Source organism: Notothenia rossii (genome assembly GCF_949606895.1).
Source record: "Notothenia rossii genome assembly, chromosome: 4".
Taxonomy (NCBI): Eukaryota; Metazoa; Chordata; class Actinopteri; order Perciformes; family Nototheniidae; genus Notothenia; species Notothenia rossii.
In genome coordinates, this window is record NC_136902.1 from 9504980 (window position 1) to 9618943 (window position 113964).

Below are 113964 nucleotides of genomic sequence, written 5' to 3' on the forward strand. Positions count from 1 at the left end.
GGCCTCTATACTCCCACACTTTCAGATTTTTCATATTGAACACAACCATAATAATGCTCATAACATAACGTTGATTTTTTTGACAATGTGATATATTTAAAAACTTGATTTTGCACATAGTTTGGATTAGCAATCCTACAAAAAAAATATCTTTGAGTCTCCATTCTTTAGCAGCTTAGTCCTCAATCCACTGCGACCACTAACAGCAGCAGCAAACATAACAAAAATGGATTGATTTCTGCTTCTGAAAAAGGCAGCTGCTTGTCAATAGAAGCGATCAGATGGTACAATTATCTCAACTGCATGTTTGTCGAATGAGGGCTGCTGCTTTTTCTATTTGCAAACTAAACCTGACCATTTTTACAGGAAATGTAAAACCAGGGATTTTATAAATGCGACCCTGAAACCGATGTGACAGTCACCTGAGATCACAGATGAGCACAAATCAGAGGAATTTGTGTTTTGGAGAAAAAGGGAAGAGTTGTGTGTCCCCGGGTCACTATAACTCGCTCTGCTCACATCACTCATGTGGCGTCTTTATGAGCGATGGGCTGTTTTGTTGGATTAGGTTTCTGGGGAAGCATCTAGGGCCGGACTCCTCGCAGGGCAATACAGGAGTGGATTCAGGATCCTTGTATATGTTTGACATGACGCTTGATATGCATATAATCCAGTGCACGTGTTTGTCTGTGTGTGTTTTTCGTGAGTTTGACTTTGGGATTGATACAAATGCAACACTATTGATGTAGAGGTGGAAGCCCCGCTCAGCAGGAAGTGGTGCCTTCCGATCCACACATGAATAGCCACACAGCTGTTGTAAGCATTACCTGTTTGTTGTTCTCTGCAGACACCAAATCAGCTGCTCCCTCTGAGCCTACTCATCCTACGCCCGCTGACCTCTGGATGAACAGCAGCAACATCATTTCCAGACATCTACTCCACATGAGTGGAACTGGGATACACCGCAGTTTTAAATCCAGGGCTGTAATGTTTGTAAAAGATTCAAAAGAACCATGTGAATATCTATCATATTTGGTTATTTAAGATAACATAAGATGGACTTTTATTAATCCCCGTGGGGAAATTGTTTCTCTGCATTTGACCCATCCTAGTGTTAGGATCAGTGGGCTGCCATTTTGAACGGCGCCCGGGGAGCAGTGCCTTGCTCAGGGACACCTCGGTAGCACTTGGTCTTGCCGGGACTTGAACTGGTGACCTTCCAGTTGCCAAGCCAGGTCCCTATCGACTTCGCCACCACCGCCCTCCTCATTTATAGCATTTCATAATGATAAAATCAAGTTTGTTTACAAATACAAGATAGTTGCTTTGGTGTATTATGGTCAAAAGAGAAATTATTTATAAGATGGGTACAAAAAAGGTAAAATGTATATATTATAATGTATTTGATAAATTCCTAAAAAATATATTTTTTGCTTTTGTTTTATACTTTTTATTCATCAGCTTATTTCATTAACATATTCACTTTGCTCAGAATTTAAAAAAGTACATAGAGAATAGGTTGATCACAACAAAGGGAACACAAAGAGTTACATAGAAAATACTCTTCAAAATATGTTTTTCAGAAAATAAAATGGTAAATGTGTTATTTTTTTGTTATTAATAAAAAAAGTGATCAGAATCGGATCTATTACCAAAAAGATTTACACATACAATGAATTGGCTTGGTAAGAAGGAGGAATGAAGTTACTATGATACAACATAATTATAAAAACAAATGCTAGCAAGTAAACAAAAAATACAATATATGACAAATTACTGAAAAATGAAGTACATTACATTACATTTAGCCGAGGCTTTTATCCAAAGCGACTTCCAATAAGTGCATTCGACCAAAAAGATACAAACTAGTATATCTGAATGTAAAGTAGATCGCTGTGCAGTGTAGTCCCAAAGACACTGATATCATTTATGGGAATAAGCAGCTTTTGAAGCAGCGTCCTTCATAACTGCAGAAACCCAAGCTGTCGCCGGCCGGCTCTTTAATGTGGCCATTCCTCCTCCTGATTGCACTCAGAGGTCGGGCAGATCTGAAGTCACTGGAAGCAGTTAAAATAATAAGAGCTGACCATGTGTTTGAGGTTATGAGGAGGGGAAGGGCTGCCCCCTCCACAGAGCCACAACAGCCACATGCAGTTCACTTTAACAACAAGAACCCAGAAAATATGAGCACAAAACATCAGTTATGAGCATGTTGCTGCTCAGATCCCAACGCTGGGGGAGGACGATTGATATGTGAATTTTTTGGATTCTATTTTGTATCTTGAAAGTAATTTACATTATAAACAACATATAATTAGTTCATGTTGATTAAATGTGCATTCTGGTACAATATTTAAAAGGATTATTGCGTAATGCCTGAGTTAAAGAAGATATATCAAAGCACAATAGATACAAACATTTTAAAGTATAAAACATATTGCAAAAGTATTCAAAATGAATTTGGTAACTCTAGTTGTAGTTTGTCTAAAGTCTGTACACACCGCCTGTTTACTTTCCCCTGCAGGCCAACGGCTGAGCACATGTACACACTCTCCTGCTTTCCAAAATACACCCTCTCTCTCACACACACACACACACACACACACACACACACGCACACACACACACACACACACACTCCCACACTACAGATAGCTGTCTCCACCCATTTTCATTCACAAAGAGAAGCGTGGTGGAGGGGGGGGCGGAGTTTCAAACGCTTTCCCAAAATATATGAGAGAGAGAGCGAGAGAGAGAGAGAGATCCCATAATCTCTAAGCACAATGTTAAAAGATAGTGATATTCCTAAGATTCCTGAAAGTGTCTTAACATTTATTTGTTTTTAGCATCTGTTTACAATGTTAAAATAAGAAGTATTTTTATTCCAGTTTACAATATTTCATTGTTTCTGTTTTATTATATTTTACATGCACAAAGTTGACTTTCCCCCTGCATTATCTTGCACTTTTATGCAATTTTCACTTTTTTTTCTTGCACCATTTTATGTTAATTAGTATATATCTATGAGTCTAGTGTATGCTGCACTGTTGAAGGAGCCAGGGACTTAACATTTTGATCGCTTTCTTGCCCATAAAACCTCGAATAAAGACTCTTATCGGTGCATTTATGAGTACTTTGCTCTATGCCATTTTGACTTCACAGTGTGATCTGTGTGTCTTGCAAATGAGCTAGAACCAGAATTATGAGGAGGGGGGATCCTCCACCTTAAGATGTTTTTCTTCTTTCTCTTCCACTGTTTAAAATCTCCTGAAGTTTAAAATACAAAGCCCCCTGAGCGCGGGCCAGCCCACCCTGCAGATGGCCGGAGGATCAGAGGCTGTCAGCACGCTTAAACGAGCCAAGAGTCGAAGCTTCAGCCCTGCGGGGGGGGACAGAGCGTGAATGGGCTATTTCCACCAACCTCTATAGCCCCCCGCTGGGCATTTGTAATATGATTTGTGGCAAATTTGTTTAATCAATATGGATGTGGGGGTTTAGACACAAGTCTTTCTTTCCCCCTCTTTTTTTTTTCTTGCCTCAGTGGTCCCCATGTATTAGGATTAACTTCAGTTTGTATCTGAGAGAGGAGGGGATGCATACCTGAGATCAAAGTGAGTGATTGTGAGAACACTATATTCAAGTAATACAAGTATGGAGTTCTTTACAACATATTTTGCTTCTTTGGGCGTCATAGAAGAAGGACGTCCTCCTCTTTTGCACATTTTAGTTAACTTATTTCTCCCTCTGTGTTAATGTTTGGCAGGTTTTGGTTTGTAAAGCTGAGGCTTTTTTTTTTTTAGAGATTGTGGGTCGGTTAGTGATTATGAGATGAGATGTCGAAACAAGTAATACAAGTTTGAACCTCTTCACATCATGTGCTTCAGAAGGGATCCTTCACTTCTCTATGCATTTTAAAGTTGTATATTTGGTGAGTTTTGGAGATGCTGCATGGGCTTGTTATGAGGGGTAAAACATGTGTCTTTAAAGATGGACCCCCCTCATCATGTTCTCTCTTTAAAACGTTTTTTTTTTAAAAGTTAATATTGTGGAGGCTTTTCGGAGATTGTGCACCCATTAGTGATTATTAACAGTCGTCAACAATATATATTCAAACAAGTTATTCAAGTTTGGACTTCCTTACAACAAATATTGGGACTTGTGCGTCTATTTTGCTCTTTTTTACCCCCCAAAAAAACGTTTTTTAAGGCCTTTTTGGAGATTATTGGCCACACAAATGACATCCAATTGACCTCCATGCGTTAACTTCTAGCTACTAGTTGACATACTTCTCTGTGAAAATCAAACGTTTACTATCATGAGCCCTGGTTTGATATTAGAAAACCCTCTCAGATTTCCTTTGACAATACGTGTGATAGTTGTGTGTAAATATCTGTTAAACTCACACTTTGTCGTTTCCACCTAAAGCTTAAATCCTATACCTCCATCATTCAGGAAGCCACAGCGGTCTTTCTTTTATTCGGCGTGCACGGTGGCTTACAGACGGGCAGGTGGCTTCAATCCAATTCTACCGTGGCTGCTGTCCAGGAGGAATCACAGGACAAAAGGCGCGGTGGGGTTTTTTCTCCTTTTTGTGTCCGGCTTGTGATTTACAGTTGTGCCTCCCATAAAGTAAACCACCCTCTGTCTCACCCTCAGCTTCTGCTCACTCCTCTGAGGGCAAAGTGAGGCTGCTCTGGTCTCATCCCTTTCATTTCAGAAAGAAACCACAAAACTAACATCAACTCCCACACAGTAATGGAAAGTATATTTACTCGAGTATTGTACTTTTTTGTACCTATTGACGCTACTTTATACTTCACACTTCAGAGGCAAATATTATACTTTTTACTTATTTGAACACTCACAGCTACTGGCAACTTGGTCATATAGAAACACATGATACGGTATAATGCAGTACTGTACTACTAATGTAATGCTTTTACATGTGTTAGTCATAAAAACAGGATAATATACATAATATATATCTGTGAAAAAAATCCATTCTGCATAACGAGTACTTTACTTTTGATACTTGAAGTACATTTAGCTGATAATACTAATGTACTTTACATTGTACAGAATGAGTACACTTGTACATTTTGATGCTTACTTTTACCGACTTAAAAGTTTGAAATGAGAACTTTTACCTGTAATAAGTAATTTATGACCTTGGTGGTATTTGTAATTTTACTTACAAGGATCTGAAAACGTCTTTAAACACTCTCACACCCCTACAACACACACATTCATGATCATAGCTCACACACATTATCCCCTCTTTGAATGGTCTTAACTGTCTTGAGGTTTGTTTGCTTTGTTGCATCTGCCTCTGTTTATTCACCTGTTGTGTTTATGTCCCTTTATGTGTGACCTAAAAAGAAAGACATGGAAGCTTACATATTCTACCTCTGCATTCCTCTCCGGTTGCTATGCTGTGTTATTATTTACAGCCCGTCCAGCTGGAGGTTTCTGGTTCTTCCTCTGGGATTGTTTGCCATTATAAACCCGTGCAGGCCACACAACAACTTTTGTCACACACACACTCTTTAACCCCCATTTAGCTGAATAACTTATTATGGATCTTTTCCTTTTTCTCCACTTCCTATCAAATCGCCTGCTACAGGAGCTTATACGCCAGCACCGTTCCTGCACAGATGTGGGCAGGATCCCTAATTTCACTCTCCTTCTCTCAGCCTGTCAGCGCTGAAAAGAGGCAAGCAGGACAGAAAATAATCGGCAGAACATCCCATAAGTCTGAATGTGGGGGTAGCAGATGTGGGTGGGGAGGGGGTTGCCATTAGCCACCCCCCCCCCCCCCCCCCCCAGGCCCATCGGACTATTGTTCAGCAAAGAAGCCATTTCTGTGGTTTCTATAACAACCATAATATACTGTTATCCATGTCCCTGTGCTCGTGGTAGTGTGAGGCCTGGCTCCTGAAGTGTGTTGGGAGGAATCAAACTCAAACCTGGCTTTTTAAAACATTTTCTTCTTACATTTATTTTAATGTTGATCTTATTCAGTTTAAGACATTATGCAATTCAAATTCGGAAGCTTTATTGTCATGTCAGAAGTCACAATGTCCCAGGGTTTAACAACACCACAAACAATAATAATAGAAAACAAATCACACACAAATTAAATAAGAAATGTGTGCAAACGTTTAAAAAAGAAATAAAATAATTTGATAAAACATTTTCAAGTTACAAAAAAAATGGTTAACATCAAAAAAGCCTACACTACTCCTAATAGTAATTAGAGAAAACTAATAAAACAATAACATAAAATATATAATAATACAAATTTTCCTCGAGCTCTTATTAAGGAAGTCGACGACTTTTACATATGCTGAGTTAAAATCATCATAAATGCATAATTTCAATCAACACACTTCAAATATACAACAGACAACATCAATTAAACATTGAAATGAAAAGGTATATTTAAAAACGAGAGACATTATTATACATAAAAATAAATAGTGCAAGAGACTTAATCACCAGGAAGCAGATACCACCATGTTCACCTGGAGGGCAGTGGAATCTTTGAATCGTCTTTTAGGAAATGTGAGCAGATTTCAGGAACCAGGCAGTGGATATGATGCCTACAGTACAGGCGGAGGCGGAGAGGATTAGGAGGTTTTCTTTTCAGCGGTCACAGAAGGCAGTCATTACCTCTGAGGTCCGCAGCTGTCTTTGTCAATGGCCGCTGTAAAACTACATTGAAGAGCTTGAAACCCCAGCAGGTGTCTTACAGCCTGTGAGCCGCAGAAGAACGACCACATTCACTGTCAAGTGCTCTGAGCTGCAAATTTCTTTTGTTTCCAAGGACGTGTTTACCCTTTAACACCCAAGGACACTTTGGAGAGCTTTTGCTTAAGCTAAATTGGACCTATAACATTTGCATTGATTTAATTCAACTTGGACCATGTCTGTGATGTATGTTGCAACGTCTGCTAGGGATGACACATAACAATGAAATCAGAAACACATACTACGCAAACTTTTAATGTATTTAGTAACCAATGTTTATATTTGTATAGTCTAATATCCTGTATTCTGACTTATCCTTATATTTTATTTTGTGTATTCTATAGATATATATCTGTCTTCTGTTGACATTCAACCATTTAATGTATACAAAGATTTGACCAATTTGGGAAAAATAAAGTACACTTAAAACACACAAAAAAGTAAAGTGCATTATTTACCACATTTCGAATTGTTTTCATTAAGACCTGAATCTGAGCAATAATTATTCTGGGAGGATTTTAGTGGGACAGTTTCAGTTTCACTTTTAAAGGTCAAATTTGTGAATTAAGACATACATTGGTTATTAAATATATTTGGGATACAAAAAGTACATTTCTAAAGTGCGTTATTATTAATTTTCTGCACATTTTGCAATTTTTTGTGTTATTTCTGCTTCATTCTAGGCTGTGTGTGCATATTTCATGTGAAGGTGCCAGCGTGAGATCATGTTAACACGGGCGTGTTACAGTCATCAATGTTTCGCCATATTTACTTTGGTCACTGCCATCTGGCTGTACTTTCCAAAGAGAACTTAATCCATCAATTTGAAGGAGCATAACATGTGGCAAAAAAACATTTGACTTAAAAACAAACCAACCAATAACAGGATGACTTTTCAGATGTTACTTAAGTTGTGCGGAAACTAAAGGCATTAAAGAAGCATTTAACTGAAATTGACACTTGTAAATCCCCCTAAGATAGGAGTTGGCAGGACACTATTGTATATCTGGTACTTTCTCATAAGCTAATTAGAAATGAGAAAGGACTGATATCCTGCAGCCTCAGCACTTCCCACCCTGTAAATGTTTATGACCCCGGCCCAGATTGCATCTGAGATTTGAAGGATTGGCCCCCTGTTGACTCACAGCTTGACGGTGACTGCCCAGCTCTCCCTATCTCTTTGTTTATTGTGTCTCAAATTCTTCAAGCTGGACCTCCCCATGCCCAAAGACCACAATTCATCTTGAAAAAAGTATGGACATTTGTGAATTTATAGCAGAGCGGTTGGGTCAATCTTAAAACATCACTGAATGAGCATTCATTTCTGTCATTGTTGGAAATTAACTAAGTACTTTACTTCCTACTTTGACTATGCTGCAATTAAAAGGAAAATGTTGTAATTTTTAGTTCACTTGAGTTATTTTACAGATTTTGTTACTTTATAAATCCAGATTTGTAGACACAACACATGGGAAAACTTGACAAAAAGTTTTTAAAATGTTATTTGGGAAAACATCTTAAAGTTTTAGCTTCTCAAATCTAAAGTTTTTGCTTCTTTTCCTTTTTAATATTGAAATACATTTTAGAGCAATGAGTCCTTCTACTCCTAAAACGTATATACTTTCACTTAAGGACCATTCTTAATGCACTTTTTGATTTTACTTAAGTAAAGGACATGAATACTTTAACCACCACTGTAACGCTTCACTTTCTCTCTCCTGGCTCGTTATTTAACTGACCCATCATACGCTCCTCCGCTGAAGAGAAAGGGAGAAGTGGACACAGCGGGGTTCTCTTCATACAGTGAGTCCTTGTTGCCCCCTAACACTCTATTGTTTATTGATGGAGGTGCTTGTCATAGTCATGCAATAACAAAAGCCTGACTATTGCTGTGTTTACCTCTGCACAGGAACCACTGGGCAATTCTCCATTAAATTACAGCCATGTGTGGGCCACTGCTCTCTCCCCTCACCCGCCCTCTCTTGCACCACACACACACACACACACACACACACACACACACACACACACACACACACACACACACACACACACACACACACACTCAGGATATAGACTGTTAACATCCCTATAAACTAAGACTCTAAAAAGAACACATTGGCTTTCTTTTATCCTGTCATCGGTTACGAGGAAATGCTAGAAAAATATGAGAAAAACAATAATCGTAAAGTATTTCTTTAAGAATTCGTGATCAGAGTCGAAGTTGTTTGTGGAATGCTGTGACATATAATTTCCTCCAGCCCCAACCTCCCTGTCAACAGTGTGAGACAAATAAGCAGTCGTCTTGTTATCTCTGTAGACACAGATCTGAGTCATTTATACTTCCTGTTGCACCCAGGTGTTACAACCATCTCCGGGTAAACTCTTAACATGCAAATGATTTCAGTTAAAGTTGACTTTTTGTTTAGTCATATGCTGTTGCGGTCACCTATATATGCAAAGTTCCTCTGAAGAGACATTTATGAAGTCTCTTTGAATAATCGTATGTGTTGGATATGATTATTCTACACCAAAAAAGAAAATGCTTTTTATTTATTTGACCGAAAAGTCAATTTTTCCATGTGAAAACATTCCATGCAAGACTTGTGTGAGATTGTTTCTTAAAGGGGACATATAATGATCATTTTCAGGTTCATATTTGTATTTAGTGCCTCTACTGTGACATGTCTCCATGTGTTCAAAAAAGCTCTTTATTTTTCTCATACTGCTGAAACCAGAGCCCAGCCTGCTCTGATTGGTCAGCTTGTCGTGATTGGTCAACCGCTTAGAGATGTCCCGCCCCTTAGCCTATCACGTACAATGTGTTGGAGCGCTAGCCAATAGAAGTGTGAGTTACATAGTGATGTCACTTTGTTTAGGAAGTAAACAAAGGAGTCCAATGGAGGCAACAATACAACACACTACACAAAAGAGAAAACCCCAAAAAGAATAATAGGGCCTCTTTAAACTCAGAGTGTTTGCTGTAAGGCGATACATTTGATAACAGCCTCTTAGTATCAAACTCTACAACACATCAATATAACACAAATCAATAAACACATGTGTAGAAGGCTTACTAAATCCTATTGAATACAGAAAATCCACTCTATATATATATGTGTATATGCTACACTACAGTGTGTTGACATATCAACATCCATATGGTCAGTTGACCAGTGGCCTGCTGTATGGCTCATATTGGTGATGTTTTTCATAACAGCTCCATCCAATGGGGGAAAAAAACAATATTGGTACAGCAGACAAACATCCAAAACCTTTCACCCCGATGCCCTCTAGTTCTTTTCTAGGCTGGTGTTACCCAACAAAAGAACTAAATACATGTGTTCATGAAAAGGAGGACATTTGAAAGGGTGTTTACTGATCGATAATGAAAACAGTCTGACTATAGTGATTGCTGTGAGCCTCTATACTTGGTGTTGCTGGATAATGCCATGTTGGGGTGATTGTACACTGAAAACAAAGAGTAGCAGGGGAAATATCTTTATACTCTTAATAGTGCTCTCGTAGAAAAAGGTTAATGGATGGCGTAGCAAAGTGTAAGTCATGATATGATTAATATGAGTGGGAAAAACCTCCCACAGGACCTTAGGTAGCGCAAGAAACAACAAAAGGTCACCGGGACTGTTTTCATTTGTGCTCGTCCATCCTCAGCATTACTTACCCTTTCCATGGGATTCAAGTCTTGCATGAAAAAACAAACTTTTCCCTTTGTCCTTTGTGTGAGTTTAATGACCTTATTTATGACTACAAGGGAGGAAATGTTCTAAGGGGCACCTGAAGAAAAACCAACAGAGGATAAAATAATAAAACAGGATATAGGAAATTCACTCCTGAAGAAATCCTGGTGTCAGTGAGCAAGGAACCGGTCAACCATTAAAAGACTATTTGTGATGTCCCACTGTTTGAGAGAACACATCTGAAACGGTGAGAAATGAACCGCCTGGTTGTGATTTCAGGTCCTTTCATAGGGAAAAGCCCTCTTTCATTGTGTTTCTCCAAAAGGCACTTCATTATTTGTAATCATTTGTTAAATGTGTGATTCAATGCAAGGAGAGGAGCTTTATACTGAAATGTTAAAAGGTTTATAACAAGTTTTAGAGTGTTATGGTTTCTTCACCAGAGAGATACAACTTGGAAGGCACAAGAATGCAAATGATGTTACATTTATATGCTGGACACAAGTCGCTCTGTCTTCATTCGAATGTCAATTATTTACAACTAATTTACCTATTGGACCATGATCGACTTTCAAGGTTGTTGTGAAATCCCCACAAATATGCATTTTTATGGCTGTCAGATTTAAGGAGGCCCTTTTATGCATGTAAATGGTCTGCAAAGTCTATATATATATATTGGCTAGCACTCCAACACATTCTAATTAATAGGCTAAGGGATGGGACATGTTCAAGCGGTTGACCAATCACAAAAGAGCCGGCCAGCTAACCAATCAGAGCAGACAAGAAAACAAGTGAAGGGGGGCATTAAGTTATTTTTATTTGATCTCAAGATTAAGCAAATCCGATATAAAATCTAGTTAGTTAGTTAGACTGCATTCTCATACAATAACTCTGATAAGTAAAGTAGGCTCTTTTCATAAAAATGTGGCTTGTTTCGAACCGTAGTTCTAATTTTCACACTGATGTGAAACAGCTCATCATTCCCAAGTTTGGCCTGGGCCTTTCATCTTTTACTGAGTCCTAAAAAGCACATGTTCAATTCACAATTCCTCAGCAAGTGTTGAGGCTGTTATTGTTTGCCCACTGCAAGGTCATCGTAAAGCTCGGCAAATGACACATGTGAGAAAAACCTGACATCCCTCCATCTCGCGGCGTTCTCTTGTGTAAACTCCAGAGGGAATGAGAGAAAGGTCAGGATATAGGACACACTCAATAGTAAATGTTTGGGGTCCATCAGTGACCAATATATATTCAGTATTGTCTGATAGGTCACGTCAGGTCAAGGATGCGATATTTGGAACGTTTCTGTGCTCACTGCAACAGTTATTGTTGACATTGATCAGTACAAAACCCCCACAGCTGACCTCAGCAGCAATTATCACTTTAACAGAAGATGCAGGAAACTCCAAAAGGCTCTATATGGGTTATTGCCTTCACAGAAAAGCAGCAAGATGGATTTTCCACTCGTCTTTCCTGTGAGTCATATGAACAGTTATTCTGATTTTCGATGAATGTATCTTATTTATCACTCACCATTTTTAAAGATATACTATGATATATTGTTTTCTTCCAAAATGTTTATGCCATGTGGATGATATACTACTCCGGTTCCCACAACTGCAGTTTTACAGCTGCACACAGTTTGGGTTGTTTAGATTGAACGCAGCGTATTCAAGCGTAGTTTCTTATTGGGGCAATAAAGCGTCTAGACAGCACTCCCCTCTTTTTCACCTTCAGCCCACTCTCTTAGAGGGCATTTGTTTATCTGAATATATTGGCTTGTCTTTGTCTCACACTTATCAGCCAAGGCATTATATAACAGATGCAGAGGAGTCTAAAACTGAAATGGAATGATAAAAGGTGAATATCATGTATGATAAGAGTTACTTATTACATTTCAAATCAAGCACTTACTGTTGCTCACCTAAACTCCAAGAGTTACATTTTACTTTACAAATGTTTACAATTGTCATTCTTGGATATTGTATGTATCTGTTGCTTGTTTATAGTATTGTCCTTAAATGTTTAATGTTAAATGTAATGTTTTGTCCTTGAAATTAATATTTTAAGTAAAAACTGATGACTTCATTATTAATCCTCATTTTGTGTTGTGATCAATGTTCTCATTTATTTTATATACTTTGTTTGGTCTTATGTGACATATTTACTTGTGTTACAGTGTTAATATGTGTTACAGTGTTACAGTGTTAATATGTGTTACAGTGTTAATATGTGTAACAGTGTTACAGTGTTAATATGTGTTACAGTGTTAATATGTGTAACAGTGTTACAGTGTTAATATGTGTTACAGTGTTACAGTGTTAATATGTGTTAGTGTTCATATGTGTAACAATGTTACAGTGTTAATATGTGTTAGTGTTAATATGTGTAACAGTGTTACAGTGTTAATATGTGTTACAGTCTTACAGTGTTAATATGTGTTACAGTGTTAATATGTGTAACCGTGTTACAGTTTTAATATGTGTAACAGTGTCACAGTGTTAATATGTGTTACAGTGTTAATATGTGTTACAGTGTTACAGTGTTAATATGTGTTACAGTCTTACAGTGTTAATATGTGTTACAGTGTTAATATGTGTAACAGTGTTACAGTGTTAATATGTGTTACAGTGTTACAGTGTTAATATGTGTTAGTGTTCATATGTGTAACAATGTTACAGTGTTAATATGTGTTAGTGTTAATATGTGTAACAGTGTTACAGTGTTAATATGTGTTACAGTCTTACAGTGTTAATATGTGTTACAGTGTTAATATGTGTAACCGTGTTACAGTTTTAATATGTGTTACAGTGTTACAGTGTTAATATGTGTTACAGTGTTAATATGTGTTAAAGTGTTAATATGTGTCACAGTGTCACAGTGTTAATATGTGTTACAGTGTTAATATGTGTTACAGTGTTAATATGTGTTACAGTGTTACAGTGTTAATATGTGTTACAGTGTCACAGTGTTAATATGTGTTACAGTGTTAATATGTGTTACAGTGTTACAGTGTTAATATGTGTTACAGTGTTAATATGTGTTACAGTGTTACAGTGTTAATATGTGTTACAGTGTTACAGTGTTAATATGTGTTACAGTGTTAATATGTGTTACAGTGTTACAGTGTTAATATGTGTTACAGTGTTACAGTGTTAATATGTGTTACAGTGTTAATATGTGTTACAGTGTTACAGTGTTAATAATTGTTACAGTTTCACACTGTTAATATGTGTTAAAGTGTTAATATGTGTCACAGTGTTAATATGTGTTAAAGTGTTAATATGTGTCACAGTGTTACAGTGTTAATATGTGTTACAGTATTAATATGTGTTACAGTGTTAATATGTGTAACAATGTTACAGTGTTAATATGTGTTAGTGTTAATATGTGTAACAGTGTTACAGTGTTAATATGTGTAACAGTGTTACAGTGTTAATATGTGTTACAGTGTTACAGTGTTAATATGTGTTACAGTCTTACAGTGTTAATATGTGTTACAGTGTTAATATGTGTAACCGTGTTACAGTTTTAATATGTGTTACAGTGTTAATATGTGTTACAGTGTTACAGTGTTAATATGTGTTACAGTGTTAATATGTGTTAAAGTGTTAATATGTGTCACAGTGTTAATATGTGTTACAGTGTTAATATGTGTTACAGTGTTACAGTGTTAATATGTGTTACAGTGTCACAGTGTTAATATGTGTTACAGTGTTAATATGTGTTACAGTGTTACAGTGTTAATATGTGTTACAGTGTTACAGTGTTAATATGTGTTACAGTGTTACAGTGTTAATATGTGTTACAGTGTTAATATGTGTTACAGTGTTACAGTGTTAATATGTGTTACAGTGTTAATAATTGTTACAGTTTCACAGTGTTAATATGTGTTAAAGTGTTAATATGTGTCACAGTGTTAATATGTGTTAAAGTGTTAATATGTGTTAAAGTGTTAATATGTGTCACAGTGTTAATATGTGTTACAGTGTTAATATGTGTTACAGTATTAATATGTGTCACAGTGTCACAGTGTTAATATGTGTCACAGTGTTAATATGTGTTACAGTGTTACAGTGTTAATATGTGTTACAGTGTTAATATGTGTTACAGTGTCACAGTGTTAATATGTGTCACAGTGTTAATATGTGTAACAGTGTCACAGTGTTAATATGTGTTACAGTGTTACAGTGTTAATATGTGTTACAGTGTTATTATGTGTTACAGTGTTAATATGTGTTACAGTGTTACAGTGTTAATATGTGTCACATTGTTACAGTGTTAATATGTGTTACAGTGTTAATATGTGTTACAGTTTCACAGTGTTAATATGTGTTACAGTGTTAACATGTGTTACAGTGTTACAGTGTTATTATGTGTTATAGTCTTAATATGTGTTACAGTGTTACAGTGTTACAGTGTTAATATGTGTCACAGTGTTACAGTGTTAATATGTGTTACAGTGTTAACAGTGTTACAGTGTTACAGTGTTAATATGTGTTACAGTGTCACAGTGTTAATATGTGTTACAGTGTTAACATGTGTTACAGTGTTACAGTGTTAATATGTGTTACAGTGCTACAGTGTTATTATGTGTTACAGTGTTAATATGTGTTACAGTGTCACAGTCTTAACATATGTTACAGTGTTACAGTGTTAATATGTGTTACCGTGTCACAGTGTTAATATGTGTTAAAGTGTTAATATGTGTCACAGTGTTACAGTGTTAATATGTGTTACAGTGTTAACATGTGTTACAGTTTCACAGTGTTAATATGTGTTACAGTGTCACAGTGTTAATATGTGTTACAGTGTTAACATGTGTTACAGTGTTAATATGTGTTACAGTGTTACAGTGTTAATATGTGTTACAGTGTTAACATGTGTTACAGTGTCACAGTGTTAATATGTGTTACAATGTTACAGTGTTAATATGTGTTACAGTGTTACAGTGTTAATATGTGTTACAATGTTACAGTGTTCATATGTGTTACAGTGTCACAGTGTTAATATGTGTTACAATGTTACAGTGTTAATATGTGTTACAGTGTTAATATGTGTTACAGTGTTAATATGTGTTACAGTGTTACAATGTTAGTGTTAATACTGTATGTGTTACAGTGTTACAGTGTCAATATGTGTTACAGTGTTAATGTGTTACAGTATTAATATGTGTTACAGTGTTACAGTGTTAATGTGTTACAGTGTTACAATGTTACAGTGTTAATATGTGTTACAGTGTTACAGTGTTAATATGTGTTACAGTGTTACAGTATTAATATGTGTTACAGTATTAATATGTGTTACAGTGTTAATATGTGTTACAGTGTTACAGTATACATATGTGTTACAGTGTTACAGTATTAATATGTGTTCCAGTGTTAATATGTGTTACAGTGTTACAGTATTAATATGTGTTACAGTGTTAATATGTTTTACAGTGTTACAGTGTTAATATGTTTTACAGTGTTACAGTGTCAATATGTGTTACAGTGTTAATGTGTTACAGTATTAATATGTGTTACAGTGTTACAGTGTTAAGGTGTTACAGTGTTACAATGTTACAGTGTTAATATGTGTTACAGTGTTACAGTGTCAATATGTGTTACAATGTTACAGTGTTAATATGTGCACCATTATATGCAATTAGCTTGTACAGGAAAACTCAGAAACAAACATGATTCTGATATTTCAGATAACATTTATTAATATATCTAAAAGTATTTTCCCTTTTTATTTGTATCTTCTACATTGTATTTCCAAATCATTTGTATGTCAAAAAAAGCCCTTTGAAACTGCCTTGTGTATGAATTGTGCCTTATTTGCATGGCTTAATACTTGTTTTTGCATTATTGTGAACGTAAATCTTTCAATTTGTTTATTCTGTGTCCTTGACTTTGTGTTGAGTCTTATTTCTTTACCTTTACACTCTTCTTTCTGCACACATGTGTGATGTTTATTTTGCATTGTTTACTCTCTGAAAGCCAGGAGCAGTTTATAATATCATTCTTGTTTGTATCTCAGACCCATTGAGGATTTGTCTCCTTTCTTTCTTCTACTTCTACTCCTCATGAATACTAAATGTGTATCCATAATACATTTTCCCACACCGCTTTGATCTCAGATGACCCCTCGGTGTGCGTACAGCAGCGTTTCAACACAGATTGGCATGTCGTCTCTGTCACATTCCAAAAATAAATAACTGCCTGCATAAGGTAATCTGAGAATGAAGTAAAAGTAAGGAAGGTTATATGTCCTGTACCAGCATACTTCATATCCTCATGCTCTGAACATCAATAAGATTAAAGTATTGGTCTGGGATTGTTTCGTAAAGCCAGATCAACTTACACTCTGTGTTATCATCGCACATGTCGGGACCTTTACCCTCAGGTTTGAAGAGGAATCACTGTGAGATTTTAGTTTTAGAAGATGTGGTTTATTGATTGTGAGATTTTAGTTTTAGAAGATGTTAGGTTGGTTTATTGATTAGCTGATCATTTATTCAGTTGTTTGATTATACCTAACTATACCTCTTCTGGTATGATGATTAAAGTTTCCCCCTTGGAGAAATTACATGTTTGACACTACATTAGCCACAAAAGATATGAAAATTGTGGTCACATGTCATTTTTCCTGACATAGAAGTATGTTTTAGAGCATTAGAGCTCAGCATATTGAAAATATATGTGACAAACAGCCTCATAAATACGAAATTGTATGATTTAAATGTTAAAAATGCACATAACCACCACTTAAGATTGTTTGCATTAACCTGAATAATAGCCAAAGGATACATTCTGTGGCTGCGGCACAAGTTACTTTGTTGTAAATTACAACCTTGTTTAACCTAACCTCCACCAATAATGCACCTTAAGTCATATTCCTATCATAGTTGGATACTATTTTACGTGACCTTTTCTATAAACATACAGTACATCATAAATACATGTCAGTCTAAAAGAAGTTGGGCAAACAGAGTTGATGTGTATGTAACCTCCATTGCTGTACATTAATCTAACTTTGCTCTAACCTTTTGACTTTATTTGGAAATATTTAACTGCTCCAAGGATTATTATAAGAGTGATACCATATACAGAAGGATGTACCAAAACTGCAACACAGATCATAAAGGTTCCTTCCACTATATGATATATTTTAACATTTGTTTGTATGTTTTAATTAGGATTGAAGTCTTTTTTAATTTTTTATTGTATTTTTTACATTGTGTTTTTTTAATTTTCGATTGTGGACCAAACACCAAGACAAATCCTTGTATGTGCAAACCTACATGGCAATAAAACCCTGTTATGCTGTAGGAGGATCAAGGTAAATTGTGGGCATGAACAGAAAAACACTACACACATTGTATGTATGCATTTTAAACAGTAGCCTATACGCATGTAAGTTCACATTACGCATCGGTGATGTGTCAGTGTTTTGGGTCAAATGTGCCACAGGTTGAAAGCAGACTACCAGTTTAAGATCATGTTGTTTGACTGATCTTTATGTCGCTTGAGTTTGTCGGCGACAATATATATATTTTTCGGGAACAAGGGAGAGAGCGATGAGTTGGGTGTTATTAACCCTGCCTCCATCCCCAGCCCGGCCACTCGCAGAGCTCCTCCCGCCCCCTCCCGGCTCCGCGCTCCGCTCATCAATAGGGAGCACATTTGAATAATGTGTGAGCACTTGGACTGGAGCCAATCAGCTGTCAGAGGACCGTGATGAATCGCAATGCATTATTGATAATAATAATTACGTTGACATGCGCATTTCTACTTGAGGGGGACTAATTTGCCAAGCAGAAGACATTTGTAGAAGAAGGAGAGGAAATATTGTTGGCAACTCTTTGCTCCTGATGGTTGCATCATGTCGAGGCGCAAGCAAGCCAAACCGCAGCACATCAACTCCGACGATCCCGGTGCGTTAGAGAATGGTAAGTTTTCGCACAACATATTTGTTTGTTTCCCGAAAAACGTAACATACAGCTTCGCCATGCCATGTTGCAAAACTATCGACATTTTATCTCAAAAGTTGGGAGCTGCGTTCCACTCGCACTTTGACCTGTTGCTGTCTGTTTGAATTGACCAGAAATAAGAACTGAGCCTCAGTCACTGGACCCAAATCTGAAATCATTTTTAACACGATACAGGTGTTCCGCGAGGAGGGTTTTAAACGACTACACTGTAATTTGTTTTACTTTGTTCACAGAAAGACGATACATTGAGACATTTTGTAACTTTTTCTGTTTGATTAACTTTCAACTATTTTACAATTTCTTCCTAAACCGATATCGTTTGAGCAGTAGTTTCGATGAAATTATTTTTGAACTTATTTGGCCTCTTTTGCTGCCTGTTGATTCATTGATATATTGAACATTTACTTGAGTAGTTGTGTGGCTAAGAATGAATGCCTACGATGGTCTGGGTGTATTTTATAGGCCTATCATTTTACTTTCATATCATTCTGATTCTACATTTTGCTTAATTTTTCATGAAACGTCGCTTTCATTTGGTGGCAAATATTAGTGTGTATGCCTTCAACGCTCTTTGGCTGAATTTAAAGTGGTTTTGTTGAAATTGTTTGTATTGTACATTATATTTCAACTTCGCTGAGTACGTTGCTGAATCTAATGTAACTACATGCTTTGGTGGAATTTGTTTGCAAGCGTTCGTCGATATTGAGGGTTTTAAACAAAGCTGCCCAACAAGAACTGTATGAAATGTGACTCTGGAGTAAGCTGACCTAAAGGCAATAAATTCCCCAGTTTAATGCATGACTGTTTCCTTTCGTACATATGTGGAGAGGTGGGGGATGGAGCAGTGGCCTTTTTGTGGAGACTGGGTGGGGGGTGCGTTTTGGTGTTGCCATATGCAAGCTCCCGTAGCTGCTGGCGCAAGACCTCACCTTATAATTGGGAAAGTTTACTAACACGTCGTAGGACAGCTACTGAGCTTTGTGATGTGTACCTATATTTCAGAAAAAAGCGTTTTTGATGAAATATTTCATATTTTGTGAACCACTTAGGTCCATGCATTGAATGGTTAGTCTGACCTCGTGTCATGTAGCCCACCATAGGTGATCAGATGCAGGTCATGCGCCGTCAAGTGGTAAACTAGAGCGTTGCCTCCTAATTTTTACTTCATAATCGACAAATTGTGACTTTTGGGTGATCAATAGTTGTTAAATATTATCTCTATTTACTAATTAAACTCTGTCGAAGTTAATTACATTATGATAAGAGCGTCTATATTGGTGCGTAATTTGTGTGTGGCTGAGTCCTTCGTACTGTTTCCTCAAAGCTCAGTGTAATGCCATTTGCAACATTTCTTTTTGCTACTCTGCTTCAATGCCTCCTGGTGAGCTATTAACAAGTCCAACAGTTTCCTCGCAAATGCAAACAGGTGGTCTACCCCCTTTCTTTGAGGCATTAGCATTTAACAATACACCCAGTTGTGAAATGGCCTCTTGGTTAGCAGACAAATTAAAATGCTCACTTGGAGCACTTATCAGGCTGTGAAACGGCTTCATGCTAATCAACATAGAATTACCATTTTTTTTAAACCCATGTTTGCATACTAAACTTAAACTTGTTTTTCCTTTCTACTCTTTGTTACAAACAAGAACTTAAAATTCAGTTTATAGGTATTCATGAATTATTGCAGAAACTAGATTTACATTTCTCTGCGTGTTAGTTACTGGCAACTAATCTGATTTTGAGCAAAGTAACTTGGTGGAGTATTTCAGAAACACACTAATGTAATGCCTGTGGCTCTTTGTCTTCCTGGACATTGTTCAGGGTAATGTCAAAGGTAGAGGGTTGCCCTCTGCTGGCCCTGTAGGCAAATTCAAAGACTTTAACAACCCAATGCAATGACAAAAGAAAGGAAACATCATACAATACAAATGAATAAAGTTGATCACTGAATCGAATTATCTATGTGTCACAATGGCAACAATAATTTAACAAAAAATGCTTTAGAGAATTTCTTGTTCTTACCACAATTATATTTTTCTTGGTGATTACCAATGGGAATATTTTTTACAATACTTGTTATACTAATTGTACTGGTCAGATATTGTCATTACTGTATTCAAAGCATATTATTAAATCCCTGTACCATCTTTTTTTTTCAAGGAATTCCTTGTGATGATCAAGTTGAGGAGATCAGAATGGACGAAACCAGGGTCTGCAAAAAGTGCTGTGCCGAATTCTTCGATGAAGAAGAATATGTTGAGCATGAGAAAAAATGCACAAAAAAACAGCAAGGGCTCATCCTAAAAAATGGAGATGGCGATGGAGTGCCTGAGGGATATTCACAAGGCTCCCCCGACGACCTTATGAGTGACCAGGACGACAGCCAGTCCAGCAGCCAATCCCCATTAAATGGCAATCCAGACCAGCTGCAAAGAACAGAGGACGAGTCCAACATGAACGCAGAGGACTCGGGACAGAGGGATCAGACGGGGATGCCTACTAGCCCTGAAATGAATTATCATCACTCGCTCAAAATGCAAGATACAAATGTCACTCTTGAAACCATGGCAGACACCAAAGTGGCAGTCTCCCAACATTATTCAAATAATGCAGCTCTGATCTCATCACAGGAAGCCATACAAGCCATCCCGATGATCTTGGAACAGTTGGTTTGCCTTCAGCAACAGCAGCTACAGCAAATCCAGATCACAGAACAGATTCGAATCCAAGTATCCATGATGACTCCAAACTGTCTGCAGTCATCGGTAGGGGCAGTAATGGACCCTCTGAAAGCCCTTGGCGCACATCTCTCTCAGCAGTTGTCAGCTGCAGCTGCTCTGATAGGAAAAAGGACAGGCAGTCAAAGCCTTTCTATGGAGGCAATGAAGCTAGGTAAATTAACTGTGCCAGTTGGCATCCATCCCTGTCTACCTGAAGCAGTGGAATCTTTTACTTCTAAAACTGACCTTTTGAAAGCAATCCCAGATCTGACTAGCCGTTTACCAGGACAACTTCCACAGTCACCAGTTGTCATGGGTTTCACTAACGGCTCCAACGGTATCCAAGCCGACATTGAGTCCTCTAAAAAAATGAAGCCGGCGATGCAGATTGTTCCTCCAGAACCAAAGAATGGCGACTCAGCATACAGGCACAAGTGTAAGTACTGCGGAAAGTCCTTTGGCAATGACAGTGCTCTCCAGATTCACTTGCGTTCTCACACCGGCGAGAGGCCTTTCAAGTGTAATATTTGCGGCAACCGCTTCACAACCAAAGGAAACCTCAAAGTGCATTTCCAGAGGCATAGAGACAAGTATCCTAACATCGGCATGAACCCACATCCTGTGCCCGAGCACCTTGACAACATCCCCACCACCAGTGGCATTCCCTATGGCATGTCTATGCCCATGGACGAGTCGAATATGACCGACATTAAGCCTATGTTGCCTCAGTCAGCTGCTGGCTTCCAACAGTCACCTGTACCATCATTGAAGACATTTGACAGCTACGCAGGGGACCCATTTCCCCAGAGACCTTCCCCATCAACAAGCGACATCTCCCCAACCATTTCCTCTCATGTGTTTGGACAAGAACCAGCAGTGGATCTGCATCAGAAGGATACTAAAGAACTGATAGGCGCCCTGCATCATATGAACAGTAATTCCCTTATAGGTGAACAAAGCTCTGGAACTGCAAAACTTCAGCAGATGGTGGATGGCCTGGAGAAGAGGACCAACGACCCCAATGAGTGTGTCATCTGCCATAGAGTCCTCAGTTGCCAGAGCTCGCTCAAAATGCATTACCGCACACACACCGGCGAGAGACCCTACAAGTGCAAAATTTGTGGACGCGCATTCTCCACCAAGGGTAACCTTAAAGCCCATTACGGAGTGCACAGGGCTAACTCCCCTCTTAAAATGCAGCACTCGTGTCCCATCTGCCAGAAGAAGTTCACCAACGCTGTGGTTCTGCAGCAGCACATCCGCATGCACATGGGTGGCCAGATCCCTAACACCCCTATGCCAGAAACCCCGGTCGAAGCAGCAGAAGCCATGGAATTATCTCTGTCAGAGGAGAACTCTACAGATATCCTTGGTTTTGAAGCAAGCTTGGAAGATCCTGAGCCAGAGCCGAACTCCCAGAAACCAGACGATACCTCAGATTCCCTCCCGCCCGCCTCTGAGGAACCACCACAGAATCAGACTCCCCCCATCCTGTTTTCGAGCCTTGAAGTTTTAAAGAGTCTGACGTCGGCTCTTGAATTGAAACGACAGAGCAGCACCGCTTCGGAGAGCGAGGGACCATCCCTACCTCCTCCCAGAGAGCAGGAGTATCAGAACGGCCGCAGCCCTGCCATCTCTGACCATTCGGCCATGTCCTATCACTCATCTTCCCCACTAAACAACAACCCAAATTGTAGCAAATCTCCTGAGGCTCCCAGTAATGAATTTGCCCACAGTTTTTCTAGACCAGAGGGTGATGGCGGTGCACAAGGTGGCACTGAGTCAAGTGGAGCTCTTGACCTCACATCTTCCAGCAGCTTCGCCCCCAAAGCAATCAAAGAGGAACCTGGCATGCCATGCACAAATGGAGACCCTGGTGAGTTTATTAGAAAACAATTTAATCAAAGTATTTTAGAGGTTGTCATGTTGGATGCTTAGATCTAATATTTCACCCTTTTTATTTTTTGTAAGTATCTGGCAACATGTTTATGAGGATGCCATCAAGTCTGGATAGTCTGGAGATGAAGCTTTCTTCAGAGAATCCGTTGGGCCCTCACGGTTTGTTCAGCTCCCATATGCCTCAGGGAACCGCCATGCCCTCGTCCATCTCCAGCGCACCTCGACGATCATCCAAACAACACATTTGTCATGTCTGCTGCAAGAACTTCTCATCTGCCAGCGCCTTGCAGATCCACGAGCGCACTCATACAGGGGAGAAGCCATTTGCCTGCAATATCTGTGGCAGGGCTTTCACCACCAAGGGAAACTTAAAGGTAAGTCATAATGGTCTGACAAAGGGCTGAGTATTTTTGAAGTTCTCAAATATCGAGCATTGTGATGGGATTAATATGAACTTTGTCTTGTCTCTAGGTACACATCGGCACTCACATGTGGAACAACACGTCGCGGCGTGGCCAGCGCCTGTCTCTGGATAATCCCATGGCGCTGATGGCAATGAGCTCCGAGGCAAAGATGATGCCAGAAATGATGCAGGCCCCCAAAGACCTGGGTCCTCCACCAATGAACTTTGAACAGTCTCTCTGGAACCAGTACGCTGCTGCCTTCAGTGGAGGCCTGGCCATGAAGACCAACGAGATCTCAGTCATCCAAGGGGGTGGCATCCCCCTTCCAGGGAGCCCTGCTGGTGGGCCTCTGATTGGCTCCACTGGGGGCCTCATGAAGATGGATGGATCCCAGTCGGGCTTGCCTGGCTCAATGGCCGAAATGGAGAAGAACAGCTCCAGTAGCGTGCCAAAATTGCAGTTCCAACATTTCATGGAGGAGGGTAAAATTGCAGTTAACTAGGCTTTTTTCTTAGCCTTTACTCAATTTGCCAAATGAACTCAGTTTTTGAATGTCTCCCTTTTTGAATGAGGTACAATCAATATTCAGTGAGAACCTTTGAGAATCTGCTTGATAGGTTGAATTGTTCCAGTAATTTCATTGCAGCGGTCTCGCTCCTCATCTGAATGATTCTCAAGTGTTTTTTTTGTTGGAATTTATATAACTACTGTAGTTGTATTTTATTTGATATAAATATATATACGGGTATTTTTCCTGTGACTTTTGTTTTGCTGTCTATCCAGAAGTTTGAATGTACAACTTACTTGAAACTGCTTTAATTCAGACTGTCTCCTTGATACTTTGTGAAGGATTTTGACTTTAACAGGAAGTTTCAGGGCATGAATTTTTAAAGGAAACCGTGTCTCACTGTTCAGAAATATTGGTGTAGTTAACCGTATATATCTAGAATGACTACTCATTGTGTGCCAAAGGTTTTATGACATTGTTCATTTTTGTAGTGGTAAATGTCATTAGCTTGTCTCATTTTGAAAGGGCTTTTGATCAGACTGACTTATTCCAGTGTCTTGTCCATTAAATCAAGGTGCAACAGTTCACTCATCTATTTTGGAATATCATTTAATACAAAATAGGCTTTCATTATTTTTGTCAGTGCTAAGATAGGTAATGATGTCAAGCTTTTGTCAAGTGCCTAACTAGACTTGTTTATTGTTGCCGTGTCATTGACTGAACGATAAGGTTGTAATTGAGGCTCTCTCATACTGATACATTTGTGTTGCACCGTTTAATAATATAGCATTGTATTTCATATTTTCATCAACAAAAGTAACATATTCCACTTGTAAATCTGAAGATTCAAATTTAGTTGGCTGAGTTCTGAAGGCTTCTATATGGTCGATGTTCTCATGCCTGCACTTTATATCAGGTTTTAGTTACATTTACATTTTTATAGTTACATTTCACTGCTTTTTATTGTGATGGCTAAGAGGGGAAAAGGCAAATCAACAATTTTGTTAACTTTTCCTTCCTGTCAATTTTGTGTGTTACAACCATTTAGTGTCATTGTCAGACTCATTTTTTTCGTATCAACTTGTAGCATCATTAATTTATTTATAATTCACAAAATGCTTGAGGTTAGGGGGTAAGTTCTACCTCGTTTAGATTTTAGTTGTTCTCCGTGCCCCCTTCTCTCAACGCAATGCGCTGTATGTTTTCTGATACATTCTCGAGTACATGATGAGATTTTCATTCTCAACCTGCTGAGTTGAACTAATGAATGTATCACTGGACACTTTACACAACTCAGAATGGTCAGAGTACTTTGTAGGCCCCTGCTGTACATTCCTTATCGATATGCATTTGCCAAGTTGTGCCTTTCTTTAGCAAACCATGTCAAAACTGCTTTCAGGTTGGTCTCTACAATTAAAGTGATGTTGAGCCAATTTGGCCCGTTTACAATGTAAATGTTTTTTGTTTTTCAAATGTTTCCTACACCTTAATATTTTCTGATTTTGAAAAATAAAATCAGGTTGACTTTTTCAATCCGTATGCTGTCTTCACTTCACCACTGGCACTGTACCCAAACTTATTGAAGGACAACATCTCTGACTGAACACAGCTGGCAGGGAGCCAATTTGATAGTGTAATTTTGTATTATATCCCCCTTTGCCAACTGAAATGCCTGCAGTCTAAATGTACATATAAAATCCCTTATTTACATCAATTCACCTTCAGTTGACTCGGGTATTTCTTAGTATACTCATGTCATGACCCACCAGTAGCCATTAATCCCTTCTCATTTTGCATTCTCAACGAACAACTATTTGCATCTACAACTGAAGCATACTTGCCAATCATGTTCACAATTCATTAAGGTCAACTATACAGTGGCATATTTTACATGAAACAAATCTTTTGGTGCATTTAAACCAATTTACAGAGTAAGCAGCACTGCCTGCACTAGAAATGACAACTTTACAATAAGTCATGTTCAGTTTTTGTTGTGTATGAAACCATTTGGTTTAATTCTGTCAAAGACAAGAAAACACTTGTCCAAACATTCAAAGTAAAATAAGAACATACAATAACAATTTTAAGCATGAATTTGATGCATGGTGAGAGATAGAAACATTAAGAGATAGTAGGCTACTCAACAAAATCAAAACAAGATGGCTCTTCCTCTTACTTGGCTGAATCTGGATTCAAAGCTGTATCATTACATTACTACATTTAGCTATATTGGCATAGCTCTTACACCTGTTTTAGAAGTATATGCTTGCTGCTAGTATTAGAAGGGGAATTCTGCATAACTAGTAGGCAACTAATACTTTAGGCACTTTATAAATATGTTTATGCTAATACTGGCACTCAAACTGAAGTAACATTTGAAATGCATGACCTTTAGGCTACTTTGCTAGTTGACATTTCGCTATAAAAGAGTATCAGCTACTTCGACTAGGCAACTGGTAGAGGTTAGTCTAGAAAAATCAGAGTTACAAGTAATAAAAGCTGCTTAAATAAGGGTCCTGGACAAACAATATGAAAATGTATTGGAACATAAATATAGTAGCTCAGAAAATGGAACCTCAAAACTATCATTAGGTGCAGTGGGATTACTTTGGTAGTAATTATGATTATTTCCTAAAAATATGCCTTAGTCTATATGGAAGTATGATGACAGGTATTTTTATAAACACATTATCCCCTGTGGCTTCTGATTGTGCCTTTCCCTAGAAATTATCAACAGTTAAACTATGAAATGTATGTTTATAGTGACTCAAATGAAACAAATAAATAAGCTTTCAGCCCTTGAAACAAAAGTCAACTATATTTATAATCAAATAGATGTATCAGTGAATCATGATGAGATAAAGTGTATTTGGTGTATTGTAAGCTAACAGATCCAGCATCAGTGCTAACCTGCTCACTGTCTCCACCGTCCCGTGTGAGTGACAGCCGGGGAGCCTCCGCCCAGAAACCGCTCCTGCCAGGCGGACTGACAACAGCCTCCACCCGCTAACCGGGAGCTGCAGGAATGACCGACAATATCCCCCTACAACCCGTGAGGCGGCCGAAAAGAAACGACAGTAAAAACAGAAATGGGTAAGGGCGTTATACGGCATAGAATATTAATATGGATCCGTTTGTTGACGTATTTCTGGTCGGCTAACGTTAAATTGTTTACTGGAGCGAGAGACATTGTCTAAAACTAGCTTAGCAGTGGAGGTATTTGAAATATCAGTTAGGGGAAATCCAAAGGCTAATATACAAATTCATGTTTTGAACACGTTCTGGCCGTTTATAGTAGCTCAGAAACTGCTAGCTTTAGCTCCGAGAGACATCCTTGTTCCGGGGTAGCAAGTGCATTTGACGCCCATGTCAATATGTGCCCGGTAGACTGAAACTGTCCTAGAGCAGATACTACGCTGAGATGTAGGCCCTGATTTAAAACGATACCATGTTTTAAATTAACATGCTGGCTAAATGATGCCTTTTGTATGGTTATTTGTGATTTGCACATAAAGGGGCAGGCCTCTAGATGATGGAGAAAACACGCACAGGGCAGACACAGTGCTGAAATGCAGCCAATAATCTGACCAGGCTGTCATGGTGATGTCACCTCCTCTAATAATCACATAATACAAAGACAAAATGTCTGGAAATAAGCTGTTTATAATGCAGAGATACTGGTCTGTAGCTAGCGGCTTTTTGTAAAGTATGTTCTTGAGTTTGCAGTATAACTAGTCAAGCATGATGGCTATCATTGTGTCCAATGCACCTGTCCAACCTGACATGGTGGTTAAACTCTCAGTTACCAGTTTATATGCAATAGTCCTCAAACAGACCTCACCTTCACAAAGGTTGTAATGTGTGGCTTTCAGTTATTTTTCTTATCAATGGGCTAAACTATAGAAACATATCTCTTTATAATGCTCCACAAACTACACCCTTAAATCATCGCAAAACCAGTTTTAACAAAAGCTGGGCATTATAATCTCCATGAAGGGAGCATTTATTCCAGGACCGTTGTATTAGACTGGATCTGCTGTAGCTAGATGTACCGAATAAAGCTGAAGTGTCCTATATATCAAGTAGAAGGGAGCTTTGAGAATGCAGACCTCAGCTGTTGCCAAATGACCTGTCTCGCAATGTTAATGAAAGGGAAAAATAATTTGTTTATCCGCAATGTGATTCGGATATTCCCCACTGTGTAATGAAGTGCTTCTTGGCCCTTGATACTCCCTTCCATCATGTTTCATGAACATTGAGCAGATAGTTGTTCCATAAATCTGCTGAAAAAAACAAACCAAACATTAAAAACACAAGATCTGCACTAAAGCTTGATAAGTTGTTTGATTAATTAGTAGGTTGAAGAAAAATGTATTGGTTTTGACAATGAACAAATCGTACAGCAAATGTCAAACTTTATTCACTATTTGTAAAAAATATTTTATAGAAGTAAAACAAGGTGTAGCACTTTTTTCCCTCTCCATGTTGGGCTTAGTTTTATACTATGTAAACAATTGATCAAGAAACTATTGGCAGAATACCCACAACAAAAGTGCCTTCTTCACAGCAGGAATGTTGACTGTCATGGTGGGAACAGCACAGGTGTTGTTTATATAATTAACGATGGCTCATTTTTATTCAGCTGTCACAGTAAACTGTCAACTCAGCCATCGTTGATTTTATTATTTACACCTGTGTCCTTGCCTTCAGTGACATGTCAACACATCTTCTGTGTAAAAGGCCTGTCATTAGTCGCAGCCTCAATCTATTTGGGGTCTAAAAACAGCAACAGCTTGATCTTTTACTCAAGATGACAGAAATCAGAAGTTGCTTTTACAATGATACAATTGTACCACAAAGTAAATCATCTCTTGGACCTTATTGTATTTGATCCTATACCAAATACTACAAACTTGCATGCTGTGCATATATGCATCTTTAAATACAGTATCTATCATAACACTGAAATATCTCTTCATATGTGGACCTGACTAATGTGGTTTCTCACTTGATACTTGTGAGGCCTATTGTGTTTATAGGTGTGTATTATACTAAGAAAGTAGTTTGATTGTTAATCCCGAGGTCACTGGACTCTTAGTTTATTGATATGGAGTGTGTGTTTGTGTAGAGCGGAGGGAGTGGCCACCCTTATCTTGTAAAGCATAATCTCTTCCGACTTTAGCTAAGCCTTGTCTCTTCTTTGGTTTGAAGCTGAAATAAGCAACACATTAACTCAGAGATGTGAAATTCATTTAAAAAAAAAAAGGACCCATTATATGACAGCTTCACACAAAACAACCCAGGGTGATGAGTCACACTAAAGATGTTCTTTCTAAAGTTAAGAATATTTAATGATTGGATGTTTATCAGGAGATATTCCTTAATGTTTCTCCCACGCTTGCTCTCAGGTGCTGCCCGTGGTCGCGATGCTGTGGCATGGGCGACTTCCGTCCCCGCACCGTGTGGCTCGGCCACCCAGAAAAGAGGGAGCAGAGGTACCCGAGGAATGTCATTAACAACCAGAAGTACAACTTCTTCACCTTCCTGCCTGCGGTTAGTGTCAGTCAAAGGTCACCCCTCCACCCTCCCTCCTGTTCACCCCCAAAACCACCACCCACCTCTCCAGCGTGGCTCTTACTCATTGTCACTTTTTTGGGTTACATTTCTCCAAAAACTACGTTAGGAACCATCATCTCGGCTGTCATCTTGTACCAAAATATTAACCAGGCACAAAAAGTGGACATTGTATTCATGACTTATTTGGAATGAGCATCAGAGAGTCAGATTATGGTGGATCTGATAGTTATTTGACGGATATAGATTGATAATTGAGTCTATAACTTAGTGAAAGATGACCATTATAACCCAAGGCTGTGTCTAGATATCAGAAATGGATTCCTACCATCAGATCAAAACCCAAATACATTCAGGTTACAATAATATAAAACACATAAAAAGCAGAAAAAGCTCCCATTAAAGAGGCTGTAACTAGCAAATGAATCAATTGTTGTTATCAGTGAGTTTATGTTAATTGACTAGTTGATACAGTGAATAATTGGCTTAGTTTAGATACATACCTCAAATTTTAAATATACATACATTTATATTCCTACTTTAGTTAAATACAAATGTAGTCTTGTTTGCTAATTGTTAGTCTAACCCAAAATGTTGACATATTAGCATTCGTCCTTATGCTAGCACACATTGTTTACCTAACTTTGTGACTCGTGTGAGAGGGCAGTTCCTGACAGATGCACTGCCATAAGTATGAATGTACAGAATATTAGTAAATGGTGCCATTTTATGTTATATCTTAATTGTATCACACAGTCTCATTGAGAACAAAACATATTAACAAGAACAGCAAAAGTAAAAAATATTAGACATGGTGGGATGTCCTGGGTTCAGATCTACATCGAGATCACATTTGGCAAAACTAAAACATTTCCCTTAGCAACAGATCACATCCTTAGAAGAATATGGAAGATGCATATGTTATTTGGTTGGAGGTTTTTCTTTCTAAGCGTTGTGATTTTGACCCTCGCATTTCCCCGGCTTGCTTTACATATGAATTTGTTTTTCAGACATTCAGTTGTCTTAAGACCTTATGACCTTTTTCGTGTTTATGAAGTCAGACATTGAAGGTAGCTCACATTTGTTTGGAAAGCCAAAGACAAGAGCAAAGCCTTTTTGCATTGCAAATTGTGATGCTTTTTATTTTCCTTGGTCATGCCAAGAACATCTTCTCACTGGAACATATTGAAGTCTTTATGTTCTCTTTGTTTCTGCTCTCCACTTTCGTCGTTTCGGAAATGACGTACAGAAGTAATGTGAACGCGTACAGTTAGTAATCAGGTGGTCATTCAATTGGGCAAAGGGTTCATTTTAAGAAGGACACTAATGCAAGTGTGTGTGCATATTGTCACATAGACATAGATTGTTCATAAGGACAAAGAGTAGGAACACACTGTAAACTATTTTGGATTCATTTTTTCATATCTTTGCATAAATTGATGTTATTTTCCCAAATATTTCTTGATGAATTTATCAGGACTCATGGGATTCTCAAAAAAAAAAAAAAAGATTCACTGATCTAAAAACGAAACTGGTTTTAAATGTAATCCTGCATTAATAAACTCAAAAATATAAATTATAGGTTTTAGGAAACCTGTTTTTCCAGCAAATGTATGATTGAAGCGAATAAGGCTAAGGCTCTTCTTCAAAATTCAAACTAAATGCTGATTAGAATAAAAGCAAATATTCACATCAAAATCAGTCATGGTGGCCTAGCAGCAAATGTCAATACACTGTCATATACACAATAACTTCCCACACTGCAAATATTGAACTCTCTGCTTCTCTGTTTCATTTCCACAGGTGCTGTTTAATCAGTTCAAGTACTTCTTCAACTTGTACTTTTTGCTCCTGGCCTGCTCTCAGTTTATCAACGAGCTACGACTAGGAGCGCTCTACACCTACTGGGTCCCTCTGGTGTGTGACATTTCACTGACTGATCATTATCACCCTCTATCAACTCATTTGACTTTTATCAGTGTTCAGAAGTTATTCTGATAGTATTTAGTTTTGATGGAAATAATGTAACAGCACTAGCATGTATGAAGTTTGTTGTTCTATATTTAGGAGAAATAACTCTTTAATTTGGACGTTTTTTAACTCTTCAGGGTCTGGTTTTGGCGATTACCATCATGAGGGAGGCAGTTGAAGAAATAAGATGCTACCTTCGAGACAAAGAAGTGAACTCTCAGATTTACAGCAAGCTTTCAACAAGAGGTACGGATTGAAACAACATCCATAATATTCATCTGGCTGCTACTTAAACATTATTTATCTATTGACCTAATATATCATATTTCAATGACTTGCATATAGACTCTTATTGCACTATTTACTATTGACTCCTTTCTGTTTATCAGTGTTTTGTGTTGCACTGTTGGAGAATCCCGTGACAAAAGATTTTCCTCGACATAACTGCACTGTAGCTATGTCCGTTTGACAAATAAAGAACCTTGAACTTTGGATCAGAAACTCAAAGGAAAACATTGAATATGTTTTGGTTGTGTTGATAAACCATGTTGCTTATTCCTCAGCATCAGCGTCTAGTAACTGTACGAGGTTGGTCCTGTTCAAAGTTATTGGGGCTAGGGGAAATGGGGGGGTAATTCAAAGCAGAGATGTAAAAGTGTACATAAGAGGCCTCGGTATAAAGTGCTACCAGCAATAAAAAGCAGGGGACCTCTTGTGGTTTCCATCACTTTGTCCCTTTGATGTGGCAGCTCCTTTTACCCATAAACACGACCACTGCTTGCCTCCATGATAGCGGCCCCCGAGAATATCTCGCGGTTTATAGAAGGTTTATGCTTTCAGGACTTGGTGTGTTGCTTTCTAGCATAGAAAGAATGTGCTTGAGTTGTCTTATTATTAATTAAATCTTTTTTTTTTTAAATATATAAAATGAATTCACACGACTCAAAGAGATTTATAAAAAAATGTGTTGTTGAAAAAACGCTCGAAGAATCAAAGATAATCAATTTTCTGAGAAAAAAGCTATACATATTCACATTTATGTAGATTGAACTTGTGAATGTATCAAAACTGAATGAAAATAGATGACTCAATAATGGACATTGTTGCAGGCTAATCTTCGTTTGATCAACACATCGGTTAAATAGATCGCAGCTCTGATCACATTAAGCGAAGCATGTGCGTGAGATAAATGTATAGATCAAAGCGTCATCTTTCATTTTAAAGTATATATTGCCACGTTTCGTTTCTGAATGGTAAGGCTGCTGTGAAAATGTGTAAAATGTTTTTTTTTGCAATAGTGGAGCAAGGCACTCATTCGAAGTCCCGTGAAGCCCGGACGCATAGCAATATTAATGCGCTTTAATGTCTTACATATGCAAAGCCCTGAGGTCACGACACAGGTCAGGGGTCGGTGATCTCTTCCAAACAATTTTGCCTTCTCTTTCCAAATGGAATGAGAGAAACGGATCAACTCCCCCTGCGTTCTTTCAAATCTGCACAGAGAATTACCTTCCCAAATTCCCCGGGGTTACTGCCGAGGCACGCGGGACAACGGTTTACCGAGGAGAAGAAACTCAAGTTCTTAAATCACATTTCATTAACCCAAAAAAACACAGGAGAAGTTTGAGTGCTTTTAGATATGATGTCCGAGGGATCAATCCTTTAAAGGCTCTCAAATCTATGTTCAATTATTTACAGATTCTCGGTTGTTATATATTTGTGACATTGACATGACATTTTGTTCTTTATTTCAGGCACAGTGAAGGTTAAAAGCAGCGGCATCCAGGTTGGAGATCTTATAATCGTGGAGAAGGTTTGTCAAAGATCGTTTCATCCACATCTGTGAACAGTTTTGCTTTCCCCGACTGTCCAGTTAGCATTTATATGACAGCGAATAACGAGGGGGGTTGTTAATGTGCCGTGCTCTGCTGGTGAGAGAGGTGAAAGGAGTTAGTAAAGATTTTGTATTCTTCTGATCAATGCTGACTCTCCGCCTGTCAAACTGAGCCTAAAATACCTTTTTAATTAGATCCCAAACAAATTCGATTAAGCACTTTTTTATTGATATGTATTTTTTTGCTGACATCATGAAATCTGATAGTGTAGTTTTTTAAAGATAATTTAGTGTGTGTTTTCTGAGGGAATCTGTTGTGTCGCAGATTGAATTCTCTGAGGTCTTTGTACGTGAAACATGAGAAGTGAGACCTGTTTCCAAACGGCAGGCTTCTTTCTGAATCACTCATTTCAAAGCAGCTGAAGGAAAGGTCACACGTGTTGTCCTAGACGTTTCTCTGATATGACCGAGTGATCCAGAGTTATGTTAGGACTCAGAATCAGACAAAAAAAAGCATGTTTTTGACTTTATTCTTCACCACTGATCAATAATCCATGCACGGTTCCGTTTTTGGGGGAAGCTGTCCAGATGAGTGGATGCAGAATGTGTTTCGTGTGGTGGACGGAGCGGGTCAGGCAGAGTGTAAAACCTGGTGAGGGTCCTGCTCGGGCCACGACAGGATGATTTGCTGCAGGGCTTATTATTTTTGACTGACTGGCTGCCGGTAATGTGGCACATGAAAAGCTAAACGTCTCTACCGAAAAGTGCGAGATCCGGAAGTGATGTTAAAGTGATGTTTTTCTTTCTGCTTTTTCTTTTTCGTAGAACCAGCGAGTTCCTGCTGACATGATCTTTTTAAGGACCTCGGAAAGAAATGGTAAACATCTGCTGGTCATTCATCCAGATCACCACAACTGGCTGGCTGGCTGGCTGGCTGGCTGGCCGGGGGAAATGACTTGTTTAAAAGAAAAGGCGCTGAGGTGCAGGGATTAGCCCTGAGCCAGGACAGGAAGTCCTACAATGTCTAAATTGTAATTGAGTCCAGTACTAAACTATCGCTCAAAGTGCAGCGTAGTGGAGAGTGGGTAATGTAGACAAAACACAGCTCCCTCCTCTCATCTTCGCTAACCCGTTTTGTCTTTCAAATGAGAAGACCATGAAAAGGAAGATGGAAGGACACACAGATATCAAATGCAAAGAGAACACAGCAGGCTTCATCTGAATAATCAAATAAGGATTAAGACAAGATTTGGGATAACACGAAGATGGGGAATTGGCATCGCACTTATTTATTTGCACATATACAAAATACATTACAATTGAATTCAAAGTACCTCCAAGGAACAGCACATCAAAAATCACATCACAGGGGCATGTTGTGTGTGAGGTAAATCTAGATGCATGTTGTTGTTGTTGTTGTTGTTGTTGTGGTTGTTGTTGCCACTTCCTGTTGGAGGAAGGAAAACAACAGCTTTGTTTTACTGGAAATGTGCAGCTTGGTTATCTCTCTTCCATGTGGAGGCCATTAGGTCAATTATCAAGAGCCTAGGCCAGGATTGAGAGTTTTGGGCAGGATGACGCACGTAAGCCGGTGTGGGGGGATGGGATCCACTTCTATCCCAGAAGTGATATGCAGCTGTGTCCCATTCACAGGAGTTGCTGCTGTTCATTTGTGCTAAATGATTTTATTGCCCTTTTTGGTTGTTAACTTTGAAGCGTCAGAAGAAACTCGGAAAGCAGCAACAGTTGACAGAAGCTTCCAGTATCTGTTGAAATGTAAAAATAGTGACTCAATGCCTCCTAGAATAGAGTGGGATGTCCTCTCTTCAGGCAAGGCATGGCATGTTTATTTATACAGCGCATTGCAACACAAGGCAATTCAGAGGGCTCAACACAAAACATTTGGATGTAGTGCAACATTAGAAAATGTCATCGAAAAGCCAAGAGAATAGCAATTAAACAAACTAAGGCATACATGACAAGAATAAGTTACAGTGCCGTGTAAGATATGAATAGTTATTTGATTTATAAGGCAGTGAGAAGTCATTGGCAAAATAAAAGTCTTCAGTCTTAATTTAAATAAGTTAAGAGTTACAGTTTTCTGAGAGTTTGTTCCAGATATATGAAGTAGAATAACTAAGCGTTGATTTTCCATGTTTAGTTTTGACTCTGCAGACAGAAAGCAGACCCTTACCAGACGATCTAGCAATCTAGAGTATCAAGTATCAGAAGATAAGAAATGTATTTTGGCCCGAATGCATCTAGTGCTTCATAAACCAATGATTATATTTTGGAGTCACTGATTTGACATACAGGGAACCATTGAGGTCCAATCTTCACTTATGGATCTCCCTTGTTGATTTGATTTAGTTCTCCAGATGCAGCTGTCTGACACAAGACTTGCTAAGTTACAGTAGTTCAGTCTGATGAATAAGATAAATGCATGGACATGTTTTTACCAAACCCTGCTGAGACACAAGTCTTTTAATCCTTCAGTCAGGGCGTCCGCCGGGTCTTAAAGTTGATAAATCAATTTAGCGAAAATGAAAACTATTAAAAAGTATTAAAGGGCATTTTCCAAGGTATTACATTTTGTAGCTTGTTTCCAATAAGTATATCAATTGTCCAAAGAGGTTGTATTCTACAGTCTGCCTGAATGTAATCATTGCGTAGGTGTGTAGTGTGATTCTGTGTAGTTTATTTACGGCATCCCGTTGGGTTTGACGTCATCTGAACAGGACATCGCACGCTCACTGCTTGATAGCACGCGAAGGTCCGTTTACGCCGGTTGCTAAGCAACATCGTTATGGGGAAATGCAAGTTAGCGTCCAAATGGTTGGAAGATAAGGAGGAAGGATAATCAATACTGTATATAGTCAATGTGAGGTAAAGTGTGTCGCCAAGGTAACCGGTTAGAACTCAAAGTTGCGATGAGGTCTTAAAATGTATGGGAAGGGTCTTAAAGGGTCTTACATTTGACTTCAGGATTATAGTAGTCTGACTTTAAATGGACCTTTTGTATCTGATGAAATTCAGATGGATACAAGCTTATCTATTGTTGCCCCCTAGGGGTGAATGTGTTTCCTCCATGAGTCTTCAGCTCTCGTCTCTCCTCCCCAGGCTCCTGCTTCCTGCGCACTGACCAGCTGGACGGAGAGACAGACTGGAAACTACGCCTCCCAGTGGCCTGCACTCAGAGACTGCCCACTGCTGCTGTGAGTCATAAGAGAGGAGAGGCTCAGGAGTAAATGATATGCTGTGTTTATGCCATTGCTGTGCTTTGTGTTTAGCGAAATAAGTGCTGAGGAAGACGTGTAATTACACTATGGTCTCAGAGAAGCGCGTCATTAGGACAGAGGAGTTATTTGACTGAGTGCAGGGTGGCCCGCTCATCACAGAGTGACTTAAAGTTCAAAGGTTAACCTCAGGCTCTATGCTCCCCATATGTGTTAAATCAGTTAGGGGCTTCAAATGAATATTTTTTCATTTAAATGTTCTTTAGTCATGACAGTGGTCTCTATTTAACAGTTTCAATCAATATTAAACAAATAAATGTTAACTACTTACTTTTCATTTGGCTTTAGTCTACAATTGGTATTTGGTTTGTTAGCAGTCATTTGTATTACTTAACAACGATTGTGACGTTTGACTATAGACTTGACAAACTATTGTAACAGATCTTTTTACTATTATTGCGAAACCTAATTATTTTTGATGGACAGCAATACACTTTATTTAGTATGTAGTAAAAGGCTTAACATGGCTCTCATTGGTCAAGAGCAGAATCAATTATTCAAGCGTCGAAAATTACAACTATATTGATATTTTATTCTTTGTAAATAAACGTGTATATCTTTGGCTTTTGGAATATTAGTAAGACGAGTTTTTTTTTAAATGACCATGTGTTTGATGTTTACAGGACCTTCTACAAATCAGATCATATGTGTATGCAGAAGAGCCAAACATTGATATCCATAACTTTGTGGGAACTTTCACCAGGGTGAGTGCTAACACTACTTTTCTGTTGAAGCCTTAGCCCCTTGTGTGCAACCATTTTACCCTTTTTATTTTCATGAATGAAGAAACCTGGCAGAACGTTTTACATACAGCATGCCAGTCCTACACTTTAATGAAACATCAAGCAGAGTTATTTGTGATAATGTTAATGTGAATTAATTGGATTCACTGTTTAGAAGTGTTGATGAGTCATTAGTTTAGGCTTATAAGTTAGATATCCATAAGTCATGCAACCTTTTGGGAGATCAAAGATTGCCTTCTTCCTCCTTATCCTAATATTTGTTAGCTGACAGATATATTAGGCCAGCAATGTTAGCTACAGCACTTAGCTAGGGAACATTAGCTATTTGATAGCGAATTGTAACTATTTAGCTGGTTAACGTTATCTATCTATCTATCTATCTATCTATCCATCTACCCATCTATCTATCCATCTACCCATCTATCTATCTATCTATCCATCTACCCATCTATCTATCCATCTACCCATCTATCTATCTATCTATCTATCCATCTACCTACCCATCATCTATCGATCTACCCATCTACCTACCCATCTATCTATCCATCTACCCATCTATCTATCTATCCATCTACCCATCTACCTACCCATCTATCCATCTATCTATCCATCTATCTATCTATCTACCCATCTATCCATCTATCTATCCATCTACCCATCTACCTACCCATCTATCCATCTATCTATCCATCTACCCATCTACCTACCCATCTACCCATCTATCTATCTATCTATCTATCTATCTATCTACCTACCCATCTACCCATCTATCTATCTATCTATCTATCTATCTATCTATCTATCCATCTACCCATCTACCTACCCATCTATCCATCTATCTATCTATCCATCTACCTACCCATCATCTATCCATCTACCCATCTACCTACCCATCTATCTATCCATCTACCCATCCATCCATCTATCTACCCATCTACCTACCCATCCATCTATCTACCCATCTACCCATCCATCTATCTATCCATCTACCCATCTACCTACCCATCTACCTACCCATCTATCTACCCATCTACCTACCCATCTACCTACCCATCTATCTATCTATCCATCTACCCATCTATCTACCCATCTATCTACCCATCTACCTACCCATCTACCTACCCATCTATCTATCTATCCATCTACCCATCCATCCATCTATCTGTCCATCTACCCATCCATCTATATATCCATCTACCCATCCATCTATCTATCCATCTACCCATCTACCTACCCATCTATCTATCTATCTATCTATCTATCTATCTATCTATCTATCTATCTATCTATCTATCTATCTATCTATCTATCTATCTATCTATCTATCTATCTACCCATCTATCTATCCATCTACCCATCTATCTATCTATCTATCTATCTATCTATCTATCTATCTATCTATCTATCTATCTATCTATCTATCTATCTATCTATCTATCTATCTATCTATCTATCTATCTATCCATCTACCCATCTATCTACCCATCTATCTATCTATCCATCTACCCATCTATCTATCCATCTACCCATCTACCTACCCATCTATCCATCTATCTATCCATCTATCTATCTACCTACCCATCTATCCATCTATCTATCCATCTATCTATCTATCTACCCATCTATCCATCTATCTATCCATCTACCCATCTACCTACCCATCTACCCATCTATCTATCTATCTATCTATCTATCTATCTATCTATCTATCTATCTATCTATCTATCCATCTACCAATCTATCTATCTATCCATCTACCTACCCATCATCTATCCATCTACCCATCTACCTACCCATCTATCTGTCCATCTACCCATCCATCTATCTATCCATCTACCCATCCATCCATCTATCTACCCATCTACCTACCCATCCATCTATCTACCCATCTACCCATCCATCTATCTATCCATCTACCCATCTACCTACCCATCTATCTACCCATCTACCTACCCATCTACCTACCCATCTATCTATCTACCCATCTACCTACCCATCTATCTATCTATCCATCTACCCATCTACCTACCCATCTATCTGTCCATCTACCCATCCATCTATCTATCCATCTACCCATCCATCTATCTATCCATCTACCCATCTACCTACCCATCTATCTACCCATCTACCTACCCATCTATCTATCCATCTACCCATCTACCTACCTACCTATCTATCTATCTATCTATCTATCTATCTATCTATCTATCTATCTATCTATCTACCCATCTATCTATCCATCTACCCATCTATCTATCTATCTATCTATCTATCTATCTATCTATCTATCTATCTATCTATCTATCTATCTATCTATCTATCTATCTATCTATCTATCCATCTATCCATCTACCCATCTATCCATCTATCTATCCATCTATCCATCTATCCATCTATCTATCCATCTATCCATCTATCCATCTATCCATCTACCCATCTATCTATCTATCTATCTATCTATCTATCTATCTATCTATCTATCTATCTATCTATCTATCTATCTATCTATCTATCTATCTATCAAATGTATGGATCTCATCATTTCAAAACGAATGACTATTTAACACACTATGGTCAGACTTGCAGTGTGGACCTGTGTCTGACGTTCAGGCAGTGAGAATGGTTATAAAATCATAGTTTTCTTTTTTAAAGCAGACGTGCAAAACTTCTTCAAAAAAAACGATAACAATTTGTCATCTCGACTGTTACAGGAAGACGGAGACCCTCCAGTCAACGAGAGTCTCAGCATTGAAAACACTCTGTGGGCCAGCACCGTTGTTGCCTCTGGTAAATAACTGACCTGGGGCGCTGCCCTTCTGTTAGGGGGGGGGTAAAACCCAGGAAGTAACCAGGACCCACGTTTGCCTTTAGGGCAGAGGCTGACTGAAGCGATGACCTGTCTAACCAAAAACAGATCTTTGACAGCTCCCAATTGGCTCTGAACGATTAAAAAAAAAAAAAAAAAAAGTGTTTATTTTGACTGAGATTGCATCGTGCTATGAATCACAATATTGGAGATTCAACATTATTCTCAGAATCATTGAAAGATATATTTTAAATGACCATGGTGTGAGTTTTTTTAAAAGGAGCTGTTCCAAGCAATGATATCAAACTAAGTCCATAGGATACAATTTGTAAAATGGAATATCTACGCAGTGTGAGTGTTTTTAAATGTCATTTTATATCATTGCTTTTAAATGAGTGTTTTTAGATATCATTTTATAATATGTTTCTTAATGTCTTTCATTTTTGTAAAGCACTTTGAATTGCCTTGTGTTGAAATGTTCTATATAAATAAACTTGCTTTACGCAATACCACAATCCTTAATTTTAGAATAATTTGTACACATATTCTTGTAAGAAATGTTGCGTCGGTAATCTCATTATTAATTATGAAGCCTAGCTTACCGTAATGGTAAAGAAAGTATGTATCTATAGTAGGAAACATGAAGTGGCAAACGTATCTAATGTCACTATAGGCTATATCAAATGTTATCCATTAAACAATTGTAAATCTGCATCCTATAATCCAAATGACATTCATCATTTAAAAATATAATCGTCCAGATTAGTAGTCTGGGAAACATCTTCTTGACGTTCTGTGTTTTATCATGTACCTTAATTATATATATATATATATTGACCTGAGGCAGCTTTTTAAGTTCTCTTCCCTCTCTGCAGGCACGGTGGTGGGGGTGGTGATCTACACCGGCAGGGAGCTGCGCAGCGTCATGAACACCTCCAACCCCCGGCACAAGGTACAGTAGTGTGAAGCACAGCCTGAACAACAACATTAGATCACTTAGTTCAGGGTGTCCGCGAGGTCTTACAAAGTATTACAAGTTGATAAATCAATTCAGCGAAAATGAAGGCTATTAAAGGGCATTTTCCAAGGCATTACATTTTGTAGCTTGTTTTCAATAAGTATATCAATGGTCCAAAGAGGTTGTATTCTACAGTCTGCCTGAATGTAATCATTGCGTAGGTGTGTAGTGTGATTCCCGTTGGATTTGACGTCATCTGAACAGGACATCGCACGCTCACTGCTTGATAGCGCGCGAAGGTCCGTTTACGCCGGTTGCTAAGCAACATCGTTATGGGGAAATGCAAGTTAGCGTCCAAATGGTTGGAAGATAAGGAGGAAGGACAATCAATACTGTATATAGTCAATGTGAGGTAAAGTGTGTCGCCAAGGTAACCGGTTAGAACTTGAAGTGGCGATGAGGTCTAAAAATGTATGGAAAGGGTCTTAAAGGGATTACATCTGACTTCAGGATTCCTTCATTTACCCTGAAGTTACACACAGAACAATTTGCACATATCGTAATCGCACTACCTGCTTTTACATTTAATAACTCCATCACTTATTGCTTTCATTTATTAGTTGGAGAAGGAAACATGCTGATTAATCATCACGAGGACTTGAGTTCATCATGTAAATATGCCAGTTGTATGTCATTGTTTATATTTTTAACCCATATGTAAGGCCTGCTATAATCCCACTTTGACAAAAAAGCGTATATCTAATAGCGTATATCTAATCTAATTTAGTTTAAATGAAGATTGAGGATTTTAGTGGAATTCATCCTTAGAATAATGAAATAACTTGTTTATATTTCTAATTTGCTTAGACCTGTATATTGGACATACACAGATTAGTTTAGCATTATTTGAACTCATCATGTCTGCTCACTCTAGGTGGGCTTGTTTGACTTGGAGGTGAACTGTTTGACTAAGATCCTGTTCGGGGCCCTTGTGGTGGTGTCGCTGGTCATGGTGGCCCTTCAGCACTTTACCGGCCGTTGGTACCTCCAAATCATTCGCTTCCTGCTGCTCTTCTCCAACATCGTGCCCATCAGGTACGACTTCATATCCTGGACTTTAAAGACATCTGTATTCTTGCTTTCATGCTCTTAATGTCTTTCATTTGTGTAGAGCACTTGTGTTGAAAAGTGCTATATAAATAAAACTGCCTTGCCTTTGGTACATATGAGGGGCAAAAAGAAAAAACACAATTTTTTTTTTTGATGCAGTTTGCGTGTCAACCTGGATATGGGGAAAATGGTTTTCAGTTGGATGATAAAGAAAGACTCCAAGATCCCCGGGACGGTGGTGAGAGCGAGCACCATACCGGAGCAGCTCGGACGCATCTCCTACCTGCTGACGGACAAAACAGGTTAGACTGGGACGTGGCAGGGTTGGTTAAAGTATTCGGAACCTTTACTTAAGTAAACATACTAATACGACTCTGTAAAAACATTCCATAAGAAGTCAAAGTACCTCATAAAGAATGGTACTTAAAGTGTAAAAGTACCTGTTGCACATCAAAATGACAACACATTTAAAGGGGAAAGCAGTAAATGTTCACAATTTAGAATCTGGAAGTGTGAAATGTTCTCACAAAAAACGTTTTGCTCGTTGTTTAAGGTACCTAAATATAATGTTGGGTAGTTAAATCAATATCAAAGCATTATATTCCACATTCTATTCCCGAGTGTTTTGTCTAAAAAATCTGCATTTATAAAGTTACTAGGAATTAAATCTTCCTAATCCATAAATGTTGTGGAGTAAAAAGGACTATTGCAGTTTGAACTGTAGTGGAGTCGAGGAAATCAAGTACAGGCACCTAAAATGTGTACCCAAGTGCAATACTCAGAGTAAATATACTCAGTTACTCTCCAACTGGTTAAAAGCAGCATGCTTGACATTAAAACAGCCGTAGCCTTGTGGCTTATAGAAGCACAGAAGCCAGCCTGTGGAGCAGTAAAGTGAGGAGTTATAGTGCAGAGGATTTGCCGAGGAAGTATCCAGTAGGACAGAGTTAAGTCGTTTCCTTCCCTGGGGGGTTTAGCTCTGCGGTGGGGTCTCTGCTCCCTGCTACTTATTGGACCCTTAAATCATAAAAAAAGCCTCTCATCCATACACACCTTCAGAGCACAACACCTCCACCAGTGCACTTCCTCAGGCGCGAGGTGTTACAGGTCAGATTTATAGCCCTCGTGACCAATAAAGTGATCAGCCTCTCCCCCTACCCAGAGCGTGATAAGGCCGGCGGGGTCCGCGGGTCAGGCTAATGTACGCGCGAGGCCCCTGAGGTCTTTTTGATATACTGGCGGAAAATGCTTTTAAAGTGAGTGTGAGGATACAGAGGGAAGGCTTCTGGCTTCCTTACCATATTTTTCCAATCACCATATGTGACATGCTAACTCTGTTTTTAGGAACTGCTTGTAAATCCAAACACTGTAGACGTACTTTAGATATCTTTTGTGACCAAGTTTTTACTACATTTCCCACCATTTTTCACAAGATGACATCACCATACAGAGACAAATAATACAAGTGTGAATACAGGAAAGATCATAAGGGCAAAGCCTGCGATTTGTTTGTTCTTCTTGTGTGTCAGTCATCCACACCAATCAGAAGTGCTGTGCTCCACATGTACCAGCCATTGTTAACCAATCAGAAGTGGTTCATGATAGTAGGTGATAGACAGATTGATCCAATCACCTGCCAAGTATTTTTACTTGGCAGTACTAAGTTTAGTTCTTTCACTCGTAGTTCGGGCTGCTAGAGACGGGAGCACGTTGAAGCGACCTTCCTAGCCAGAGATATGGCCGCATTTTACAATAAACTTCCGTTGGGTCGCTTAAAAACAAATATCGCAAACCGAATCGCAATATCTGTCAGAAAAATCGCAATTAGATTATTTCCCCAGATCGTGCAGCCCTAGCAGAGAGTCTCTTGTCCACTCCCATCCCACCCCTCTTGCTGTACCAAAAATTAATGATAGATCTTGTTTGTTTGCAATCTTACAGTTAATCTTTGAACACACATTTTAACATATTCATTTATAATCCATGCATTTTATGATGTAACATGTAATTGTTGTACACATTGGAAATGTTTCCAAAATTACAATCATTTCGAAACCAAAATGTAAAACACCACCATACATTTTTTTTCTATATATTAAGGCTGCATGATTTTGAAAGATATCCGATTGGGATTTTTATTTGTACTTTAGGATTCACGATATTGCTCATTTTTGCATCATAATTCACATTATCATTGAAATATATATATATATTTAAATGTAGGGTTTGGTTTTCAGGAAACCAAGCTAATATGTTTTAAGTCTGTAGATTACGGTTTGTAGGCTGGGATATCTCTATGGCTCCTGAATACTTTGTTGCAACAAGTGCCTCGAATGGATTGACAGCATTGAACAAGGAGTGATGACAGCCACCCAAAACAGTTCTTTAAAACATATTCAGCTTTACTCTGCTCCCTGAGATTCAAATATTACACTCGTCCATATTTTGAAATGTCTCAAAATTCAAATCATTGTGCATAAGTATCACATGTAGCACAGTACGCTTGATTAAATCTAATATTTTAAGGTGATTTTCATACTTTTTCAACACCTTTTTTTAATCCAATCTTTACCAGGAACTCTCACTCTGAATGAAATGGTGTTCAGGCGCCTCCATCTTGGAACGGTGGCGTACGGGATGGACTCGATGGATGAAGTACAGAGCCATGTGTTCAGCGCCTACACACAGGTAAGAACAACATGTCTACGCAGTGAGAAGAAATCACTGAACATCACTCATTTAGAAAAAACAAACAAAGAAGAAAAGATTGAAATTCCAAAATCTTGGGAAAGGCTCAAACAAACAGCCGCGAGCATTGTTTTAAGAAACGTATCGGTTTGTGATTATTGTTTGGTTGAATGCTTCCTGACCTCAGATGACACTCTTTGTCCCCCTTGACACCAGAGGTTAGCGAAGCAGGAAACAGGATTAGCCCACAAGCAAAGCACTGACCGGACTTCTTAAATGACGCTGCCATTAACCCCTGGCACGCACAGGCGGCTAAAAATAGCAAGGGCACAATGCAGAAGCAAATGTTCCAATGTACTTCTCACATCTGGTTATGTTTACAGGCCACTATCACAGCAATCATGGGAACTGCCGTTAGCGAAACGGCTCGTTTCTCAGACTAAAAACTCCAGTTTAAAGTGAGCAAAGTGTGTTCATGGGTCATTTCACAATTGGAGGACAATTTAGACATCAAGCATTCTGAGAAGTTAACCCTGCAGCGCTTATTGGTGTGCTACAAGCCTGTAGAAATGGTATATATGTATTTTAAACTTTTGGTCTAACTATAATTTAAACACAGTTGGATTCATTTTAAAGAAAATATTATAAGTTGTTGCATCATGCTTAGGCTACCTGGTGGCAATAAATAAAAAGCAGTTTATATTCTGTGGAGATAGATGATGCTAAATAAATGATACATACACATTTCATTTGACTGCGGATAATGAATTGAACGGCAAAAAATGTAACTCTTGAACTGTTAATTGTAATTATTGAAAAGGCGTTGCAAGTAACAATGATAGCAAAAAGCCTAGAAGGAGGGACAATAGAAAGATGCCATTTTAGGGGGAGTTTGAGAGATTTTGTGCATCCATTGCATGTTGAAGCATTTTGGGCATTGGATTATTTGACATTTCATACGTGGGACTGAACATTTCCTCCGAATCCGGAATGACCCATAAAGCGTGTTCATACAGTTTGTTTATAGAGTGGCTAAAACCCGGAAGTGAGTTAGCATTTTATCACTTCCTGTTCCCTTGTCTCAGAGCCAATGGGATTTCTCCATAGGATTTGGGAAAATAGCTGGAAATAAGGTCTGTGGTTGAGACACATTTAGGAGACGGATCACGTTTTGTTCTACGACATTAAATCCATCAGCAGTGACCCCTCTGGTGATTTCTGAAGAGTTTAAGTGTCTGAAAAACGATGGTTGTTACCGAGTGGCTGAATAGGACTACAGAAGTTGTCGAAGCCGTTGTACGTCATTACACCGAACACGTAAACACTCCTCTAAGTCTTGTTTGCCCTGTTCTGCTTGAAAGCAAGTTCCTGCCTCCTGCAAACTGTTCAAACAAACGCTTCAACTTGTACCATTTAGAATCTGTATGTTTGAATATGGATCTTAAGTTGGAATGACGTTGAAGCAGCGACCCTGCTATAGTTCCTTTATAGCATAACGTTAGAATTTTGCTTCTGGCGACTAGATTTATGATTAGAAAATGATAAAAGTAGGTAGACATGTGGAGATTATCCGGCTGAACAAAACGTGCATTTATCAAACGGGTTCGTTTTCCACAGATCTTATTTCAAGCTATTTTCCAAAATCCTATGGAGAAATCCCATTTGCTTTTTTGTCGAGGGAACCCATGCAGCTTACTTCTGGGTAAATACGTAATCCCTGCACCTCTCTATAGTCAGTACAGTTTGACATTACAGATTATAAACTGTACTGGCTTCAAAAGCTGCCTTCACTTAAAAAAACCTTGAAGCCACTCTGAAAGATTCCCATTAGAAAAAGGTAATACCTCTTTTCAGATCCCTCTAGTATGTCACCTTTTGATCACACTGCCTTTTGTCCTTTTCCTGCAGCCCAGCCATGACCTCCAAGCCTCCAGAGCTCCAGCAGCCACTAAGGTCCGCAAGACCATCAGCAGCAGAGTCCACGAGGCGGTGAAGGCCATCGCGCTGGTGCACAACGTGACGCCCGTGTACGAAGCCAACGGTGTGACGGACCAGGCCGAGGCGGAGCAGCACTATGAAGACACGTGCAGAGTGTACCAGGCCTCCAGCCCCGATGAGGTACGATGGTCCGACACAGGAACATGTACCTTACACTAGGGGTGTCCAAACCTTTTTCACCGAGGGCCACATACAGAAAGATATACAAAGGGCTGGGTCACTCACTAGAGCAGGGGTGTCAAACTCAATATCATCACGGGACACATCAGCATTGTGGTTGCACTCAAAGGGCCGGTTGTAACTTTAAGACTATATAAAAATACATATATAAATATTTAATATATATAAAATAATATATTATATTACATTATTGCCTCTGCATTGGATTATTATCAGGTAATAACTTCATAATTAACTACGTCTGAAAGCAGAAGTCTAGAGCAAATAATTGCAAGTCTCTTCAGTGAGAATGTCACAAAATGATTTAAAAAGAAAGTCAAATTAAATTTAAAAAAAAGTTAAATTTGAGATGCATTGTGGGACATGTAGTTTATGGGCAACATGCTTCTGTAAATCGGCATGTAACCGTATTTGCATGCTCTTGTGGGGCCGCATAAAATGAAGGCACGGGCCGGATTTGGCCCCCGGGCCTTGAGTTTGACACCCCTGCACTAGAGTTATATCGCCTCATAAGTTCAGTTTAGTAAGTTAGCAAAATCAATCAAATGTTGGTAAATGATTGTGAGTGTTGGCAGCTCATCCCTTCAAACAGAAGCTCAGGTTAATTATAATAAGGAGAAATAGGAAGGGTCTATTTCAATCTTGTTATGTAAATAAGTCATTGGGCTTTTTTCTTATCAATTTAGATTTGTTAGAAAACGTTTCCAACTTTAATTGACTGAATTTAGTTGAAAAGTGTTCTTATTAACACATGAATACTACTGTGTGATATATTTGTACATGTATATTTAAAAAGTACAATATAAGACAAGCACAAGTTTCATTTGCGGGAACATATTCCTTTTATACTTTTTGAATTTGATGAAGGCCGATTCAAAATGGTCCCCGGGCCGTAGTTTGGACACCCCTGTCTTACACCAACTACAACCATTTAATTCCTCTCCTTTTGTCCTGCGTCTTTGTGCAGTACATCCATCAAATGATATACTTGAATTCACATCGAAGCTACACAGGAAATATCTTTTCAAACACGTCATCTTGGCATGTTGGGAAATGTACACCGTATCTACTTGAACATCATTTTCTCAAGGACAAACATTGACACTTTGTGACCAGACTTCCGATCTTAAGACGGTGTTCTCGCTCCTTCTCAGTAAAGGCCATTATCTCGAGTGTCTTCCCTGATTTCACAAGCCATAACGGCCTTCCACGTTGATGTCCTTGATCTGTATGAATTGTTTGAACTTCAGGAAGAGGGCTGCAGGAATCCGACTTGTATCCATTTCCTGCAATGTAAATACGGATTTCCTTAATGGGCTCCCCAGGCCATTGCACTTACACCCTTTTGAATTTCCCCTTTGATAGCATATTTTAATAGTGCGCAGGACGTCTACTGCCATTAAAACACTGTGGTTTATATGGTGGGAAGGAAATTGAGCAGTTTTATGGTTTTTGGTGGATAGAAAGGTAACCGTTTATTTGTCTCTGAAACAGTACAATAAGATTCAGTTTGCTCTCCAACAGCTTTCAGGAAGTCTTAAAATAGATTTGGGTTGTGAGCGTTATGGACGACCGCTAAATGCTGTCAAAACTGAAACATTTTTTAAGATGTCTACACGCCAATGATAATAGGAGTGTTTGCTCTGGTAATAGTAATCAAACGGGTGATTGGAATGATGTGTTATTATCCAACCAAGATAGTTCTGAATCACTTTCCTCTGCTCTCGTAAAAAACGTAGACGTACTTTAGATATCTTTTGTGACCAAAGTTTTTAATACATTTCCCACCCTTTTTCACAAGATGACATCACCATACAGAGACAAAGAATACAAAGTGTGAATACAGGAAAGAGCATGAGGGCAAAGCCTGCGGTTTGTTTGTTCTTCTTGTGTGTCAGTCATCCACACCAATCAGAAGTGCTGTGCTCCACATGTACCAGCCATTGTTAACCAATCAGAAGTGGCCCATGATAGAAGGTGATAGACAGATTGATCCAATCACCTGCCAAGTCTTTTTGTTCTGAGTCAAGCCAAATGGATACAGCATTATTCAGTCCAGTTAGAAATCTGCAGTGGACTTTGAAACTGCGATTACAATGCAGTGCTGTTGTGGGAAACCAGATGCAAGAATTCCCCGTTAGTGAGTATTTCTAGACTGTGACTAAGTCTTATTTCCCAAAATGCATGACCAACATTACGGTAGTGAGAGCTTTTATGACGTGAAAGTACTCGTGGCCTGGCATTGTCAGACTACAGGGTCACGTATTTGTATAATAAGTGATTTCTCAACAATAAAAAAAATGTGCGGTTTAGCGTTAGCATTGACATTCGATTGTTTACTCTCATCTGTGTCCATTTGGCCGTGTGCAATTAGGCCTGTCAGAAGATGGATGATGGATTGGGGATGTGAATTGACTTCAGGTCTGGAAGTCTTCTCCCTCACACACACGTAACATTGATTTAATGGAAGTCGTCTGTTGTGTCCTTCAGAGGAGACAAAACTATATTTTCACTTCAGAAATTGACATTTACGGAGCTTATCAATCAATAGTGTTGAGTGCTGAAAATGTTTGCGTTATTGATTTAAGACTAAATGGTTACTGTGCTTTCTACTCCGTCCAAAGTGCCTTTAATTGTTTGTTTTGTATTCCAAGTGATAGAACATATTGATATAAAAAGGCTTACACATAATCATTTCTTCTTTTCATTTACGTCATCCATCTTAAACAAAGACAAATCAGAAAAAATACTGAATTTAGGCCGGGATTTATTAGCATTACGACTATACTTCATGCAGATACAGTCCTTGGATACAATTTGGATATTGCACTTATCAATACTGCAATTTCAAATCAATTTATTGTGCCGCCCTAATGAGAACAAAAAAAGCTCTGGTTACTTTTCCCCTCTTGCTGTGTGCAGTACAATGATGTTTTATTATTTGATAACAACCTAAAAGCAGTATCAGACCAACACTGCAGCCTGTCCGTCTGTTTCCTCTCCTAGTCACGTATCAATGAGCAGCCAGTAAAGCTTTTCCCCGTGGTGTTGGTAGGTGTCGCTGGTGCAGTGGACTGAGAGCGTGGGTCTCACTCTGGTGGGAAGAGACCATTCCTCCATGCAGCTGCGGACCCCTACTGGACAAATACTGAACTTCACCATCCTGCAGATATTCCCCTTCACCTACGAGAGCAAGAGGATGGGCATCATAGTGCGAGTGAGTGACAAGATCATTCAGTTTGTCCGTCAGCTGGTTGTTTTATATGTGCTTAAAATAAATGGAACGGACTTCATAGTTTGTTTGATTTTCTTGTTTGTCAGTGGTTGTTGCTATGTGGGCGACTGTGTCTCAATACTTTACCAAGACAAACAGAATTTAATAATCCTCATTATCTGATAGAGACCTCACCTCCTAACCTCGCTCTGACTAAGTCTGATGACTAACTTTACTTTTGTTGGCTGGGATTTACCTCAGGAAGCCCGGATGTTAAAACTTCCTCAGGATAATATTTTTGAACTCATTGTGAAAGCCCTTGTGTATACCAAAATAAGTTGAGCATTTCTAGGCAACCCAAAATCATTGAATAGTGGGCATGGAGCGGAAATCCTGAAACAAACTGGGTTATTCAATTGAACATGTATAAAATCTGTCTATTTCATTTCTATTTCTATGTGAATAAATGGTTTTTTAGGATGAATCTACTGGAGAGATCACTTTCTACATGAAGGGTGCAGATGTGGTGATGGCAGGCATCGTGCAGTATAACGACTGGCTGGAAGAGGAGGTACAATCGTGATCGTATAACTATTATATACGAACGTACAGACTTGGTGATACGCTAATCCAGATGTTGCTGACTTTGTTTTTCAGTGCGGGAACATGGCGAGGGAAGGCCTCAGGGTCCTTGTGGTGTCAAAGAAGTCCCTGACAGAGGAGCAGTATCAAGATTTTGAGGTAAGTTTAGTGTATTTAGTTCACACTGATGAAGATGTCAATGACTAAAGCTATAATTCACTTCAGTGCAGGAGACGAAAGGAAGCCTGAAAGGGTTATTGAGAGTCCTCTTATTGAAGTACAGAAATGGCGTTATTACCTATCATAGACAAATCAACACATTCCAAAAACATTACATCACATGTCACTTGTCAGACGCTTTTATCCAAAGCGAGTTAAATACATTCAGTACTGTGGACAATCACCACAGGAGCAATTTGAGGTGAAGTGTCTTCAGGGACACAACAAAATGCTGACTGCAGTGGGACTCGAACTTGCTACCCCCCTGATTCGAAGTCCAGCACTCTATCCACTGAGCCACACAGCCTCCAAAACAACACCTCTATACATAAAACACACAGGCAGCAAGGATTAATAGAAGTTTAAGAAGGAACGATAACTAGAAAAGGGAAATATGAACAACCAACAGAAGCATCTTGCCATTATGTTCAAGGTGCGTGAAAAATGACTTGAACTGGTTCTGCAAAGCCAAGGAAGATATTCATTTCAGGTACATACAGTATGTGCTGAGTTTAATAAGTGTTGACCTCTTAATTTGATTTAAAAAATGTATGACTTTTGCCTCTTTTGCCATAACATTAACACACAGTGACCTGGGGCTAAACTGAGGACCTCTGACACTACTCACACTCCTATAGTTTGTCTGAATTATGTCAACAAAAAAAAGCCGTCACAGCTGTGCAATAAATCGCAGAAATATCAACACATTGTTCAATATTTGTTCAACTCAAATTGCCCTCAAAAACCCCCACAAACGTATAATGATGTTTTATGCAGACATATTTCAGCTTTTTTAAATGTCAGAGTGTGTTGCTGACTAATTAGACTCTCCTCTGACCCCCGGCCCTTCAGTCCACACACCCCACCCTCCCACACACACACACACACACCCTCTCATTGTGTGAGCAGGGCAGGGCCGTCTCCCCTAGCAGTCTTCGGCCCCTGGCCCGTTTCTGAAGAGTAATTGTGTGAGCAGAGCTGGTGGGTAGCAGTGAGTCACACACACACTGAGTCACACACATAGTTTGTGTTCCTGTATGAGTCACTCAGATTGTTTTTGCTTTATCTCACTCACATATTGCCCTGAAGCTGGAAGGCTGGAGAGGGGCGTCAACCGATTGATATTGTCTTTTAGGGATTTTCAGATTTCTAAATCACATTAGAATTAAATGCAGGCAATCCCTGTATAGCTTAAGGGAAATGTTGATACCTGTTTATAAGGACATTTTGTTGCATAATAGCTGCACACAATATAATATCTGTACAAAAATGTGTTTGAAGCATTTCTGTTACAGTTTGTAGCTTGTCTCTACCCCTGGCTGTTTTCCTGCTTGTTCTTGTTCAACCCGCCATTTTGTCGCTTTCATTTTTGTTATGACTATTATGTTTGTTTTACCCTCTCTATTTTATAATGTTTTTAGTTTATTTCATTCTCTGTGTGAACCGTATGTGAAAGCACTTTGTAACTCTGTTTGAAAGGGGGCTGTATAAAAAGTGATTCTACCTAATGTGTAGTACTTTCATCTCCCCCCCCCACTCAAAATCTTCCCGCCCCTCCCCAGGCACGTTACGTCCAGGCCAAGCTCAGCGTGCATGACCGCTCTCTGAAGGTGGCCACAGTGATCGAGAGTCTGGAGATGGAGATGGAGCTGCTGTGTCTGACCGGGGTGGAGGACCAGCTCCAGCAGGATGTGCGGCCCACCCTGGAGATCCTCCGCAACGCAGGAATCAAGGTCTTGAAGGGGGGGGGGTGGGGGGCTCACAGTAGCAACAAACTAAGAAAACAAAACATAGAGACAAGACCAGAGCATATGTTTTCCTCATCTACCTACAGGAACCAGCCACATCCAAGCACCTCCTTCATGTTTAACAACTAAGATTATAGTGAATTTGAATGAATTATAGAGACATTTGCTCGTGGTTTGGGTTGGCACGCTTCACATGGTTGACGGGAAGTACTTCAACCCACATTTGAATGGAAAAAAGCATTTGGTTTTTTCTGCAAGGGAACTAGAAATCTGACCAGTCACTGTGATAAACGTTGAGCTGATAGTCAGAGTTGCTGTTTTTCATTTAAAGGGTCGGTTCAGAAATCCTTTATTTGTCCAGGAAACTGTAAGCAGTGCAGATAAGATACACATGTCACTAAAATACAGATCAATAAAGTACATATCCAAGGTATAGAAATGAGTAGCAGCATGCGAGTTAGTGAACATATAATAAGTATAATATAATTACATTTTGAAGATGATATTGTTTTAATTCAGAACAGTGTTGTTAGGTAGATACGTAGCAATCAGTAACAACAATACTAAGCTGAAACAAATGTATGTATTGCACATCATTATTAATATTTCACAACAATGCAATACTTAGGTGCGTGTTATTTCATATTCACCCAAAGATGTTCTCACTTAAAGGTGGGGTAGGTAATTCACTTCAGATATATGTTATATTCCATGGAGTGCTCTTAACATCCCGATAGCAATGAATATATTAAATGTTTTGACAATAAATACATAAAAAAATATCATCTGTGGAAGCCGTGGCGCTGTGAAAAGCACGACCAATCATCTGAGCCGGCCCGGCTTAAGTAACTGGATGGCCTACCTGCCTGTCAGCCTTCCATCTGTGCACAAACTTATCTCGTAGGCCCTCATTGGTCATGTGCGCGTTCGTGTGTGTTGGAGGAGGGGCTCTATAAGGAAGTCTGAAGGAAGGGGCACATTTATTTTGGTTGTCTACTTTCAAATTCTAGCGCACTCGAGCTGGTTTCTCCATTCTTACCTACCCTACCTTTAACTCGAGTCATAGCAGAGCAGATATGTTTTCTGCTCAGGTTTAAAGATATGTTTCTGTGATGTTTGCTTTCACCAACAGTACAGTGGAGGTTAACGGCATTTAGGTACAGATAGGAAATAGAGGATCAAAAAGCAAATCAATGGTCAATCATCATCACACATTGAAATTACCCCACACACACAGTGGGTGTTTCTTAATGTCGAGGACGCTTCCTTGGTAGGACATGTCTTCCGAGTCACTTCCTTCAGAAGCGAGGCAAGAATCCTTCCTGGCATTCGGAAAAAGAAGAGTGGAACAGGCTAGCAAGTGTGCAGGTGTGCGTCATATGAGAGGCCCCGCCTTACATTTTCCGCCTCAAATTTGGGGAAATTGGTCCGTGGGCAAAGCATTGTGGGGATTTTAAGACTGCGGAGGATACACATGTGCAGCCTCGAAGTGTCTCGCTACGAAGGACGCCGGGCTCGGTAGAATTCCAAGGAGCCTGGAACAGTCCTTCGGCGGGACTCGATGACGTAGCGTCCTTGAAATAGTGGCTCTGGAGCATCCTTCCTTGACATTGAGAAACACCCATTGACATTTATCCCATACCAGTTTTAGGAGTTATTATAATATATTAGCTTATATACACAGAGCCTGACGCTCACAGCTTTTAAATAAAATAAATGAATAACTAATACATTATAGAGCAGGCTACAAACCATTTTAAATTGGGACTTCTTTAAAAAATAGTTCCACATTTTCAAAATAACAGGAGCATTGATCGGGTGTGACATGTTACTGCTGAATTTGTTTTATTAGATGAAATAATCTCTTGGATGCATCTCAAAACCTGACAAAACATTTTACTCTTTATGAGGAAATTTTATTAGGACAGCTGTTTTTTGGGGGGGGTTTGGGGGGATCGTTCATTAACCCTTTAAATCCTCCTGTAACCTTAAATAAGCCACATCAAAAATGGCACCATTGAGAATCAGTTTGATATCAGAATCCTAATTCATTCTCAATCAGGTGTTCTGTTTGAAGCACTACAATAAAGTAAGTGTGTCTGATCGTCTGATAAGTTCACAAACCGAAGCTCGCAGACGGAGCAGTTCAGGTTACTGATTAGACTCTTTGATCCCTGGAATTTGGCTTTTTTTAGTTGATCCACAGACTAAAGAGAAATTCCACACAAATGTGAAACTGTAATCAAACGGTTCGTCTCAGGAATCTCAAAAATAATCAAGTTACTCTGGATTCTTTGTAGGTGTGGATGCTGACAGGAGACAAGCTGGAGACGGCCACATGCACGGCGAAGAACGCACATCTGATCACCCGCAACCAGGACATCCACATCTTCAGATCCGTGAGTGCAGGACCCCTCCCTCTCTTTTATACATATAAAGTGGGAGGAGCCACATGTCAAGTCTCTGTATTTATTATGTTGTATTTGACTGCTTTCACATTTTCTTGATGGCACTTGCACTCGCAATCACATACAGAAGTTATTAGTTGACTGGTACCAATTATATTTGTTGCGAAACACACGCAAGGAGTGAACATTTAGCCCCCCCTGGATTTTTTTTTTGACCCACTACAGCCGCTATAGTGGGTAATACTTGAATCCAGCACCAAAGGGTTCATCCAAGTTGAATGCAGAACAGCTTCCTGACTCCCTCGACCCCCGGGCATCCATCCTCTGTGAGGCCAGACCCATTAGCTAGTGGTCATTCAGCCTCACATAACTAAACATGCAGCCCGAGCCAGCGTCCTCAGCTGAATAAATCACCTCCCACCAGAGAAAGCATCCGAGCCGCTGTCAGAGAGAACAAACAGAGAGGAGAAACCAGCCGAACCACTCCCACAGGGAACACGCAGAGGGCTCACTTCCTAATTTGTTTTGCAGGTTGCGGTCTCTTTTTCGCCGCTTTGATAATCCCCCTGTCTGCCTTTCCCCTCTGGCAGCGAGCCAGAGCTGAAGGAGAGCCTGCCATGTAGGAAGGTTACAACTTGCGCACAACTGCGGTTACTGGAAGAGAATAACAATGGTTGGCACGGCTTGAAAACCTCAGTCCCAGTGGACGAGGAGTGCTGACGGGGCCAGCTACACATACATCTGGATTAGCTTCCTGGTGGCCACCAATGGTCTGATCTGGATTGACGTATGAATAGTGAGCGGCTGAAGGATATTCACACCAGAGCATGACTCCTGCTGACAGATTAACGCCGTGCCTTGTCAGAGCTGCATTTCTGGAGAATTGTTTAGGTCTATATTTGAACCTGACCTATTGTTTGTTTTATGTGTGTTCTCCCAGTTTGCCATTTCATTATTTAATCCCCTCTCTATTAAGCACTTACTGTATCAACCATGAGGATTCATTATCTACAGTTCTTACTTTTAATTATTCCATTCTTCTCTGCGGTGTTCTCAACATTGAAATGAGGTTGATGCATTACAACGAGGCTAGAACTATATCATTAAAACATCATCATCATCATCCATTGTTTACTCTGGGAAAAACTGAGTGAGCATTAAGCTCTTATACAGCAACACCTTCAATTCACATTCCTACACGCTAAGTTGAATAACAAACATTTAAATACCAAACAAGTCTGCCAAGAAGGAAAGACATATAACAACAACGACAACAGCAATTAAAACAATGAAATGCAGAAATAAAAACAATAAATATCAACCATGTTTGGGAAACAACCACGTCATGTAGCATAAACTCTCCCACACACACTCTCCCCCCCCCCCGCCGCCTGTAATGCCACAGTGACGCGTCCTAAAACCCAGAAGTAAACTCTTTTTGAAAATAGCTCGAAACAAGGTCTGTGGTTGAGACACATTTAAGAGACGTTTTGTTCAGCCGGATAATCTCCACATGTCTACCATACTTTTATCGCCAGAAGCAAAATGCTAACGTTATGCTATCAAGGAACAACAGCAGGGTCGCTGCTTCAACGTCACGCCAACTTAAGATCCATATTCAAACACACAGATTCTAAATGGTACGAGTTGAAGCGTTTGTTTGAACAGTTTGCAGGAGGCAGGAACTTGCTTTCAAGCCGAACAGGGCAAACGTCACTTAGCTGGAGTGTTTACGTGTTCGGCGTAATGACGTACAACGGCCTCGACAACTTCTGTAGTCCTATCAAGCCACTTGGTAACAACCATCGTTTTTCAGACACGTCAACTCTTCAGAAATCACCAGTGGGGTCACTGCTGATGGATTTAATGTCGTAGAACAAAACGTGATCCGTCTCTTAAATGTGTCTCAACCATAAACCTTATTTCCAGATATTTTCCAAAATCCTTTGGAGAAATTGCTTTGCTCTTTGTCGAAGGAACCGGACGTGGTAAAATGCTAACTTACTTCCGGGTTTTAGGACGCGTCACTGCGACATCACCTTGGAACACTTGTGTTACGATTGGCTAGTGAAAGGCTTAGGGCCGGGACATCTCTAAGCGGTTGACCAATCGCAACAGAGCCAGCCAGCTAACCAATCAGAGCAGACTGGGCTCTGGTTTCAGACAGAGGGTGAAAAGAGGTGCTGCAGCACAGACAGTATGAGAACAATAAAGAGCTTTTTGAACATTGAAGCCTGGAGAGGTACTACATACAATGTGAATGTTTTACAGATCAGAAATGCTATCTGGAGAGAAATTCTGAATGGTGCGACTGCAATTCCAATGTGCACAAAGATTCAGTTTAACATTGGGATCTATAACGCTTGCCATCATTGCAGCTGAATAAAAAACCGACTGACAGTCTTTAAAAGCTGCCGGTGTGAAACCAATCAGGATGCTGAGGCTGACAGATTGTCCCTCTTGATAAGTCCTCATAGCGAGTGTGTTGTGTGCGTGTTTATTAAATGTGGTTATCATTGCTATAGGTGACAACACGAGGGGAAGCCCACCTGGAGCTCAACGCCTTCAGGAGAAAACACGACTGCGCTCTGGTGATATCGGGGGACTCGCTTGAGGTAAAACTCTCCTCGCACTGACTTACCTCTCTTTATGAAACTCTGACATGTTTTCTGTGTGACGCCTGATAAGATCGCTGCCACCGAAGCATCTCTGGAAGTGGTGTCTGTGGTTAGAGTCACGCTCTAGAAGGCAGTAGGAGTGTAACTGTAAGTCAAGCTGAGACCCACAGCTGAGATCGGTTATATGTGGTGGGCTTATCTGTCCGATCTGGTTCTTTTTCTTGCAGGTTTGTCTGAAATACTACGAGTATGAGTTCATGGAGCTTGCCTGTCAGTGTCCCGCTGTGGTCTGCTGCCGATGCACCCCCACCCAGAAGGCTCAGATAGTGCGTCTGCTGCAGGAGCGCACAGGGAAACTCACCTGCGCTGTAGGTGAGTCGGTAAAAGAAAGTGTCCCAAAAGCTTTCGATGAGGGGATACACTTTTCAGTTATTTAAATTGTATTGGTGTTTTTATTTTACATTTTACAACCCTTCGCCAAATCCTCCTCCAAACATACACTGAAACATTTTCTACATACACAAAATAACCATTTCTCTCAAATATTGTTCACAAATCTGAAAAATCTGTGATAGTGAGCACTTCTCCTTTGCCGAGATAATCCCTCCACCTCACAGGTGTGGCATATCAAGATGCTGATTAGACAGCATGATTATTGCACAGGTGTGCCTTAGGCTGGCCACAATAAAAGGCCACTCTGAAACGTGCAGTTTTGCTTTATTGGGGGGATCTGGGGGGGGGTCTGGGGGGGGGTCCGGGGGGGGTCCGAAAACCAGTCAGTATCTGGTGTGACCACCATTTGCCTCACGCAGTGCAACCCATCTCCTTCACATAGAGTTGATCAGGTTGTTGATTGTGGCCTGTGGAATGTTGGTCCACTCCTCTTCAATGGCTGTGCCAAGTTGCTGGATATTGGCAGGAACTGGAACACGCTGTCGTATACGCCGATCCAGAGCATCCCAAACATGCTCAGTGGGTGACATGTTAGGGTTAGGGTTAAACTGACTGGTTTTCGGACCCCCCCAGACCCCCCCCAATAAAGCAAAACTGCACGTTTCAGAGTGGCCTTTTCTTGTGGCCAGCCTAAGGCACACCTGTGCAATAATCATGCTGTCTAATCAGCATCTTGATATGCCACACCTGTGAGGTGGGATGGATTATCTCGGCAAAGGTGAAGTGCTCACTATCACAGATTTATTCAGATTTGTGAACAATATTTGAGAGAAATGGTTATTTTGTGTATATAGAAAATGTTTTAGATCTTTGAGTTCATCTCATGAAAAATGGGAGCAAAAACCAAAGTGTTGCGTTTCTATTTTTGTTCAGTGTATGTGTATATCTGTTGCTGCCACAAACTAACACTCCCCGTTTGAGCTTTGATTAAATGGCATTATTAAACAAAGCTGATTGAAATTAGCTTTATTGTATATAATTCATTCATTTATGATGATGACACCTTTGGCTGGGTCTTAACATATACAACCTTTATTGCTTTGAATACATATATTATTTCAAGATCATATAAATGACCACCGAATGATTTGTACTAAACGTGTTAGTAAACCAAATACAAGTAATACAAAATAATTAAAATGTGATGTCGTTAGGAAACTTGTAACCTAAGACTTAATTCATTATTGCACTTCCTTTTTGTACTTTCACATTAATAGTTGTGTGATGCGTCACAACACAGCTCGCTGAATCAATCATTTCGTACGTTATTTTATTGGAACGATAATATTGTCTTTTCAAGCCTTATCAATGTCCCGTGTTTCTTACTCATTATCTGTTAAACCCCAAGCTTCCCTACATTGTATTTCCCCGTCTATCGCTGCGGTCATTATCTCCTAATCTGTCCAAATGAAGGGAGTGTTTCATACTCTAACACTCACTGATGTGAATCCTGACACCTCCGTGGCTTTTGTTGCCTCTTAGGGGACGGAGGAAACGATGTCAGCATGATCCAGGAAGCGGACTGTGGCGTGGGAGTGGAGGGAAAAGTAAGACTCTGTCCATCTCATCGCTTCACATTGACACGCCGCTCTCACAGATTTGTTTTACTTTGTGCTTCCTGTCAAGATCTCTCTCACGTTCAGAGACATGTAGAGAGACAGGCGCACAGATGATTCCTCTTTATGAGGATCCATTGTCCGAGGAGAGGAAACTAAAATGACAGGATGCTGTTGTGCTAGAGTAAAAGTAAGAGTCTGTTATCAGCCTTCTACTCATGGTGGTCTCTGTGATCCCCCTGAAGACGGCTAGTCTGGACCTCAGGCATGTGTCAGCATTAGTTCTACTAAGAGACATTTCTTGACCTACCTTCTGGTCAATGTACTCATTTCCTTTCTTGCTAAGAGTTAGTTGAGAACCAATTGTTGATACCACTCTTACATCTATCTATAAGAGATAGAGCCAGTTAGCTTAGCTTAGCATAAAGACACGGGGAAACATTTAGCCAGGTAGAAACGCTTAGAAGACTAAACCTGCCTAGCTTTAACTCATAGACGAACACTTTATGTATTTTAAATGTGAAATCCGTTCAATAACCTAAAGGGTTAAAACAAAAGTTTGAGGTTATGTGCATCAATTTGTTTTCTATGATAGAACACTGCACATTTGAAGGATTTTTATTTTTAAAAAACACTGCACATGCATTTATGTTTACGTATTTTGTTAACATCTGGTAATGTGCAACAGATCGCAGCAAAATTAATGTTTGGACTGCAACTCTATCTATCCATCTATCCATCCATCTACCCACATACCTATCTATCCATCCACCTATCTCTCTATCTATCTATCTATCTATCTATCCATCTACCTACATACCTCTCTATCTATCTATCCATCTATCTACATACCTATCTATCCATCCACCTATCTCTCTATCTATCTATCTATCTATCCATCTACCTACATACCTCTCTATCCATCTATCCATCTACCTACCTATCTATCTATCCATCTACCTACATACCTCTCTATCCATCCATCCATCCATCCATCCATCTACCTACCTATCTATCCATCTATCCATCTATCCATCTATCCATCTATCCATCTATCCATCTACCTACCTACATACCTATCTATCCATCTATCCATCTACCTACCTACATACCTATCTATCTATCTATCCATCTACCTACATACCTATCTATCCATCTATCCATCTACCTACATACCTCTCTATCCATCCATCTATCCATCTACCTACCTATCTATCTATCCATCTACCTACATACCTCTCTATCCATCCATCCATCCATCCATCCATCTACCTACCTATCTATCCATCTATCCATCTATCCATCTATCCATCTATCCATCTATCCATCTACCTACCTACATACCTATCTATCTATCTATCTATCCACCTACCTACATACCTCTCTATCCATCCATCCATCCATCTACCTATCTATCCATCTATCCATCTATCCATCTACCTACCTATCTATCCATCTATCCATCTACCTACCTACCTACCTCTCTATCCATCCATCCATCCATCTACCTACCTACCTATCTATCTACCTATCTATCCATCTATCCATCTACCTACCTACCTATCTATCCATCTATCCATCCATCCATCCATCTACCTATCTATCCATCTATCCATCTATCCATCTACCTACCTACCTACCTCTCTATCCATCCATCCATCTACCTACCTATCTATCCATCTATCCATCTACCTACCTATCTATCTATCCATCCATCTACCTACCTATCTATCTACCTAGCTATCTATCCATCTATCCATCTACCTACATACCTCTCTATCCATCCATCCATCCATCTACCTACCTACCTACCTCTCTATCCATCCATCCATCTACCTATCTATCTATCCATCTATCCATCTACCTATCTCTCTATATATCTCTCTATCCATCTATCCATCTACCTACCTACCTACCTACTTATCTATCTATCTATCCATCTACCTACATACCTATCTATCCATCCATCTGAGTGAGAGATGCTGCACTTCAGTTTTTAGCAGATCCAGAAAGGAGGCCATGCCAACAGTGTTGTTAAGGGCAACGGTTGCAAATCATTTTTGTGACTGTTGGTTAGAAAAAGACAAGCAATTATAATACATCAACTTCTTTGAGACATGTCATATTTCACTTGCATTTAGGAGAACAAAACAATATCAACTAATTGACAAAACAATCATAAGAACATAAAAAACCTTGTATTTAAAAAGGGATATTCCAAGTGTTTATACATGTCCTGCCTGCAGGGATCATGTGTCCTGCCTGCAGGGATCATGTGTCCTGCCTGCAGGGATCATGTGTCCTGCCTGCAGGGATCATGTGTCCTGCCTGCAGGGATCATGTGTCCTGCCTGCAGGGATCATGTGTCCTGCCTGTGTCTGTGTACCTGTCACTGTGCCCTCACTGCCCTCTGTGTGTCCCACAGGAAGGCAAGCAGGCCTCGTTGGCCGCAGACTTCTCCGTGACTCAGTTCAAACATTTGGGCCGTCTCCTCATGGTCCACGGACGCAACAGCTACAAGAGATCGGCAGCGCTCAGCCAGTTCGTCATCCACAGGAGCCTTTGCATCAGCGCCATGCAGGTAGAGTTCAGAAACACAGACATTAGATTTGTGTTCATCATTCATGTTGAAATGTTCTTGTGAATTACAAGCGTTTCAAATGCTTTGGCTCAATCAGTATCAGTTTGCAAAACCACTAAATACTCCCTCCAAAGTGTACGAAGCACATGATTAAAAACGTCTGTATCTTATTAGATATTAAATCTCAAACTTCATCATTTTAGCATAACACTGTTTTTGTCTCCCCATGAAATGTACTGTCCATGTTTCAATTTCAATTAGATTAATATATTCATAAAATAATATATAATAATAACTCATTCTCATCGACGTCAACAATGGTTGTTTCCACACAATTATACAGAGAGCAAGGATTCTTAGTAAAAACTATTGTAAGAATTTAATTCAAAATAAAAAACAAATTTTTAAAATAATTATGAAAAAGAAAATTGAATAAGAATTTGAAAAAAAAGTGAATTATATCTGAATTTAAAAGTGGAAGAGCTAAGTAGTAAGCAGTAAAAAGTGCTTATATTGTGCAGAAATTAGCAAAATAGTCTCAAGAAAGTAAAACATTTCGTAATACAGAGTATAAGGAAGGACACAAAGATCTCACAAGTTGTGCATTTATTATTATTATTATTGAACAAAATCTATTATCTCCAAAAGGGAAGAGATGAATTCTGCCTTTTGCTCATTTCCATCTGAGGTACCCTGAACCAAAGCAATCATAAATCACAGTAAGATGTCTGAAAAAGAATGTAAGCTATTTCAACGTCTGGGTAAGGAATTCTAGGAACTGTTTATTTACAGCACCTTCAAACTCAGATGTGAGGAGGGAGTGATCGGGGTGAGGCAGGGAGAGGTTTCATGGGTGGTCATGGTAGGGTGGAACTGCATGATGACTCAGCAGACCCCGCAGTGCCCTTCTGAACCCCCCCTCTCCCCCCCCCCCCCCACACACACACACACACACACACACACACACACACACACACACACACACACACACACACACACACACACACACACACACACACAGTCCAGTTCCCATGTCCCAGGCCAACCTCAGCCCCCGCCTCAGAGGGCCGTGACTCACTGCATCGTTGGACTTCTCCTCCGCATGTCTCACATCAGACCGCAGCTGTGACCTGTCTGCTGTGAGCCGCTCAATAATGTTAACATCCATCTGGTCAAGACACACGTTGGAGTCCGTCAGTGACGCTTAACTTTCTCCTGCAGTAGTGCTGTGGTTGACTTATTGAAACTACATGTGCGGGATCTGGCTCATCGGTTAGTCAAAGTGTGGTTACCCTTTCCTTGTTTTGTTACCGGTTCATTCTGCTTTTTCAGTTCCTCCTAATTCTCTCACATAGTTAAACATTTGGAAAAGGGACGCCCCCAATTTGTTGAATTATACTCTGTTGTGCCATTTGAGTACTGATATGTCCAGCTTAGCAGACTGACTTTCACCTTCCTTCTCTTCCGGTCTCCCTAGGCGGTCTTCTCCTCTGTTTTCTACTTTGCTTCAGTCCCTCTCTATCAAGGATTCCTGATTATTGGGTGAGAAACAGTGGTGTATTATTAAAACATCTGGCTCCCATGTCTCGCTGGCATTCCCTCAGTGATAAAGCACAGTTGAAATGCGAGAAGGGGAAAATAGTTGGACTAAATCCAACTATGATGTTTGTGCAACTTGTTGAATATGCACCATTATATCTGGGGAATATCCCTCACACATAAGATATGAATGAACAACAAAAATAAAATAAGTTACATTTATTTGTTATTGGCTATGGAAGGTTATCGGTTATGTTCATATACTTATTTGATTATTCAAATGTAAACCCATCTTTTTCATATGGGTGTTTTGTACCCCCTAGATCAGGTCTCTAGTAATCTCAAAGTTGACCAGATTGAAGCATTTTACTTCAAAATGTTCAACAATATCTTCCCGGGGGGGGGCATACCCGGGAAAAATAGTTGGACTAAATCCAACTATGATGTTTGTGCAACTTGTTGAATATGCACCATTATATCTGGGGAATATCCCTCACACAATGTTTTGTCTCTTTCAGCTACTCCACGATCTACACCATGTTCCCCGTCTTCTCCCTGGTGTTGGACAAAGATGTCAAGTCCGAGGTGGCCATGTTGTACCCTGAGTTATACAAAGATCTCTTAAAGGTATTCTATACATGAAAACAGACGGACTGCCCCAGTGCAGCCAAACACAACATAACAAAAGATGTGTAAAAGGTAAATAATGATGTGTAATATATTCTATTCCTCCCACAGGGCCGACCACTGTCTTTCAAGACCTTTCTAACATGGGTACTAATAAGTATCTATCAAGGTAAGGAAGAGTTCAGTTCAACCTGCTGGTAATCACAGGCAATAAAAACTCAGCAATATCGTCCCAATATTTTCGTATTCGGTGAAAAGGTTTTTAAAAAATTGGTGTTTTTCACATATCCCAACCCCACGTGAGGACAATGGGACATGTGCTTGGGGGAAATAATATTGATAAATGGTTACATCTTCACCAAGGCAATATTCAGAGAGAAAGGTTGTATTTTAAAGGTCCCATGTCATGGCCATTTCCACTGATCATAATTCCGTTGTTGAGGTCTACTAGAATAGATTTATATTGTGCAAATTTCTCTCTGTAAACTACGTGTGAATTTCACTCTCTGCCTTTAACGGCTCGTTGTAGCTCCAGTAGCTCCAGCCCCCACCCTCCCTGTGAGCACAGTGTGCTCTGATTGGTCGGGACGTTGTGAATCGCGCTGAGCTCCGTGGAGGTGTGGTTTCCTTGTTTAGCGATAGACAGCGAAACACAGCCAAACTCATCCTAACTCATCCTGAGCACACACAAAGTCACAGCCGGAGTAAAAACGATAAGTGTGGCTTGATATTGAGTAAGAGAAAGGTTGATAAACGCTGTGAGAATGGGTCTACAGAGAGAATGGGTCTGCAGAGAGAATGGGTCTGCAGAGAGAATTTCGCCGCAATCCCAACTGTCTGTTATCAGCCTGCAGCCAGGGAGGAGAGATCAGCAGAGCTGCCTGCACTGAGTGTGTGTGTGTGAGGAAGTCCGTGGATTGGTCAATTTGGACCAATCAGCGGGGGCTTAACGTAATGGCTCCGCGGACGTAACGTAACGGCTCCACGGATTGGTCCACGGATTGGTCCATTTGGTTCAGGGTACGGTTGACATCATGCGTACCCGGAAGAATCACGTATCTCCAACGAGGCGTTTTGGGGAGGTATTTCCTGTGTTAGAGTTTTACTCGCTACAGGGTGTACTTTGAGGGTTTTGACTCTGCAGACCGTTTACATGCAGAAAAACCTTCATAACACACAAGGGGACGGGTAATAACCAGAAAATCATGACATGGGACCTTCAATTGATTTCTTTAACTGATGGGAGGGTTTAGGAAACACAAAACTTGATATATTTTATATTTCTGACTCTTCTGATATTTATTTTTTGCCTTTTGTAGCATCATTTTGATTCTGCAGTATAGTATTTTATTCATACTTCCCTCACTCTTTTTTAAGAAAGCTACTGTCCATGCACAGGGTGTCCGCGGGGTCTTAAAAAGTATTAAAAGTTGATAAATCAATTTAGCGAAATGAAGGCTATTAAAGGGCATTTTCCAAGGTATTACATTTTGTAGCTTGTTTTCAATAAGTATATAAATGGTCCAAAGAGGTTGTATTCTACAGTCTGCCTGAATGTAATCATTGCGTAGGTGTGTAGTGTGATTCTGTGTACTTTATTTATGGCATCCCGTTGGACTTGACGTCATCTGAACAGGACATCGCACGCTCACTGCTTGATAACGCGCGAATGTCCGTTTACGCCGGTTGCTAAGCAACATCGTTATGGGGAAATGCAAGTCTGCGTCCAAATGGTTGGAAGATAAGGAGGAAGGACAATCAATACTGTATATAGTCAATGTGAGGTAAAGTGTGTCGCCAAGGTAACCGGTTAGAACTCAAAGTGGAGATGAGGTCTTAAAATGTATGGGAAGGGTCTTAAAGGGTCTTCAAAGGGATTACATCTGACTTCAGGGTCCCTGCATGTACCCTGCTGCAGCACGTGGGTCTCATCTTCAGCCTGTCCCCTGTTTCCTCTCCACAGGGAGCATCATCATGTACGGAGCGCTGCTGCTCTTCGACTCTGAGTTCCTGCACATCGTCTCCATCTCCTTCACCTCTCTGATCCTGACGGAGCTGCTGATGGTGGCGCTGACCATCCAGACGTGGCACTGGCTCATGATCGTGGGCGAGCTCCTCAGCTTGTCCTGCTACATCGCCTCGCTCGTCTTCCTGCCCAGCCTCATAGGTGAGAGAGCACCAACACTCGCACATGAACTCCTACTTCCCTCACACAGAAGGCAGTGGGGGGGGTTTTATCGAGACGAGAAATAAATAGCATTCATGTTGTTGTGCTTTTGCCGACCTTGAAATGGTGCGTCAGCAGTAAGGTGCTTATACGCCCCTTGTGTACAGTTAGTGGTGGCATGCTGGATATGAGGAAGGTTAAAGGTGCACGGACAAAGTGTGTGAGTGTGGACCGAGCTCAGGCATGCCATCGTATCAAACAGGAAGTGCCAACAGTGCTGTCAGCTTCCTATGAACCCACCAGTGTGTTTCTCTTTACCTAGGACATTTCAAAAATAAAACCCTAGAAACATTCTTACAGCAATGAGACGACTGAAACATCAACGACCTTTAAAAGCAGATTGTTGTTGGGGTTTGGATTTCTGTATATCGGCCCGTGCCATTATGAGACCCGTGACATATCCAATACCCTGACCAGGAGCTTCCCAAACCTTTATTTTCAGCTTTATGTGAGGCGTGGACTTTTATTCTCAGCATTCAATGTCCACCACTGAGCATCATGACTGGCGTGTGGTCAAGAGAACCCTTTCTGGACACGTCTCCTCCCTCTTGAAGTCAGACAGGAATAGAATGTAAAGGTTCTTTTCTGTCGTGCGTGTGGTGTTTACACAACTTAAATTGCACCAAAAAAGTAAAAACTGTATAGGTTGAGTTTTCTGTCTCATGCCTTCAACAATTGTTTCTTCGTTTCAACATCAGATTCACCGTTTACTCATTTTTAACCCGCTGTATGCCAGAGCTTTTGAAGCTGTGTGTTTAGTAGGGCTGCACGATTTGGGGAAATAATCAAATGCGATTTCTGACAAATATTGCGATTCGATTTGCGATATTTGTTTTTAAGCGACCCAACGGAAGTTTATTGTAAAATGCGGCCATATCTCCGGCTAGGAAGGTCGCATCAACATGCTCCCGCCTCTAGCACCCCCGCAGCCCGAGCTACGAGTGAAATAACTAAACTTACATGACACTTCCGTTGGGTTGCTTTAAAGTCAAGCTTCAGTTTAAGATTCACCCTGTAATAGATTAACATGTGATGGAGCATTACTAACCTGACTCAGACGGTTTGTTTCATCAAACCATCTAAAGCTCCATTGGAAGCCATTTGGAAAGGGCAGGTACTTTCAAAAATACTTGGCAGGTGATTGGATCAATCTGTCTATCACCTTCTATCATGGGCCACTTCTGATTGGTTAGCAATGGCTGGTACATGTGGAGCACAGCACTTCTGATTGGTGTGGATGACGGACACGCAAGAAGAACATAAATAATAGGCTTTGCTATTTGATAATTGCATCATTTCAGATTTCGATTTAAAATCGATGAATCGTTCGGCCTTAGTGTATGGCTGAAAGAAGGGCGTGGCCTAGGAGATGAGATGTAATGGCGAGGTGAAACAGAAAGTTGATGCCGGTGTTGATATCAGGAAACCGGACATTTGATATCGTAGTTAAGACACTCATTTCCCGCCATTTGTGCCAACGTCCTTTTCTTACTCCGTTATATCTGATCAAAAACACAAGAATGAGTTTAATGAGGCGTGCTTTTAATGGTGCCCATTATCCAAAATGTTAACAAATACACGATAACATAGAGAACTTTCCCCTATCAACATCATTTTACGTTACAGCGCCCAAACTATGAGAACTATAGGCATGATTATCCTAAAATCGAAAAAGGGGGGGGACGTTCTCTCAACTCTCTTTGTGGTGCCCCAAAGTGATTTACTAAAATGTACATGCCTTGAAGAAATAAGTAGAGCTTGGCTGCAGATTTGATTATACTGTTGACTTTCAAAATAAATAATGGAAAGGTTAAATTACTCCTCAATGTCTGGTGGTAGAATCCTGCTCTTTCTGATCTCTGCCTCTTCCTCAAGAAGTCGACTCAAAATTCACAATGTGACCCAAAAAGGATCATTTAAGAAGGCTTGAGTCGAGCTTAGCTTCAGATATGATTAAACTGTCGACTTCCAAAACTAATTATAACATTTGAATGCCTCGTTTGAAAATCCTACAACTCTCTTTCTGATCTCTGCCCCTCCAGACATTTACTTCATCACCACGGTGTCGTTCCTGTGGAAGGTGACGGTGATCACGCTGGTGAGCTGCCTGCCTCTCTACATCCTGAAGTACCTGCGCAGACGCTTCTCCCCCCCAAACTACTCCAAGCTGACCACCTAAAGAGTGGGAGGAGCCTCACTTACTGCGGGGAAACAGAGGGGCCTGCGCTTAGACCCGGGGATCAAACACGGATTCGTCCCCTTTCATTTGTCCCGAAATTCCTACTTGGAAATGAGAAAGACGGGACAACTTAGTCAGGGGTGCTACTGAGGGGGGAGGGTTTTTAGGCTAAAATGCTACTTGCTGCACGTGTTAGATGCAAAGACTAATGATTCCTCTGTGTGGAGAGGACTTGCAGTGAAGAGTTAGTTTGACCGACTTATTTATTCGTCCAAGAATTATGAGCCTAAAAAGTGTCCTGAACAGACATGTAAATATGTAATGTAAAAATAACTAAGGCACAGAGTCAGTTCAGTAAATTATGCACATCCTGTTTATTTCAAAATATCAGAAATCATATCAAAGGGAAGTAACTGGAAAGTTGGACGTCCCCCCTGTTTCTGTGTACGTGTCATTTGGCCTGGAAACTAACCCTTTTTCCATTTCCATCCAAAATAGTCGTACCACATTTATTGTTAGACACTGAAACTGACGTAGCATTCTCACTCAGGACCTGATTCACACTCTCCTCAACACTGATTTCTCATTATATGATACAAAAAAAGTGACTAGACTTTGCATACAACACAGGCCTGTGAGTTTGTGTTTATTTCTTTATGCGTCAGCGCGACACAGCCGGAGGTGGTGCGGTCGTTTCTTTTAGCATGACCCGTGATGTTAAATCTGTCTCTGTGTGTTCGGACCCCGAGATGTGTGTGTGTGTGCGTGTGTGTGTGTGTGTGGAGCGCGGTGAGAGCAACCACAGAGGAGAGGCCCTTATGTGCAGCTCCCGTCAGGCGGTGTGTGTATGTGTGTGCAGCCTTTGAAGTGGTGGGCCACACTTTAACTTTGCATGATGACTCACTGTACCGGTGACCTCCTGAAGCCATAACTGAAAACACCCGGTGACCGCCCCCCCCCCCCCCTCACTGCTACTAACCTCCACAGTTCAGCTGTGAAAGAAAAAAGGGATCGATTCACCTCTCCTCAGTTAAAACAACTCAAGTGTTAATAAGTATTACTACTGCACAGAGAGAGAGAACGATACACACTCCTCATATTTCATTCCAATGGTGGTTTGATTGAAGAGATACTGTAAATAATCAGCAACTAACAGAAAACCTTGAGTACGATGTCACTTAAATTTACTTTCAAAATGATTTAGATTGAGCTGTAAAAAAAAAGTCCGATGTGACTTGATGAATTTGAAAGTGTCGAACAAAGCGTGCCATGAATAATCCCGTCTGTAAAATGTTCAACAAAAGTTTTATCTCTGATTTCAGCGAGCTGTTTGCACAGACTTTTCTTTTGTACTACTGATTTATTATATTTTTATGTTGGCAAAACAAAAATGAAGCTAAAAGGATTTGGTTGCTTGTAAATAACAATAATTGTTTTTTTAATGTATTAACATGTTTTATTTAATGCACTAGAATGAGCAGAACAAAAAGGGAGAACTATGTCAATGTTGTGATGATTAATAATAAATCTCATGTTTTCTTTACTGCTGCCATTTCTTTTGTCGTCTCTGTGACCATTTGAACAGTTTCCGAACAACTTAAAAAATAAGGATGGTTTGAGTTTATATTTTTCATGGTGTCAATAAAAATCAGGAGTATGCAATGTTCTTTTAAATATGTGTTGATGTCCTCAGTGCCATGCCTATTAATGAAAGAAGAATGGAGCTGACTGACTGGTGCATTTAGGACACATGTTTGAGGAGCTACTAAGCCCCCTTTAAAGTAGATCCTTAAATAGATGGGAAATGTCGTTTTTACAGAACCAGGAGAAAAGATTGCAGCGTTTGGGGACTACTTTCAGCGGCGGATTAATACAAAATTGGTTCTTTAAGAGTAAATGTATGTGGGATTGACTCAGCAGTGTCTGTGAGTACATGTTAAAGTACAGCTCACTCAGACTGTTCGAACAGTGTGTATCTTTTTAGTTTCGATAGTGTGTGCAAATATGCTTTTTTGGAAACGGGTGCGATACTTCTCAGTATGATCACATGGTTTTATGGGATTTGTATTATGAGATTTCTTTGGGCACTTAGATGTCATTTGGTAATAAAACCCATAGCTAAATAACCTTTTTGCAAATTATAAAATACTTTAATATAACCTAAAATGGCTTTGTGGCCTCAAACTAAGGTCAAGTCAAATTAAAAAGCGAGGTTGCATTGTGGCCTTAAAAAATCTGCTGAAGTAGAACGTAAAGACTAAATCGGTTTCAATGCTATACTCCCCTTTTCCCATGGCATTACACATAACAGGAAACTGCATTTGGACTGATCCATGGTTTGTATGCAGAAACAATTAGCGTTGTTGTGGCTCAATGCAGCCCAGCTCCTGATGAGGTGTGATTTACACAGAACACTGGGTGTTCGGCCCGGAGTCGCCAGAGGAGGGAGTCCCTGAGGCCGGAGCTGTGTTTCCACTCCTCTCACACACACATCATAATGTCAGACAGACTCAACCTATATCTCTTAATATATTTATAAATCAGAAAAGAAAAGTCATATATAGTATGAGAAATTATTCCACAGGAAACATTCCTATCTTTCCCTTTAATGTCATTTCCATGCCTAGTAGAAGTTGTGCTTTTTGAAGAATGTTTGCCATAAGCATATAAGTACAAACATACAATAGTTAAAGTGTAATTATCTCCTGTTCCCGAATGTTCACATACAAATTATAAAAAAATCAAATTAACACAAACGTATGTGACTTCATTACAAATTAACCCTCACTCAACTCCACAGAAAACCTTTATATGGTATTCTACGGTGGCCAACAGGGGCAAACACATTACTACGGCCCAAAACACTAACATGACACGTGCTGCGGTTTAAAAAAAAAATGCAAAAATAAAAATCACCAATGTGCCAAAACACATGCAAATGAAGAAACATCTTCACCAACTTCACAACAAACCCCAGCATTTACTAAAAGCGATGCAACACAAAACGCTGCAAGAAGTTTAAAACACAAATGGCAACGGGGACACTAAAAAGTGACGCACTCAGCTTGGACCGGAGCACTTGTCAACGTGTTTTGTCAGTGTATTTTAAATGACTATAGGTGTACTAGCTACAGTAACCAATCATGTTTCGTCAAGTTGGTGAAAATGTTCCTTCATTTTGTGTTTTGGCACATTTGTGTGTTTTCGGCCATTGTAGCACGTTTGCACCTGTCGGCCACCGTACAAGTCCACACTTAGTTTCAAATGGTACTTTTTGAAGTTTGAATGTAACATTAAACAAAATAAGGAATCAAAAAGCAAAGGTAGGTGACTTCAATAAATGTTAATAAATCACTTAAAGTTCTAACCAAATACAAACCTTTTTTTATTATTGACTTATTTTCTTAAGGAGCTTTATTAATTATCCTTGCACGTTATACAAATGTTAAAGTTTACCTAGCATTACAGCTCAGAGATGGTTTTAGTTGGACTAAATCCTCAGTCGTAAAAACATTTCCCCTTTTTTTCCACTTGCAGCCAAGCACCTCAGGACTGCATGTTCAAATTAAATCTCCAGCGTAAGTCCAAGTTTTTTTCTTCTTGTTCCATTGCCCACATGCGTAAGTTATACCATTAAAAGAAACCATTTAACTTAATCAGTCCCATGAAAAGTGAAATTCCACTCCAGAGTCAACAGCGCTAACCTTAACATCCGCGCTCTGCCTTCCTCTCGCTGCCAAATCCACGATCCAATCAGAGTTAGTTTTGAAATTTACTTTGCGTTTTACAAGGTTTGAATTTTCAGCCCTTTAACAAAACAGCTGTTATGAAACAAAACCAGGCTAATTATCACAAGGTCGGTGCATTTTATCTTTGGCACTTCAAGACAGGGATTAGTTTCCAGCCTGGAAACATCTTACACGCTGCTCCCATTGGAACGGAGCAGAAAAGAGAGACGTCCATGAATGAGCCGCAGAGTAAACCACAAACTGTCACACAGGCCTGACTGGAGCTCTTCATAGAAATGGTGGAAGAAGTTTACTTAAAGAAGATTTTAAGTTACATTGTAATGCTCATTTTCAGGTTCATATTTGTATGTTCTGTCTCTACTGTGACGTGTCTCTTTAATGTTCAAAAAGCTCTTTATTTCTCTCATACTGCCTGTGCTGCAGCACCTCTTTTCACTCTCTGTCTGAAACCAGAGCCCAGTCTGCTCTGATTGGTTAGCTGGCCCAGTCTGTTGTGATTGGTCAACTACTTAGAGATTGACGTCACTTTGTTACAGAACTTAACAAAGGAGTCCAATGGCGGTGTTTCAGGCAGGGGGGGGGAGTGTGAGGAAGAGAAAAGTCCTTTGAGATTTTAAACTTTGCAGACCATTTAAATGCATAAATAACACACTACAGGAAAGGGGAAAACCCCAAAAGCATTATGGGGCCTCTTTAACATCAGCACTATTGGATAGATTTTTTTTTTAAAGTCAGTTTTAAAAGACGTTTAGCCGTTAATTCAGGAATGAATTTGTTTCAATGATGAAGCATCATAATAAAATGTGGTTTTGTTTTATAATTTGTAATAAATAGACCGTCAGTGCTGCTGTCAGGACCTTTCAGTCGGGCAGTGCTGGCATTTCGTTGTGCAATAAGGAATCGTATTTCCTTCCTGCCACAACTTGAGATCCATGGAAAACATTTTCCTTCTTTTTCCGATTTGTATAAATGAACTAATATGTTCCATCAACACGGAAACTGCATACATGGAAACGCCTCGTTATGAAACCGGACCCTGATCGATACTCTAATGTGTATTTAGAAAGAATTCAAGTTACTGGATCCAGTGGAAAAGTGGCGGATGACTACCTCATGGATTTTTCCTATTGAGCAGTATAAAATCCCATGAAACAAAATAACCCCTCCTCGTCGACACTTTTTGATGTCTTGTCCAGCTTTCCAATTCCATCCTACAATATATCATAACTTCAACGTCTCTCTGTATCGTTTATCAGCAGAAAATGGATGCACAGAAGTCAATATTTGGTAGTCAAAACAAAGCCTAAAGAGAAACTCACTCTTCCCATAACAAGTGAATGCATCTCAGCTTTAACGATCACAATCAATCATTTGTGCTGCAGCAGTTAAAAATAATATCTTTAATCGGGTCATTCTTGCAGTGATTTGGGTGGTTTCGGGAGCATTAAGCGGTGTCATCAGAGATCATTGGGAGAGGCAGAGGAAACACATCTGCAGTTCTTCTTTAACAGTCATGGGTGCTAAGACAAATCAAAGCATTCCTGACTCGCAGAGCTATAAATAGTTCGGGTGGAGGGTGTGTGTTCATGCTTTCAGATGTTTCTGTGTGGAGCAGAGATCCAGTGTTTACACAGAGCCATAACAGGGTGTAGTAAACAATTCATAACTTCATTATTCGGTGCCATCCATCATGGGTTTCTGTTATGTTAGCATTCAAGTAGACAAGTTTAATGTGGTGTGTAATCCTAGGAGGAGCCTTTTTAACATTAGAGTTATTGATAGTTACTTCATGTGGCATTTCTATGTGTGACCTCGTGATGAAGCTATGACTACGGATCCCACATGGAAATCATTTATATAGAGTGTTTTTACTCAAGTACAGAATTAGATTCCAATTTTGAGGTTCTTTATTTGAGTATTTTCATTTAATGCTACCTTAAACTCCCACTCCACTTCATTTCAGAAGCCAATATTGTACACTTATTGAACTGCTTTAGTTATTTTAGAGAATCTGATTATTATCTAGTAAAACATATTAAACTAATGGTTAAAGGTGGAGTAGGTAATTGTGGAGAAACCAGCTCGAGTGCGCTAGAATTTGAAAATACACAACCGGAAAAAATCTGCCACTTCCTTACAGAGCCCCTCCTCCAACACACACGAACGCGCACATGACCAATGAGGGCACGAGATAAGTTTGTGCACAAATGGAAGGCTGACAGGCAGGTATGCCATCCAGTTATTTTAGCCGGGCCGGCTCAGATGATTGGTCGTGCTTTTTACAGTACCACAGCTTCCACAGATGACATGTGTTTATGGATTTGTTGTCAAAGCACTTCAGATATTCATTGCTATCGGGATGTTAAGAGCATTCCATGGAATATAACTAAAAGTGTATCTCGAGCCGGTTTCTCAAACTTACCTACCTCACCTTTAATTAAGATATCCAGCAGTAAATAACGCCATGAAAAAAAGATCCACAATAATCCGCTGAGACGAAGTCATACTTCAATAATCATAATCCAGTCATTTAATATATACATTTTTTACCTTTGGAGAAATTAGCTTTTTTAATTAAAGAGGACATATTAATGCTGATCTTCAGGTTCATATTTGTGTCGTGTCTCTACTGTGACATGTCTCCATGATTTAATGTTCAAAAAGCTCTTTATTGTTCTCATACTGCCTGTGCTGCAGCACCTCTTTTCACCCTCTGTCTGAAACCAGATCCCAGTCTGCTCTGACTGGTTAGCTGGCCGGCTCTGTCGTGATTGGTCAACCGCTTAGAGGTAACCCGACCCTTAGCCTATCACGTACAATATGTTGGAGCGTCAAACAATAGAAGCCGAGTGCTACATAGTGATTTCACTTTGATCAGGAAGTAAACAAAGGAGTCCAATGGAGGTGTTTCAGGTGGGGAGTGTGTGAGAGAGAAACACAGGGATTTTAGCCTTTGTAGACCATTTACATGCACTACAACCTATAGAACACGCAACAGGAAAGGAAACTCCCAAAAAGCATAATAGGGCCCCTTTAAAAACCATTGTATGCAGTTTAATTATGAAAATATGTTTGACCCCAATTGGTTGTGACAGAGTGGAAAACTGTCCAGGATTGCCCTGCTGTTCCCCCAGAGCATGCTGGGATATCATCCAGCCATCTGAGACTCTGGGATAAGCATAATAGAAAATGTATGCATGCTTTAATCCAAATGTTGTCATAACTTACAAGAAAAACAAATCAGAGTTGATGCAAAGGAGAAAAGTAAACTGTCCCTGGCCTGAGAGCAGATCAAAGACCCAAAAGGAGGCAAAGGTCCACGCTTGCCCCCTGAACCTCCTCGGAATCATTTCCATGAGGTTGCAATGAGACACGATACAATGAACCCTTTCCATATCAAAGTTCCACTCCTCGGATTTAAAAGCTCCATCAGACCCGTTACTCTTGGAAAAGTGAAGCAGGGCAGTGCTCTAACCCAGACGACCCTACCTTAATGAGCTGTTTAACAGTGATGGAAAATACTGCATGAACTCGGAAAAAGTGTGCTCTGAGTGAAAAAAGAAGAAGACGGAAGTGCAAACTCGGCCGTCTGGACACAGGGCGGTTTTCCCTTCTGGAGCGGGTGCTGTGTTCATTTACTCATTCATAATTTGGGTTGCATAAGAGCTCCGTAACAGTGGAGGAATTTACATCTGGTACACAAGGCTGCTGGATAGTAACCCCCCAAAACTAAGGCTATGACCGCCGCAGGTTTTACAGACTCATTGCAGTCACCTAATCCATGTCTCAATCCAAAACAGACCCTCTGATTACCCCCCCCCCCTTCCTCCTCATCCTCCTTTCTGTAGTACACAGATTTTCCTATGAATGGCCTTCAGTCTGACATGACTGATGTAAGCATGGGATCACTCACTGAGGCTATGCACAAGGTTCAGCACATCAAATGTGATAAAGATGTTTGTCCTGATGTTCAATGGAGCTGTAAAAAAATTCTGGATGATGTGCTCTGCCATACGTCAGGGATACAAAAAGTTTCTTTCATGACGTCAGACGAAATACTGGGCCAGATTAAAACTATTTGTATTCGTTTTCATGCCCAGAAGTATTTTTAATAGCACTAAACAAACCTTCTTTGGACCACTTTACACATTTCAACACCATGTTACAATATGTATGTCGTCCACAGCAGCTACATAATTACACCATGATTAAATATGATCAATAAAATGAATACCTATGGGGCGGCTGTGGTTCACGAGTGAAATGTCTTCCACCAATGCAGCCCTGCAGTCGACATGTGTCCTTGGGCAAGATACTTAACCCCAGGTTGCTCCCTATAGCCAAAGGTGTGTGTGAGTGTGTGTGTGAATGTTAGTTTACCACCTTGTATGGCAGCCTCTGCGTCTGTATGAATGTGTGTGAAGGGGTTAATGCTGACTTATATATGTAAAGTGCTTTGAGGGTTCTCAAAGACTGGAAAAGTACCGTATAAATCAGTCGAATTACGAGATCTATTTTCTGATCAAGAGCTATAGCCAAATCATATTGTACAAATAGTTTATAACGGTACAGCAGCATTGCTTAAAGTTATTTTAGCTTAAAGGTCCCCTATGACACTGTTTTTCATCAATATATTATAGGTCTCAGATATATACAAAACATGTCTCTGAAGTGTTTGGCTCCAAATACCAAACAGATCATTGCAGCATTACCCATAATCCCCTCTTTTTCAGCCCTGGTTCAAAAGTGCTGATTCTCTGTCTGTTACTTTAGATGAAAATAAGGAGCCCCTCCCCACGCCCCTCTGAGAGAGATTTGGTTCGAAAGAACACAATGGTGCTCTAGGAGGAGATTCAGGTGATAAGGTGGGGGAGGGGGGGGGGGGGGGGGGGGGGGTTACCTTGGTTGGTGATTGGCTAATGGTTACACAAGCCAAAACATCGTTATGACATCATAAAGTGGCCAAAATCTGATCAGCTCATTTTCAGACAGGTTTTTATACAAATGGATCAGGACAAAAAGTGAGAGAATCTTTGTTCCTGAAACTTTCAGAGTCTCTTTCCACAGAGGGGACACATGTTGATGTAGAAGAGACATGGAGAAGAGGGGACACATGTTGATGTAGAAGAGACATGGAGAAGAGGGGACACACGTTGATGTAGAAAAGACATGAAGAAGTGGATTTTGCACAATGGTGACCTTTAAGCTGACTGGATTCATCTCTACTTAGGAGTTTGTGTGACCTTTGGGAGTTTTCTTTTAAACAACCCAATGTGTTACAGATACAAAAAACTCTAACCTGGCCTTAACTGCATGTGTACTGCATATATCACCTATATCCCAATAAAGAAATAAAAAACTGTTCAAACCTTCTTCATGGTTTTTAGAAAGCCTCATCCATGCTATGCTGAGTAAGGGGAAATCTTAAGAGCTAAGCGACAATTCGAAAGGTTTATCTCAGTTTGAACGTGTTAAAAAGGGGAAACCGTTTTGCTGAATCCAATCACATGTTTCTTTTCATTTTCTTTTATATATTGGAATACTAGACTAAAAGCACAGAGGAGGCATGAAATCATGGCACAGAAACAGAAATGCTTAGTTTAACTTGGCTCCTCTGACGGACTTATTCTACAGCTTCCTCTCCTGGGCAATATGTGAGGTTGTTAATGTTAAAACAACTCCTACCAGCCCTACAGTACCACATATTACTCCACACAAACCAATGTATTCAGGACAGATATTTAGCTGTGCATTATCGACTCCCTGAAAACATATTAATGTATTGATGTGATTGTAAAACTGCTGCAGTTTCAAAGCTAGACTGAACAAACTCTTCTTAATGAAGCAAAGACCCGTCGCTGCTAGTCGAGCATTTCTTATATTATGGCAAGTGCTGGATTATTAAAAGTGATAGAAACTACAAGTTATTCCTACAAAGGTCAATTAATTGTGAGTTTAAACCTCAATAAACGAGACATGGCTGGCCCTTTCCCCAGCTAATTCTTGACAAAGTGACACAGCTATTAATACACTCGACAGCACATAGACTGAGAAATGAGTCATGTATATTGGATTTACTAACATATTGTTTGCCAATACTGGAGCAAAATTAAAAGTGGCATTAGACAGTTCCCCATGACATGTTGAACTAGAAATATATCCCTCTTACTGTTATGTAAAAGATGTGCTTGGTTAAAGAAGTGAAGAATGGTTTAAAGTGTGTTTCGTTGACCTGAGTGACACACCCTCCACAACACCAGCAACTAATGAAGTTTTGTGTGGAAATGAAAAAGTGAGTCAATACTTTTCAACAGGAAACTTCTCTAAAAGGCTTAAAAAATATCAAAATGCTGTTTTTCCATGGATGCTACTTTAAGTAACTTGTATTGCAAAGCAGAATGTATTCCTGATGGCTGCTGGGGTCAGTCTTTTTTTCCAGTCAGAAGATGCTGCAAATTTCCATTAGGAAATGGAAATGGAGAGCAGCTTCTTCCCTCAATGGGAACAATGGAATTCTCTATATTCCATGTTCAACACAAACCACAGCGTCTTAAATTACTATAAACACAGAAACATGTAAAATCTGTCTGCTTTAAAGTCATTTACAAATCTGAACTAGACAGAAAAGTCTAATAAACCGTGTTAAGTACATTTCATGTAGTGTACGCCGTACTCATACATTAAACTATTTCTTTTTTTTCTCCCTCTCCTACAGTGTCCTACAGTAATTTCTTCATCTCCACAATGAAGTTCTTGTGCTACTGTCTGAGAGAAGCCGCAGAAATGCTTTGGCGCAGGAGCTGGAGACGTCATGGATTCCTGAGTGTGTGGCTTTGCAGGAAAGCCCTGAGTCTCCGACATGGACCGGCTCCAGGTTTCCATGGCAAAGGCGCACAAACAGGAGGAAACACTGAGGGAATCCCGTTATTTTACAGCATTGAAGCATTATAAACACCCAGAGCGGGGAAGGAAGCCGCTCTTGATACACAAGTAATCCTTATAGAGCTCTAGGAAGGGGGACTTCATACCAGAAGCGCTGCTGTGGCTGCTGGGGCTGCGTGTTTCTCCAAAAGAAAAGGACATTTGCGCACAGCTGCTGTGTCGCAGCTTGAACTTTTTTAACTTACAGAGGTTTTATATCCACCTTCTTTCAACATCTTTTTTTAAACTGAAGAGTCCTACTTCTGCTTTGACTTTCAGCGGAAAGTATTTTTCCTTTTTATTTATTTTTTCGCTTTTTCTCCCAGATGTTTAGAGAGACTTGGAGGCTGGCACAGTACCACACCATGAGGTCGATGGATCAAGGTACTGCTGAAGTGTTGTGATTATCTGGTAATCAAACAATTTGATTTTTAATTGATAGAGTATCCCTGGAGTGTGTTATCTGCGATGATACGAGCTGTAATGTCATGTGTGAGGGATCTGTGTAACTGCTCAATGGGATGTTGATGTTTGGGGAGAGAAGCTGCCGCGCGTTGGTGCGTGGGCATCCCCGGGAAACACCGAGATGCTGGAGGGGGGAGATACTGAGCATAATGGTAGTTATTAATAAGGAAATAACTTTATTTTATTGAGTAAAAGAGAAAGGCACTTTGGATATGGATGCAAAAAGACGTTTAATATAGACATGATGTCAACATTTAGAGTAAAAGACATGGGTTTGTAATAGGAAAACAAATTTAAAGTCACCTGGGTGCGAGTATTACATTATTTCGGTTCGCTTATGATTTTACAGTCTAATAAGGTAGTGGCCAAGGTTTAAAACTCCAAGAACAATATATAACGGTGCAAAATATAAATCCAGGTTGTCTCTTAAAATTAAAAGAGTAAAAGTGCTTTAATTATTTGTAAGATGTATATCCTGTCCGATATGTTTTCCGATACGATTTCCATACTTCACCATTAAATCCCAAACATGTAAAGTTATTATTGGAGTTTAGGAGGCTACGTCTGTATAATTTGCTGACTAAGCATGTATGCTACTCCAAGAGGAAGAAACGCCCTGGTGTGTGCTGCGTCGTGCGTAAAACTGGGGATTGCCTCAGGAGTGCTTCTTTTTTTATGAAGAGCAAAAAAAGTATCCACACGTTAACCGGTAAATATCATGAAATCCAATCCAGTCAGGGAACCTGGTTAATACCCGTGTAAACTCACCTGAATCTCAACCCAGTTTGAATGGGTGGTTGTAGGTCAGGTGATCCCTGCTGTGTCACTGTCACGTGTCAGACACCCGGGGGCAGCACAGCCTGTCAAACCTCACAGGGATAACTTTGAACGGTGCTGGCAATTCATCTCCACCAAGCTGTGTGTTTCTCTTCCTCGACGCTTCAAAGCAGAGGCGTGATCAGACACACAGATGAACTCGACAACTCTGCACTGAGTGTGAAAACAGATCCGCCTTGATCTGAAAATAACGCGGCAGAAACAGGAAACCTGAACGCCTCACCTCCTGCAGGCTCACTGATGCATCATTTGACACTTGAACAGGTTCCCCAAACCCACCTCAGCGCTACACCTCCAACTTTGTCGCTTTGCCTGAACTCTGAGGAGTCGTGAGGAAAACACTGAGACAGATGACCTCTTTTTACGACGAGAAAGACTTGGAGGAAGATCTCAGTCGAGTGAACTGTCCTGATGAGGATTTGGAGTTTGAGTACTTGTTTGAATATGAACCACCTTGCAGCGACTTTGCTGCGGGAGATCAAGGTTTGTCCGGGGCTTTTTGTTGGCAATCACTCCTTAATCTCTCTTGGTTATTCGAGACTCATAATAAATGTGTGGCCTGAGGCTTATTCATGTTGCTAAAAATAAAAACAGGAAGTACATTTGACAGTCTACTGGGTGATGGTTCGCAGAAAATGTCAACATGAAGAGTTTGTTTCAGCTGAACAATGTGTGTGTTTTTCTTTCAAAAGTTAAAATAACAAGATCTTTGTCAACAGGTGAAGTTGTCTGTGTGGTTCAAAAAGGTTCACTTGTGTTGAAATGATTGAGAAACATTGCTGTATTGGAAAATGGGAAATATATCTGCAACACTGACGATTTGCAAACATGTGGTTTGTAACGATTTCCCCTCTTACCTCCCCTGCAGATGACCCCAACCTCACACCTCACAAAATCTTCAATCCTGAGTCTGAGCAGGTGTACCCCCTGCAGGAGGCCTCGCCGTACGGCCTCAAGTCCTGCAGCCCCTCCTACATCGACCACAACATCACAGAGGTTCTCTCGGGATATGAGAACCAGGAGGCCCGACACTACCTGGACAGCACCCGGCCTGCAGGCCTGGCCCTGAGCCCCCGCATTGAGATCACCCCGTCCCGCGAGCACTACAACTATGTCCGGGATTCCCTGCAGAACCAGAACCTGAACATCAGCCCCCGACCCACCCTCACCGTGCCGGGCCATGACAGCCTCACCTACCGAGAGCCTCAGTGCCTGAGTCCTGCTAGCAGCAACTCCTCCACCAGCTGGCACTCTGAGAGCTACTCCCCCTGGACGTCCCCCTGTGTGTCCCCCAGCAGCGGCCAGAACCCCGGAGACCTGTGCCCCAGATTACAGAACATCCACACTGGCTCCCCCCGTACCTCCCCGGGAACCTCGCCCCGCACCAGCCTAGCGGAGGACGGCTGCCTGGGGGCCCGCTCGCCCTCCTCCAGACCCAGCTCCCGGTCCACCTCCCCGCAGGGCAAACGCACCTACGACATGTACAGGAACCCGGGCCTGGTCCTGGGGCACCGGTCCCGTAGCCCCTCTCCCCACAGCGGCCATGAAGATCACAACATAAGCGCCCACTATACACACAGCAGCCTGGCCGAGGCCATGAATGGTTTTGGCCCCGGTCAGCAAGGCCTCATGCCCACTAAAATAGTCAAGACGTCCAACCAGGTTTACACTCTGTACCCAGAGAACCACACAGAAGGGAACTACCTGGTGTCCTGCGACCAGGACTTAAAAACCACAGAGCCTTTCTTTGTTATCCCCCCAATCTGGTCCAAGCCCCTGGTTTCCAGCATCCGCAGGTAAATCAGGTTGAATGCCGGGTCAAAAGAAACATTCCCATCTTCCAAGCTGCATAACGCTATTGATTTCCATGATTTATATTATTTTTTGTATCCTTACTCTTTAGCATCCCTGTGGCTTCTCTCCCTCCTCTGGAATGGCCGATGCCCAGACGCACGGACCAGTATGAACTCCTCATCGAGGTGCAGCCCAAACCGCACCACAGAGCTCACTATGAGACGGAGGGAAGCAGGGGAGCGGTCAAAGCCCCCACAGGAGGACATACTGTTGTGCAGGTACGACCAAAAACTGGATTCAATGCATAAAAGTACTTGATATCCTTTATATAAAGTGTTGAATGGCCATATGAAAGGATGCTGTGAGGCTTGTCCATTAAATTATAGCAGCCTTCCAGTGTGTGAGCCTCAGGCAGTGCTGTGTAATGATATTTCCACTCATTATGCACTCAGTGGTGGTGGTGCTATTGCCCAGGGCCAGCTGTATGAAAATGACTTTATGTGAGTTACTGTGGCTCCTCTCATAACCCCTTTCCTATTTCAAACTTTCTAAAACAAATCATACAGCATGCTCTCACCCCAGACATATGACACAATGTTAACCACCCAGTAGCCTCATGAAAACCCTCACAACTGAACTCAGGTCAGTGAGCGACACAAGCTTTTTTTTCTTCTGCTTTGCAGCTTAAAATAGTTTTCTGTTGTGCGCCCCCGCCCCTGTGTTTATTTTAACCACACAGACAGGTCTCTGTTCATGTTGTCCCTGACTTCCTCTTACACACTGGTTTGTTGACTGCTTGGGTCTCATATTAGGAAGCGGACTCAAAGTGTTGAAACACTCTCTCGACGCGTGTAAAAGCAAATGAATAGTGCCTGTGGTTAGGATAATTGTAGATCAGGAAATGTGCTAATATTACTCTCACAGTCACAACATTTAAAATTAAACACCGCATGTTCATGTCCAAGAATAGGTTCTCTGTGTTACTGTGGCTGTTTTGTTGGATATAGTTAAGACATGGGGGAATAGAAGCTTCTCCTGCATCTTTTCCATTTTCTGTCCATCCCAAAAGCCTCACCCTGAGGTCAGTTCTGCCCGGTTTGCCCGGCCAATCAGATGGTCAGGCTTGAGTAGCCACGGCCGCACTCCTTCACCTCTTCTTTCCCTTCCTCCTCTCCTCCTTCACTCCTTATGTTTTTCCTTCTTCATCCCTCTTTCTCGCTCTGAGCCCCGTACCCTCCACTTTACTTTTCCTACGCTGCTTTCTGTCATGACTCACTGCTCCTGCACTGCCATGACAACGGGCCGACTGCTCACATGGCCTGTTGAGTGTTTGCAGGCAGCTTCCTCTCTCTCTTTCTCTCTCTGTGTGTGTGTGTGTGTGTGTGTGTGTGTGTGTGTGTGTGTGTGTGTGTGTGTGTGTGTGTGTGTGTGTGTGTGTGTGTGTGTGTGTGTGTGTGTGTGTGTGTGTGTGTGTGTGTGTGTGTGTGTGTGTGTGTGTGTGTGTGTGTGTGTGTGTGTGTGTGTGTGTGTGTGTGTGTGTGTGTGTGTGTGTGTGTGTGTGTGTGTGTGTGTGTGTGTGTGTGTGTGTGTGTGTGTGTGTGTGTTACCTGGATATGGAGCCACATGCTCATTCATGTTGCCATAGTTCCTGCTCACATCCAGCAGCTGCTGTGAAGCCTGTCAGCTACATACACTCATCATTTCTGAAATGTGATTGATGTACAGCTGTTTGTAGTTTTTCTAACTACATTAAAGCAACATAATGTAGATTTCAGTACTTTTGTGGTTTAGTGCCCTCAAAGTTGTAGATTTCTAATCACTTATAGGCCTACACATCTTTCGTAAATATGGAAAGCATTTCTTAAGATTAAATTCCTTATTTTTCAAAAACCGCAACGACGTTGATACATTTTTAGCACGTGCAACAAGACCAGACATTGCAAGTTAGCTCAAATTGCTAACCTGGTTCAAAAGCTTGCCCGGTTCAGACAGGCCTGAACCCCCCCCCCCCCCCCCCCGACACACACACACACAAACAATTTATTGCCACTGTCCTAGCGAAGATTAATAAACACCAATACTCGCCTGGTGCTCTTCCATTCTTAGCATAACGGCTAACTGAGCTAACTGAGCTAACTGGCCGATAGCGGCTTCTGTTAGCTGCAGTTTGCGGTTACTGTACTTTAACAACAAGTCGAGCTTTCTGTCCATCAAGAACCTCTGTAAATAAGACATTTGAGGTAGAGAAGCCGAAATACATCAGAGAGAAGACCAGACACTTTTATTTCTATAAAATATGAGCTTGTTACAGCAAATGTCAACTTAGTACCACAAAGTGTTACGTAATTTGACATAGCACAAGATCAAGCATTTAGAATATTTTAAATCTGTTATTTAAGGTAAAATTGTGCTGCTTTTAAAACAAGCAGTCTTAATGGGATTCATAGAATAAAATGGCAAATGAAGTAGACTTAAATTTGGAAATGGATTTTAAATAAACTGTGCTTACTGCAGCAACCTTTTCTATATTTAGAATACACCTCACCTCACTTCACACTTATATATTCAGTGATAAAGGTTAGGCGCTACACTGTTTGCACAAAAACCAGCATTTAGATGCAAGCTGATGCTTTGTGGTTTTTGCAGGTTTCCTCAGGAGGCACTTTCAGGTTAAAAGTAACACCTCTCTCGCCTCCTATCTGGCTCTATATCTGTCACCAGCTCACAGCTTCACCTCTCTGATTCTTTTAATACTAAATGTGTCTTTCAGGTTGAATGATCATGACAGTGTCAGTCAGGTCCCCTGCTAAATCCTTTACTTAGTTAGGAAAGTACTAGATCACAAGGATATAGGAAGTGGCTCTCTGCTGGTTCCTCTTCAAGGCTGCAGAAAGGAGCCTCGTGCTTTTCCACGTGGGTCTGACACTGATTAGCCACCTCTGGGGAAACAACATGTGGAAAGCAAGAGTTGGATCACAGCCAGTTTAAAGCAACTCAAACATTTCCTTCGTACTGTATCTCTGTTTCATCGCCTTGTAGCGGAAGCTTCTTAGTGATTTATGATTGTTTTTCATGTCTGCAGTTACATGGCTACAGAGGCAAGGAGCCACTTGGCCTGCAGATCTTCATTGGTACAGCAGATGAGCGCATCCTCAAGCCGCACGCCTTTTATCAAGTGCACCGCATCACTGGGAAGACGGTTACCACCACCAGTTATGAGAAGGTTATCCACGGCACCAAAGTCCTTGAGATCCCACTGGAGCCAAAGAACAACATGAAAGCAATGTGAGAATACAATCAGTTGATTTCTGAATATGTTCCACTCTTTCCACTCATAACTCCTTTTTTTAATATCCCCTTTTTCTTTGTCTGTTTTTCTTACAAATATATTCCTTTCTTGCAGAATCGACTGTGCAGGGATCCTGAAGCTCAGGAACGCCGACATCGAGCTGAGGAAGGGCGAGACGGACGTCGGTCGGAAAAACACGCGTGTTCGTCTTGTGTTTCGTGTGCACATACCTCAACCCGGAGGACAGCACGTCTCTCTCCAAGTGGCCTCGCATCCCATCGAGTGCTGTAAGCAGCGTCACATTAAACACTTTAAACATATGCTTTTTTAACCTCATCTTTAATCAAATAGTTGAATACAGTGAAGGCTTTATGGATTCCCTTCCTGCTGATGTTTTTATCAGTTAACAAAACTTTATAAACATCATAAAAAAAAGGAACCTGAATTCAAATGAGTTCAGAGTCCTGCACACAGAGATGTCTTTATGAAGTCATGGCTTCTATCCAATTGGTGGGCGCTGCATGTTTCTGTGTGTGCGCTGTAGTAAAGTGTGTGTTTGGGTACATCAGTGTGTGTGTGTAGTGTACACAGTGTTATTAAAGCACCTGGTGTAATCAAATCTCAAACAAGAAGGTCCTTTTATCTCGCCCTGACTAACACCCTGGTCAAGGCGAGATAGCTTGGCTCGTTATATTGTAAAAAATCATGACGCATATGATATCATTTTAGAATTGGCGTTTCCCCATCTGTTTCCCGATCACAGAAAAAGGACAGAGCGATGGTAATAACCTGTTGAGATGAACACTGTCACGTGTAGAGTTTATACAGTGGCACATCTGTCAGGCCTGATGAGGGGGTCTGTGTTGTGTCCGCTCGTGATGCAGTAAGGCCAAACAATCCCGTTCAAAGGTCACAGGGTTGTTTGTCGACACCTCGGCTCGCCTCAGTGAGTGTGGAGTTTCAGCTGAACTAATGGGGGATGATAACATGAGAGCAACACTGACATTAACCCCTTAACTTACTCGTTCCTTGAAATCGAAAATAAATAGTTGTGTGCATCGTTTTAAGCACATTTCACAACAAATCTTATATATTTGGCATCTTCAGACACTTCCCTTGAGAATGTACAAAATGTAACTGCACGACTTTACTTAATATCTTTCAGCATTTTAATCTTCACTACAGTAGGAAGTATTTGTTGCCGAATTGGGTTATCAGATTGCTAGTTGTTCCTGTTATTTAGCTGTGCAGCACTTCACTGTATGTAAACCAGTGTAACCTCTTCTAAATTGTGATTGGATAGATTTCATTGCTGCCGACTAAAACAGAAAGTGATTGCTGTGGTCTTTGAATGACTGAGCAGCAGCTTTTTATTGTAAAACTAAATGACACTTCTTGTTAAAACCTTTATTTTTCTCTTGTTACATCAATACGAGCTTTCAAAAGAGGTGTTTTTTTCACGGTGGTTTAGGGTGATTCATCTTTAGACTTTTACAGTAATCGATTGATCGTTCTGTCTCAGAAAAGTCAAAGCGCCAAAATATATTCTGTTTTTAATGATTAAAAATAAGGGATATACTCGCACTGGTTTTTCTGAGGGTTTTTAACTATTTTTATTTTAAATAATTGCTGAAACAATGAATGAAATCAAATAGTTTCCAATTCTTCTTCTGTCAATTCATTACTTAACTGTGGTTGAGTAGAGAATAGCAGCAATTCTCCCATTTGATGAATTTAACTGATGATTTTCTGTATCTATTTTTGCTTTAAAAACGTGTCTGAAACAGTAAATGAAATCAAATTGTTGCCAATTATTGTCTGCCAATTGTCTAATTCAAGATTCAAAGGTTTCATTGTCATATTCACAAAGCTACAGTGTGGAAATGACATTATTCTGACCTGAGCTCCTCCAACAATGCAACATATATAATAAAATACAAAGTAGTGCAAAAAGTCTATATACGTGTCAATGGAACAGAATATGAAATTAATTCATTTCTGTATGCTGTTTAATGCTAGTTAAGGTGCTTAATGGTCTCTTTATGCGAGTGTGTGACAGCAGATAGTCAGTAAATGTAACCCCCACCCCTCCCCCTCTGTGTCCCTGCAGCCCAGCGCTCGGCTCACGAGCTTCCCATGGTGGAGAAGCAGGACCTGGACAGCTGCTCCGTGCTCGGAGGCCAGCAGATGATCCTGACCGGGCAGAACTTCAGCTCCGATTCCAAGGTCATCTTCTTGGAGAAGACCCAGGGTGAGTGCCATCATCACATTTTCCCACGGGACATAGTCATTTCCCATTCTCAAATAACGGATTTTAATTGTTCTTTTGGTAACAATAAAAATATACATTGCCGGGAAATCTATGACCGAATCTATAAAACCTTTACATCATTTAACATGCATCTGTTAGTTCTGCTATTACACAACGCATTGTCACAGTAACACCACAACAGTAAGTGATAACAATGACTCATTGTCACTCTGCATTGTATAGAATGGAGACATATGAGCTTTTTGCATGATTGAAATGATAACACGGCTGCCTCGCTTCCTTTTGCAATTCTTCTTCCTCCCTGAGTGCCGTGATGTCTTATCTCTGCGCAGATGGGGCCTTTTGTCGTGTGATTAATAGTTATGTGTCACATGACCTATCGTACTGTATGGCAATCCTGGTTGACACTGAAATGATTTATTTTTATAAATGGCATTGAAATCCATTTCCTTTGAACTAATATTTGGTTCTGTGGAAGGACAGTTGTGTTAAAATACTTGAATGACTCACTGACTCCACTGCTGTCTGAGAGCTTAGCTTTTTCCTTTTTTCCTTTATTTAAAATGACACGTTCCCAAATGTCTTTATATCGGTATAAAGTTTCAATTTATGTTAGTGCCAAAAAAAGTTTTTATACTACGTCTTTCCATTAGAAAAGAAATATGATTATTCTCAATAGGTTTTGGGTTTTATTCAAATGTTTAGCATCTGTTGTCGACTGGGGTCAATTTAGTCAAATCAACCAACATTGCTTCCTTTTCTAACTCAGAAATTAGGTTTTGATTTAGCATACATGAAATCTATTGACCATACATTTAAAAAAGAAGAGTAAAACTTGTGGTTATAAGTAAGAATAAAGTTGCCTTAAAAGGTGTAACATAGATTTGGGGGATACTTTATACTTTATGCTTTGTAAAAAGGGGGGTTAAAGCAGGCGCTCCACAGGCTACCCCACCCCAGCCTCTTTTCTCCGGGGTTCCCTGGCCCTGCGTTACGACACTCCACAGTAATGGATTGTACGACAGAGACGGAAAAATAGATGTTACGAGCATTGTGTTGGAGGGTTTCTGTGTGACACAAAGCTCTGGAGCAGTGCAGCTGTGAAATCCCTCTGGATGAGAGACAGCTGCCTCTGGCCGGAGCTCCTCTGGCTGATGTGCTCCGACAGGGAGGGTTTTTTTTACGGAGAGAAGGAAAGCTTCATCCGCCAAATCAGAGACTGCTCGGGCTTTCTCTCCTTTCCACCTCCAGGCAAAACCAGAGTCGGGGTATCCCTGAGAGTAGACTTTCAACAAAACAAACACAAACGCCAAGAAAGCAAGAGTCATCACACTTTGTAAGACGTGGAGAGAGTTGATCATACAAAATAAAGTTTAGGAAAAAACGTTGGCAACATGTGTGGAATCCCCCCTTTCTCCTGCTGACTCACATACGCCATGTGTTTTTAATTTGACACAGGGCTTCCCACCTACGCTAACAGTCAGACCGAACTCCCTGTCATGTGTCAGGGCATATGGAGTTTATATTTAACGGGACATTAGCCTTTCTTCTTGTCTACGTAAATGGCAGCTCTAATGTCATCTGAGGAGGTTTACTGTAACAATACATTAACTATAATCGTTAAAGAGCAGAAGCAGAGCAAAGCCTGCACTTCTCATCACGTCCCTGCTAGTGTTACGTTTCTGTCAACGCTGCAGTGGAGAGCACACGGGTGTGAATGAAGTTGTGTTTTGGCTACACCTGCAGAGCATCTCCACCTTTTCATGTACATTTAAAGGGGCCCTATTGTCATCACTGTCAGGTTCATTTTTGTATTTTGTGACTCTATTCAACTATTGTGACATGTTTCCTTGCTTTAATGTTCAAAAAGGTCATTTCTTTTCTCATACTGCCTGTGCTGCAGCACCTCTCTTCACCCTCTGTCTGAAACCAGAGCCCAGTCTCTCTCGACTTTTTCCTCGTTAATTATATTCGACCATGATGTGGGTGGGCGGATTATCACCTTTAAGAGAATAAACAGGGGCTGGAACAAATTGTATGTGATTGGCTAAGGGGCGGGACATCTCTAAGCGGTTGACCAATCACAACAGAGTCGGCCATTTAACCAATCAGAGCAGACTGGGCTCTGGTTTCAGACAGAGGGTGAAAAGAGGTGCTGCAGCACAGGCGGTATGAGAACAATAAAGAGCTTTTTGAACATTAAAGCATGGAGACATGTCAAAGAAGTGTCACAAAGTACAACTATGAACCTGAAAATATGTATAATAGGGACCCTTTCATGCATTACAAATTACAAATATGGAATTATAGATGTGGCAATCATCATATTGTAGCTTCAGATAATAAAATCGCCTGCAGTTCTTGGATGACAAAAGGCAATTGATGCAAAGTAACTGCTAATTCTGCAATATCATTTTTATGAGATTTCCAGAGAGAGTGTAATGTGCTATTTAAAATAAAATCTGAAATTGAAAAAAGATGCAGAGGCACTCTGGGAAGCAGACTGGCCGTCATCAACTTTTGATGGTGGGAGAATCAAACAGGAGGTCCAGTTTGCCTGTTCCTCTGACTCGTGTTAATACACACACACACACACACACACACACACACACACACACACACACACACACACACACACACTCATTCTGCGTGTAGACCTATATCAAATAGGAGCATATCAACCTGTATTCCTTATCAAACAGCACTTCCACCATCACACATCCTGGCACGGATGATACAATGGCTTAATGTTTGCAAAAAACAACCACTTGATGACAAGAAAATTACATAAGCCTACCGCCTGTGAAACAATATATTACATCATATCGCTGTATACTTGCGTATCTACTTACGTGAGCCTACCATAGGTGATGAAAAACATATTACACCTTATCGCTGTGAATGGACGAACTGTTCTCAAGATTGTACATGTTTTCAAAAAACCAAAGTGTTCTCATTAATAACATCTCCTTGTGCATGCTATTCTAAAAAACAATTTTAACAATGTATACCTTTTTAAAAACTGATGGGTACATGCTTAAGTGACACATATGACCATCTAGTACAGGGGCGTCAAACTCAATTTCATCGTGGGCCACATTTGAATGATGGATTCTCTCAAAGGGCCGGTGGTAACTTTAAGACTATATAAATAATAGACATAGATAAATATATATAATATATATAAAATAATGTATTATTTTACAATATTTCCTCTGCATTGGATTATTATCAGATAGGGTAATCACTTAATTAACTACGTCTGAAAGCAGAAGTCTAGGGCAAATAATTGCAAGTCTCTTCAGTGCGCATCTCAAAAAATGAGATGCATTGTGGGACATGTAGTTTACGGGCAACGTGATCCTGTAAAGCAGCACATAACCTTATAATAAATGTAGTATACTCTTGTGGGCCACATCAAATTAAGTGGTGGGCTGGATTTGGCCCCCGGGCCTTGAGTTTGACACCCCTGGTACATCCTGAAACATTCAACCTTACATATACTCTTTTCTCTCTTCTCTTCTTTCTAGACGGACAGCAAATCTGGGAAATGGAAGCGACAGTAGACAAAGACAAGAGCCAGCCCGTATGTATTAGAAACATGATATGTTGAATAATTGCATAATACCTGTAAAACAAACCGGTTGTCAGTTGTCATGCTTGATTCAAACCTAAAGGTCAGTTTCAGGCTATAACAGAGCATTGTCTTGTCTTGCAGAGTATGCTGTTTGTGGAGGTGCCGTCCTACCAGGATTCCTCTGTCTGCCATCCTGTCAAAGTCAACTTCTACGTCATCAATGGCAAGAGGAAGCGCAGTCAGCCTCAGCACTTCGCTTACACACCACTGGCATGTAAGAATGCTGCTCAGCCTCTTTGTGGCGTGCTTAGTAGGGAACACCAGGGTTGGGAGGGTTAATTAAAACATTGATCCGGTTACAATTACGAGCTTTCCATGAAAATGTAACCTAATCTAAGTATCACCAAAAGTAACCACATTGCCTCTGTTGCTTTTTCCAATAACCCAAATATCAATATATCATTTCTATTTCTATTTTATTTGTATTACTTGCACTATTTTAGCTATTTTGTCTGTTTTTATTATGTTGCACCGTTGGAGGAGGCTGTGACCTAATATTTTCATTGACATATCTACACTGTAGCTACGTATGTACACATGACAATAAAAGCCTTGAATATCAAATACAATGCTTTCTACTTCCTCACAGCTCCTTCCATCAAGACGGAGCCCCTGGATGAGTATGAAGCGGACCACATGGGTTTTGCCATGCCTCAGATCCTGGGTCTATCCCCTCATTCCTACTACCACAGCCCCCGCAGCGCGCTCCACCCGGACAGCGGCCTGGTCTCCAGCCTGGCCTCCTGCCAGCGCCTCAGCTCCAGCCTCCCCACCCAGGACGCTCGCTTCCAGCAGCAGAGCCCGGCCATCGTGTTCTCCCGCGGGGGGAAGAGTGTGAGCGGCAGCCCCAACCTCTACCAGCAGACCGGGGGGATGTTGCCGGACCCCCACCGCTCGGTGCTGGTCCACACGGGCTCCTCTGTGGGGCCCATCAGTGTTGGCCAGCCCTCCATCATCCAGTTCTCCCCCACCAACCACCAGGTGCTTCGGGGAGGAGACCCTGATCCACAGGAGATCATCTACTGCGACGGCTACTCTCCACAAGCAGCAGCAACCGCACACTCCCCTACTCCCCCCCAGGTGCCCCAGCCTCAGCATTACTCCACCGTGATCCAGCAGCAGCCATTGGTGCAGAAAGGGCAGCAGAAAGGAAGAGATCCGCCCGGCACGGGGCAGATGGACGCTGACGGGCAGCGGAGGGTGACGGTGAAAGAGGAGAACCTGGACCAGGCCTACCTAGATGATGGTGAGTGTAAGTTCATGCTTTTATACTCTGTGCGAATGGTGTGTGTGTGTGTGTGTGTTTATGAGAGGTGGAAGAAGGACTTAGGACTTGTACTTGAGTAAAAGTAGAAGTACCAGAGTGTAAGAATACTCTGTTACAAGTGAAAGTCCTGCATTCAAAATGTTACTGTGAAAGTACAAAAGCATAAGCATCAAAAGACACTTAAAGTACCAAAAGTAGAAGTACTTATTATGCAGATTGGCCAATTACAGAATAATGCAAATGCTATGTTTTGGTTGTAATTATTGATGCATTAGAGTGTTATTAAAGCTGGGAAAGGTGCAGCTTAAGCATCATTAAACTAAATCTGCAAAGTAAATAAAGGTATTCAATAAAGTTAGTGGAGTAAATAATATACCTACTGTACCTCTGAATGCAGTGGGGTAGAAGTACAAAGGAGCAATTGAAGTAAAGTACAAGTACCTCAACATTTGAGGTACTTGTGGTTACTTTACACCTCTGGTCTTTATCAGTGAAGGCAGACAAGTGATGGATCTGCTCAGTTCCTTTTTTGACCCGCCATCAGAGATTTGACGATTCCTAAGAACAATTCAAGGATATTTACAATAAGATCTGCGTGCTATAGTATCCCTCTGAACAAAGCAAAAAGAAAAAGTCCTCGTACTGTTAAAACAATCCTCCCTAGGAGGTGTAATTATGTTCCACTCAAGGTGGAAATAACAGGGATTATGAGTCATGTGTTTATACTTACTCTTGTCAACCCCATTACCCTCTGACAGAATTAATGTCAGGCCACATCCAGCAGGAGGTTGGACGTCTTCCTCACTTTGGAGTTAAGGGTTCTCCAAACTGTATTGTTTTACAGTAAAGTGTGTGTGTGTGTGTGTGTGTGTGTGTGTGTGTGTGTGTGTGTGTGTGTGTGTGTGTGTGTGTGTGTGTGTGTGTGTGTGTGTGTGTGTGTGTGTGTGTGTGTGTGTGTGTGTGTGTGTGTGTGTGTGTGTGTGTGTGTGTGTGTGTGTGTGGGTCAGGTGAGGTAAATGCAGATTGGGGTTGTCATCGTGTTGCTCCGTTCAGCAGTGTTCACTCTGTCGGTCGCAGGGGTTCGCCTGGCAGCGCCACACATCAGGAAATTGGCTTTTTTCTTTCTCGCATTAAAGGCAGAGAGCAGGGGGATACGAAAAATGTCGCTCTCCTGACCGCCTGGACATGTTGACACTATGAAGTTAAAAAACAACCTCCATGGCAACCATTGTCAAACAGTGGAACGGGCTGCCTGGGAGAGCTGGGGAAAGCCTCTTTGTTTGTTATAGTTGGCCGGGGCTTCTCCTTGGCCTTACGCCCCTCGATTCAGTGAGGGGAACCCACCAGAGGATTAGATTTTTTTCCGACCAATGCATTCTGCCAATCTGGCACTAGAAATTCCTATTTGCAGCTGCTCCCCTTCAGAAATCCAGCCTGATCCCTGTAAGATAGCGGGAGGGTAGAGGGCAGTTCGCAGGAAAGTGTGTGTGTGTGTGTGTGGCCTAGCATTACTATACTTCTGGGGACCTAAATCTGTTTACATAGTCACGTGTGGGGACTCGCCTCCCTTATGGGGACAAAATGGAGGTCCCCATGAGGGGAATCATTAATTTGAGGGTGAAGACTTGGTTATGTTTAGGATTAGGGTAAGGTTAAGGGTCAGGGTTAGGCATGTGTTGGTTATGGTTAAGGTTAGGATAAGTCGCCAGGAAGTAAGTGTGTGTGTGTGTGTGTGTGTGTGTGTGTGTGTGTGTGTGTGTGTGTGTGTGTGTGTGTGTGTGTGTGTGTGTGTGTGTGTGTGTGTGTGTGTGTGTGTGTGTGTGTGTGTGTGTGTGTGTGTGTGTGTGTGTGTGTGTGTGTGTGTGTGTGTGTGTGTGTGAATTTATTATCTTAAGCTACAATATGATGATTGCCACATCTATAATTCCCTATTTCTAATTTGTAATGCATGAAAGGGTCCCTGTTATACATATTTTCAGGTTCATAGTTGTACTTTGTGACACTTCTGTGACATGTCTCCATGCATTGATGTTCAAAAAGCTCTTTCCTTTTTCTCATACTGCCTGTGCTGCAGCACCTCTTTTCACCCTCTGTCTGAAATCAGAACCCAGTATGCTCTGATTGGTTAAATGGCCGGCTCTGTTGTGATTGGTCAACCGCTTAGAGATGTCCCGCCCCTTAGCCAATGACATGTTCCAGCCCCTGTTTATTATCTTAAAGGTGATAATCCGCCCACCCACATCATGGTAGAATATCATTAACGAGGAAAAAGTCGGGACTTCCCGATATTCAAAACATTTTATAAAACAAACGGTGAGAAGATGAGAGGTGTCAAAAAAATCCCCTCGGTGTTTGCCTGCAAAGGTTTCGAAATACGATCCTGACCACAAAACAATCATTCAAGTTGGGAGCATCAAACAGTTTTTCACCAAAGTGAGATGTCAACATTACTCATCGAGACATGTGTTTCAGTGTGTAGTCATTTTAGACAGAAGGAGGATGCCACATCCTGGTATCGTCACAGTGTTGTGGTTGATAACTGTCACATCTGAACATGCCTTAAGTGTGTCAACTTGAGTTAAGAGTGTTAAATGAAAGTCAAGTATTTGGTGCCAAGACTCCCACACAAACAGTGTATATCATCATGCCTTACGTAAATTCCCATGCCTCATGTTGGTGCTCAACCGAGACAAAATCAGTTGGTAGAGAAATAAATTCAATAGGCGCGTTCACACCAAGTACTTTTCCCACAAAGGTTCCAGAGAACTACGATTTATTTGCGTTCACACCAAAAAGTCCCAGGAACTAAATTAGTTCTAGAGAACCTTTTTTACCCCTTTTCAGTCAGAGCAGGGACTTTCGTGTGAGAAAAAGGTTCCTGTGTCTGATTGGCTGGGCGGAATGCAAACCACGCCCCGTCAAACTCCCAAAAACTTTTGTGAAGCCGCCATTTTATTATCCTCGCATTGCATTATTAGCATTAGCATTAGCCCAGCGCAGAAACGCAGAGAGACTAACTTATGGCAACACAAAATAAAACATGGGAGCGGAGGAGATGAGGAGGTGTCGGCGTTTTGGCCGTTTACTCGGAAGGCTTCAGCTGCTGGGACTCCCAGCAACTTCTACTGAAGCCAGTCCCTAACTCCGGGGACTTCCGGCCGGGGATTTTGGGCGGCAGTATACGCTGCAAAGTTGTCTGCGGCCTGTCAGTAAACCCAAAGCAGCAGAAGAAGAAGAAGTGACGTCAGCGGCTTCATTTGCCTAATCCTCCCCCAGGAACTAATTTCCGGTGTGAACGCGATCTGTCCTTAGTTCATGAGAACTAAAGTGGGGAAAGTACTTGGTGTGAACGCGCCTATTATATCAAATTAAAAAAAGATACCTATATGAGCCTGCCTTACCGTTACACTACAAAGGTCAACAATGTCTCACAGATCTCACTGCATGCCACATCGTTTGTGAAAACAGCAAAAGAGCCACTGGACTAGTCAACAAAGGCAGAGAGTGACAGATTTAGTGGGTCTGGAATAAAGCCCGGAGGCAGTGGAGCAGGTGAAATTGTTCCAGCAGGTAGAGATCAGTGCAGGAGAGATAAAGCACACAGCAACAGCCTGCTGGCCACGCATTAGTCTCAGCTCACTTACAGTACAACCCATTTGAAAGGCTTGATCAAATACTCTTAGCCGTATCCAGACGGTGCTACAACCGAGTGATGAGCGCACGACGACTGCTTTGTTGTGGTTTCATTTACAGTGTACGAGTAATTCAAGTTTTGTATTTATCAGCCTCTTAAAAATATTCTAAAGCATTTTTCTAAAGCCTGTCCAAGTGTAGGATTCATCAGTATCTGTGATTGTTCCCTCACTCCATACTGTGAAGTGATATTCTTTCAAATGCAATTTCACTATAGGACAAGGAGGTCAAAGTCCATTCTTCATTTACAACTAGAGAGTCTGCAGCCACAGGCTCTGTGATGTTGCACTTAGCAACAGCGGTGCTTTGAACTAATGCTTACATGCTGATAATGTTCACCATACCTTGTTCACCTTCTCTGTTTAGCATGTTAGCAAGCACACATGAGTTAATTAGCACAAAACAGAGAGTACAGTTAAGATGGATGGGAATATCCTTAGTTTTAAACCTAAGTATTAGACACATTGAAATGTTGACCTGGAGATGGGGGCACTAAAATGAAATTGCCACCTCATCACAAAAATTAATCCTGAGAAAAACATTAATGTCTTCCAAGACTTTAGTAAAAAGAAAACTAAAATGTCAACCTCAAGTCTAGATAGAAGACATTTCAGAGTCTTATTTAGGTTATTCAAATGAATCGTCTGTGGACCATGAAAATCTGTACAAAATGTCACGGCAATTATTTGTATTATATCATGTATATATTATATTATATATTATAATTAAATGTTATGTAATGAACCAGGTAACCAACCAACCAAGACATTGCCATCCCCAAAGCCTTGATGCTAGCATGAGTAGAGAGACATTTATTCAAAAGCTAATTTGAAGCAGTCTAGGTAAATCAAATATTTCAAGCACATTTTCTCTGTGGAAAATATTTTTTTTCCACAGAGAGAAATGGTTATTTTGTGTATGTAGAAAATGTTTTAGATCTTTGAGTTCATCTCATGAAAAATGGGAGCAAAAACAAAAGTGTTGCGTTTATATTTTTGTTCAGTCTATTTCACTGAGGAGTGTGTGTAAGCATTGTTCGAAGGCAGACAGTGAAAGATGTGAGCGCTGACACACCGGATTTGTGGTTAAGCTGTTGGTTAGCTTTCAGTCCAGTCACTCTACTTTCTCTTTCCTCTCTATGGTTTTCAGCTTCGCGCTGTCGTTGCGATCCCTCATCAGACATGAATGTACTTTACACCCTTCTACACACAAAAGCTGTTTGTATTAACATGCAAATGCTCGCAGACAGAAAAACACACACATTGAAGGTCGCGGCAGGCAGTGTGCAGAGAGTCTCTGTACAGGGTGTCTCTCCTCTCTCCTCTCACCGTCGGTAAACAGTGCAGCTCATTGGTGCAGAACTCGGGAGCCAGACACTCACCTATTGAACAGACCGAGTGTTCCCCGGCCTCAAATAGCCGCACCGTGCCAACCCTTCATTGGATTCAGTAAAGCCCCAGTGTATGTTCCCCCAGTGTATGTTGCCCCAGTGCGGCGCTCATGCTGCTTCTCTAAGCTTGTTTTATGCTCAGGAAAAATTCTGTGGCACCGTTGGGGATATGAACGTTTCTTTAAGGCATTAGGTGTCAGAGGGAATTCCACTACAGACTAAAATAAACACGGACGCTGATGTTGTGACGACAGCATAGCACCCAGTTTGGCTGCTCCTGCCGTTTTGCAAAACCCTCAGATGCTGCTCCGGCTATAAACTGTGCTCAGTGTGTTGAGCTGCTGTAACGGGTTGTTGCTCTTTCACATCTGCAAATAATCAGATAGGAAGAGAAAAAATTGATTTGTTGGCTCGAAAAGGATATCTGTTTCATCGCTTAGTTAGATTTCACAACACTTCACTGCAGTTGCGGCCGCTACTTCATCTCTACAGTCATAAATAATATGTTCCACCCATTGATTTCTTTGCTTTTATTTACACATCCAAGCTGCTAGTCTTTAAAACATTTTTGCGGCTAGCTGTTCCCCCCAATCTATCATCTGCTCAGAGAGATGGTGTGTGTGTGTCTGATATCGTTTTACATGGGTTTTAATAGTCGCACCCTTTGCCTTAGCTACTATGTAAATCAACGCTTTTAATAGAACTAACACAAGCCCTTACTGTCCAAAGTTACGCTAGCTCTAGAATAAAAATGTTCCAAGTTAGCATTTAGCAACATTCAGTTTTGTGTACTACTGTTCTCTGGCTAATCATCTTATTATCTTAGTATTTTTTCATCTATTATTCATCCTGTTGAGTTGTAGGGAATGGCTTGACTTATTAACCCCCTTACTAACAGATGAGAATATCAATACCAATATATTTTCATTGATTATGAGGCTACAACCGATTAGCAGCCAATTAGCTTTGCTAAGCTTAGCAATACTGGAAACTGGAAAAAGAGCATTCAAAGGCTAATCAAACGTATATCCCAACACTTCTTAAGCTAACTTATCGAGACATTATTTGTTATTTTTATTTTTATTTTTTTTAATGAGTAGAGTTAGTCGGTTTGCCTCAATTTCCAGTCTTAATGCGACGCTGAGCTAACTGGCTGCTAGCTTTAGCTTCATATTAAGCTGACTGAGAGTTGTAATCTTCTCATTTGATCTTGGCAAATAAGTGTAACAGGAACAACATGAATTTATAAAGAATGACACAACAAAATCGTGGCAAAATGTTTAAACTTATAACTTTTTTACAAATAGCTCAAGTACTAGCTGAATGACCATTGCTGATTTTCACATATTAACATGTTTTTACAATACTAACTTAAGTTGAATAACCCTATTCAACCAAAGTTGTTTTTTAGCTTGTTGTAACCATGGTTATAATATCACAGACAAAGATGCTCCGTAATCTCTTGGTTACAGTCAAAAAGTTATTTTGGCCCACTTTGAAATACCTATATTACTCATCGACCCTAATGAGTTCCCCGAGGCAGAGTGGACACACACTATGTCTGAGAGCGCCAGTGTACACACAGCAGGCTCCCAGGCTCAGATAAACCCAGCAGCTACACACACACTGAATATCTGCACAGGTGACATGTCACACATACCTGCCGTTCTTTTTTAACCTAATGCAGAACTACTCGTGTGACTTTTTAAAAACAGATGTGAGCAAACACAGGTAGTAACACTTCCTCTTCATGTTGCCGCTTAGATATCAGGGGTCATTTGCGCACATACACAGCAAAGCTTTAAATAGTAACATGTTGGCAGAGATTGAGAATGTCAATACTGTAATGTAATATTTGATCTTTTATTGAATTGCATTATACAGGCTTCACGCCCCCCTTTTCACATAGTGAATCTATTTTTAGAACCATGACAGCGAAAGTTTCCATTTCAACCCCCTTCCTCTTCTGTTGGTGTGTATACACACACTTTAATCATCCCAGCAACAGGAAGGAACGGCCTTTACATACAGTAGTTCTACCTCTAGTGGTTACTCAACATTATTGCAGCATTTATCTGCCTTCAATGCCTTGCAGAAAGATGTCAATGGAACCAAAATGCTTTTGTCAACCTTATTTCAGGATCAATTTAACTTTGTGTTTTTAACAATAATTTGAAATGTTATTGTGAATCAAATGTATTGATCCTGTCATTGTCTAACATCTCTCTTTTTGTTTGCTTTACAGTGAATGAGATCATAAGAAAGGATCTGACGGGCGTTCAGGCGAGAGGGCAGACATAGAGGCAGGAAGTGACAACACCCCCCCCCCCTCCTCCTCGACACACACACGGACAGATGCACACACACACACACACACACACACACACACGGTCTCCAACCTTCCAGTGAGGTGACGCACATCCACAAACAATCAGACCTTCTCTTCCTCCTTTTCTGTACCCATAGACATACAAATATCAGCTGCTGTGTTTGCTTTGGATTTTTATATTTTCCTGCAATAAACAGTTTAATTTGGCAAGAATTTATTTTGACTCACAACGTCTGCCACCCAGCGGGTTTCCAGCAAACCGATGAAAAACAACAGGCTTCATATTTCATTTTATTTTACAGAGGAATAAAGAGATAACATGTGGGGAATTAAATGTCTTCCCTTTTGAATTGCCTTAGCCATTCTGTCCAGGCAATAAATACCTGATTGACTCATACATGTTGGCCTGATACTAGGGAATGACTCTCATGTAGCAGCTGTTATACATTTGTAGTAAACTAGTTGGTAAACAGCTTCAATTCATACCAAAAACGATATAACAAATCACTTTTGCTAAACACCTTTTTCATTCTTCTTGCACAAAGTGTGTATTTAATCTGTGTGTAACTCAATATGCAGTTTTACATGGGAACATTGTCCAAAGCTTACATGCTGATCATCTCATTTTAAGTGCAGTTTTCTAATGGAAGTGAAGCGCACACTGCCTTAACCATAAACAAATGAAATATTGTGACACCTCCTAGTATGCACTGTTTTTAAAAACAGGGGGTCAATGTTATAACTTTTTTATATAATTTTTGTGAATAATGTGCCAATTTATATGCGTAAAATATATATTGCATTATATTCAGGTTATAATGCCAAAGTGGCTTCACAGGGGCCTGTCATGCTACAGCAATAGCTTGTAGCATAACTTTTTGTAATGGTTTATATGCTTTAGTTCATTAGTTTTCAGACATTGATTTTAAAATCTGGCTAATGCAAGCTAAAGTGAGCAACTTTATTGTGTCTATTTGTATTGCTTATCAGTTGAAAGCAAGATATCCCAAAGCTTAGTGTATTGTTTTGTGTATAGTTGAAATTTGAGTCTATCCATAATGACAGTTGCTGTATTCAGAAGCTTTAATCTTGCCAATGTAAAGAGCTTTCATATTTTCTGTAATCGTCATTGTACTTTATACACACTGTATGCACAGAAGGGAAGCGGTGTGTATAAATCATGGGCTAATACAGCTTGGTTTGATTTAAAAAATTTAAAAAAAGAAAGTGTATTTTAATAGAATATTTTTCTAAGATTTCACTGAGTGAATTGGAGTACATTGAAAGTGCCAAGTGCAATTTTTTTTTATTGTAAAAAAATGTTGAAAATGAAGTTAAGCATATACAAATGTAATTTTAAAAAGAAGTTAAATTGTAGGACTGAATCTAATTTTTTTAAATATTTGATATGGACCTATTCGATAGAAAAATAAAATGAGAATTTATTTTGTAATAATTTTTATTAAAGCTTATATTGATCTATTCATGATATTTCTTATTGAGCCAGTGCATTTGACATTTCTTGAATGTAATCTATATTAAATCATTTTTCCCCTTTTCTGTAAATATGACATACAAATTGTCTTAAAGTTTCAGTAGACGCCAATAGAAGTAAATTGTTGTCTTTCAAGTATTTTCCATGTTTCTCTGTTATCATCATATCGTTTATCTGTTTGATTACAATGTAAAACGTTTTCCCTAAAACTTTCACTTTAATAGTTTTTATTTTTGTTTAGTAATTTGTTATTATAATTGTATAGTCTTTAGAGAAATCATTGTTAATGATAACGTTTTTTAATACTGTTTTATTTGATGTGTCCATAGTTGTCATGTATTGGTTTCATTTTGAGTCTACTGGACTTCGTGCCTTCTTAAAAAATCTCTGTTTTATGCTATTTTTGTTTCCGTAAAAAGTAGCAATAAATAATAACCATATACATCATGATTGTCCTTGTTTCAATGGGGCCCCAAGGAAGAAATGTGTGGGAGAGAAAACTCCCTCTTTTAGCCTTTGCAGACAATTTACATGCACATAAACCATTATAACACACTACAGGAAAGGGAAAACCCCAAAAAGCACAATAGGTCCCCTTTTTATTTATCTTTCCCCAGCATTGACTCTCATGAATATTTAACATGCATTCAGGTCCTGAGCCCAGATTTGATGTTTTCAGATAATAGAGAGTGTGTGTGCAGCTCAGAGGTGTCTCTTCACTCTCTATGCTCCTATTATGAGAGGAACATTGAAATATAGCAGACCCACAGTAGACACTGACTCATCACAAGCTTCTGAGCAGACAGACTAAGGGAAAATCAACATGTTTCTTTATAATTTATATAATTTGACATACAAAAAATGAACTTAAAAGTTTGAATTGGTTACATGATGTGCTATTTACATAAACACACATCCGTGTACAGTAGGCACACAGTTTCAAACTGCCCATTCCTTCCCTTTAATAACAAACAACTAAAAGGGGACTCTCATGCCCGGAGGCTGCAGTTGCCATGGAGACGGCTTGTTTGGGATGAGGTTTCTGTGAATGAAACCTGTGTTCAGGAAGTCTCTTGTATGACATCACCACGGATTAAAACGCAGCACGTGGGTCTTCTCAAAGACCCCCACCCCCCCACACACACACACACAGATCTGCAGCGGTGACTCATGCGCCCTTTAGCTCCATATGCTGTAATGAGTTCGGAGCGAATACTGCTTTATGTGTGAAATCCAACAAGAATGAAATACATGATGAACTTGGCATTTCATTCATCTCGCTTTTGTGTAATTTAGTTTTTTTTTAAAAGGGGGTCTGAGCTCATCGGGACACAAAGGGCATGAAGCTGAACAGGCCAACGTCATCACTGTCAACTGTTGATTACATCTTAGGCCCAGACACACCAAACTGACACCAAAGAACACGTCCCGACCTATGCTTTATATATACAGTCTATGGTCTCGACGGAACACGACTGTTGTGTCGCCTCACGTCTCCTGCGTCTTGGCCAACAGTCGCACTGACACACCGCAAAGACTTCAGCCGACGGCCAAGTAGCACGTACGAACTGCGCATGCGTGAGTGGCAATAACTCTCCTTACCAGCAGGCGAATGAAGGTTTAAAATAGTGTCTAACATTGGTTGTATGTCCTTGTACCCAGCTTTGTTAATCCTAATACACCTTTGCTTTTAATGTAATATATACATTTCTACATATGTATTGCTGTTTGCTGTTATTGCTGTTCCACATTAAAACAATTATGTAAATATCATTATTCTTTTTTATTTTATTTTCTCTTTGCATTGCACACATTTATGCATTAATATTTTATTCATTTTTGTTTTACTTTTATTGCACTTATTGTTACTTATTCAAATGGAAATTAATTTGTATCTTCCTCCTTTTTGTATAATCTTGTTTTACTTTAATCTAAAATGAAGCAACTATCACAGAACCCAATTGACCCCACCGGGATTAATGAAGTATCTGGATTCAGATTTTGTATCTAAATTTAACAAAGCAGATTTACGTAATCAACGCATCAATAAATATAACAGTATCATATTATTCTGAAATGGGCCATACTGCATAATGAGTACTTTTACTGTTGGTACTTTAAGTATGTTTTGTTACAGAGTATTTTTAAACTTGAGTCTTGCTACTTTCACCTAAGTAAGAACTAATTTCACCTCTGATTTTCCAGCCATTTCCCCCAAACCATGCCCTTTGATACAGTGTTAAAAAAGGAATGAAGTATTTTTATTTTAAACGTCAGGGTTAGCTTCAGAGCGGTAGTATAACGGGCTGTTTGTGAGGAATAAAGATGACATTGTCCGTGTGCAGACACTTCCACATCATTTTCTCAGAGACGTGAGTCAGTTTCCTTCAGTCAGCTTCAGGTGAGTAAATTCCCCTCTGGATGCTAAAGTAGGACGTTTTATTGAGTTTATTAGGGTGGAGGGAATTTACATCAAAACATTATCCAAATAAAGGCAAGGATAAAAATGGGATGAATGATGTTGTTGTTAGTCTAATGTGTTCATGTGCTCATTGAGCGACAAGCTTCTTAATTATTTAGTGGTTAGGTTTAAAGTTATTTGACCCGTGAGAAACACTCAGGGGGGAATTGCAGGATGCAGTTTGATTCGTTTTCCATGTGACCTGAATGATGAAAATCCAGACATGTAGGAAACGCTGTATGTACAACAAAATGACCGTGCCTATCCTCTGCTTGAGTAAAAGTACTAATACCATAGTCTAAATGTACTTCATTACAAGTATACATCTCATTTCAAAATGTTTCTTAAGTTAAAATTAACAGAAGTATTCTCAGCTACAAGTAAAGTAGAGTACTCATTGTGCATAATGGCTATTATAAAAGTGTATTACTACGGCATATTATATCAAGGCAGATGATATTGCATCCGGGTTAACTGTCTAACAATGTGAATATAATTAATTTACAGTCTATATTAGAAGAAGAATGTAAGAATTTTCTTTTTGAAAGTGTATTCGTAGTTAATATATTAAAAAACAGCAAGTGAAATAAATATGGTGGAGTAGAAGTACAGAGTAGCAGAAAATGGAGATACTGTACTCCAGTAAAGTACAAGTACCCCAAAACAATACTTGAGTACATTTTCTCAGTTATATTCCACCACTGCTCATACCCTGTGCTACAGTGACAGCTAGTGTAATAAGAGGAAATTAAAAGTCAGTCGTGCGCTCTGCTGACGCCCTGCAGGGGGAGACAGGGACGTGGAAATGTGATTTAACAACACTAGAATCTGTTCAACGCACTCAGTGAATCAAGAGACATTATCAAACAGAAGTGCGCCTCTCTCAGTGGAGGAATGGGAATACTTCAGCGCTGTGTATTGTTAACTCTGAACTGGAAAAATCAGTCCCTTAAGAATTGCAAATTGAATGTTATTGAGTGAGTATTATAAAAGCGTCTTTGACTAAACAGCTGCATGCCTTATTTAGCTTTTCTTAGGATGTTTTGCATGAACTATTTAAACATTTCATGAGTTGCAGATTTTCAACACATAGTCAGTCTGTTGTAGTCAGACCCAGTCAGTGCAACTTGTGAATATATTAAATCAAATTGTAAAAAAGTCTGAATTGTTCTTCCTCAGTAGAATGACTTCTTTTGGATCAGGAAGCAGCAGGGGAGTTATATAAAGGAGCAGACAAAGATGCAAATACAGATTTGACAAACATTGTAGAGCCTCTTTATCTTCAGCTGCCGGTACTCAGTCGTGTGTGTGTGTTATGAAAGCCACATTTGCATTTTTCTGGACCAAATGTGATTTTTTTTGGGGAGCAAGTTAGTCATGCACAAGAAACTCAGTGAATAGTGTTTTGTTTACCTATATTTCAATGTCAAAGAGAGACAACCCACTTTTACTGCAATTTGACAGCCAGAAAGTCAAAGTGATGTACCACTCGCCTCTCTTTAGAAACTGAAGTCCACATCAGAAACTGAAGAACACAAATCTACATGTAAAAGGACAACTTACCAATTAGTAAAGTAAAGATATAACATTAACTGTTAGATTCCTCAAGTCCCTATTGTCTCTGCTTTGTTTGATTTAAAAACGAAATATTAATTATTCATTTAATTAAGTAATTAACATGAAGCCAGGGCTTAAGCTCTGAGTTATTATATTATACTGGTAAGTCAATGTCTGCAGCCAGGATGAATGTCACATCAGGACATAAACTCAATAAGTAATGAAGATATTAATAATTGCAATTCCAGCAACATCAATGTGATAAAAAAAAGACATTATTAATACAATACAATACAGTTTTATTTATAGCACTTTAAACCTCCAGACCAAAGTGCTGTACAGGCAAATAAACAAAAAAAAAACGTATAAAAAGTTCAAAAACACAGTTCAGCTCACACACCATAAAACAAGTACAAGTAAAAACAATAGACAATTTAAAAGCAATACAAGCAACGCTCTAAAAGATGTTAATACGCTAAGGAGAAGAGGTGGGTTTTAAGAAGCGATTTGAAAGCAGGCAGTGTGGCGGCCTGTCTGATGTGCGGGTAGCCCGATCACATATGTTACTGACACAGGGGCAGATCGTTCCACAGTGTGGGAGCCGCTACAGAGAAGCAACGGCCCCCTCTGAGCTTTGACTTGGTTCTGGGCACATTCAGGAGAAGTTGATCCGCTGACCTGAGAGTGCGGGTGGGCGTGTGGGTGTAGCAGCTCAGAAAGACATGGTGGGGTCATGCCATTTAGGGATTTAAAAGTAAACAAAAGGATTTTGAAATGAATCCTAAAATGTATTGGCAGCCAGTGGAGCGAAGCCAACATGTGGTCATATTTCCGTGTGCCAGTTAAAAGCCTTGCTGCGGCATTTTGCACCCGCTGCAGACGAGCGAGGGAGGACCCACTGACCCCCATGTAGAGAGACAGTAGTCCAGCCGAGTGGTGACAAAGGCGTGGATTACTGTCTCAAACTGCTGTCTGGAGAGAAAAGGTTTCACTTTGGCTGCGAGCTGCCTCAGATGATAAAACAAATTACATCCCAAAATGAATTTTAAACATGCCACAACATGTGCAGCCTATATTTTTGCGTTAATTTGCGTTCACATTTCAAATTATAAAATGCACTCATGCAGATAATTATAATTATGATTATTGTAGTTATTATTTATTTATCAATTTGTTATTATCATTTTGTATTTATTTATTATTATCATTTTGTATTTATTTTTTTATTATATTACTATTTATTCATTTTTCTATTTTATAAAGTGTATTTATTATCCATTGAAGCAGATGGTGAAAGCCCTCTGTTGCTCTGCAGAGGTGAGCGCTGACCTCAGCTCTGAAGTGGCCCCGCTGCTCATTAAATGAGAGGAAACAAGCGGCTCCAGCGGTAAATACAGCTGCCGCCCACCTCCAACAACACAATAACACAACAACAACACCACACCGGCTGCTCCATAGATCATTACTCCAGTTCCCTCTCCGGTGTCAGAGTTCCTGCGTTTACATAATGTTTCCCTCTCGCTACAGTCCACAGATAACAGGTATAAGTTATATAATTATATAAAAGCATCATTTCAAACCTCATAATCATGTGTTTGCTAACAAAGGTGAATATTAGACTTTGTAAAGCTGCTGCATTGGTATATGTTTTGCATATAATAATAATAATAATAATAATAATCATAATAATAATAATAATAATAATAATAAGTGTATTTAGTATAGCACCTTTCACAGATATAGAATTCACAAAGTGCTTCACAAGAAAGAACAAAAGTTAAAATGAAGACCACAGAAACATTAATACAATAACAACATGAGGCAGACATTTAAGGTCAACATAAAAACAAAACACAGACCACGTGGAGTCCTGAGCAGAACACACACATCTCAAGTAGAAACAAAAGCCAATGTAAAAAGACAGCATATAAATCTCTGCAGTGTGGTGTTTCACTGTAGAGATAATAACACGCTCAGATATCATACGTCTCTCTTCTATAGGAGTTTATGTTTAGCTGCACAGAGCTCCCCTACACATACTTCACTTTGGACCTACTGCAATTTCCTGTTTCCCAGAATGACTTTCTGCAGAGAGTGGGTGTGAGCTCTGATCAAAGGTGGGTGTGTGTGTGTGGGTGCAGCAGGCAAGGTATAGCGGGCTAGTTAGTGAACATCCTGCCCTCGTGGTGGCCTCCTTCCTCACACAGCAGCGGAATACATACATTACAAAACTGATGGGGAAAGTCTCTGCTCGTTCTATGATGGATTTATCAGCTGGATTGTTCAGTACAAGAGTAAAAGAGTGAATTGTGTATGTTTTTTCCCCCACAAAACTAGCTGTCTGCCTTTAGAGATGGAAACTAAATAAGTTCAAATAACAAAAAAAAGGATTTAATAGATATAAATGACATTTCGTTTAAGATAGACTTTGACGTTCATGAACTCCACAAGAGGAAGCTGAAGATGAAATGACAGGCTAAAGTTATATTTATCAAGTAAAATATCTAGACATATACTTAATAAACAAATGTCTTATTATATCTTATGGACTGGTACAAAAGGATGTTCACGCGATGTATCCAAATGACTTCAGTGACCCCCTGACTTTTCAAGTGCCTCCATGAATTTGACCCTTTTGAGGTAGTCTGTAGGGTCGCCAGTTCAAGTCCCAATCGGACCATAAGTCATGTTTTTGCATGTCTTCATTTGACCTAACGTGTAATGTAAATACTAACAGAGTGAAGAACTGAATTCCCCCTATGTCTTTCTTTCTTTGTGGTTTTACTGGAACAACTTTTGTCTCGTAGTTTTTATATTTCTCAGTCTGCACCCAGGACCCTGTCTCCAACCACTTCTTACCTCCAGGCCCATTCTAGGAAATCCTTGACTTGCTATTCCCGATCGATCCACTAGATGCCCTCAGACCTTCCCACCTGTTCACGTCAACTGACTCTCTCTCACCTGCTCACCTGTTTCCGCTTACCTCGTCAGCCCTGTCACACACATTTGGGGTGTTTCTCAATGTCGAGGGAAGCTGCTCCAGAGCCACTATTTCAAGGATGCTACGTCATCGAGTCCCGCCGAAGGACTGTTCCAATGTCCAGGATGCTTGGAATCCTACCGAGGCCGGCATCCTTTGTTGCGGGAAATTTCTAGGCTGCACATGTGTATCCTTCGCCGTCTTAAAATCCCCACAATGCTTTGCGCACGGACCAATTTCCAAATCTTTGCCGGAAATCGCGCTCCATTTAAGGCGGGGCCTCGCATATGACGCACACCTGCACACCTGTTAGCCTGTTCCACAATTATTCGTTTTCCGAGGCTAGGAAGGATTCTTGCATCGCTTCTGAAGGACCTGACTCGGAGGGACTTGTCCTACCAAGTAAGCGTCCTCGACATTGAGAAACACCCACTAGCTTTCCTTTCCCTCATTACTAGCCATGTTGTGTGTTGTAAAAGCTGATATACTGTAGCTCATCCTGTACGCTCTAACTGGCTGAACATCACACCTCTGTCCCTCAGCCTGACTGACTTTTGCGTGTTTGAGCAAATGTGTTTTGATTTCAAGTACATTTAAAGTTGAATTATCATGCTAGTCCCTGAGTCGGGCAGCTGTATTTAAACCTGTTCCCTGACTGAAATGTGGTAAGGAGTAAGGACACATCAAATGTTTGCTAAGTTAGCTGCAACACTAGCAAAAAAAGTACTCAAATTTACAACAACAATCGGCTAGCATCAAATGTCAAGTACTTATATATTTCTTGAATCTTAGGGTGAATTATTTGTGTAGTCTGACTTCAAGTCATATTTACTAATCATATGTATTCAGAAAAACCTTTTAAAATCTTTGTTTCTGTTAAACAGGAGTCATGTTACCATTATGCGCAGTTTGAGCTTTTTTTAGACTGCTGGCAGCAACTGACTTAATCACGGTAAGTGGAATTTCAAGTAAAAAATATATTGTGGAAAGCTGCTTTAAGTGTTTGGTGTTTAACCACAATTAGGTGTTTTTAAATGAGTCCACCATAAGCCAATTTCATGAGCATGACTTGGTCACATCTTGTTACCTACTGGCTGCACTAAGTACTTGAGTACATTATTATTATTATATTATATTATATTCCACCACTGCTCATACCCTGTACTACTGAATTGGTATCACTTGTCTGTCAGAGTAACTGGTCAGAATTGGGGTTTATGGTAATTTTTGAAGCCATAGTTGTTGGTATTTTTGAATATAGCACAAGTTATTTTGCCCACAAGCTCATACTGTACTTTAAAATTCAGACCTATACAATCTACATGCATAATACATGTTACTTTTTGTTATTCCAACCATGTTGTGTACCGAAAACATTGAGAAAGCAGTGTAATTATTTCAGGAAATCTAAATAAAATAACATGCCAGGCCTATTGATTAAAGTCCTGCACTGTTTTGTATACATATATTCAAGAAACATAACAAGTGCTTTCAATTTGGATTCAATGCTTCTGCTTAGCAATATTTAGTTATTCTTAAAACCTATGTGTTATGTGGTTGGCCAATGCATTATTCATTTGTACTTTTTGATTAAAACTCAGTAGAAGCAGTTTCATATTTGGTGTTCAGGCGTTTGCTCACAATGTGTTTGATCTCATGTTACCATGTATTCCTCATTAGCGAGTATTATTGGTTGTCCAGCATCAAGTGCTGCCTGTAAGTCAAATTACATAGAAATCTGACTTCCCTTCCTCTCACATTTCACAAGCACTCAGCTGTAGCGATGTCTCAAAGGAGAATAAAGTAGCATCTGTGGTTTCAGCTCAGAAACCATTTAACATCTATCTGCTTCCTTTCTGCAGAAACAACGGTCCACATCTGTCTTTGCCTTATACATACAAAAACATCATGTTTTTTGATCACATAAACATTTTGAAATAAAGAAATCCCATGTCAACTTTGAAAAATGTGTGACTTGGCAACACCAAATAATGTTTTTGAGACTCTGTATAATCCTTGAACTTAAATTCCTGTCAATCAGCCTTATAAAGTTTTTACATCTAAAGGTCCTTACACACCAAACTGACACCAAAGAACACCAGAGAAGACCAGAGAACACGTCCCGATGGAACGTCGCCTCACGTCGCCATCGCCTCACGTCTCCTGCGCCTTCTTGGCCATGTTTTGGATTGGAACACACCGCAAAGACTTCATTCAAAAGAGGCAACAACCGGAAGACAGACTGCGTGATACACCGAGAGAAGAAGAACAGACTGCGTGATATAAACAAACAACAAATAGCGTGTTCGTTCCATTTTCACTCTACAGCGAGAAGCTCATGGGGCTTTCCCGAACCTGTATCGAGAGCTGGAGTTAAAGGAAATCTCAGATTTGCCTTCTTAATAGTTTGAACAGCCAATGATTTATTTAGCCGACAGCCTCCCAATTCAACATGTCGAATCGGCGTCGATGGGGGTCAGGCCGACGATGAGCGTAGACACGCCCTACTCAGATTGGTGTGTCTTGGTGTGTCCCGCACCGTCGTGTCTTTTCAGCCGTGCCGACACCTTTTCGGCCGAAAGCTCACAGATTCAACATGTCGAATCGGTGGGCAGTCGGCTAAAGGCTGTCGGCAAAATAAATCACTCTGATTGGCTGTTCAGCTTAGCGAATCAGTGCATGAGAAGCGAAACGGAAGTGAGGGACCCAAACAAACCATTAAGAAGGCAAATCTGAGATTTCCTTTAACTCCAGCTCTCGACACAGGTTCGGGAAAGCCCCGTGAGCTTCTCGCTGTAGAGTGAACATGGAACGCCCACGCTATTTGTTGTTTGTTTGTATCACACAGTCTGTTCTTCTTCTCTCGGTGTATCACGCAGTCTGTCTTCCAGTTGTTGCCTCTTTTGAATGACGAATACACACTACCTCCGCCTGCTGGTAAGGAGAGTTATTGCCACTCACGCATGCGCAGTTTGTACGTGCTCCTTGGCCGTCGGCTGAAGTCTTTGCGGTGTGTTCCAGTGCGACACATGGCCAAGACGCAGGAGACGTGAGGCGACGGTCGGGGGTCTGTCTGTGTCAGTTCTTTAGTGTTCTTAAAGGACTTAAGATCAAGTGATTCGCAAACCAAGTTACTAACAAACATTTTACCCATGGGGCTCTATGCTCCACTTCAATCCATACTGTACAGATTTGGAGCTGACATTCATGGTCCCCAGAGGATGAATCATACTCACATTGGTTGTTCACTGGCTTTTTCTTCAGTACCACATATTGCATGTACTCCTAGAAGTAATTACCATCACCACGTACCTTTTTACAATTTGGCCAATATTGTGGTCCCTAAGCTATTGGTGGCATTTTGTGTTAATTTGGAGGCTAAGTCTAAATCAAAGATGCTCTATACGAATTGGTGGAATATAAGATAAGATATAAATTTATTGTTCCCAATTTGGGATATTTTTGTGTTGCAGCAGCATAAAAAGACATGGCATCGTACAATACAAATGTAAAGACAAGACATAAACAAGAAAGTAGAAAACCAACATGTTGAATTTACAAATTAAAAATAACAAGATATAAGCAAGGTATTATATTTACATAAGTATGTGACAGATGGAATATTCAATATTAGACTGAATATATAAATGTAAAATGTACAGTGAAGAGAAAAGAGATCTAACTATGGAAGTATTGTACAATTTAAAGTATTATATTGTACTACTTTATATTTCTATTCCACTACAGTTCAGAAGACAATGTTTTTGCTACAGTAGTTATTTAAAAAAATGTGTTACTATGTAAATCTACTAATAAATAAAAATATTGACATATAATTATAAATACAGATATACAGTACAGCATCAATATATAAAGTAATTCATATTAGCTCTACCTTTAACAGCTTTAATAAACGCATCAATGCCTCAATCATAATACAATAATTTATGATTATGAAATGAGCCACTACGCATAACAACTACTCTTACTTTTGGTCATTTAAGTGTTATTTGATGCCAATACTTTGTCTTCTTTTTCTTAAGTAAGATTTAAAATGGATGACTTTGACTTGTAACAGAGTACTTTTAATCTAAATAAATGAGTACTTCTTCCACGCCCTTCTATAAGTAGAATGTATTACACATAGCGTGTCAAGATCTACGAGACAGTACACACATTTTGAGTATTTGTACATCATAAGAATATATATTTTTTATATTCTGAACTTTTTTTTTATAATGAACTCAACTTCCCATGTTAGCTGTTTTCTAAAAGTCCATATTGTGTTTGAGCGAAGGCTTGTGGGGGGTCGTCCATCTGGCGAACGAGAACAGACACCAAAGGCCTCCTGTTCCTTCATCTCACATAAAAAGTGAATCCAAGACCTCATTTACGTCCAGCAGAGAGCGCGTCTGATGCCGTGAATCTGAGTCCATTGGTGCGAGTAACCTTGTAGTCTTCATGAAGAAACGGCACATGTTCTTAGTTTGAGAAGAAATCAAAAAGCTTGTGCTAACATCCCTTAAGCACGACGGAGTATTAGGGCCACACTTAGAAAAAAAACCTAGAGAGATTTCGAGAATAAAGTCGTAATAATACGAGAATAAAGTCGTAATGTTACGAGAATAAAGTCGTAGTTTCATAAGTGACTTGTGAAGTGGACTTGGAGGAGATTGTCTCCTTTCTGCATGAGGAAATGGCTGGTTCTGGCCGAATACATTACATTATTGCATTTAGCTGACGCTTTTATCCAAAGCGACTT

At 40.2% G+C, this 113964-nt stretch overlaps 3 protein-coding genes across 5 annotated transcripts; all 3 read left to right on the top strand.

Annotated features, from left to right (window-relative positions):
- Window positions 1-18141: 18141 nt before the first annotated feature.
- On the top strand, window positions 18142-25490 carry sall4 (spalt-like transcription factor 4). The gene is made up of 4 exons (XM_079676971.1): window positions 18142-18384; window positions 20587-23022; window positions 23118-23419; window positions 23517-25490. The coding sequence occupies exons 1-4, from the start codon at window positions 18318-18320 to the stop codon at window positions 23949-23951; spliced, it is 3240 nt and encodes a 1079-aa protein (XP_079533097.1). The 5' UTR covers window positions 18142-18317; the 3' UTR covers window positions 23952-25490.
- Window positions 25491-26883: 1393 nt separating this feature from the next.
- atp9a (ATPase phospholipid transporting 9A) lies at window positions 26884-70609 on the top strand. Its single transcript, XM_079675327.1, has 28 exons — window positions 26884-27050; window positions 29366-29510; window positions 31335-31448; window positions 31640-31748; window positions 33257-33315; window positions 34162-34213; window positions 36457-36551; window positions 37256-37336; window positions 40087-40162; window positions 41057-41133; window positions 42074-42234; window positions 42409-42551; window positions 44825-44937; window positions 46846-47055; window positions 50171-50332; window positions 50808-50900; window positions 50987-51070; window positions 52693-52863; window positions 55179-55277; window positions 57812-57901; window positions 58132-58276; window positions 59840-59904; window positions 62339-62494; window positions 63972-64036; window positions 64552-64660; window positions 64772-64829; window positions 66624-66827; window positions 68930-70609. The coding sequence occupies exons 1-28, from the start codon at window positions 26983-26985 to the stop codon at window positions 69064-69066; spliced, it is 3141 nt and encodes a 1046-aa protein (XP_079531453.1). The 5' UTR covers window positions 26884-26982; the 3' UTR covers window positions 69067-70609.
- A 9018-nt stretch (window positions 70610-79627) lies between these two features.
- On the top strand, window positions 79628-102651 carry nfatc2a (nuclear factor of activated T cells 2a). Of its 3 annotated transcripts, XM_079675330.1 has the most exons (11): window positions 79628-79946; window positions 80063-80120; window positions 81907-82834; window positions 82942-83110; window positions 85915-86117; window positions 86236-86408; window positions 88232-88372; window positions 91924-91979; window positions 92112-92244; window positions 92620-93282; window positions 100626-102651. In XM_079675330.1, exons 2-11 carry the CDS (start codon window positions 80063-80065, stop codon window positions 100679-100681), a joined length of 2580 nt encoding a protein of 859 aa, XP_079531456.1. In that variant the 5' UTR covers window positions 79628-79946; the 3' UTR covers window positions 100682-102651. The 3 variants fall into 3 exon arrangements, with proteins under 3 accessions (XP_079531456.1, XP_079531454.1, XP_079531455.1); XM_079675328.1 differs by lacking the exons at window positions 79628-79946; window positions 80063-80120 and adding an exon at window positions 81016-81521; XM_079675329.1 differs by lacking the exons at window positions 79628-79946; window positions 80063-80120 and adding an exon at window positions 81017-81521 and having other exon boundaries at window positions 92620-93276.
- Window positions 102652-113964: the final 11313 nt, after the last annotated feature.

Coding starts and splice junctions, on each gene's coding strand:
- atp9a (XM_079675327.1), top strand. CDS start 26,983: ATGACCGACAATATCCCCCTACAACCCGTGAGGCGGCCGAAAAGAAAC. Junction 40,163..41,056: donor CAGCACCGTTGTTGCCTCTG/GTAAATAACTGA, acceptor CCCTCTCTGCAG/GCACGGTGGTGGGGGTGGTG. Junction 64,661..64,771: donor TATACAAAGATCTCTTAAAG/GTATTCTATACA, acceptor TTCCTCCCACAG/GGCCGACCACTGTCTTTCAA.
- sall4 (XM_079676971.1), top strand. CDS start 18,318: ATGTCGAGGCGCAAGCAAGCCAAACCGCAGCACATCAACTCCGACGAT. Junction 18,385..20,586: donor TCCCGGTGCGTTAGAGAATG/GTAAGTTTTCGC, acceptor TTTTTTTTCAAG/GAATTCCTTGTGATGATCAA. Junction 23,023..23,117: donor ATGCACAAATGGAGACCCTG/GTGAGTTTATTA, acceptor ATTTTTTGTAAG/TATCTGGCAACATGTTTATG.
- nfatc2a (XM_079675328.1), top strand. CDS start 81,389: ATGACCTCTTTTTACGACGAGAAAGACTTGGAGGAAGATCTCAGTCGA. Junction 82,835..82,941: donor CTGGTTTCCAGCATCCGCAG/GTAAATCAGGTT, acceptor CTTACTCTTTAG/CATCCCTGTGGCTTCTCTCC. Junction 88,373..91,923: donor CTTCTTGGAGAAGACCCAGG/GTGAGTGCCATC, acceptor TCTTCTTTCTAG/ACGGACAGCAAATCTGGGAA.